Source organism: Mauremys mutica, chromosome 4 (assembly GCF_020497125.1).
Source record: "Mauremys mutica isolate MM-2020 ecotype Southern chromosome 4, ASM2049712v1, whole genome shotgun sequence".
In the NCBI taxonomy this organism is placed as follows: Eukaryota; Metazoa; Chordata; order Testudines; family Geoemydidae; genus Mauremys; species Mauremys mutica.
In genome coordinates this window covers 148510499-148632394 of record NC_059075.1, presented here as the reverse complement: position 1 = coordinate 148632394, position 121896 = coordinate 148510499, and the positions used below count along the sequence as shown (strand labels likewise).

The following is a 121896-nucleotide window of genomic DNA, read 5'->3' as shown; positions in this document are numbered from 1 at the left end:
ACTACTGTCCAGGCTGCCTGTGTACGGCTTCATGAGCCATGGGAGCAAGGGATAGGCTGGGTCTCCAGGAATAACTATTGGCATTTCAACATCCCCAACAGTAATTTTATAGTCTGGGAAGTAAGTCCCTTCTTGCAGCTGCTCAAAAAGCCCAGAGTTCCTAAAGATGCGAGCGTCATGCACCTTTCCCGGCCATCCCACATTGATGTCGGTGAAATGTCCCTTGTGATCCACTGCTGCTTGCAGCACCATTGAGAAGTACCCCTTGCAGTTTATGTACTGGTTGGCAAGATGGTCCGGTGCCAAGATAGGGATATACGTTCTGTCTATCGCCCCACCAGAGTTTGGGAATCCCATTGCAGCAACGCCATCCACTATGACCTGCACATTTCCCAGAGTCACTACCCTTGATAGCAGAACGTCAGTGATTGCATTGACTACTTGATCACAGCAGTCTCTACAGTAGATGTGCCCACTCCAAATTGATTCCTGACTGACCGGTAGCAGTCAGGCACTGCAAGCTTCCACAGGGCTATCGCCACTCGCTTCTCAACTGTCAGGGCAGCGCTCATCTTGGTAAATCAGTAAATCTTACATAACTCATGCACATGTACACTCAGGCTGGGACAAGAAGGAAAGGGCTTAATCTGCAGCAAAGGAGATCTAGATATTAGATCCAAAGCCCAGTTAAGTCTTTCCATTGACCTTCAAAGGGTTTTGGATCAGGCCCTCTGAGTGGGATCTAGTCACCGGAGTCAGGGTTTCCAGAAGCTGGCTCCATCCCATAATCTCACTATTGGGGAGATATAATCATCTACAGTAAATTGTCACATGTGTCTTACAATTCTTTTTCAAAACCCAACAAAAACCAAACACAGGAAATTCCCAAAGAACTGTGTTAAGATACACACTTGACTGTAAATAGTTAACAATTAAGATGAGACAACCATATTATAACAAACTGTATTTTTCTATAAAATGCTGGAAATTCAAAGCTAACAAAAAATAATCCAGCAACCCAAAGTTTTGAAAGTCAAGAAATACATAGTTAAGGGTCCTCAAAACAATCTTAGCTCTGAATTGAAGGATTTGGAGTCTCACATTGGAAATTCCATCAACAACTGTGTTGTAGATCGAAGCAACAACCCACCGGCTTCTGCATGGACCCTGCGTCCACTTCAGCCTCAGCGACAGCAACAAACCCAAACACCTCGCCTCTCAATTCCGGCACATGCAGAAGCAGCATGAGAACAGACCTGCTTACTCCCTGAAGTCTCATAAGCCACTAGTATGTCATGACACATGGTGTCATAGTCTCATGAGTTGGGCTGGGGTCAGAGTTAAGGTTATTGTGGAGCCTAGGCTATGAATTTATTTAGAACACAAATGGTTTGCTTGCTCTCGTAACTGGGAAGCTCTGCTGATGCTGGTGATGTGGATGCCTGTGCGGTATCTTAGAGGGCCCAGTGGTCCCCTCTGCTTAAGAGCAGGAGGATGGTATATCCTCTGTATGTCACTGTGACAGGGTGCACTGGCTACAGAGAGACCAGCACCTGGGGAAGGGCAGGTGCTAGCAGGGACCGGGGGAGCTAGGGAGAGCTCCTGACGGGCTGCCAGGACTTACAGGCTCAAGGCTCTGGGAAGAGAGCAAAGGAGCTGGAGCCAGAGGCAGGAGCAGGAGCAGGAGGAACTGAGGCTGCGGGAAAGTGGCTCATGGAATAGAGACAGTGGGCTGGAAGGAAGAGGCAGCAAGAAGCTGCTGTTTGCTGGGGCCCAGAGTAGTGAGCAGACCTGCCCCCCTCCCCCACTAGCTGCCCGGCTGTGGACTGCCAAGCCACTGTGAGGAGTGGCTGGACTCTTGTTGGAGGAGTTCCCCAGAACGGGGGGAAACCGGCTGGTGACACGGCCGGGGGGCTGCGCCACAAAGTAGATGCCGAGCAGAAAGGAGCCATTTAGGGGCTTGCAAGCAGAGGCAAGGATGGGAGTCCCACCACCACCCAAGGGTGCACCTGCTGGGACTGAGCTAATTCCCAAAATGCCCAGCAGGAGGCGCCAGTGTGGTGAGTGACTCCATGACAGTCCCTTTTGCCACCTCTGTAACATCATCCCCCACTCATTGGGTACGATAGCTCAGTGGTTTGAGCATTGGCCTGCTAAGGATTGAACTCACAACCCTGGGTTTGAGGGGGCCACTTAGGGATCTGGGGCAAAATCAGTACTTGGTCCTGCTAGTAAAGACAGAGGGCTGGACTCAATGACCTTTCAGGGTCCCTTCTAGTTCTATGAGATCGGGATAAGACTATATGGAGATATGCCTGGCACCTCTACAATTGTGCTCTTGGGGAGGGGACATCAACTCACTGCACTACAGAGCTACTTTCTGTTAGAAAACCAAACACCTGATAACAGACCATTTCTGGCAAGAACCTGAACATATTTCTGTTTTTAGCAGGTTTTAGCTCCCTACACAGAGATGTCTGTGGTTGCATGTTAAGTGCCAGCCATTCGCTCCACCAGCTCTGGGTCCAGCGGGGCCTCTCTGCAGTGCCAGAAGTGCCTTCGTGCTGCCCGTCCCCTCTGAGCTGTAACTGCATCCCCCACCAGGCCAGCTTCTCCCTTGCTGCCTAAGTGTGAGCCTATGGCATTGGCATTACTGCCCACCTGCACATTGATGGGGTTTCACACCTGGTCTGTGAACCCCCAGCTTAATGCATGTTCCTATGAGCCATCCCCAACCCTACTGCTCAGTGACAGGGCTCCCCACAGGCTCTACCCCCCAATGAGTCATCCCTGTCCGTACCATGCAGTGACATGAGAGGGCAACCCTGGAGTCTGGGCCTTGTGTACCTGGAGCACGTTTCAAGGCGGCTCTCCCCTTCCCCGTGGCCAGTGCGGGTTTGGGGGCGGCTCTCCCCTTCCCTGTGGTCAGACTGTCTCTTGAGGCCTCTCTCTCCTCCCCATCTGAAGCAAGTTTCTGGGTGATTCTCCCTTCCCCTCTACTGATGCATCTTTTGTTGCTGCTTTGTCCTTCGCCGCCTTCAGTGCATCTTTCAGGGCTCCTCTCTCCTCATCCACGGCTGGTGCATCTTTTGTTTGGCATTCTTTGTGGCATGGTCTGGGGTGGCTCTGTCCTCCCCCATGCCCAGCCCATTTTGAGGGGCAGCTCTCCTCTCATCGGCCCCAGGTTTGGGGGGTCGATCTTTCCTTCCCTGTAGCCAACATGGTTTTTGTTGCTGCTTTCACCATACCTATGCCTGGTGTGTGACTGGTGGTAGTTGTGTCCTTCCTTGTGGCTGATGTGTCTTTTGAGGCCTCTCTCTCCTTCTCCCTGCCAAAACGTCTTTCAGAGACAGCACATCTTACCATGCTGTCTTTCCTCCGCTGTGCCCAGCCCATGTCTGGGGGTGTCTCGCTCCTGTCTTGTACCAGGGCCATTTTGGGGAGTGGCTCTCTCATCCCCCATTCCCGGCCCATGTCTGGAAGGAGCTCTGTCCTCGGCTGGCCTGTCTCTGGGGGCGGCTCTTTCTACCCCTCTGTCTGGTCTGTGTCTAGGAGTGTCTCTCTTCTCCCCTGTGCCAGGCCTATTCTGGGGGACAGCTGTGTCCCCGGCCAGCACGGTGCAGGGCCCCGCGTGGGTGCGTCGGTGTTTGACCAGGTGTGAGGCCTGGCTGAAGCACTTCCCGCACTCAGGGCAGGCGTAGGGGCGCTCTCCCGTGTGGACACGTCGGTGCTGAGCCAGAGTGGAGCGGTCACTGAAGCGCTTGTCGCAGACGCTGCATTCGTAGGGCCGCTCGCCGGTGTGGGTGCGCTGGTGGAGGACGAGATTTGAGTTGTGGTGGAAGCTCTTGCTGCACACAGAGCAAACATAGGGTTTCTGGTCCAAGTGGATCTTACTGTGGGTCCGGAGGCTGGAGCTCTGCGAGAAGGCGCGGCCACACTCCCCGCACTGGTAGGGCCGCTCCCCGGTGTGCGTGCGGTGGTGCACGATCAGGTTGGACTGCAGCCGGAAGCTCTTCTCGCACACCGGGCAGTGGAAAGGCTTCTCTCCTGTGTGGATGCGCCGGTGCCGCTGCAGGTCTGAGCTCTGCCTGAAGCCCCGGCCACACTCAGGGCACTGGTTGCACCTCTTAGACTGGGGCAGGCTATTGCTAGTAGGGGATCCTCCCACGACCAGGTCCGTGCAGCAGGAATTAACGGGAGACGACAGAGGGGGCTGCTGTGCCTGGCTGAGAGTGGGGTGTGGCTGTGTCCTGTGCAGGGCAGGAAGCAGCTGTCCAATGCACAGAGGAGAGAGTGGCTGTTCCTTGTGCATAGAGGGGGATGGATGTTCCCTGCCAAGAGTGGAGGGTGGCTGTTCCCTGCGCAGGGGTGGGGGCGGCTGTTCCCTGTCAGGAGTAGGGGACGGCTGTTCCTGGCACACAGGAGGAACAGGCTGTTCCCTGCTTAGCGGAGGGGGCGGCTGTTCCCTGCTCAGGGGAGGGGGCGGCTGTTCCTGGCACACAGGAGGGGACGGCTGTTCCCTGTCAGAAGTAGGGGGCGGCTGTTCCTGGCACACAGGAGGAACAGGCTGTTCCCTGCTCAGGGGAGGGGGCGGCTGTTCCCTGCTTAGGGGAGGGGGCGGCTGTTCCTGGCACACAGGAGGGGACGGCTGTTCCCTGTCAGGAGTAGGGGGCGGCTGTTCCTGGCACACAGGAGGAACAGGCTGTTCCCTGCTCATGGGAGGGGGCGGCTGTTCCCTGCTTAGGGGAAGGGGTGGCTGTTCCCTGCTCAGGGGAGGGGGCGGCTGTTCCCTGCCAGGAGTGGAGGGCGGCTGTTCCCTGTGCAGAACAGGCGGTGGCTGTTTCCTGCGTACAGGAAGGAAAGGCTGTTGCATGCGCACAGAAGGAAGCAGCTGTTGCATGTACATGGGACAGGTGGGGAGCTGCTGTTTCCCACCCTCAGAGGGGGCTGCTGGCTCTTCTCCATCCAGAGAGGGTTTCTTTCTCGTCCGGCCAGGACTCTGGGGCGCTTTCCTCTTGGGCCGCCTTGGTGAGGCCTTTGGCGTGGGAGCTGCTTTGACAGGTGCCTCCGCCTCCCCGTGGTGCTGCACAGCCAGATCCTCAGCGCCCAGCCCCCTCCCCGTGCCTGTGGGGACCAAGAGAGAAGTGGTGCGTGAGCCGAGCCCCAGGCGCAGGGGGAAGCCAGCAGAGGGATCTAAACTAACACTGGCTGGAAAGTGGAATTCAAAGTTCACAAAAAATATTTGAGTTTTTGGAAAAAAAGTTTGTCCCAAATTGGGACAAAAAAACAAAAACTGGAAATGTTCCCCACAACTTGATCCCCGCAATACTTGGTTTGGGACACACCGAGCTGCAGGAACATGTGTGTGAAATGAAATGTGCTCCCTGGGATTCCCGGCTGCCTGTCCAGGCCGGTGCCGTGGAGTCAGGAGCGCCTGGGAGTCCCGGCTCCGGGGCAGCCGCCCGGCCAGCTGCTGATGGCCCTGGGAGCTTGGGAGCCGGGTATCCCAGTGCTTCCAGGCTCCTGGCGCCTCTGTAGTTCAGAAACCCCAGGCCAGGGGCAGCTGCTGAAGCGCTGGGGAGGGACGAGCTGGCGAGACACCAGGCAGGTTTTTGTCAGTCCCCGGCCTGCTTCCTGCCCAAATTCTGTCAGAACTGAGATTTTCCCATGGAACGCTTCAAATTTGCCAAATCATCATTTTGTGATGGAAAAAATCTCCAGCCAGCTCCAAAGTAACCCTGTTATCTAAACCAGGGCAAACTGTTTCCATTTGCATGGAACTGAATCAAAACAAACTTGGTTAAAACCAGAACAAGGACATCCACATGGCCCAGTGCAGCTGTTTAACTGTGTATTACTGTGTATTATACTATACACAGATGCAAAAAGCCTGGGAAACAAGCAGAGTGAACTGGAAATCCTGGCACAGTCAAGGAAATATGATGTGATTGGAATAACAGAGACTTGGTGGGATAACTCACATGACTGGAGTACTGTCATGGATGGATATAAACTGTTCAGGAAGGAGAGGCAGGGCAGAAAAGGTGGGGGAGTTGCACTGTATGTAAGAGAGCAGTATGTCTGCTCAGAGCTCCCGTATGAAACTTCAGAAAAACCAGAGAGTCTCTGGATTAAGTTTAGAAGTGTGAGCAACAAGGGTGATGTCGTGGTGGGAGTCTTATAGACCACCAGACCAGGGGGATGAGGTGGACTAGACTTTCTTCAGGCAACTAACAGAAGTTACTAGATTACAGATGCTGGTTCTCATGGGGGACTTCAATCACCCTGATATCTGCTGGGAGAGCACTACAGCGGTGCACAGACAATCCAGGAAGTTTTTGGAAAGTGTAGGGGACAATTTCCTGGTGCATGTGCTGGAGGAACCAACTAGGGGCAGAGCTCTTCTAGACCTGCTGCTCACAAACTGGGAAGAATTAGTAGGGGAAGCAAAAGTGGATGGGAACCTGGGAGGCAGTGACCATGAGATGGTTGAGTTCAGGATCCTGACACAAGGAAGAAAGGAGAGCAGCTGAATATGGACCCTGGACTTCAGAAATGCAGACTTTGTCTCAATCAGGGAACTGGTGGGCAGGATCCCCTGGGAGAATAACATGAGGGAGAAAGCAGCAAAGAGTCCTGTGGCACCTTATAGACTAATAGACTAACCTTATAGACTAACTAACTGTTAGTCTATAAGGTGCCACAGGACTCTTTGCTGCTTTTACAGATCCAGACTAACACGGCTACCCCTCTGATACAAGAGGGAGAAAGGAGTCCAGGAGAGCTGGCTGTATTTTAAATAATCCTTATTGAGGTTGCAGGAACAAAGCATTCCGATGTGTAGAAAGAATAGTAAATATGGCAGCTGACCAGCTTGGTTTAACAGTAAATCCTTGCTGATCTTAAACAGAAAAAGAAGCTTACAAGAAGTGGAAAATTGGACAAATGACCAGGGAGGAGTATAAAAATATTGCTCAGGCTGCAGGAGTGAAATCAGGAAGGCCAAATCACACTTGGAGTTGCAGCTAGCAAAGGATGTTAAGAGTAACAAGAAGGGTTTCTACAGGTATGTTAGCAACAAGAAAAAGGTCAAGGAAAGTGTGGGCCCCTTACTGAATGGGGGAGGCAACCTAGTGACAGAGGATGTGGAAAAAGCTAATGTACTCAATGCTTTTTTTGCCTCTGTCTTCACAAACAAGGTCAGCTCCCAGACTGCTGCACTGGGCAGCACAGTATGGTGAGAAGGTGACCAGCCCTCTGTGGAGAAAGAAGTGGTTCGGGACTATTTAGAAAAGGTGGACAAGCACAAGTCCATGGGGCCGGATGTGCTGCATCTGAGGGTGCTAAAGGAGTTAGCGGATTTGATTGCAGAACCGTTGGCCATTATCTTTGAAAACTCAAGGTGATTGGGGGCAGTCCAGGATGACTGGAAAAAGGCTAATGTAGTGCCCATCTTTAAAAAAGGGAAGGAGGAGGATCCGGGGAACTACAAGCCAGTCAGCCTCACCTCAGTCCCTGGAAAAATCATGGAGCAGGTCCTCAAGGAATCAATTTTGAAGCACTTAGAGAAGAAGAAAGTGATCAGGAACAGTCAGCATAGATTCACTAAGGGCAAGTCATGCCTGACTAACCTGATTGCCTTCTATGAGGAGATAACTGGGTCTGTGGATGAGGGGAAAGCAGTGGACGTCTTATTCCTTGACTTTAGGGAAGCTTTTGATACAGTTTCCCAGAGTGTTCTTGCCACAAAGTTAAAGACGTATGGGCTGGATGAATGGTCTATAAGGTGGATAGAAAGCTGGCTAGATCATTGGGCTCAACGGATAATGATAAATGGCTCCATGTCTAGTTGGCAGCTGGTATCAAGCTGAGTGCCCCAAGGGTTGGTTCTGGGGCCGGTTTTGTTCAATGTCTTCATTAATTATCAGCAAGTTTGCAGATGACACTAAACTGGGAGGAGTGGTAGATACGCTGGAGGGTAGGGATAGGATACAGAGGAACCTAGACAAATTAGAGGATTGGGACAAAAGAAATCTGATGAGGTTCAACAAGGACAAATGCAGAGTCCTGCACATAGGATGGAAGAATCCCATGCATTGCTACAGACTAGGGACCAAATGGCTAGGCAGCAGTTCTGCAGAAAAGGCCCTAGGGGTTACTGCAGACGAGAAGCTGGATATGAGTCAACAGTGTGCCCTCATTGCCAAGAAGGCTACTGGCATTTTGGGCTGTATAAGTAGGGGAATTGCCAGCAGATTGAGGGACGTGATCGTTCCCCTCTATTCGACATTGGTGAGGCCTCAGCTGGAGTACTGTGTGCAGTTTTGGGCCCCACACTACAAGAAGGATGTGGAAAAATTGGAAAGAGTCCAGTGGAGGGCAACAAAAATGATTAGGGGGCTGGAGCACAAGACTTATGAGGAGAGGTGAGGGGACTGGGATTATTTCGTTTGCAGAAGAGAAGAGTGAGGGGGGATTTGATAGCAGCCTTCAACTACCTGAAGGGGGGGGGGTTCCCAAAGACGATGGAGCTCGGCTGTTCTCAGTAGTAGCAGATGACAGAACAAGGAGCAATGGTCTCAAGTTGCAGTGGGGGAGGTCTAGGTTGGATATTAGGAAACACTATTTCACTAGGAGGGTGGTGAAGCACTGGAATGGGTTACCTAGGGAGGTGGTGGAATCTCCTTCCTTTGAGATTTTTAAGGTCAGGCTTGACAAAGCCCTGGCTGGGATGATTTAGTTGGGGATTGGTCCTGCTTTGAGCCATAGGTGCCAACTTCTCCTGGTGCCTGTGGGTGCTCGCGACCCCTGGCCCCGCCCCAAATTCACCCCTGCCCCACCCCCATTCTAACCCCTTCCCCAAAGTCCCCATCTCAACTCCGCCCCCTCCCTGCCCCTATTGAACTCCTTTCCCAAATCCCCGCCCCGGTCTTGCCTCTTCTCCGCCTCCTCCCCTGAGTGCGCCGTGTTCCCGCTCCTCCCCCCTCCCTCCCACAGCTCGTTACGCCACGAAACAGCTGTTCCGCGGCAGCAAGCACTGGGAGAAGCAGGGAAGGCGCGCTCGGGGGAGGAGGCGGAGGTGAGCGGCAGCGGGGGTGGGGCGGGGCGGGGAACTGTCGGTGGGTGCAGAGCACCCACCAATTTTTCCCCGTGGGTGCTCCAGCCCCGGCGCACCCACGGAGTCGGCGCCTGTGCTTTGAGCAGGGGGTTGGCCTAGATGACCTCCTGAGGTCCCTTCCCACCCTGAGATTCGATGATTCTAAAGTGTCTGTCTATCTCTGGTATTGACAGGCCCCAGCACCATAGTATGCAGGCACCTCACAGTCCTTAATGTGTTTATCCACATGCATGCCTGGGAGGCAGGGCAGGGCTGTTATCCCCTGGGATGGGAACTGACACACACAGGGACTAAATGACTTGCCCAGGGTCACACGGGGAGTCTGTGTCAGAGGTCAAACAGAAGCCAGGTCTTCAACATCCAAGGCCAGCGAGTAAGCACCAGGCCACACTTCCCGATCATGCAGCTATCTGCACTACTGCATCGCTGTACACACCCAAGCCTGGTGGAGGTCAGAGTAACAGTAGCTTGGAAGTGGTGACCATGAGAGACTCATGCCTGGATTCACCGTGGTGAGGAGCGGAAAGGAAAGGCAGAACATGTCTTGATTCTGCCTCCCCCATGGCTCAGTGAATCCGGCCGTGGCACAGGGCTGCAGGAGCTCCTGGCTGTGTGACTAAGCTCTGCCTTCCCCCTGGCTCAGCAGACGCAGCCAGGAGGCACTGCCATGGGAGCTCGTGGCTGGGATCCCAGGATTTTACTTTCTGAGCTGGCTGATTCATCCCTCACCTGTTGGGACGTCCCTCTGGGTCTCCTGCTCCTCAGGGGCTGGGGAATCGGGGATGCACGGCTCCTCCCCTCGCTCCAGCTGAGAGATCAGGGCTGGTTTGCGAACCGGACAACCTGCCCATGGGGAAGAGAAAAGACGCAATAAGGGCGCTGTCAGCGAGCCCCAGGCCTTGGTACAAAGGTCCCTCTCTGCTGGGGAGGGGACGATGGGGAAGTGTGACAACCAGTGGGAGGAGGGGTAGGCACAACCCAACGGTGACAACTCTGAATCCACAGAGCCAGATAAGAGCACTCTCTGCTGGAGCACGAACCCCCAGCTCAGGCAGGCAGGGAATACAGGCAGCGTGTGTGGGGGGGCGTGCGTGCATGTGTGTACTCAGATAGGGAACCCCAGGATAGCATCACAGGTTCAAAGGCCAGCAGGGCCCATTCTATCCAGCCAGTTTGGCCTCGTGCACCGAGCCAGGTACGTAAAATTCTACAAAAAAAAATGTTTCCTTTGGACAGTGCCATTTCAACTTAAGGACATTTTTTCACACAAGCAAATAATTTTCAAAATGAAAATTCTTTGGAAAATATAAAAAATGAAAATACTGCAAAATAAATGTTGTTTTGAATATTTTCTAAATTACATTGTTTACATTATGGGCAGGGCATCGCAGGACGTAGTTCAAAGTGTCTCCTGTTTATGCTGTGGTTTCTTATTTATTTATTGTGTTATGGTAAAGCCGTAGAGCCCCAGTCATGGAGCAGGACCCTATTGCGCCAGGTGCTGTACAAACACACAACAAATAGACACTTTGTACCCGAAAAAGCTCACAGTCTAGTACATAAGAAGAGACAACAGATCTATGCAGACAGACGGAGGAATACAAGGAAAAAACAATGTAACTGTTACCGGGACAAACAAAGACACAACAGTAACATTAACTAAATAGGTTTCAGAGTAGCAGCTGTGTTAGTCTGTATCCGCAAAAAGAACAGGAGTCCTTGTGGCATCCGAAGAAGTGGGCTGTAGCCCACAAAAGCTTATGCTCAAATAAATTTGTTAGTCTCTAAGGTGCCACAAGAACTCCCATTACCTAAATAGACAAAACATAGGGTGGGGGAAGGGGTAGAAGAGAGAGAACAATGTCATGCTAGTTCCAAGATTTACGTCACGTTAGTTCCACAGGTGTCAAGCTGTTTCACTGCAACATAAACAGGAGACACTTTGATCTAGAAAATAAGTCAAGATGTTTCAATCTGTACTAAGCAGCCATGGCCCTTAGTGTATTTAATAAATAAATACATATTTTGACTATTATGTCGTAAGATTACAAATCATGACATGAGAGTACATGTCCTCGTGTGCACCCTATATAATGAAATAATGTAAAAATAATATAAAAATGAAAATAAAACACATTTTAAAACAATACTTTTCAGACTATCTGTTTCATGGGAAATTACAAGGATATTTGGTTTTGTTCTGATTTGGGATGAAAACAAATTTTGAAATGTCGAAACGAAACAGAAATTTGGAGTTTTGACCAGACTTGCTCCTGCATAACCCAGGCCAGAGAGTCTTACCCAGAGATTCTTGCTTCCAGTCCATCACAGAGGTGCTTAGGAAATTACTTTTTAAAAAAATGTTGATTAAAAGCGGTGGGGAAGGGGGTGTTTTTTTTTAAACCGTTTCGGGCTTTTGATGAAAACACACACATTTGGGGGTTTTCAGCAGCTGACACCCAACATATTTGATGGAAAGTTTTTGTGAAAATGTCAGTTTTGTTGAAAAATCCAATTTCCATAGAAAATAATTTTGATGGGAAAGTTTGAAGCAGTTCTATGCTTCATGTGCATGTATTGTGTTTCTCAATCTCCTTGAAAACAAGGGGTGCAAAGATTAGTCTGGGATTCTAATGCCATCTCCCACCAGGAACCCAAGAGACCAGGGAATAGCCTGCAACTAAACATGGGAGAAAAAGTTTCCAACAAAACAGTTTCCGTGGAAACCATGAAACTGCAAAATTGGCTGTCTCCCTGAGAGATGTTTATAAATTCCATTTTGGCTCTTCTGACACAGAATTTTTCACATATTTCAGTTCCATGGGAAATTTCTAATTTCTGACTTTGTTGTCTGAATTTTAGAAATGTGAAATTTCTCACAAGCCAAAAATTCTGGTTCCTCACTGTGCTACCAGGAGCCCGCCAGACTTGGGCATAGCAGAGAACTCACTGAGAGAACTGCTCAAAGACTAGCCATCCAAACTTTATTTTCAACTAAAATTGGGACATTGAACATAAAAATTAGCAGAAATGTTCTGCTTTGCTCAACATTTTTTGATTTTTTTTTCACTGAAAATTTATAAAAAACTCAAAACAAAAATTAGTTTCCACTGAAATTTTCCATGGAAAAAAATCTCCATTTTCTGTCCAGCTCTACTCACAGCCCGAGCTGATCAACATTTTTTTGTTTGACAAAATTTTCGGATGAAAAACAGACTTTATTTCCATGTTAAAAAAATTCTACTTTTCAACAAAAGAGTTTCTGGGGTTTGGTTTTTTCTCTCTCGTTTTTCCTTTATTCCCCCAGTACCAAAACAGTAAAAGTCACGGGGGAGAGAAAGGAAAGAATGGGGGAAAAAACAGAGACAGACAATTTGGTTCTTGTTGAAAAACTTGAAATATTTGTGAAAAAAATATTTTTAGTTTCTTTCAAAACAATTTTTTGGCGGAAAAGATTCACGATTTTCCAGACAGCGTTGCCCAGAGCTTCCACATGAGGCAGGAAGTTTGGCTAATCACCCAACTAACCCAGTGAGCTAATGCTCTGGTAAGTCTCCTGCATGACAGTCCCATACAGCTGCTTCTGCTCCTCATCCAACAGCAACCACTCTGCCTCAGTCAGAGTCACAGCCACATCCTTGAACTGCACCGGCATCTGCAACCACAAAGACATACTGCTCAGCACTGACCACTCCCGGGATAATTCCCTGCTGAGCCCTAGCTGTGCCAGGGACAAATCCTCCCCTGCACTATGCTGTGTACCAGTCCTCCGAGGTCCTTCTCCTCCTCTGTTACTTCCAACTGATGCCTCCCTCAGCTTATAACAATAGGTCTTGTTATTAATCCCTAAATGCATGACCTTGCACTTTTCACTATTAAATTTCATCCTATTACTATTACTCCAGTTTACAAGATCATCCAGATCTTCCTGTAGGATATCCCGGTCCTTCTCTGTATTGGCAATACTGCCCAGCTTTGTGTCATCCGCCAACTTTATTAGCACATTCCCACTTTTTGTGCCAAGGTCAGTAATAAAAAGATTAAATAAGATTGGTCCCAAAACCGATCTCTGAGGAACTCCACTAGTAACCTCCCTCCAGCCTGACAATTCACCTTTCAGTATGACCCATTGTGGTCTCCCCTTTTAACCAGTTCCTTATCCACCTTTCAATTTTCATATTGATCCCCATCTTCTCCAATTTAGCTAATAATTCCCCATGTGGAACTGTATCAAATGCCTTACTGAAATCGAGGTAAATTAGATCCACTGCATTTCATCTGTCTAAAAAATGTGTTACCTTCTCAGACCCAGGAAGGTCAAAGCTGTGTGAGCTTCTTGCCTGGCCGACAGTCAGCTCAGAGAGAGGAGGCTCCCCCACAGTCCTGACTGGCTTCGTATGAAGTAGTTCCACAGCATCTCCCCAGTGACTCCGTGACACCGAGCCAGTGTCGAAGGAAACAAGACACACACAAATGGGGTGTGCAACGGTGGGGTTTAGTGGGGGGAGTGGTGTTCTCAGCCACATCAAACAATAACCATACTGTGCCCTGGACAGTATCTCTGGTGATAAGGTGGCCCGCCTGTCAGCGTGAACTGCTTCAATTTGGAGAGCACATTCCCTGCAAGACAGATACCCTCACACAGCGAATATGAGGACCAGGCTGGCACGACAGCATGAGGACCTCCTCCATTTTGGGAAGCACGTTCCCTTCAAAATGGCTGCCCTCATAGAAGGAATCACAGACTCTCATGGAGACCCAACACTGGGCCTTTTCACCTCAAACCAAACCTGTTCAGATCCAAAGCTGGGCTGCGTACTTGGGAACTCACAACACTGCAGGAGAGAGCGCTCAGACGTCACTGTTACAAGGGAGATTTTAAATGAGAGCAGACCATCTCCTGCTCTCCCCAGTAGTATATTTTCCGGCCTCTCGGAACATCTTAGCACAGGTGTGTTTGAGATGCCATCTGTGGCAAATTCACTCCCTCAAAATCCCCTGATTAGCAGCACGGGCAGCTCTCGCTAGCTGAGGTCTCTCCTGTTGACCCTTCTAAGTTGTCGGGGCCACATGAATCCCCAAGCACTCAGATGCCCACAAGTGGCTGCTAACTTGGGGCACTACAGTTTTTAGTTGTCCAGCTGGGAGACGGGTGCGGCCTGGTTTCCAGGGGGGATGTGCTAAGGATAACACAGCTATATCTGCGCAGCATCCGAACCATCAGGCCCAAGTTGACTCATGTTGGGCACCCAAACTCTGAAGCACTCACACTCCATGGAGTTTCTTGAGCAAGGCTTTACAGGGACAAATACAGGAACCCTGGCTCCCCTGTGGCCACAGTCTGTCTCCCCTTCCCACCCCAGCCCCTCACTGACAATGTGATCACTCTCACCTGTAGCCCCGGCCACTGGGCCTCTGGCTGCCCCAACTGGAACCCCTCTGCCAGGGCCACCGCTTGGGCGCCGGTCTCGGGACCACGTTCCCAGACCCAGCCCTGAATTTCCTCTGGCAGGATGGTCAGGAACTGCTCCAGGATCAGCAGCTCCAGGATCTGCTCCTTGGTTCGGCTCTGCGGCTCCAGCCAGCGATGGCAGAGCTCCCGGAGGTGGCTGTAAGCCTCCTGGGGCCCCTCGGCCTCCTGGTAGCAGAATTCCCTGAAGCGCCTGCGCTGTGTCTCTGGGCTGATGCCATAGCGACGCAGGATGGTGGCCTTCACCTTCCCATAGTCACTTGTCTCTGTGATGTCTAGGCTGCCATAGGCCAGCTGGGCTTTCCCGGTGAGGTACGGCTCCAGTCGGGTTGTCCACTCCCTCCTCGGCCACTGGCAGGCGTCAGCCACCTGCTCAAAGGTGGCCAGATAGGCCTCGATATCGTCCTCTGGGGCCAGCTGTGGCAGCTCCAGGGTTCTCCATGCAGGTGCTGGAGTTGGCTTAACCTCGGCAGGGGTCTGCGTGGCTGACAGCTGCTCCTCTCGACATGGTGCCGTTTCCTCCTTCGGCTCGATCCCAGCCTGCTCCAGACCCCTCGGTGACTCTCTGCCCCCCTGGGAGGCAGGGTTTTCACACCCACGTGCACAAGTCGGTGCTGGCACAACTCCGGGAGGAGGCGGCAGTTCTGGTACTCCATGTCTGTGGTTGCAGGCCAGACCTGGCCTCACCTCTGGGAGGATGCGCATGGCCTGCAGCACCTCCTGCCAGACGTCCTCCCAGTGCTGCAGCATCTCCTTCTGCGACGCATACCGGGCCTGCTGCGGCGCCACCCATCTCAGCAGCTCCCCAATGGTGCCGGACTGCACCACAATAGGCAGCCTGCCCGACCGCTCCAATCCCGCGTCTGGCTCGGGCCCAGCTGAGGCCTGCTGCTCCGTCAGCCCAGCGGGGCACACCGACTGCTCCACCTGGATCTGAAACTGCAGGTCCAGGGCCCCCTCTGCCCCCGGCCCTGCAGCCATGGCTGCTCCCTGGGGGTGTCCTTATCCCAGCAGGGGATGAGCCCAGACCCCAGGCCTTTCGATCTCATTCATGCCCCTGGCAGGAAGCATCCAGCCTCTGGCTTCCTACCTCAGTGTCTCGTTTTTTACACCACGTGAGCCAGGTGGGGGATCAGGTCCGAGGGCTCAGAAGCACAAACTGTCTCGCAAAGCCAGAGCGACCTCCCGGAGCCGGCAATGCTGCTGTCTGGAATGAAGGGCTTCTCCCGCAGCTCCTGAGAGGGCAAGGGAAACACAGACAGTGAGGGGGCCATTCCGTGGTACCGAGGGATTTGAGTGCTTAGCTCACCCTGCTAACTCCTGGTAAAAACGACAACGGCCGAGTTGTCCCTGGGACTGTGCGTCGTGTTCACTAACACTCCTGTCCTCCTAGTGTGGACGCACCCTTCCCTGCCAGAAAAGCTGTGTGTTCTTACAGCCAGCTAGTGACCACCTCTCCTTGTTAGAGAATTGTCCCAGAGGGGGGATGGGGCAATGAGGGGCACGAACCAGGGACCTGGGAAAACCGAGTTCAGTTCCCTGCTGTCAGACTCTGTCTGTGTGCCTGGGACAGTCACGCATGCATGCAGAGCTTCCAGAGAAAAACCGAAAGGCCCCTGCCTGCCTCTCCCACAAATACCCCCAGTTCCCTGCCCCAACCCAGCACAGACAGGTCCCTTTATGACCCTCCCTGTCCATCCCTCCACATGTACCCCTAGGGCCCTGCCCCCTGTCAGCACAGCCAGCCCCCTCCGTGCCCTGTGTAGGGTGATATGGGGTTGCAGCTGCATTCATTAGGGTTTGTCTACATAGGGAAATTGGCTGGCACCGCAACAGTGCAATAACCATGGGTTAGTTGGGCTGAATCTGCCCCCCCACCCGACATGAGGCTCACACAAATGTCCAGCTGGCCTGATCCTCAGAGGAATCATAGACTATCAGGATTGGAAGGGACCTCAGAGGTGTCTAGTCCAAGCCCCTGCTCAAAGCAGGACCCGTCCCCAGACAGATTTTTACCCCAGTTCCCTAAATGGTCCCCTCAAGGATTGAGCTCACAACGCTGCGTTTAGCAGGCCTATGCTCAAACCACTGAGCTATCCCGCCCCTCAGGGAGCACATGGGATGCTGGATGGGTCTGTTGCCTCCCCCTCCCCCAAGCTCACACACTTCATAATCCTTCGCCTCCTCTCACACAAACACCCCCCAACTCGTTCTGTTGGCATCACACGCCTCATGCCCTTCGCCCCTACTTGCATCCTTCCCACCGGCAAGCGCTGGGGTTCTGTTCAGCCGGGCTGGCAAGCCCCCCGCTGTCTGTGTGCAGGGAGAAAGCTGCAGCCTGATCAAACCCGCCGTTGTTCTCTCCAGTTCCGCCTTTGGGCTGAGCTTCCTTGTAGTGTCTAACTCCTCCCTACTCGTGCCCTGCATTTTAACCCCACGGTAGCCTGCTCTGTTTCCACTGTGCTTAGCGCTTCCATTGCATTTGGACAAAGAACTCCTCCTCTCGCCTAACAGTTGGACAGAAGCCTCCCGGAAATGGGGAAAATGTTTTACAGGCAGAATTTCCCACTGCTTACGTTTGCAGATGACACAAAGCTGGGTGGGGGATTACCAGCACTTTGGAGGATAGAGCTAAAATTCAGAGGGATCTTGATAAATTGAAGAACTGGGTGACAGACAACAAAATGAAATTCAGCAAAGAGAAATGTAGAGTGCTGCACTTAGGGAAGAAAAACCACATGCACAAACACAGAATGGGGGGAAACTGTCCTGGCAGCAGCACTGCTGAGAAGGATCTGGGAGTTGTGATGGCTCACAACCAAAACATAAGCCAGCAGTGCGATGCTGTTGCAAAAAAGGCAAATGCAATTTTCGGTTGCTTTAACAGAGGCACAGCAGGCAAGTCATGGGAGGTGATAGTACCCCTCTACTCGGCGCTGGTTAGGCCTCAGCTGGAGTTGTGTACAATTTTGGTCACCAATGTATAGAAAGGATGTAGAGAGAAACTGGAAAGGACCCAGAAGTGAACGACAAAGATGGTCACAGGAATGGAATGCAAGTCATGCGAGCAAAGGCGGAAGGAACTGGGTATGTTTAGTTTGCAAAAGAGGAGATTAAAGAGAGACGTGACAGTGATCTTCAAATACTTGAAAGGCTGCCATAAAAAAGATGGAGAAAAGAGGCAATGGGTTCAAACTATAGCACAGAAGATTTATGTCTATACTGGTAATTGAGCGACAAAACTTTTGTCGTTCAGAGGGGCAAACCACTCCCCCCCCCAAAAAGTTTTGCTGTGGCAAGCATCATTGTGAACAGTGTGTTGTCAGCAGGAGCGCTCTCCTGTCGACAATGTGAACGCTGTTCATTGGGGGTGCAAGTATTTTGTTGGCAAGAGTGCCGACAAACAGCGGCTACGCTGCCCGACTTTTAGCGACACAGCTGTGTTGACACGGCCATGTCGCTAAAAGCTGTGTAGTGTAGACAAAGCCTAAGATTAAATCTCAGGAAAAACTTCCTAACAGTAAGAAGAGTAAGCCAATGGCACAGACCTGCTTAGGGAGGTGAAGGGAGCTCCTTCACTTGAGGTTTTCAAAAGGAGGCTGGATAACCAGCTGTCTTGGATGCACCAGACGAAAGACTGTGGCGACGGTGGAGCATCGCTGAAATGCCGCCGAATTTCTGCAGCAACGCCTCTCGATGACGCCGCTTGTCAGCGGCAAGCAGCGTCATCGAGAGGCATCGCCGCCTAAATGCCGCAGAAATTTGGCGGCATTTCGGCGGATGCTCGACCGCCGGCCAGGACGCAGGTGCATTTAGATGCCCCCACAGGCACCATGGCGCCCGTGGGCACTGCGTTGGGGACTCCTGGGTTAGTGTAACACCTGGCTAGAAAGGGTTAAACATCCTGCAAAATAAATAACCCTCAAAAGACATGTGGGGAGATGATGTTTGTGTTTTTGTGTATTTACATATGTATGAGTAAGGTCCACAATGTAATCAACACTCTCTGTCTATGCTGTATTCTGATATCATTTAAATTAATTGTAATGTACTGTGAATGATGGAGGAACAAGCAAATGGCCTTATGTTAATTCATGTAGCTACGTACTGGTGATGGACCTTCTTCAAAGTCATCCTAGTTACCTTTTGTTCCCTGAGGAACTCCCAACTTGTCAAAAGAGACCAGCACAGGCAGACATGGGTTCAAGGCCCAGCTCCGCCAGGGATTCCCTGCATAACCTTGGGCAAGTGACTGAATCGCTGGAGGCCTCAGTTTTCCCCATCTATAAAATGGAGATAACGCTCTCCTACCTCACAGGGCCATGTCAGGATAAAATCCATTCATCTCTGAAGTATTGCCAAACCCTGATGCTCAGGAGCCAGGTCCCCAAAATCCTGAGATTAGCTTAAATATCTTGTCACTTCAGTATTTAAAAAAACAATTTTGGAGCCTGTTTACTCGCCTGCTGGTGTGTGGGCCATTAGGCATCATGTTTAGCAGCTTTTTCCCCCAACCACGGAGGCTGGAATCTTACAGCCAAGGGCCCCATTGCACTAGGCTCGCACACGATGAGGCTAGGGACTGATAAGCCCCTAGAGAGAGACCTCTAGGGATTGTCATACCGGAAATGTACAGGCATAACAATAGCAGTATAATTATTAAACGCTCCATGTAGATACTCTTCCAGAGTGCTTGTTTCCCAGTTCAGTTTATAACCAGACGAGCTATATGCTATTGAATGTCCCTGTGTAGCATTTGTTGTTTTTTTTTCCAGTGGAGTGGGATGGAGTTTCCTTTCTGATTAAATAGACAGACATCACCTTGTTTTAATGTCTCCTGTTGATCTGAGCCACCTCTGGGGTTGGAGGCAGCAGGGGCTGATGATACAGGAATCTCTCATCCAGCACAGAGTTTTTACTAGATCAGAAGAGGAGACGTAGATCTGAATTACTGATGCTGGAGTGGAATGAACTCAGATGAGATAATTTCATGTGCTGCCTCTAGTGAGACTGGAAAATATTTAGACTGAGGCGGAGCTGGTGAATTTTCACCTTTCATCAAAATGTGGGCGGGGTTTTGAAAGGAAACAGTTTTTCATCAAAATGGACAGTTTTGCAAATGTGTATTACATTTTTTTGGTCAAATTCCTTGATTTTCACTGGAAAAAACTCCAAATCCCGAAACCCAATAAATGTTCAGTTTTCAGTAATCAAAGCCCAACAAAGTTTCAGCTTTAAAAACAAAACTGTTTTGGTTTCAGAAAAGTAAAGAACTTTCAGTTTTTCAAGGGAAACCAAAATATTAAGACAAAGATGGAATATATTTTAAAGGAGGGAGGAATAATCTGCTTCCCCGTCCATCGACTCCTCTGTGTCTTGTACTTTGTGCTAAGGGCAGGGCTACGCTCAGCCTTGGGTGCTGCTTGGTACAGAGACTACACAACCAGGGATGCCCTCTCTGTTTGGATTGTGAGAGAAGAAATCGCTCTCCCACTGCCCAGGGCCCCAATCCTGTTGCCAATGGGCAGAAGCACATTGAGATCTGGATGGACAGGTTTGCAAAGCGCAATTTAAGGCTCCTGGAGTCTGGCTGAGGGGGAGATGTTTGTGGACAGGCGCTTTCCCGAGCTGGCTAGAGACACAGGGCTGGCCTTTGGTAAAATGGCACCCTGAGGAAACTTTTGGTGCCTTTTTTTTGAATCTGGATATGGCAGTGGGGGTGGGGGGAGGATGGATGGAAGGGGGCAGCTCCCAGCTCCCATGTCTGAGGAGTGATGAGGGCAGGCAAGGTTATTGTAATGGTTGTGGTATTGCCACACATCCTTCTGCACTGCCTTCAGAGCTGGACAGCTGGAGAGCGGCAGCTGCTGGCCGGGCTGGGACCCCCAGTTTGAGAAATGCTGGTTTCCTCTGTGAAATCTGTATAGTACAGGGTAAAGGTACACAAAAGACCAGATTTCACAGGGGACACCAGATTTCATGGACCTTGATGCATTTTTCCTGGCCGCGAATTTGGTAGGGCCCTACTGATCACCCATATCACCCACTCACAAGGCAGGCTCCGTAGAGACAACAGCAGCAGCGGTGCCCCTCATGATCCCCCCAGACTCACACTGCTGTTCACAACACCGCTCAGCCCACCACTCACATTATAGAAGGGAAAGCAGAATTTACCCTTAAAAAGCCAAGGCGCTAGGACACCTGCCTCTGACAGCTCTGCACATGTCACGCCCACGCCCCCGTGTCTGTCTCAAACAGATGGACTCTCCCTTAGATACCCCCATCTGATCCAGAGCCAGGGCATCCCTCCTGCACCACAGATCCCGCTGTGGCAAAAGCTCGCAGAGCCTCCGTGCACCCCAGCCCCACACAAGTCTGGCTCTAGGGCTGGGGGATCGCTCCCCACTCATGCCCCAGTCAGAGTGTTGGGGTCCCTCCTGCTTCATTTTGGTGGTGACAGGGCCCAGAGCTAGGGGGAGTGGAGAGGTACATGCCTATCTGTTTCCCTCTCACCTCCAGAAGCCACCCTCAACTCACAGCCCACCCTGGGGCCTGGCCCCTGCTCTGCTGCTAGACTGGGTCTTGCTCCCTCCACCAAGGCCCGGCTGTGCTGCATGTGCACCTGTAACACACACCCACCCCTGGATGTGGTGCTCCGTCCCCTCTAGTGGCACCAAGGCCCACTTAGAGATTAAAGTGTCTGCTACAGCCTGAGCTAAGAGCCATGTGGCTTTTAGCTCATGTGGTAGAGACTCATGCATTTAGCTCCAGTGGTCCCAGGTTTGATCCTGCCCGCTGATGACTGGAGCCTGCCAATGTTACATACTTACTCCCTGGGGGGGGTAAGTGGGGGCTCCATCCAGAACAGAGGGCAGGCAGTGTTTGAGAAGGATTGTCCCCATCATTCAGCACAGGGCGCTGCTCCCCTGCCCAGCGCTGGCCCTTTCCCGGGGCTGAGATGCAGCTGACTCTGAAGTGGGGCGTGAAGCCTGTTTATACAGGTGTCCTTCACCTGGCAAGGATCTACAGCTGACTTTGGGGGCAGGCCTGGGGGCACGCGCCCTCTCTGCTGGGATCCCCCAGGCTGGGCGTCACTGTTGCATTGAGTCCAGCACCCACAGCTTGTGTCCACATTGGGCGTGTCTGACTAGGAGGCATCTCCACCCACCTGCCACGGTGAATAGCCAGCGCCCAACTGCCCCCAGCAGGTGAGATGTGGTTGGGGACCAGGGATCCCTGGGAAGTGGAGGCTGGAGAGCTGCCGGTTTCCCCCAATCGTTGTGTTTAGGAATAAAACCACCCCGACAATTAACAGCAGCTGGGCAGAGCTGGGACTGAGCCACCCCAGATGCGATGCAGGGCCTGGCTCAGAATGGGACTAGAGGGTCAGGCCCTCATAGATGCAGGGGCTTCCCCCGACACCCCATCTTCCCCATCAACTTCCTGCGGGGCCAGGATAGTGCTAGGTTCCCAGCGCAGATCCCTGGCGCCACAACTCAACAGCCATCGCTGGCTCTCGAGCTCTTCCCACATTGATGGGGTCTCTCCACTACCACAAAGGGGGGCTATTGGGGACTGAGTGAACTGCCCCACTAGTGGGACATTGATGGGGTCTCTGCCCCCAGAGGCTGGCTCTGTCTCACAACCAGCACATGAGCAGGGTCTCTTCCCAGCGTGAGCCGGGGGTCTCTAGTGGGTGGCAGCCAAGGATTGAGCTGAGAGAAAAATGGCCCCCATGTTCCAGGGACCGACGGGTTCTCTGCTCCACATGAGAGAGAGGGGCTCTTAGGTGTGTGCTATGGGCTGATCTCTGGGGCAAACAGCCCCTAGCGTAACTAATGCAGCAACACCTGCCTGCATCTGCAGGGAGCCTGAGACAATTGCTCTGAGAGGGAGCTGTCCTGGGTAGGACCAATGCAGAGACGCTGGCTCAGTAAGCAGAAAACTAATACAAAGAACCCAAAGTGTATTTTTAGTTTACTCTCCTTTTCTTTTTTTAGTCAGTCTCCTGATCGGTGACCACTTTGGGTTGGTGAGGGTGTCTCAGTGGGAACTCCCCACTGACTGCTGTGGAGCAAGGGTCACACAGAGACCTGAATATAACCCTGTCCCATGGACAAGGGAATCAGCTGTCTCCGGTGACGGAGTATTCATAGACTTGTAGAATTAAAGCCGGGAGGGACCATTAGATCATTGGTCTGACCCTCTGTATAGCACAGACCACTAAATTCCATCCAGTTCCCACTGTATCGAGCCCAGTAACTTGTGTTCAGCTAAAGCCTCATTCAGGATCTGAAAACATCAGGAGATGAAGAATCCATCACTTCCCTTGGGAGTTTGTTCCAGTGATTAATGACCCTCACGGTGACAAATATGTCCCTAGTCTCTCATTTAACTTTGCCTGGCTTCAGCTCCCAGCCATCGGTTCTTGTTCTGCTTTTCTCCGCTAGATTAAAGAGCCTTTTAGCACCCAGTATTTCCCCCCCAGGACAGCACTTTGACTTCCTGGAGCAGGTAGCAACAGGCAGAGTCACAGTAACATAGGCATTGTCAGACTGGGTCAGAGCCAAGTTCCATCCAGTCCAGTATCCCATCTCCAATACCAGACGCTGCAGAGGAAGATATAAGAACCCAGCAGTAGCAGATGGGGGATAATCTGCTCCCCTGAGCACTTAAGCAGGAGGGGTTGCCAGGCATTTTTTGCATTAATTACTCTAGCTCTGGATATTCTTGTTATCCATAGAAATGCCCAGACGCTCTTTGAAGCTTGCTAAGTTCTTGCTCTCAGTGGAATCCTGTGGCAGTGAATTCCACAGGATAATTATGTGCTGTGTGGAAAAGTATTTACTTTGATCTGTTTTGAATTTCCCAACTTTTATTTTCATAGTGTTTCCCTTCGCTCTTGCATTATAGGACAGGGAGAACAGATCTCCTTTCTCTAGACCAGTCAATATTTTATAGACTTTGATCATGTCCCTTCTTGTTCACCCCCTATCAAAGGTTACAATTCCAGCTACGTCTCTCTCTCTCCAGGCTCTGTCTCTTCATAGGTTTTTAATAAACCAAGATTTATACAACTGTGTGATAAAGACCTAATAACTCAAGTTGTCTCAGTTATAATATAACTTGCTTTTATTTTATGGGGAGGTTTACTGTGAACACAGCTGAATAGTCAGCAGGCGGTCTAATCAAATTTTTTGTTATATCAGGTGGAACAGAAATATGTGTGCTGCCAGGGTTGCCAACATGTGAATACTGGGCGATCCCTGGCCCAGGAGGTTGCAGAAGTTTTTGGGAGAGCAAGGAGTGCACTGTGACACAGGGGTTGCTGACTACAGGCAGATTTGGGTGGACAGAGGTGGCCTGCGTTCCCATCATCTTTTGCCCACTCTGCAGCATCTAAGGCCTTGACTACACTACAAAGTTTTGTCGGTAAAAGTTATGCCACTTTAATTAAAGCACTTTCATTAAAACCACTGTTGCGTGTCCACACTAGCTCCTTGTGTCGGCAGAGCGCATCCACACTAACAGCTCTTGCATCGACACAGAGAGCAGTGCACTGTGGGTAGCTATCCCACTATGCAACTGGCCACAGGGTACTTTGGGAAGGGTTTGTTGCTTGCAATGCCTCATGGGGCAGGTACATGATGCAGGATTCTGTCAGTCACCTTTTCAATGAAAGTGGGGGGAGAGAGGAGAGTGGTGTGTCTGGGGCAGGGGAGACAGCAGGCTAACTGACCTATCCTGAGGCAGAGTGAGAGGGATAACCCCCCACATCAGCCTCCGGCTCAGCCCACTCTGCCTGCAGTTCTGTGATGCCCTCTGAGTTCTCCCACAGCCTTCTCAGCTGCTGGGAGCGGCATCCTGAGCAGCTCTATGAGCTCTCCATGGCAAAGCAGCACAGCAGTCTCCCTCCCCCACTCCCCGCAGCCGCAGTCTGCCTGCCCCTTTCCTTCCTAGTGCAGGCAGAACAGGCATTCCACATGAATGATTTGCTCTTTGTCCCCCAAAGGGAGCCGCACACTCAGCTGTCAGCTACTTCCCGGAGCTATGAAAGGGGAGGGGCGCATGAGGCCTGCCGGGCAACAGAGATCAAGACAGTGAGCAGAGTGGTGCTGGCAGGCATTGTGGGATACAGGCCGATTCCGGAAGCCAGTTCTGTTGACAAAACAAACAGCAGCGTCTACACTGAGGCTTTGTCACTTTAACTTAAACATAAAGTTTTATGCTCTCGTTGAGGTGGTTTTATTTTGTTGGCAAAACAGCAGAGTTTTGCCACCAAAAGTAGCTTTGCAGCATGTGTCACTTCCCTGTTTTGTCAGCAAAAAGCAGCTTTTGCCGACAAAACTTTGTAGTGTAGACAAAGCCTAACTAATGACTTAAAAGACTGTGATCTACCAGACATTGTGCTGATTCACTCAGGCAGAAAGGATCTGGGCCTTATCCTCATTCTTTGGATGAAAGCAGATTTGGTCTGCATTGGAGATTTGCATCCAGGACCTCTGATAGCTTGGCTAAGGCTTCGTCTACACTACCAATTTATGTTGGTATTACAACATCACTCAGCAGTGTGGAAACCTAACCCCCAGTGTAGAAAGCGTTTCTCCTGTTGACACGGCTAATGCTTCTCGGGAATGCGGAGAACCTATGCTGATAGGAGAAGCTCTCCCGTTGGCATAGGTAGCATCCTCAGTAAGCGCTACAGCCGCGCCAGTGCAGCTGGGCCACTGCAGCACTGCAAGTGTAGACAAGCCCTGATTGTCTGCATAATTCTGACAGTGACAATATGGCAGCCATCACTAAGTGTTGGAAGAACATTAATAGGGAAATGAGAGGGTTCATGGACAAGGTGTAGGGTTTGTCACAGAAACATTATGAGCTCTGACCCTGCAGTGTTTCTCAGAGATGGAGTCCATCTATTGGGCAGGGGACAGAGGATCTCTCTCTCAACCATAAAACTGTCAATATTTTGGGACAGAAACCCTGTCTGTGATTTCTTTCACTGACACGGCTACAAACTCCACCCTTCAACCATTCTGAAGCACAACCAGGACCACCACTGCTCTGTAACAGAGCTGTCCTTCATTCCAGGCACTGCATGTGAGTTGGGTTATCAGAGGGGATAAGTAATGGCAATAGAAACATTGTATATCAGGGAGGGAGGAGTCCAGGAAGATACATTCCCTCCTTGCTGTGGGCTGGGCAGGGAGGGGAGCCTGGAAACAGTAGTGTGGAGGAAGCTAGGCTGGAGTGGGGGAAAACCGTGGGCCAGGGGTATAGCTGGGGAGGTGTGCCAAAGAAGTGCTAGAGAGGGGCCTAGCTGATGTGTACTGAGGGGCTGGCTGGCTGGGTATGCAAATTGCAGGACACGATATATACAACTGCCTAAATGACTACTAACTCCTACCGAAACAATATCTTCTCCTGTTCAAAAAAGTAGGAAATTCAACGACAGAAAAAGATGTTAACGCAGAGTGATGCTTGCTGGGTGGTATGTCGGACCCTTGCAGCATGCTGAATTGAGCAAAACTCAAACTTCTGAAAAGCAGGAAATGCAATTTGTGCTGATGCCATGCCTCTGGTGAACACCTGGCACTAATGAGTGTAGTCCCAACCTTTGCACACCTGTGCAATAAAGATTTAACAACTCAAGTTGTCTCTGTTAGAATTTTTATTTTATGGGGAGGGTTACTGTGAACACAGTAGAATAGTCAGCAGACAGTCTAACCAGCTCTGCCTTCTTTTAGCAATGCCCCAGTACACCATGTTACAGGTATACCTTTTTACTTGGCCAATCCCACAATTGCTGAAATGTAAAAGCTCCTTTTACTGCTCATTCACAGGATTCCATATGACACTATTAAAGGACAAAAAGGAAAAAACAAAGTTGCCCAGCTGAAAAAGGGCAGAATTAAGGTTATACTGGCAACCTTAACTCTTCATTTCCTGGTTTTCAGAAGTCTGAAGTTTGCTCAACTCAGCATTCTGAAAGGGCATACAACCAAGCTGGGTTAACTCAGCCTGAATGTAGTTCTTTTGCCATTGAAATCTTGATTACCCTAGTTGAAAAGATATCTTTGGTGTGTGACATTGTTCTTGTAGGTTAAAAGTGCGTTTGGAGTGCTTGTAGGATTTTACGTGGGTCAACCTGGTCTGCTGCAGATATAATCCGGATGCTGTTGGAGCATGTGGCAGCCCTTGATCCTTACAGCTAACAGTGTGGCTGCTTTTTATTTTGTTTTCCTTTTTATCCAGCCCCTTTGTAATTTTGTAGTTTTCCCGTTGTGATCTAAAGAATGTCCAGTGGCTGAACGCATCTCCTTTTGTGTCTGCTTGTTCAGGGACAGGGATCTGGCACATGACCAGGACTTGTGTTAGGCTTGGGAGGATGAGAGTTTTATCGGTAAATGTCAGTAAACGTCAATTTCTCCCAACACACACAAAGGGATGAAAAATGATTGCTACCAGTTATAACTGAAATTTACAGATAAGCAAGATAAGAAAAATGCTGCTGGAGAATTACTTAGAATTCAATGTAAGAATATTTACATTGTATATTTTGACATGTGACATTGCCAATTTGTGTTTTAATAGTTATAAAACTTTAATTCTTTGAATTTCAACATCTGTCATTAACTAAGTATTATCGGACACACATGCAATTTCCTGAAATTGCAGAAATGTACATTGATAAAAATAGAAAAAAAATGTTTAAAACCCAGACATTTGGGCAAATGTGGAAACTTAAATCGACAAAAATATAAATATATAAAAAAGAAGCTTTAAAATAAGCAGATATTATCCAGTGAAATTAGAAAAAAGAAAATTCAGTCTTGACAAGTCTAATTATTGTTTCCTCTTTGAGTTTTGTTTTTCTGCAATACTCTTAGTTTTGAATCTCAGGTACCTGCAGGAGCTAGCTCCTGACACCAAGATAAGAGCATAAGAGAAAGAGCTAAGGTAGCACGACAGTCTGGTTTTATTCCTTCCACCACATCTACAGTCCCCTCTCATCAAGCAATTACTGACCGTACAGTTCTCTGCATTCTTAAACATTACTCTATATGAGCATCCTTTCATACAATTGTAACAGCCCCCTGCGCTGGGGAGAGACCCCGCTAATGTGCTGGCTGTAGGGCAGAGCCAGCCTGCGGGGGGCAGAAACCCTATCAATGTCTGCATGGAGGAGGGGGCATGAGGGCAGATCATTTAGCCTCCCAGTAGCCCCTCTCTGCAACGATGGAGAGACCCCATCAATGTGAGGAGAGCTCCAGAGCTAGCGACAGCCACTGAGCCATGGTGCTGGGGAGCCAGGGATCTGAACTGGTGCTGCCCTGGGTCTGCAATCAGCCGGTGGGGGAGGGGCGGGGTGTCAGAGGCAGCCCCTGCACTCATGATGCCCTGACCCCCCAGCCTAGTCTGTGCTAGTCCCTGAGGCTGGGATGGCTCAGTCGCAGCACTGCCCAGCTGCTATTCATTGTAGGGATGGTTTTATTCCTAATCACGGTGGCTGGGAGCAGTTGGCACTACTCCAGCCTTTAGTCCCCAGAGAGACCTGGGGGAGGAGTGGAGATGCCTCCTGGCCATATACTGCCAATACAAACACAAGTGCTGGAGTCAGTGCAACGGTGCATGGGGCTGCCCCTAGCATCCCAGAGTGGCTGCATCTTCGCCCCAGGCTGAAGGATCTCTGCTTAAACAGCCTCCATACCCCCACCACAGAATCAGCTGCATCTCTGCACCATGCAAGGTATAAACAGCTGGCATGCCCCACCCCAGAGATGGCTGCAACTCAACAGTAGACAAAGGATCCCTGTATAAACAGCCCTCGCAGCCCACCCTGGAGGCAGCTGCATCTCATTATGGGATGAGGGAGCCTGTATAAACATCCCTGGCGCCCCACCCCAGAATCAACTGCATCTCAATGCCCAGCAAGGGATCCCTGGGTAAAGGCCCCCCCAGCACCCCAGAATCAACTGCATCACAAAACTGGGCAAGGGATCCCTACATAAACAGCCCCTGCTCCCCCCCCCCCCCCGAGGTACCTTTATTTTAGGATGGACTGAAAGAACCTGCATAAAGAGCCACTGGAGTCAGTTGCATCTCAGCACTCCGGCGAGGGCTCCCTGCATAAACAGCCTCCACGTTGACCCCACCTCAGAAGCGGCCTCATCTGGGTGCTGAGCCAGGGGCGTCTCTGGGAAGCAGGACCCGAGAGCAAGCGTGGGGTGACCGAGCGAGTGGGGGAGGAGCAGCAGCACCCTGCAGTTGCATGATGGGAAAAAGTCTCTCCTCCCCCCCGCATCCGGTCCAATAACTTCTGGCTGAGCTGGAGCAAGAGACGGACGGACCCCCCCGCACACACACGCGCGATGCTGCAGCCGCCCGGGTTCCCCAGCCCAGGTAACCACGGGCCCCTGGATGGGTCTCCCAGCCGCCCTCGGCCAGTGGATCTGGCTCTGCCTTTGTCTGGGAGCTGACAGCGACCCCTGCTTCCTGCCCCCGCCCCGGGAGGGGTCACAGCCCGGGACCCACCGAGGCAGCGCTCCGGGGAGGGAAGCGGGGAGCCGCGGGGAGCCCGGCCGGGCTGGGTGAATGCGGACGGGACGGGGGCGCACGCAGGCACGAGAGGCAGAGGGACGGGCAGGGTGTGAGCAGCGCTGGCTGCAGGCAGCAGCAGACTCGTTCCCAAGGGCTCCGTGCGAGCCGGTTGGGAGATTTGGGGTTTTTGTTTGTGGAAATAAAGCAAATCGTATTTTCAGGGCGTGGGGGAGGGGGAAATGGGGGCCCACAAATATTCCTGGTGGCGCAGGGACAGTAGAAGAGATGGGAGAGCCCCCACCTGTGAAAGAGACCAGGCGCCTGTGACAGGCAGAGAGCGTGTGTGTGTGTGTGTGTGTGTGTGTGTGTGTGAGAGAGAGGGGCAGAAAGCGTATGCTTGTGTGTGACACAGGCAGAGAGCATATGTATGTGCATGTGATAGAGCACATGTGTGCATGCCAGGCAACTTGTGTGTGTTTGTGTGATGGGCAGAGAGATCATGTGTGTGCGTGCATCACATATGACAGGAGAGAATATGTGTGTGCCAGGCCGAGTGTGTATGTGTCTGTTAGAGAGAGACAAACAGCAGAGAGTTTGTGTGTTACATTAATTTATTGAAATATATGGACTTAAAGAGTCACAGGTGTCCACTATTAAACAAGGTTTAGGGTTTGGTAGTAATAGTACTTGGTACCCTGGTAAACACTCCATTAAAGATTCTTTGAATCATTTAATAAAGATACAAAAAAGGAAGGGACAACAGTTAATGTTTGATGTGTAAAGTACCAAATAAGGCTTTTCTTTTAACAACTTTTTTTTTGTTAAGCTGCAGAGAGTTTCTAAGAGAAATGCTCCTCCCCCCCCCCATCATTTGACAGACATTAAAGATAGTAATAACTGTCAAAGTTAAGAGAAATGGGCCGGAGCTGTTATTGTTAGTGAAGTTTGATTTTTGTCATTTAAAAAGCAAAGCAAGATGTGCACACCTCAGGGGACAGAAAAGAACAGCAGAGAGAGAATGTGCAGTTTCCTGTCTGCGTCATTGTTGACTTTTACTTGCAGTTTCACTGTTGGAAAAACACGTGTTGCCCGTCACACCCATCTGATCAGTCGCACTAAGACTTGATAAACTTGTGACAGTATTGGGCTGTGTAGGGCATTGCTTTTAGCTGCCTTTTTTGGGCAAAGGTTTATAGCTGTATTGCAAAATACACAGCCTTGGCTGGCTAAGCCAGACTCTTATTAAACAGAAGGCAAAGAAGAGGAATAGGAAAGAGAAATAAAATGGGGAAGGAAAACACCACATAGAGGTGGAGGGACAAAGTCTTACATCCCAGGGGGCATTTGGGATTCAGTCAGAGCCAGGGGAGGTGGTGATGTCATCTGGGTCCCTTTTTTTGCCTGAGTCTGGTCAGAAAATCTCTTGGGATCAGGACAACAAAGACCCAACAGTGTCATGGTGGATCCTGGTCATCCAGGAGACAATGGTCAGGCAGTCACGCTGATAAAGCTTGTTCCTTCCTGATCGTCTCTCTTTCAGTCTGCCTGCATCCCCCTTGGCCACTTTTCCTCCTAGAGTCTTTTTTTTTCCCAAAAAATGATCTCATTGCAGTGTCTGTACACCCCATCTCCCTTTTGGGGAGAATCTTGGGTGAGGGGGCACTGCGGTTACAGCCCACCAGACTGTCCTTGTGCTTAAGACAGCACAGATCACAGGTTAGAGTCAACACGGCTGCCCTCGGGTGCAAGGCTGTACAGCCTAATGGCCAGAGTCAGGGGGCCACTCAGGGAAGGGGAGGTTGACAGCCAGGGTAGGGGGACCAGGCCCTCCCTGCTCCACCAGGTCCCAGCCCAGGGCCCTGTCAGTAGTGAGTGTGGTCATCACCCAGTCAGCAGGGATCCTACTGCAACACGCTGACCTTCCTCAGGTGGGAGATACCATTCACTGCACCCCCCCGGGCCACTTCCTACTGTGTCTCCTGAAACCAGGATATGTACCTCATCAGAGTCTCAGGCTCCTGGCACAGGTCACTCCCTGGGATTCTGACTCCAGTCAGCCCACCATTAACAACAGGTCTCTGTCTGGTCCTCGGGATCCCACAGTCAGGTGCTGAAGCAACTTCTGGACTAGAGCCTCCACCAAGCATCCTTCCCACTCAGTGGTCAGCCTAGAATGAGCTGGGCTGCTCCCTTTTATACTGGAGCATGCCCAGAATGGTCCGAGGGGTGGGACTTCCTCTGCCCACAGTGTGGGATTAACCCTTTCTTGCCTAGTGTGGGGTATGCGCACCCCGTCACAGATCCCAAAAGGGGAGTGATGGGTGGAATAGCCCATCCCCTCATTATTTTGTCCACCAATAGGCCCAATATCTGACACACCGATTTTGGTTCATTGACTTCTGGTCCCAGGCATGACTGTAACACAGTTTTGGATTAGATCAGTAGGCCGTTTTTAGATGAATTCAGGCTTTCTGTCTCCCTTTTGCACCTTTCCCCACCATCATATATTGTTAGAGGTTATTGTAACACGTTTGCAAACGTTTGTTTACTTTTTCATAGTTAGGCTCACAATAATTGCTAGGCCCCAATTGTTCCAACAGAGTGTGTGTGTCAGGCAGGGAGTGTGTGTGTGTGTGTGTGAGAGAGAGAGACACACAGGGTGACCAGATGTCCCAATTTTATAGAGACAGTCCCAATATTTGGAGCTTTGTCTTACATGGGCCCCTATTACTCCACACCCTCTGTCTCAATTTTTCACACTTGCTATCTGGTCACCCTAGTGCGAGATGGGCAGAGTGTGTATGTGTGAGAGAGAGAGAGAGAGAGAGAACTGGGAAGAGAGCATGTGACTACAAAGACAATATTTTAGTGGGAAGAAGGTCTATCAAGGGCAGGAGCATGTGTGGAGGACATGCAAGAGAGATGAAGGCTAAGAACATGTGTGGATGACACTAATATAAGATGCACGTGAGAAGCGTGTTTGGGTGAGGGGTGGCCACGTGGGTGAGGGGACGTGTGTGTGTGTGTGTGTCAGGAGGGATACAGTTGGAGGCGTGCTCATATGTGAGGAAGCAAAGGCTCATGAGGGGACGTGTGAGTGCAGCGGGGAAATGTGTGTGTGTGTGGCAGGGGAACACGGATGGTGCGATCCCATTCTCTTCACCTGTGGGTTAAGATCAGTTGAATGCTGTCAGAGCCGGTGCATATCCCTCCCCCGGGTCCTTGCACAAGGAGCAGGGATTGTCATTCCCAGTTTCCCCATGTAGGCAGACCCTAATAACCTAGACATAACCCCATGTCACCCAGCACCGGGCATGGAGGAACCTGTCTGTGCTGGGCGGGGCAGGGATCTGAGGGAATGGGAGGTGGATGGGGAGGTTAGAGAGGGACCTGTCTGTGCCGGATGGGGGCAGAGAGCTGGGGGTATGAGTCGGGGAAATGTGCAGGGGTCTTTCAGTTATGACTTTTTCTCTGGAAGCTCTGCATATGTGGTATGAACCATGCAAATCCTGCCGCCAATGGGAACTTTCACTCACTCCCTTGTTCAAAGGTAAGTGAGGAGGAGCGTTCCCTGTTAACATAGTGTGTGAACATCCCACAGGCCTTCATGCATTTATCCTCACTCACCACTGTGAGCCAGGGCAGTGCTACTGTCCCCATGGTACAGGTGGGGAAACTGAGGCACAGAGAGACTAAGGTCTGGTCTACCCTTCAAAGCTTTATGGGCACAGCTTGGGAGGGGGATGGAGGGTGTGATACTATTACTGACATAGCTATACCATTAAATGCCCTAAATGCAGTTACACTGATAGAGCTTATACCAGACACCAAACCAACATTAGCTATATCACTGCTATATGTTTTATACCAGCATAACTGCATCCCCACTACAGGGTATTGGCGGTGTAGCTATGCTGATGTGATCATACCACAAACCCCACCTCATGTGGACAAGGCTAGAGTGACTGTCCCAGGCTCACACACAGAGTCTGACAGCAGAGAACTGAACTCGGCTTTCCCAGGTCCCTGGCCCGTGCCCCTCATTGCCCCATTCCCCCCTCTGGGACGATTCTCTAACAAGGAGAGGTGGTCACTAGCTGGCTGTAAGAACACACAGCTTTTCTGGCAAGGAAGGGTGTGTCCACACTAGGAGGACAGGAGTGTTAGTGAACATGACGCACAGTCCCAGGGACAACTCGGCCGTTGTCGTTTTTACCAGGAGTTAGCAGGGTGAGCTAAGCACTCAAATCCCTCGGTACCACGGAATGGCCCCCTCACTGTCTGTGTTTCCCTTGCCCTCTCAGGAGCTGCGGGAGAAGCCCCTCATTCCAGACAGCAGCATTGCCGGCTCCGGGAGGTCGCTCTGGTTTTGCAAGACAGTTTGTGCTTCTGAGCCCTCGGACCTGATCCCCCACCTGGCTCACGTGGTGTCAAAAACGGGACACTGAGGTAGGAAGCCAGAGGCTGGATGCTTCCTGCCAGGGGCATGAATGAGACCGAAAGGCCTGGGGTCTGGGCTCATCCCCTGCTGGGATAAGGACACCCCCGGGGAGCAGCCATGGCTGCAGGGCAGGGGGCAGAGGGGGCCCTGGACCTGCAGTTTCAGATCCAGGTGGAGCAGTCGGTGTGCCCCGCTGGGCTGACGGAGCAGCAGGCCTCAGCTGGGCCCGAGCCAGACGCGGGATTGGAGCGGTCGGGCAGGCTGCCTATTGTGGTGCAGTCTGGCACCATTGGGGAGCTGCTGAGATGGGTGGCGCCGCAGCAGGCCCGGTATGCGTCGCAGAAGGAGATGCTGCAGCACTGGGAGGACGTCTGGCAGGAGGTGCTGCAGGCCATGCGCATCCTCCCAGAGGTGAGGCCAGCTCCGGCCTGCGCCCTCAGGCATGGAGTACCAGAACTGCCGCCTCCTCCCGGAGTTGTGCCAGCACCGACTTGTGCACATGGATGTGAAAACCCTGCCTCCCAGGGGGGCAGAGAGTCACCGAGGGGTCTGGAGCAGGCTGGGATCGAGCCGAAGGAGGAAACGACACCATGTCGAGAGGAGCAGCTGTCAGCCACGCAGACCCCTGCCGAGGTTAAGCCAACTCCAGCACCTGCATGGAGAACCCTGGAGCTGCCACAGTTGGCCCCAGAGGACGATATCGAGGCCTATCTGGCCACCTTTGAGCAGGTGGCTGATGCCTGCCAGTGGCCGAGGGGGGAGTGGACAACTCGACTGGAGCCGTACCTCACCGGGAAAGCCCAGCTGGCCTATGGCAGCCTAGACATCACAGAGACAAGTGACTATGGGAAGGTGAAGGCCACCATCCTGCGTCGCTATGGCATCAGCCCAGAGACACAGCGCAGGCGCTTCAGGGAATTCTGCTACCAGGAGGCCGAGGGGCCCCAGGAGGCTTACAGCCACCTCCGGGAGCTCTGCCATCGCTGGCTGGCGCCGCAGAGCCGCACCAAGGAGCAGATCCTGGAGCTGCTGATCCTGGAGCAGTTCCTGACCATCCTGCCAGAGGAAATTCAGGGCTGGGTCTGGGAACGTGGCCCTGAGACTGGCGCCCAAGCGGTGGTCCTGGCAGAGGGGTTCCAGGTGGGGCAGACAGATGCCGAATGGCCAGAGCTACAGGTGAGAGTTTAACTCTGGTTATCTCGGTGAGGGACCGGGGTGGGAAGGGGAGACAGGCTGTGGCCACAGGGGAGCCAGGGTTCCTGTATTTGTCCCTGTAAAGCCTTGCTCAAGAATTTCCATGGAGTGTGGGTGCTTCAGAGTTTGGGTGCCCAACATGAATCAACCAGGGCCTCCCTGACGGTTCAGGTGTTATCCTTAGCACATCCCCCCTGGAAACCAGGCCCCACCCCTCTCCCAGCTGGACAACTAAACATTGTAGTGCCCCAAGTTAGTGGCCACTCATGTGCTCTACAAAATTGTGGGCCTCCTGGAAACAAGCCAGCCTGCTCTTTAAAGTCAGTATCTAAGGGTGGCTGTCTCCCAGAGAATGTGTTCTCCAAATTGGAGGCCCTCAAGCTAACATGCAAGTCACCTCCTCACCAGAGTTACTTTGTAGGGCACAGAAAACAACATGGTAATTGCCTGATGTGGCTACAAACACCATCTCCCCACACTAAGATTCATATATTACAAGACCAGAAGGGACCATTGTGATCCTCTAGTCTGACCTCCTGTCTAACAGAGGCCAGAGAACGTCCCTGAAATAATGTTAGAGCAGAACTTTTAGAAAAACATCCAGTCTTGATCTAAAAATTGTCAGGGATGGAGAATCCACTCCTCACTCTTGGTAAATTATTCCAATGGTTAATTACCCTCACTGTTAAAAATGTACACTGTATTTCCAATCTGAATTGGTCTAGCTTCAACTTCCAGCCATTGGATCATGTTAGTCCTTTCTCTGTTAGACTGAAAAGTCCATTATTAAATATTTCTTCCCTATGTCAATACTTATAGACCGTGATCAAGTCACCCCTTCTCTTTGTTAAGCTAAATAGATTGAGCTCCTTCAGTCTATCACTATAAGGAAGGTTTACTTATCCTTCAGTCACGTTCATGGATCTTCTCTGAATCCTCTCCAATTATTTACATCCTTCTTGAATTGTGGGCACCAGAACTGAACAGAGTATTGCAGCAGTGGTCGCACCAGTGTCACATACAGAGGTAAAAGAACCTCTCTATTCCTACTCGAGATTCCCGTTTATGCCTCCCAGGATCGCATTAGCTCTTTTGGCCACAGCGTGACACTGGGAGCTCATGTTCAGCTGAATACCCATCACGACTCCAAAATCTTTTTCAGAGTCACTGCTTCTGAGGATAGAGTCCCCCCTCCTATAAGGATGGCCTCCATTTTTTGTTCCTAGTTGTATATATTTACATTTATCTGTATTAAAATGCATATTGTTTGCCTGAACCCAGTTTACCAAGTCATCTAGATCACTCTGTATCAGTGACCCATCTCTTCATTATTTACCACTCCCCCAATTTTTGTGTCATCTGCAAACTTTCTTAGTGATGATTTTTTTGTTTTCTTCCAGGTCCTTGGTAAAAATGTTAAATAATGTAGGGCCAGGAACCGATCCTTGTGGGCCCCACTGAAAACACGCCCGCTTAGGGTGACCAGATGACAAACATGAAATATCGGGACGCGGGGGGGGACGGAGCAAAAAAAAAAAAAGCCAGAGCGCCCCCCGCCACCAGGTGGCAGTGGCACAGCCCCGTCTCCACCCAACTCTCAGCTCTGACCCCCAATACACTCCCAGCTCCCCCATCCCCTCACTCCTGGGCCCCGAGCTGTGCAGCCGAGCCACGCTCCGGACCCCTCTTGCAGCTCCCGGCCCAGCCACTCCCGGGCTTCATTGCACCAGCCCCACAGCAGAGGCTGCTCCACTCTGCCCCGCCCGGGACACTCGCCCCGGGCAGCCCCGCTCCGGCTGCAGGGAACTCGGGGACCCCCCCCTCGCGCAGGGGGCGAACCAGGCAGCCGGGCCCGGCCCCTCCTGGCAGGAGCGTGTCTGCCCCACACGTGTCTCCGCCTCCCACCCAGGCCCTGCCTGCTCTGCGCTGCCCTGCAGGCTACAGGGCTGGAGCAGCCTCCGTGCTGCACTCCCAGCCCCGGCCATGGCCCGTGTGCAAACCTGGGAGGGAGGAGGAATGCCGCATGCTTGGGGAAGAGGTGGGGCCAGGGCAGGGAGTTGGGGAGGGATCCAATGGGGCAGTGAGGGGCGGGGTTGGGGCAGGTCCAGGGCAGGGATTTGGGGAGGGGTCCAATGGGGGAAGGAGGGGGATGGTCGGGGGAAGTGGGGGGTGAAAGCCCCTCCGGGCTCCGTCTATGCACCGGAGCGGAGGGCAAAATTGCTTGTTTGTCCAGTGTCCCGACCGAACATCGGTCGGGACGCGGGACAAACAAGCAAATATCGGGACAGTCCCGATAAAATCGGGACGTCTGGTCACCCTACGCCCGCTCAATGATGATTCTCCATTTACAGTTACATTTTGAGACCTAGCAGTTACCCAGTTTTTAATTCCTTTAATGTAATGTACATTTTATATCTTTCTAGTTCTTTAATCAAAATGTTGTGTGGCACCAAGTCAAATGCCTTACAGAAGTCTAAGTATTTTATGTCAACGCTATTACCTTTTTCAGCCAAACCTGAACTCTCATAAAACAAAAAACAAGGTAATTTGACTGGACCTATTTTCCATAAACCCATGTTGATTGGCATAAATTACATTACCCTGCTTTAATTATTTATTAATTGAGTCCTGTATCAGCCCCTCTATTATCTTGCCCAGTACTGATGTCTGGCTGACATGCCTGTAATTATTTAGGTCGTCCCATTTACGTGTTCTATAAATTGGCACATTAGCTGTCTTCCAGTCTTCTGGAACTTCCCCAATGCTCCAAGACTTATGGAATATCAACACTAACGATCCAGCGAGCTCCTCAGCCACTTCTTTTAAAACTCTTGGATGCAAATGATCTGGGCCTGCTGATTTACAGATGTCTTACAAATAGCTTCTGTTTAACATCCTCCAGAGATACTAATGGAAAGAGTGGTGTCATCATCATATGATGAGACTAAAACATCTGTTTTTCTTTTCCCAATACAGCACAGCAGTATTTATTGAACACTTCTGTCTTTTCTATATTACTATTGATAATTCTACCATTTCCATCTAGTAACGGACCAGTACTATTGTCAGGATTCTAACCCCCACCATGCACGCCCAAATTCTGTGGGTCCTGTTTCCTCGGCACTTGGCCCTGACCTGCTTCTGTGCCTGATCCCCTGATTTCAGGGATTGGCCCTGGAAAAGCTGGCGCTAAGTGGGATGGAGGAGGACTGGCAGAGGTTGGGAGGACAGGGCTGGTCCCTGGCACAAGCATTGGTGAGCAGGGGATAGCTTTGCAGTGGCCTGTGCTGAGGAGGATGTATTTGTGGTTGCAGGTGCCAGTGCAGTTTGAGGACGTGGCCGTGACTCTGAGTGAGGCAGAGTGGTGGTTGTTGGATGAGGAGAAGAAGCAGCTCTACAGGGACATCATGTACGAGAATTACCAGAGCATCAGCTCACTGGGTGAGTTGCATTATTATCCAAACTTCTTGCCCACTGTGGAAGCTCTGGTCCAGAAAATCATAAATCTTTTCCACTGAATTTTATTTTTTAAAGAAACTGAAAATATTTTAAAAAAAATTCCCAAAAATATTCCAAATTGTTCAACAAAACTGAAACTGAAAATTTAAATCTTTGCCTTTTCTTTTTCTCCCTCCTCGCTCTGCTTTTTCCCATCCTTTCCTCTCTCCTCCTGCTCCCTCTTTCCCCCATTTACTATTTTGCTACTGGGGAAAAAAGGAAAAACTGGAGATAAAAAACAAAAACTGGAAACTTCTTTTGTGGAAAAACTGGAAAATTTTCACTTGCAAGTAAAGTCTGTTTTTCATCCAAAGAAGTTGCAGAACAAAAAATGTTGACCACCCCTGGCTGGCTTTGAGCAGAGCTGGACAGAAAATGGAGATTTTTTTTTCAATAGAAAATTTCAGTGGAAACTGATATTTGTTTTAGTTTTTGTTGAAGTTTTCAGTGGAAAATTTATACTTTTCAATGTAACCTCAACATTTTTGGTTCAAAAACTGCCAAAAAAAATTAAAAATCAATAGAATTAAAATAATAGCCAAAATCTGGGTTTTGGCTGAAAATTTTAAATTTTGGGGACTTCAGTGTTCAAAAAAAGTTTGTTTTTTTTGAACAAATTGACTAAAGCACACACTCTCTGCTAAAATTTTTGTTCAATCAAACCCCAAATTTTCCGTCTCAGAAAGAGTCTGGATGGATAGTTTTTGAGCAACTCTCACGGTGAAGTCTCTGCTACCCGCAAATCCGGCAGGCTGCAGGGAGATTAATGATCAACTAGAATTTTTTTACCTGTGAGAAATGTCACGTTTCTGAAATTTGAACAAAAGTCAGAAATTAGAAATTTCCCATGGAACCAAAATGTTTGGAAAATTCTGTTTATGAACGAACTGAAATGGAATTTTATAAACATTTCTGGCTGGAAATAGGATTTTTTTTTAATAAAACGGATATTTTCACAAAGCCTTTTGCACCAAATATTTGTGGATTTCAGTCATTGAAAACCCTCAAATATGTGTGTTTCAACAAAAACCTGAAAAAGATCTAAAAAAATCCTCCCCCTTAAAAAAAATTCAGCGGGGAAAGAAAAATAATTTTCCTGAGGCACAGATGCTGACTTTCTGATTTTCCTGGGGGTACTCGACCCCCCCCACTCTGCCCCAGGCCCTGCCCCCACTCCACTTCTTCCACCAAGGCCCCACCTCTTCCACCCCCTCCCCCAAGTGCACCCCACCCCTGCTCCTTCTCCTCCCCCACCCAGGGCCTCCTGCCTCCAGCTTCCCCCAGCAAATAACCCAGAGGGTTTCAGCTGCAGGGGGAGCAGCCCTTGCAATTGCTGCTGTGCTGGTGAAATTCACCCCTCGGAAATTGTGACCCTTCTGCCAGGTGCTGGTGGCAGCTCGGAGGGTCAGGGTCAGTTCTCCAGCGGGGTGGTTTGGAAGTTACTGGCTGGGACACCCACCAAAATCCCAGCTCGGCCCAGGAACTTTGCCAGGCAAAATTGCCCCAGGCCCAGCGTGTGGGGTTTGGACATGTGGAGAGCTTTGCGCCTGGGGGTGGGGGCACGGCCCAGGTTGGGAAGAACCAGCACCGGATCAGCAAGCCTCAGCTAGTGAATCCAGCTGCCTTGGCCATAGCCTGGCCCTCTTCCCCCTCAGTGCACTGAACTGTTCTCTGAGTGCCACCCCAGCACGGCAGCACCCACAGAGTCAGTGCCTATGTCCTGAGCAGCTCTCTGATGGGCTGAATGCAGGAATCATTGGGTGAGACTCTCTGGCCTGGGTTATGCAGGAGCAGGAGCAGGTCCGGTCAAAACGCTGAATTTCCGTTTCACTCGACACTTCAAAATTTGTTTTCATTCTGAATCAGAACAAAACCAAATGTTCTTGAAATGAAACACAAATTTTGAAAAAAAAATATTTAGGCATTTATTTTATTTCTTTTTTCGTGTCAATGTTGTGCTATTTGCATTATTTTTACCTTATTTCATGACATATAGTGCACACTATGGCATGTCCTCTTGTGAGAGACAAAGTGGATGAGGTAATTTCTTTTGTTGGAACAACTCCTGTTGGAGAGAGAGACAAGTTTTGAGCTTACACGGAACCCTTCTTCAGGTCTGAAGGTTACAACACCATTGCATACAACATGTCCTCTTATGTCAAGTCATATCATAATATGGCATATTATGACATAATATTCAAAATATTTTTATTTTATTTTAAAAAAATATTAAGGACAGTGGCTACTTAGTACAGATTGAAACATCTTATTTTCTAGATCACAGAGTGTTTCCTGTTTATGTTGTTGTGAAAACATTTAACACCTGTGGAACTAACATGACATGAATCATAGAAGATTAGGGTTGGAAGAGACTCAGGAGGTCATCTAGTCCAACTCCCTGCTCAAAGCAGGAGCAACACCAACTAAATCATCCCAGCCAGGGCTTTGTCAAGCCGGGGCTTAAAAACCTCTAAGGAGATTCCACCACCTCCCTAGGTAACCCATTCCAGTGCTTCACCACCTTCCTAGTGAAATAGTTTTTCCTAATATCCAACCTAAACCTCCCCCACTGCAACTTGAGACCATTACTCCTTGTTCTGTCATCTGCCATCACTGAGAACAGCCGAGCTCCATCCTCTTTGGAACCCCCCTTCAGGTAGTTGAAGGCTGCTATCAAATCTCCCCTCACTCTTCTCTTCTGCAGACTAAACAAGCCCAGTTCCCTCAGCCTCTCCTCATAAGTCATGTGCCCCAGCCCCCTAATAATTTTTGTTGCCCTCCGCTGGACTGTCTCCAATTTGTCCACATCCTTTCTGTAGTGGGGGACCCACATTGGACACAATGCTCCAGATGAGGCCTCACCAGTGCTGAACAGAGGGGAATGATCACGTCCCTCGATCTGCTGGCAATGCTCCTACTAATGCAGCCCAATGTAGCCTTTTATTTTATTTAAAGTGTATTTTGTAATGTGGTGTTACACCACCATATGTTCAGTTCTGGTGACTAGTTTCAAGCTTAACAGAGTGAAAGTTACCTCTGCTACTTACTTCAGAATTAGTCTCTAGGAACACATAAAGACCAAGGGTGGTGACCACACATACATTCACCAGTACAAAGTCTAGTCTATTTTACAGGTTTTATTAAAGTTACAATTCAAGTTATGATTACCCAAGCATATAGAAATTCTATACAGACCTATGCACAAGTTACAAATATAGTTATACTCACATTCTTAACAATAGTGTTAGGGTCTGATGGGTCTCTCATGGCTTAGTCATCAGTAGAGGGATGGTTCCTGCTGGAGTCTCCCAGACGGAGTTTAATTTTCCCATTCTGGGCATCCTCTTTTTATAATGTGATTCTGTCTATACCTACATTCTGCACATGTCCATAAAAGTGTCAACCCTCTTTTCTCTTATTGGTCTGTGTCCCCTGGAAACTTAAGGGACCCCAATTTTCTGTAGGCTGTGTAAGTTCCCTTTGTTCTCATTAGCATTGATACAACCTGTATCCCATGGGTAAGGCACATGTCTGAGACTGATGTGCCTTTACAGTATTTTTATGATCTAATATTAATCTTCTGGGTAATTTTGCACAGTTTTACCACTTGGTACCCTTTTCCCATAATCTTAGGGCATTAGGTTATTTCTCAGTCATTGGCTTGAGTCATCATTTCTCGTCTCCAAGGCCCAAAATAGCTAAGCTAAAGTCTTGCAGGCCTCAACCTAGGTTCTTGCGTTTCAGCTTGTCTTACTTGTGTCTAATACTTGGTTTCTCTAAATCCTGATCAGTTTTATGCTTTTATAATCCTACAAATGAACTCTAATTAACAACAATGAATATATGTAATATAACATATTAATCATAACATCACACAATAAATGGATAATAAGCTAAAATCATTGGCTACATTCCCCTCCTTGACAGGGTGAGTGTCACATACATATTACATGACAGTATCCAGCAATGATTAATACAATAGTACACATAGTAAGAATACTATGGACAATAATCCATTTTTTGCAGCCAACTTTTATCCCTCTTGATACAATGAATATCTTATATGAGCAGCTACCGTCCAAAATTTCAGACCGTGCTTGGTTTGTTTTATTTAAGTTATTCCTAATTTTAATTAATTGTGAATTTTTTTCTTTAACGATTGTTTTAGCTGTAAAGTTAATAGTTTATATGCATGAAACACTGGAGTACTTTGTTCAATGAGATCCCGGTAATCTGGGTTGCTAAGAATAAAATTTTCAAAAACATTGGCGATATTGTCGTGTGCCCAGTAACTGTGGGTACTTGTTGCTTAATACAAAAATTTGGATTTGTGACCATACATCCAAGATGACCACAATAGAATTTCTTGTGATTAGTTACTACACAATGTGATTCCTTTTTGTCATAAGCCACACATTTCGTAAAAGATTTCTATTTGGTTAGTTGCACCGGGCAGGATACCAGTGTTGCATTGCGTTGATACCTTTCCAGCTGGTCACAGAATGGAGTTGTTACCTCAAACACATTATACCTACAGATCCATTGATGCTCCTTTTGAGAGCAGCAAGCAATCCATGGGACTTTCCATGTTTGGACATTTTGGTGATACATCACCAGTGGAGGTACTTGCATTGTTTCTTATAGATGTCATCTTCTAGGTGACCTATGGAATGGACAGCCAATTAATCACATACATCCTTATCTAGATCGAACACGAGCAATGATACTGTGAACGAGACATATAAGGATCGTAAAATGTCACAGGTTTCATTTAAATAATGTGTCATAATTTGGATGCAGTGTCACAGATCCCAAGTTTCTATTTGAACCAAAAGATTTTTTTTTATTATTATTATATATTTGGTTTGGCATTCAACTTTCTCTCCTCCATGTTTTGAATACAATATGGACAATACCAATTCAAAATTTGTTGATCTCTGATTAATTTGGGTACTTTTTTTAGTTCCAAGAATTAATAGGTATTATTAATAGTGTCTATTACATATTCACCATATAATGAACAAATAATTTATTTTCCACGTTAATGATTTTTCCATGATCATTATTATATTTTATCAATTGATCAATCTTATTTCAAGTTTCATTAAACAAATTGGTTATTTCATACATATTATACACCATAAATCATTGTTTTATTTTGCTAAACCATAAAGTCCTTTAACATGGGGTTAATTACTTTTTAGCTTTTTTTTTAAATCACATAATTGATATGCCTTTTGATTCTTTTAACATTAACTTTATTTCAAATTAGCACTTCTGTACTAATAAACCTGTGATACTGTTCAAAACTTCAAAAAGATTAATTTATTATTTTCTTTGGCAACATAAAGATGAGTTTGTATTTTGATACTGAAATTGGTAATAGTTTGTACTCACTGTTGATAAGCATTAAACTTATCTATGAGAAGTACTGAAAAGAAAGTTGCAACCTTAGTATCCTTACAATAACTAAATTCACTTATTTACCAATTAGATAAATGTAATACAACAGGGATATGAATGAACTGAACTGATTAATTAAGACCCTGGTATAGACGTAGCTGTGAGACCACTAACAGGGCCTTCTTCACAGGGTTCTGTGAGTAATGGTATTTTCCATTACTGGTGCTTGTACCTTTAAAATATTTATTAATAAACTTTTACAATACCTGTCATAGGTCTCACCCCCACTCTGAACTTTAGGGTACAGATGTGGGGACCTGCATGGACACTTCTAAGCTTAATTACCAGCTTAGATCTGGTCTCGCTGCCACCATCCAGATTTCTGAGTACCTGGAACACTCTTTCCCCCCAAAACCTTCCCCTCCCTGGGTAGCCTTGAGAGACTCCTCCACCAATTCCCTGGTGAGTCCAGATCCAATTCCCTTGGATCTCAAAAACAGGGAAAAAATCAATCCGGTTCTTAAAAAGAAGGCTTTTAATTAAAGAAAAGAAAGGTAAAAGAAAGAAGAAAAAAAATAACCCTGGGAGACAGCATACCAGCTAATCTCACAAACAATAGATAGAAAACACAGGATGTTCCCCTGGGCAAAAACCTTAATACACACAAGCATACCCAATTTGATAATTCCCCTAATTGCACCAAGACAAGTTACAAAAGAAAATAAACATAAACCTATTTATTCCTTTCTAAAACTTACTACTCTGATAAGAGGCTGGTTCCTTGATCTTTTTCACTCCGACTGAAACTGACTAAACAAAGGAAACTTTCCTCCTTCCTTTTGAAACATCTTGCTCCCCCATTGGTTCCTCTGGTCAGGTGTCAGCTAGGCTAGGTGAACTTCTTAATCCTTTACAGGTAAAAGAGGCATTAACCCTTAACTATCTGTTTATGGCAATACCCGAAGACTTAATTTGGCTACAAGCTTCATATTCTCCTTTATATTTATAATTTTGGTTACATATATGTGGTCAGTGTTTCAGTTTTTACTGAGCTTTGATATTCAGTTTTGTTTTTCCATGATCCATATGGGATTCCATCAGTTATTGGTGAAGATTTACCTTCACTTGCAATATGTTTTATATCCTCCCTCACTGGATTTCTTAATTAAGGGAGAGATTTCTTCCCCCCACCCCTCATCTACACGAGGCATGTGTTCATTTCCTTTTGTGTTATATTTAAGAACAAGTTTCTTATCTATTACTTTTTTACCTTTTGATAAAATTTGTTATGAGTGGTTGGAAGAAGTATTTGACTAACTACATTTCTTTTGGTTTTGGATCTCCAGTGGGAAATCCTTTCCACAATATAAACTTTCAATGCTAACCATATCCTTATCCGTCAATGCTAACCATATCCCAATCTATACAGATCTGATATATGACTTGGTACCTTTATGTATTTTCAAAGTTGTACTGTTCGTTCATGCTGAAAGAAATGTTTTAACCCAAGTCTTAATTATACATTGTCCTTGTGCTGGTTGATAATTCCATTTGAAGAAAATTTCAGTTGAAAAGCATTGATCTTTCAGTTCTTGATCTGGTTTTATTTATTCTTGAGCCCAGATCACTGTTGTAATTGCATCCTGAGCAACAGGCAAGTTTGAGTTTAGTCCCAACATAAAATTTTGATTTGCCTTGACTATTCTTGATTCTTGTTGTACTGGAACAGTCTGTTTGGTTTGAGTGTCAGCATTGGGTTGTGCCTGCCCCTCCTCCCACTAGTCATCCGACTTTCCCATTGCCCTCTTTCCAACAGGCAGGGGCCTTTGTACCACGCCCTCGGGCTCACTGACTGCACTCTGATGGCTTCTCTTCTCTTCCCCATGGGCAGGTTTTCCGGTTCGCAAACCCACCCTGATCTCTCAGCTGGAGCGAGGGGAGGAGCCGGGCATCCCAGATCCCCCAGCCCCTGAGGAGCAGGAGACCCGGACGGATGTCTCAACAGGTGAGGGATGAATCAGCCATCTTAGAAAGCAAAATCCTGGGATCCCAGCCACGAGCTCCCAAGGCAGTGCCTCCTGGCTGTGTCTGCAGAGCCATGGGGTAGGCAGAGCTCAGCCACACAGCCAGGAGCTCCTGCAGCCCTGCGCCACGGCCGGATTCACTGAGCCATGGAGGAGGCAGAACCACAAATTCCTGGTTCCCCAAGCTGCACTCTGTCCAATTTGGGTTCTGCCACAGACTCCCTGTGTGACCTTAGTCCCTGTGTATGTCAGTTCCCATCCCAGGGGATAACAGCCCTGCCCTGCCTCCCAGGCGTGCATGTGGATAAACACATTAAGGATTGTGAGGTGCCTGCATACTATGGTGCTGGGGCCTGTCAAAACCAGAGATAGACAGACACTATAATATAACCCGTGTCTGTTAGAGCTGCACTGGGCCGTGTGGACGGCCTTGTTCTGGTTTTAACCAAGCTTGGTTTGGTTCAGTTCCATGCAATTGGAAACAGGTTAAGGGTAAACCAAAGTGGGCGCCTCCAGGTGGCAGTTTGCCCTGGTTTAGATAACAGGGTTACTTTGGAGCTGGCTGGAGATTTTTTCCATCACAAAATGACGATTTGCCGAATTTGAAACATTCCATGGAAACATCTCAGTTCTGACAGAATTTGGGCAGGAAGCAGGCCAGGGACTGACAGAAACCTGCCTGGTGTCTCGCCAGCTCGTCCCTCCCCAGCGCTTCAGCAGCTGCCCCTGGCCTGGGGTTTCTGAACCACAGAGGCGCCAGGAGCCTGGAAGCACTGGGATACCTGGCTCCCAAGCTCCCAGGGCCATCAGCAGCTGGCCGGGCGGCTGCCCCGGAGCCGGGGCTCCCAGGCGCTCCTGACTCCACGGCACCTGCCTGGACGGGCAGCCGGGAATCCCAGGGAGCACATTTCATTTCACACACATGTTCCTGCAGCTCGGTGTGTCCCAAACCAAGTATTGCGGGGATCAAGTTGTGGGGAACATTTCCAGTTTTTGGTTTTTTGTCCCAATTTGGGACAAACTTTTTTTCCAAAAACTCGAATATTTTTTGTGAACTTTGAATTCCACTTTCCAGCCAGTGTTAGTTTAGATCCCTCTGCTGGCTTCCCCCTGCGCCTGGGGCTTGGCTCACGCACCACTTCTCTCTTGGTCCCTGCAGACACCGGGAGGGGGCTGGGCGCTGAGGATCTGGCTGTGCAGCACCACGGGGAGGCGGAGGCACCTGTCAAAGCAGCTCCCACGCCAAAGGCCTCACCAAGGCGGCCCAAGAGGAAAGCACCCCAGAGTCCTGGCCGGACGAGAAAGAAACCCTCTCTGGATGGAGAAGAGCCAGCAGCCCCCTCTGAGGGTGGGAAACAGCAGCTCCCCACCTGTCCCATGTACATGCAACAGCCGCTTCCTTCTGTGCGCATGCAACAGCCTTTCCTTCCTGTACGCAGGAAACAGCCACCGCCTGTTGTGCACAGGAAACAGCCGCCCTCCACTCCTGGCAGGGAACAGCCGCCCCCTCCCCTGAGCCGGGAACAGCCGCCCCCTCCCCTGAGCAGGGAACAGCCGCCCCCTCCCCTGAGCAGGGAACAGCCTGTTCCTCCTGTATGCCGGGAACAGCCGCCCCCTCCCCTCACCAGGGAACAGCCGCCCCCTCCCCTCACCAGGGAACAGCCGCCCCCTCCCCTCACCAGGGAACAGCCTATCTCCCCCCTGCGCTGGGAACAGCCGCCCCCTCCCCTCACCAGGGAACAGCCGCCCCCTCCCCTCACCAGGGAACAGCCTGTCTCCCCCCTGCGCAGGGAACAGCCGCCCCCTCCCCTAAGCAGAGAACAGCCACCCCCTACCCAGCTGCCTCACCTGCCATCCCTGTCTAAGTCCAGCAGCAAGGAGCCCGCAGAACAAGATTCCCCTCCCAGTAGGAGCCCGCCCCCCTCTGAGAAGTCCTACCAGTGCCCCTTGTGCAGTCAGAACTTCAGGCAGAGCTCGGACCTGCAGCGGCACCGGCGCATCCACACGGGAGAGAAGCCTTTCCACTGCCCGGTGTGCGAGAAGAGCTTCCGGCTGCAGTCCAACCTGATCGTGCACCAGCGCACGCACACCGGGGAGCGGCCCTACCAGTGTGGGGAGTGCGGCCGCGCCTTCTCGCAGAGCTCCAACCTCCTGACCCACAGCAAGATCCACCTGGGCCAGAAGCCCTACGCCTGCTTCGAGTGCGGCAAGAGCTTCCACCACAGCTCCAACCTCATCATCCACCAGCGCACCCACACCGGCGAGCGGCCCTACGAGTGCAGCGTCTGCGCCAAGCGCTTCAGCGACCGCTCCACCCTGGTGCAGCACCGGCGCCTCCACACAGGCGAGCGCCCCTACGCCTGCTCCGAGTGCGGCAAGTGCTTCAGCCAGGCCTCACACCTGGTCAAACACCGACGCACCCACGCCAGCCCCTGCACCAAGAATAGAGCTGCCCCCAGAAAAGCACCAGTCACAGCGGTGGAGAGAAACAGCCCCAAAAATGGGGCAGCCCCTGGGGAGGAGAGAGCTACCCCCACTCATGGGCTGAGTGAGAGGATTGCCACGCCCCAAAATGGAGCAGCTATAGGGGAGGAAAGAGCAGCCCTGAAAGATACACCCACTGTGGGGAAGGATAGACTCACCCAGGAAGTGGGTTCAGTGGGGGAGAAGGACAAAGCAGCTCAGAAAGTTGCTTTGGCCACAAAGGAGATAGCCGCCCCCAAACACACGCTGGCCATGGAGATGGAGAGGGCAGCAACAAAGGACACGCTGGCCCCAGGGAAGGAAAGAGGGACCCCCACACCTGGGCTGGGCGAGTTGAGTGCTGCCCCCATGAACAGGCTGGGCACAGGAGAGGACAGAGACACTCCAAAAGCCGTGCGAGCCATAGGGGGGAAGAGAGCACTGACTCCAGATGCACCAGCCGTGCATGAGGAGAGAGACTCCCTGAAACATGCACTGAGGGCAGGGAAGGACAGAGCAGCAGCAAACCACACATCAGCTGTGGAGAAGGGGAGAACCTCCCCCAAACTCGTGCTGGCCATGAGGCGGCGAAGAGCCGCCCCCAAACTTGCGCTGGCCACGGAGAAGGGGGGAGCCGGCCCCAAACACACACTGGCCAGGGGGAAAGGGAGAGCCGGCCCTGAACACGCACTTGCCACGGGGAAAGGGAGAGCCGGCCCTCAACACGCACTGGCCACGGGGAAAGGGAGAGCCGGCCCTCAACACGCACTGGCCACGGGGAAAGGGAGAGCCGGCCCTCAACACGCACTGGCCACGGGGAAAGGGAGAGCCGGCCCTGAACACGCACTGGCCACGGGTCTGGGGAGAACCGGCCCCAAATATGCACTTGCCACAGGGAAGGGGAAAGCCAGCCCCAAATATGCACTTGACAAAGGGAAGGAAAAAGCTGGCCCCAATCATGCCCTGGCCACGGGGAAGGGGAGAGCTGGCCCCAAATACGCTCTTGCCACGGGGAAAGAGGGAAATGCCTCCAAATGTGCCCTGGCCACAGGGAAAGGGAGAGCTGGCCCCAAACACACACTGGCCACGGAGAAGGGGAAAGCCGGCCCCAAACACACACTGGCCACGGAGAAGGGGAAAGCCGGCCCCAAACACACACTGGCCACGGGGAAGAAACGAGCCAACCACGAACACGCACTGGCCATGGGGAAGGGGCGAACCGGCCCCAATCACATACCAGGCACACGGGAGCGCAGACGGCAGGGGTGCATGATAGGGGCAGGGGTGGCTCACGGGGGGAACAGGCTGTGAGGAGCCCCATCACTGCACGGTAGGGTCCGGGCTGGCTCCTTTGGACATGCATTCAGCTGATTTTTCACTGACTGGGGGTGAAACCCCATCAGTGTGCAGGTGGGCAGTAATGCCAAGGCCATAGGCTCACACTTAGGCAACAGCGGAGAAGCCGGCCTGGCGTGGGATGCACTAACAGCTCGGAGAGGAAGGGCAGCACGAAGGCACTTCTGGCAACGCAGAGAGTGTTCCCCACCCTCCTGGGACTGAAGCTGGCAGAGCAAGTGGCTGGCACGTAAAATGCAAACCCAGACATCTCTCTCCCTCTCATCTGGGCCAGGGGGAGGAGGAGGCTGAAATCTTAGCAGGCAACAGGAAAGGGAGTTGGATGAACTTTAAACTCTCGAATTGGGCCCTGAGCTGAGGGAGTGTAAAAGAAGCCCTAGAAATCTCCCTCTTTATGGAACTAAAATGAGAAGAAAGGTTCCGGTGTGACCAACTCTTGCGATCTGTGGTCTGTCTTTTAAAGCCCCAGCTCTGCTTTTATATATAAAAAGAAAATCTGTGTCTAGCCCAGTGACTGGGGAGAAAAATCAAGGAAACTCAAACCCTATTGGCTACGACGCCAGAGGGCAAATCACTCCATGTTAATTTATTTTATTAAATCTCATGATTTTTTAAAACTGGTTTTGTGATATTTTGGGTCTGAGGCCACATTTCTTTGAAGGCTTGGGGCTGAAAAAGCCACAGGAGGCAGTTTTAGAAGCCCTGTGAATGTATCCTCCAGGGTCCATTGCAACCCATATGCTGCATCCCAGGTGAGCCCTAACAGAGAAATGGATGAGACGTGGCAGCCCCATTCTCAAGGGGTAAATGCATTGTGCAGTCTTACACCTGCAGAACGCTGTTGGGATTTTTCTTGGCAATTTGTTGTGGCTACAATCCATTGGAAGAAGTTTAAAAAAAATGGCCTAATTTTTAAATGGACAGTGCCCCTTCTGTAGCTTTTTAGGTCAGAACAGTGTAACGGTGTGTTTCAGGAATGGCACGAACTGGCTCGCAGAGAAATGGAGTTTTGCAGGGAAACACAGAAGCATTCCCTCCTCTGCCCCTTGGGGAGTTTCTTCAGTGGCTTGTCTCACATGTCTTTTCCAGAGCCCTTTTGGAGAAATTGAAACTGCTCTGGGATCTGCACTTGGCAACTTCCCCCAGAGGTGAAAGTAAGTCGGTTCGGTCCGGTATGGCGTGCCGGCAAGAGCCAGTACGCCGTGCTGGACCGCGCCGGCTTCCACGGCGGGGATTGAAAGGGCTCTGGGCTGCCCACGGCTGCTGGCAGCCCAGAGCCCTTTAAATCCTGGCTGCAGCTCCGGCGGCCGGGTAGGGGCCGGGATTTAAAGGTCTCAAAGCTCCCCGCAGCTGCGGGCAGCCCAGAGCCCTTTGAATCCCGGCCACGGCTCTTCTACACCCCGCCCCCATGAGCTTGAAAAAATAATCCATACTGGGTTGTGTTTACCTTGGAGCATGTGATTATTCTGGAGAGGCGATTTCAATAATACAGTGAAGCCACCCTATGCAATGAGGCATAAACTGACCAACCTTGTAGCCCAGTAGCCACTTCCCTGAACTGACACCAGTGAATCTAGCTGTTCAGATTGTACCTCTTTTAGCTGCTGTTTATATCCCTCAGTCCACTTTGCAAATATTATGGAGCGTGCAGCAGGCAGCTATGACCACAGGAATATTTTCTTCATTTAGGTCTAACCTGTCCTAAAGGCAGCACCAGCGTGCTTTTAATCTGCCAAAGGCACATTCTACGGTCAGTCTGCACCTGCTCAACTTATTGTTGAAGCTCTTCTTGCTTCTGTCCAGGTTTCCCGTGTAAGGCTTCATGAGCCACAGGACCAAGGGGTAGGCTGGGTCTCCCAGGATCACTATGGGTATTTCAATATTCCCCGCTGGAGTCTTCTGGTCTGGAAAGAAAGGCCCTGCTTGGAGCTTTCTGTACAGACCAGTGTTCCTGAAGGTGTGTGCATCATGCACCTTCCCGAACCACCCTGTGTTGATGTCAGTGAAATGCCCATAGTGAACTACAAGTGCCTGCAATACCATAGAGAAGTATCCCTTTCTATTGATGTACTCCATCGCAAGATGGTCTGTGGAACAAAATTGAATATGTGTGCCATCTATCACCCTGCCATAGTTAGGGAATCCCATTTCATAAATCATAGAATCATAGGGCTGGAAGGGAACTCAAGAGGTGATCTAGTCCAGTCCCCTGCACACCTGGCAGAACTAAGTATTATCTAGACCTTCTGCAAAACCATCTAATATTTCAAGCACATTGCCAAGAGTCACAGTCCTTCATAGCAGGATGCAATTAATGGCCCTGCACACTTGCGTTACTGCAGCCCCAATGGGCGACTTCCCAATGCCAAACTGGTTCGTGACCAACAGCAGTCTGGAGTCCAGCAGTCTGGAGTTGCCAGCTTCCACACAGCGATCACCATGTGCTTCTCCACCGAAAGGGCAGCTGGCATAGTCCAGAGGAGAGGGCTTGAGTGCCTGAAAGGCTGGTGGTGTTAGGGGGCTGACACCCACCTACCACAGGCAAGACTCCCTCTCACTGGGGGTATGTCGGGGGTAACAGGATGACTCAGACTCCTGGATACCACAAGAACTTCCACAGCAGGGTTCCTGGGAGGCAGGGAAACAATTCCCAGATGGGTGGAAGGACTTCTCAGGGGAAGCAGGTAGGGTTCCCAGGGGCAGAGTTCCTGGGGGTGTCAGGGCCCATAATGTCAGCTGTCTGACCTAGTAGCTGGAGCTCAGAGTAGAGTCAGGGTCATAGTCAGGAGTCACGCCAAGGGTTCCAGCCGGTCAGTAACTGGAGTTAGGGTGAAGAAGCAGGGACAAGGAGCAGGAGCTAGTCCAGAGGGCAGGAACTTGATCTCAGGGGTCTGCTCAGCCCAGCAGCAGCTGCCAGGATGCCATATGCCCAGAGGGTCTGTGGCTAGTCAGCAGCATCTGCTGAATCAGGGGGAGCAGGCCCTGTCTGCGGGGGATCAGCCACAGTTTCCATGCTGAGCCTTGCCATGGGTGGCACGGGCTTGAGAGCTGCAGGGCCTGATCAGGAACGGGTGGGGTTTCTGCAGGATGGGGCTCCTGCAAGAACAGTTCTCGGGGAGAGTGGGGCTCAGGGGGCTCCCAGGATGCGATTCCCAGAGGCCAGGCAGCAGGGTTCTGTGGGGGAGGTGAGGGGGTTCCCAGCGGTTGGGTTGTGGGGAGAGATGTGGGGGTGGGATTCCCAGAGGCTAGGCAGAAGGGTTCCAGGGGGTACGTGAGGGGGTTCCCGGGATTGGGTTGTGGGGATGGGGGTGGGATTCCCAGAGGCTGGCAGCAGGGCTGGGGAGAGGTGAAGGGGCTCCCAGAGGTGGGGTTTGTGGGGATGGGGGTGGGATTCCCAGAGGCCAGCAGCAGGGCTGGGGGGGAGGTGAGGGGGCACTGGGGGGGTTGTGGGGAGGGAGTCCCAGAGGCCAGGCAGCAGGGCTGGGGGGGAGGTGAGGGGGCACTGGGGGGGTTGTGGGGAGGGGGTGGGATTCCCAGAGGCCAGGCAGCAGGGCTGGGGGGGAGGTGAGGAGGCACTGGGGGGGTTGTGGGGAGGGGGTGGGATTCCCTGAAGCCAGGCAGCAGGGCTGGGGGGCACTGGAGGGGGGGGGCTGTGGGATTCCCAGAGGCCAGGCAGCAGGGCTGGGGGGCAGGTGAGGGGACACTGGGGGGGCTGTGGGGAGGGGGTGGGATTCCCAGAGGCCAGGCAGCAGGGCTGGGGGGGAGGTGAGGGAGCACTGGGGGGGTTCTGGGGAGGGGGTGGGATTCCCAGAGGCCAGGCAGCAGGGCTGGGGGGATTAGGAGGGCACTGGGAGGGGGTTCTGGGGCAGGGGGGGGGATTCCCGGAGGCCAGGCAGCAGGGCTGGGGGGGAGGTGAGGGGACACTGGGGGGCTGTGGGGAGGGGGTGGGATTCCCAGAGGCCAGGCAGCAGGGCTGGGGGGAGGTGAGGGGGCACTGGGGGGGGCTGTGGGGAGGGGGTGGGATTCCCAGAGGCCAGGCAGCAGGGCTGGGGGGATTAGGAGGGCACTGGGGGGGGTTCTGGGGAGGGGGTGGGATTCCCAGAGGCCAGGCAGCAGGGCTGGGGGGGAGTGAGGGGACACTGGGGGGGGTTCTGGGGAGGGGGTGGGATTCCCAGAGGCCAGGCAGCAGGGCTGGGGGGGGTCTCTGGAAAGGGGAGGGCTCTCAATGGTCAGGTGCTTAAGGGGAGGGTCACTGCCCGCAGACCCTCTGCCCCAGCGCTGCCTAAGCTCCCGCCCCACGTGCCCCCCAGGAGGCAGCTGGCTCCAAGCGCAGCTCTACAGCGGAGAGGGTGGGGCCAGCAAGGGGGCGTGTCTGCACCGCCCCTCGCCCTCCCGTGCTCTGATTGGCTCTTAGCGTCGGGAGGCGGGGATTATGCCGCCATGTTGTTCCGGGGCGGAAGGCGCCGGGGGCGGTCCGTTTATGGGCGGAGAGGCTGGCTCAGGGGCCATCTTTGTTGAGGGCAAGGCGGGCGGTTTGACCCCGCGGTGTCCGAGGAGCTGCCCGGTGAGACTCGGCCCTGCGGGTCCTGCGGGTGCGGGGGCCTGGTGCCGGCCCGAGCGCGGCCAGGGGCGCCCCCGAGCACGTGGGGCCGGATGTTGCCGCGCGAGCCCCTGGGTGTTGGGGCCGGGGTGGAGGTGTGGGGGGGTGCAGAGAGATGGGGGGGTTCAGGGGTGGGGGATACAAATATGATGGGGGCGTGCAGGGGACGGGGGTGCAGGGGGTGCATGGGGTGGGAGGGTGCAGGTGGGGGTGCATGGGGTGCAGGTGGGGGGGGTGCATGGGGTGGGAGGGTGCAGGTGGGGGTGCATGGGGTGGGAGGGTGCAGGTGGGGGTGCATGGGGTGCAGGTGGGGGGGGTGCAGGTGGGGATGGGTGCATGGGCTGTATACACTGTTGCCTTGGCTCCCTCCAACACAATGGGAAAGGTCAGAGCCTGGGCCTGCCCCTACCGTGCAGGGTGTGGGGAATTCCCTATGTACCTTCTGCAAACCCATCCCGGGACTCCCAGCTGCAGAAGCCTGTCGGCTCCTGTTGGTGAGGGGCTGCCCCACCTGGGCCTTTGTTCCTTGGCCAGGGTGGCTGGAGCGTCGCCGCTGCACCTGGGCTCGGTGCGCACCGTGACTTCAAGTCCAGATATTTCAGCACAAATGAAAGGTGGAAAAACCACTCGGCCCAATTCATGGCTATTGTGAGAAAGTTTGCAAAGGTGGCGAATTGAGACAGAGCTGTAGAAATCGCAAAGAACAAGCGAGTGGGCCGACCGAGATCTCAGGTGGGAACCTTTTTGCTGAATGCAATGGAAAGAAGGAGAGACGCCCAGAATGGACTGACTTTGGCTAAACATCTGTGAGTGTTAGACTCAGACTCTGAGGATGAAGGTTCTGATATCGCTGCATTGCCAAGTACATCAGAAGGAAGCTGGATCCAGGTCAGCCAAAGACAAAGAGGAGGAAGTATTATGTTGTTTTCAATCATAAATGGTTTTGTAACAAAAACAACTCCAGATCTGAAACAAAAGAGAGACTGGAAAATTGCTAATTTTTTTTTATAGCTGTAATATTCCCTTTTCTGTTATTGAGCATCCAACTTTTCAAGCAATGATCAGCTGCCTATAGCCAGGCTACCAAGACCCAGTCAAAAGCAGGTAGCAGGTAAACAGTGAAATGCAGTTACTGATGGCTTGAGGGGTGAAAGCATGCAACACATTACATGGAAAAGCAGTTACGTTATGGCTGGCGTAATGTGCACAACCAGTGATTGCTAACTGTGTGCAAACAGGGAAGACTGTGCTTCGTGCATCAGTGGTTGATACTGGATGGAATGAGAAGACTGGACAGTACTATGCTAAACTGGCAAGAGAAGCCAAGGCATTAGCAAATGAACTGTACGGTTGCATTGTGAAGAGCTACATGACAGAAAACAAGAGAAATGCAAAGTCTGACGAGTGATTTGGAAGAAGATGATGGCACTTGGGTTATGTATGGATGTGCATCATATTGACTCAATCTACTTGGACAAGAACATACACCAAGTGCTTTGATGAAACGTTGTAGATTGCCAAAATACTTTTATCAATCGCGTGCAGCCTGGAGCTTGGCTAAAAGAATGCCAAATCCCCAGTGACATGATGGAACAATCAAACAACATGCCTGGAAACGTATGTTAAAGTCGGCCATATTATCTCAGGATGATTTAGTTGGGGATTGGTCCTGCTTTGAGCAAGGGGTTGGATTAGATGACCTCCTGAGGTCCCTTCCAACCCTGGTATTCTATTATACTAGGATTGTGAGAAATCATGAGGCAGAATTTGAAGATAGAGCAATCAGTATAATTAATACTCAAGGAGTTTACCAAGAAGCAAAGAACTTGATCACTCAGTTGAAACCAGTTGCTGTGGCACTTGACTCACTCCAAAGGGACACACATCAACAGTTGCTGTTACAGATGAAGTGTGGTTGGATCTGCAGATAAATGAAGATCTTGCACCACATAAAGCAAAAGTACAAAAGAGAGGTCATGAGGCAATTACTCCTGTACACATGTTGATCAGCCTCCTTCATCCAAAATATGCAGGAAAGAAATCATCAGCTGAACAAGAATATATTGCAAGGCAGTGGGTGCTCAGCAAAAATCCGGATGTTGTGCCATATTTACTTGCCTTTAAAGCAGAAGAATCTCTGGATTCAAAAATCTACGTTTTCATCCACTATGAAGAAAAAGGATGGAAAAATCTGAAGGCTGCTGATAGTCCATCTAACTTCATAGAACTGGTGGTGCAATTGCATCAGTGCCCAGAAAGTGCAGCAAGCATAGAATGAATTTGAAACTTTGGATACATCCATCCATAATTGAGGAATAGGCTCGGTCTATCTGCTGCATCAAAGTTGGTCTCCTGCTGCAGAATGCTGCATGGCCAAATGGACCCAGACCGGCAGCCTGCAACTCTGCATGCTTCTGATTGCATAATGTGTCAAGCTAGCACCTCTGCATTACTGTCGCTTTCATATCATCAAGTGTTTTTGATTATTTGTATAATATTCAAAACCGAAATGAGTCATGACCTGTATGATTTCCTTGAGGAAAATACCAAACCAAATCGGACACAGGCATTCTGACGTTCCTAATTACATACATTCGTATTATGCCCTGTGCAGTTTTACTTTTTATTTGTACAACCCTAAATTAATCACTGAATCTACTGCCTTATGGAACCACAATTTGAATATGTAAATAAACCAAATATAAAGTGGTATGCATTACTGAAATGGTGTTTAAAATGCCTTAAATTGGGACTAACTAGTTTTTCTCAGGGAGATAAAAACCATGATTTTACCTGGCAAAAAAACCCACCTCTGATAAATACCATGCTATCCCTGGTGTGCATGGGGGTGGAGGAAGGGATGGGTGAGTGTACATAGCAGTGATGGGGGAGGGGGTGGAGAGATGGGTGAGTGAGGGTGCATGGGGGGAGGGATAGGAGGGGTGGGTGTTCGTAAGGGTGGCATAGTGTGGTGGTGGGATGGATGGGGATCGTGGTGGTTGTAGCAGTGGGGGGTGGCATGGCAGTGGGTGAGTGGAGGCATGGGGGGATGTGGGTGGAGGTGCATGGTAGTGGAGGGGATGGGTGAGCAGACATGGTAGTAGATGGGTTCTGCTAGGGCTGCTGTGAGGGGAATCCAAGCCTTTGTGCTCGGGATCCCTGGGGTATTTCAAACACCCGGAGCCTGAACAGAGTCCAGCTACTGCCCCAATCTCAGGGTCCCCAGGCACACACTCAGAGCAGACCTGCTATCTGGCACCCCCCTGTCCAGCCACCTACCCCCTCTAGGCTCCCCAGTACTTGAACTCATCTGCCACAGATCCACAGGATTGGGGCTAGGCCGCAGTTTTTAAATAGTGCTTGGAATCCTTCAGTGCACCAGACCTCCAAGGGGTCCCACTCTTCCTTCAGGGCAGGCCACCCGGCCTCACTGCCTCTGAGATGGAGCCTCTGGTCTCCAGCCCCCTTGCTCCACCCAGTGAGCTCTGCCCTGCGAGCTGACGTGCCCATGATTCGGTAATGGGCAGAGGGCCTCAGTTGTCCTGTCCTCTCGCTCTCTCTGCAGGGTGTGATGTTCCCTGCCCTGTACCATCTCCGCCTGGGCGCCCGCCCCACACCCGGTGCCACGAGGGCAGCTGGCTCTGCACGGGGGTACCTGTCCCAGGAGAACGAGCAGCGGTGCCGAGGGCTGCTGGAGGCCTCCACCAGACGTTACCGGCAGGAGGCGGTGGCAGCGGCTGTGCTGGTTACGCTGTGTTCTGTGGGCGGGTACCCTGCGCTGCTGTACACGCTGCGCTCCAGCACGCTGACGGGCCAGCACAAGGGAGATGTCAGGTACCCCGGCCCTCGACTCACCGAGTGCCCTGCAGCCCTGCTCCCCACGCCCTACCTCCACTGCATGCACAGCTCTGCCAGTGCCCCTCAATTCCAGCATGCACCCCCTGCTATTCCAGCCCTGCCCACCCCCACCCGAGCTCTGCCGGTGCCCCTCAATCCCGACCCACAGCCCCTGCTAGCCCAGCCCTGGGCTCCCACCAGAGCTCTGCCGGTGCCCCTCAATCCCGACCCACAGCCCCTGCTAGCCCAGCCCTGGGCTCCCCCCAGAGTTCTGCTGGTGCCCCTCAATCCTGACCCACAGCCCCTGCTATACCAGCCCTGGGCTATCCCCACCCCTCCCACAGCTCTGCCAGTGCCCCTCAATTCCAGCCTGCACCCCCTGCTATCCCAGCCCTGCCCCCTCCACCCGAGCTCTGCCGGTGACCCACAGCCCCATTATCTCAGCCCAGGGCTCCCCAGCCCTACTGGTGCCACTCAATCCCACCTCACAGTCCCCTACTAATCCAGCCCAGGGCTCTCCTCACACACAGCTCTGCCGGTGCCCCCCTGTTGTTTCAATAGTTAACGGAAGCTCTTCTCTGCAGTCCTGTGATAAGTCTGTGCCCCTTTCGCCATCCCTGAGCATCCGGTGCCAGGGTGGAAGATTCCCCTCCTGCCTGCCACGGCGCCTGGGGCAATGGATCCTGCCTCCCCTCTGAGGAGACTCTGGCTTTCTTGTTGCAGTTTCCCAGGCGGCAAGCGCGACAGCGCTGACCAGGATGTGATCGCCACCGCACTGAGGGAGACGCAGGAAGAGCTGGGCCTGCACCTGGGGGCTGAGAGCGTCTGGGGGGTCATGAGACCCCTACCCACCAGGGTAACACCACTCCGCTCCCCTAGCAGTGTTAGGGAATCACTGAGGCAGGGCAGTGTGAGGGAAGGGGTGGGGTCTCTCTGGGGCAGGATCCTGTGAGGGGAGGGGGGATCACTTTGGGGCAGGGTGGGTATCTCTGGGGTGGGATCATGTGGGAGGAGCAGCGTGAAGGGTGGGGTGTTGCTCTGGAGCAGGGTCCCATGGGGGGCAGCCATGTGAGTTGGGGTCCCCTTGAGGCTGGGGTCTGCTGGGCATGGCAATGTGAGGGGAGGTGCTATGAGGCAGGAGGGTCCTGTTGGGAGGGGGGCTCTTTGGGGGGTGTACTGCACGACAGGGAAGGGTCCTCTGGGTGGGTGCACTGTAAGGTGGGGATGTCCCATTGGCAGTGTTGCTGAGGTGGGGTGTGTCCCGAGGCGGTGTGAGGTAGAGGGCCATAGGCAGGTCTCAGAGGAGAGAGGCTACTGTGAGATGAAGGGGGGGTGTCTCTGAGAAGGGGGAGATGCTGAGGTTGAAGGCCTTGTGGGGGATCTCTCTGAGGCAGGGTGAGTCCTGTGGTGTGGGGGTGGTGAGGCAGAGAGGCTATCGGAGGGGGCCCTCTCTGAGGAGGGGGAGATTCGGGGGGGGCAGCTCTAAGGCAGAGGGTCTATGGGGGGGTCTCTCTGAGGAGGGGGAGATTTGGGGGTGGGGGGCAGTGCTGTGAGGCGGGGGGGCTGTGGGGGGGGCTGTCTAAGTAGGAGTGGGTTCTGTTGGGGCAGTGTTGTGAGGCTGAGGGGTCTCTTAGGGAGGATTCCGGGGGGTGGTGCTGGAAGGTGGAGGTGGATCCTGTGGGCAAAGGTGGGTCCCAGAGCGGGGGAGGTTCCTAGGGAAGCCAGTGTCAGTGGGGGTCTCACTCTGGTTTCCTTCCAGAGGGCACTGACTGTTGCTCCTGTCCTGGCACATCTGGGCCCCTTGGAGTGTGTGTGTCTGAGCCCCAACCCACAGGAGGTGAGCCCCACGCAGACCCCACCCTGCCATGGCTGTGCCGCTTGCGGCTGCCCTTAGCACGTGCAGGGCCCTCACCATCCTTCAGGTCCCTGGCCGGAGGGCGGCGCCCCAGCCTGGTTAGTGTGCTGGCCTCCTGCAGGGAGGGGGATCAGCAGAGCCCCTGGCCCATGGGCAGCTGGGGCCAGTGTCACCATGCACCTGGCTGCCTGCATCAGGCTCACCTGGCGTGGAGTGACTCATGGTCTGGCCAGACTGGACCTTCCCCATCATCCTGGCTGAGTTCCTGCCCTGCCCAACGCAGAGAGCCCTGATCCAGCAACCTGAGACCAGTCCAGTGCCCCTTGCTTGGGGACCCCTGCCCAGCAGCTCCCCTCCTGCAGCAACTGGAGCCCCCCACCTAGCAATCCACTCGGGCAGCGGTGTCCTGGCTGGGGGAGAGCCCATCTCCTGCAAAGAGACTTTGAGGCCTGCTGGTCTACACTTAAACGTTAGGGTGAGCCGGCTACAGCTCTCAGGGGTGTGAAGAATTCCCCTCCTGCCCCGAGCGCTACAGCTGCACCAGCCTGGCCCCTGGAGCGGACAGGGCTAGGTCGACAGACGAACGCTTCAGAGGACCTGGCAGCCGCTGCTCAGCGAGGTGCAGTTCCTGCAGCGATGGAAAAATCCCTTCCATCCTTGTAGGAAGTGTCTCCACTGCAGCAGCGTAGCTGCAGCGCCCTAGCTGTTAGCACCCTTAGCGTAGACATGGCCCGAAAGTTCATTGAAGAATGATGGGGAATCCGCCCTGCCCTAGGCACCTTGTACCAAGCATTATTTTCCCTCCCTGTTAGCCACTTGTGCCTCATTTCCAGTCTGACCCCAGCCCTGGGGCCTCACTTTGCCTGTGTCTGAGTCAGAAATGCTCTCCCTTGGAGATCCTTCTAGACCAGAGCAAGTCGCCTCTTCATCTTCTGTGACTGTGGGACATTTTTGTAATATGTTTATGAATGCTATGCGTGCCTCAGTTCCTCGCCCCCGGACTTTGCAGTGCTACCCTGTGGTGGAAAGTGTTAAATGGGAAATTGCATTGAGAGGGTGCGTTTCCATAGGTCCCACGGGAATTGGTCCTTGGCCCTATGCTATTTAACGTTTTTGTCAATGACCTGGAAGAAAAAAACAGAATCATCACTGATAAAGTTTGAGGATGACACAAAAATCAGGGAGTGGTAAATAATGAAGAGGACAGGATCACAGATACCGAGCAATCTGGAACCCTTGGGAGCCTGGGTGCAAGCAAACAATATGTTTTAATTACAGGTAAATGTATACATCTAGGGCAGTGGTTCCCAACCTTTTCGTCTGGCGGGAGCCAAACGAAGGACCGTGGCGGCGGTCGACCAGCCGCCGAAATGCTGCCGAAATTCGGCAGCAATGCCTCTCGATGATGTCACTTGTCGGCAGCAAGCGGTGTCATCGAGAGGCGTCGTTGCTCAATTTCAGCGGCATTTCGGCGGATGCTCAACCACCGGCCAGGATGCGGGCGTATTTAGATGCCCCTGTGGGCACCATGGCGCCTGCGGGCACCGAGTTGGGGACCCCGATCTAGGGACAAAAAAAGTAGGTTGTGTTTACAGGATGGGAGACTGTATCCTCAGCAGCAGTGACTCCGAAAAATATTTTGGAGCTGAACATGAGCTCCCCGTGTGATGCTGTGGCCAAAAGAGCTAATGTGATCCTGCCTAATCTTGAGTAGGACAAGGGAGGTTATTTTACCCCTCTAGTTGCCACTGGTGTGAACACTGCTGGGTCCAGTTCTGGAGCCCACAGTTCAAGTAAGATTTGGATAAGTTGGAGAAGGTTCAGGGAAGATCGATGAAAATGATTACCTGTCCTATAGTCATAGACTCAAGGTGCTTGATCTATTTATCTTAAAGAGAAGATTAAGGGACAGCTTGCTCAGAGTCCATAACTATGTACATGGGAAACAAATATTTAACAATGGACTCTTCAGTCTAGCAGAGAAGGTCTCTACCAGGATCCAGTGGCTGGAAGTTGAAGTTAGACAAATTCAGACTGGAGATAAGGTGTAAATGTTTAACAGTGAGCGTAATTAACCATTGGAACAATTTACCAAGGGTCCTGGTGGATTCTCCACCCCTGGCAATGTTTAAATCAAGACTGGATGTTTTGCTAAAAGCTCTGCTCTAGGGATTGTTTTGGGGCAGTTCCCTGGCCTGGGTTAGACAGGAGGTCACATGAGATGATGGCAACGGGCCTCTCTGGCCTTGGAATCTATGAAAGAAGAGTTAAGTTTGCGTGTGGGGCAGCAGAGGAGACATGAAGTGGGGGTGGCGTTTTGCTGTGTGGGGCGCAAGGCACTGGCTAGAACCTGCTGAAACCGAGCCATATCAATGCCTAAGCCAAAAAAGATAATAGGAAGCCCCAGTGATGAGAACATGCCCACGAAGCAACCAACAGACAGGTGGAAGGAGGTTTCCCCCACCTCACGGCAGGGACGCAGAGCCAAGGCCAGCTTGAGAACCACGGACAGAGAGGCTGGGAGGGGACAGGAGGGGGTGTTTGAGAGACACCACGTGCTCACCTGAGACTGAGAACAGGACAGAGCCTGAAATGGAGGCCAAGCAGCTTGGCTGGTTGATGGCACTGGCTTGGCCAGGTGGACGGTGTCTTAACCTTTATTTCTCTCTGCTGCCCTAAGAACCTCCCCAGACTGGTTCCAGGTGATTAATAAACCCTGCTCTGTGTGGAAAAAGGCTGCGTGGTGTCACTGCAAACACTGGCTGGGGTGCATTAGTCCCTGAAGAGTGTGAAAGTCTCTGAGCAGGGATCTGGCTCAGTGGGATGTGCTGGGCAGAGCTCATGGGGTGGAGCAGGAGGGATGGAGCCAGTGGCTCCCTCTCCGAGGCAGCGAGGCTGCATGGCCTGCCTAGGAGGACGAGTGGGACCCCTGGGGGGGCTGGCACACTGGAGGGCTCCTGTAAGGGACTCTCAAAGGTGGAGTGCAGCACCAATCCCATGGATCTGTGACACCTTCTCCTGGACAGAGCCATGAGATGGTGTTTGCTGTGCAGGACCACTCTCAGCACTGGATGCGGTAACCAATGGTAGTCTCTCCCCCACCCACATGCACATGGCTTCTCCTACTCACTATCTCCACTTGTACACCAAGGACTGCACTTACCCCTCAGCCACCAGGACTCCTGGGGGCTAATCAGGGTCCCAGCTTGCCAAGGACAAGCCCTACCCTTCAGCATGACCTGCAGGCTCCATTCCCAGCCCCAGGAGCTGGCACTGAGCAGATGGAAGGGGCCAGGTGTACCCAAGGTCCTGGTCTGATGTGTCCCTGCCACCTTTGGGGATGTCCACACTGCGTTTTAAAACGTGCAGCAGGTAGTGAGCCCAGCTCTGCAGCCCTGGGCTTGTGCTATAGCTCTGAAAACAGCCATGTCGGCGTGCGGGTTTGAGGCCTGAAGCCAGGGCAGGGGGGTGGCTCTGAAGCTCCAGCCCAAGCCACAACATCTACACAGCTCTTAGCACTGTAGGGGGAGCCCAAGTCTGGACCCGGGCTCTGAGGCTCACTACCACAAGGTTTTAAGAGTGTAGAGGTCCCCTTTGTGCCGCCTGCCTGTTGTGCCAGCAGCCATCCCTCATAAAGCTGCTGAACAGCAGGGGGTTGAGCACAGCTCCCCGAGGCCACCCTGTAGAGGCCTCCATCAGCTCCCCATTGACAAGTCACCTGCTGAGGTGGCTGGTCTTTAATCCTTTGCAGGGTGCTGTGTCCCCCTGCTCCCTCCATCACCCTTGTCTGGAGCATGGAGCACAGCTCAGTGTGCAGCAGCAGCACTAGTCCAGGGGGAATGGCCCAGTGGGGAGCTCCCAGGGGGACAGGGGATGAGCCAAGTCCAGCCAGCAGCTCCTGGGCGGGGGGGGAGAAACAGGCTGACAAGATGCTGTCCTGCTGCAGCAGTATCTGTACTCGAGAATACTCTCCTCTAGCGGGGAGTGGGGGGGTGGATATGGGGCCAGGGAGGCTTGTCAAGGAGGGAGCAGCCATGGTCCCAACTGTTCCTCCCCTGGGCCCCTACTCTACTGTAGGGGGTACCGCGTGCTGGGGGCGCAGGGCACTCGGGTGTGCAGCTTTCCTAGCCCAGCCCGGCCGAGGGCCAGGCGCTGGGGTAAGGGGACCCTGCCGGGCAGGGCAATACCATCATGCCCTTTCTGTCTCTCTTCGCTCCCAGGTTGAGGATGTTTTCACCATCCCCCTGTCTCACCTGCTGCAGGCCCAGAACCACGGTTACACCCACTTCCGCCACCAGGGCCACTACAGCTACACGCTGCCCGTCTTCCTCAACAGCCGCTACCGGGTGTGGGGGCTGACGGCCATCATCACGGACCTCACGCTGGAGCTGCTGGCGCCCAGCGCCTACCGCCGGAGAACACGCCCACCCAGCCCCCGCTGAGTCCCCAGCCCACCTGGGCTCTGGCCTGCCCTGGCCCTGCGGCATGGACAGAGCCAGCTGGCCGGGCTGGGTGAGGTCTCCCTGAAGGCAGAGAGAGCCAGCGGGGCAGCCTGGGCGAGTGTCCCCCCACCTCACGGGCAGGAAAAACAAGGGGGGCAGGCTGGGGGTGCCCCTCCCAGAGGCATGGGACAGAACTGAGGGGGTGACCCCAGGAGGGAATCCCCAACCTGTGATAACACTGGGGGGAGTTCCATGGTGTCGGGAGGGGGGGATGCTGACGAGACCTGCATGAGCCGTGATGCTGGCACCTGCTGTATTTCATGTGGGGCCTACGCATAAACAAATGTCCCTGAGCTCAGTGTGCATCTCAGTGCTGGGGCAGGGGCACCCAGGGCCAGGTGCTGCCCCCTGCTGGGCCTCAGGAGACACCAAGAGGAACTCATGAACAGCCCCCTTCACCCCACCCCTGCCAGCAATGGGGGCTGGAGCCACCAGCAAAGCCTGGTGCCCCAGCCTGGCCCCCCTCCCACCCACATGTGGGCCCCAGCCAGGCTCTCTGGGGCCAGTCCTCACCTCTCCCACCGGACACAGTAGATGCCCCGCCCACACCCACCGCATGCACTCCCCCACACCCACTGCCCCCGCTCTTCCCCCCGACACACATGCTCGCAGTGCCGCTCCCCAGCCACACACCCTGCCCTCCCCCAGCACTGCAACCTGTTCACTAGGGTCCGGTCTGGATGAAGTGAGATCAGAAAACAGCCCAACCCCATGGGCTCTGGTCCGATCTGACCACCACCTGCTGCCCTTGGGGTTGGCACAGCAGCAGCCGCCTGCCAGTCGCTGCCGCACTGCCTGTGCTGCAGAGTGAGCGTGCCGATGAGTCGCAGCACCTCGCTACTGCAAACCCAGGCAGGAGCAGGACACGGCCGCTGCCACACCGAGCTCCCAGGCAGGAGGCAGCGTAGACAGATCACAGACACAGGGTCTGGGGACAGGAAGCCCCCAGGACAAGGAGGCAGCAGCAGCAGCGCTGGCTCAGGCTTGGGGAAGTGTCGGGTTGGGCTTTCAAATGAGACCCAATCAGAGCTCAGCTGGTACCAGATCACCCCCAAGAACAGCCAGACCGCCACAGCTATAAGGGAACCCAACCTGCCGCTCTCCTGGCAGGGAGGGGGCGGCCGCGTGAGGGATGGCAGCTTGTGGCTCAGCACCCAGCTGCTCCCTGGCGTTACACAGATGCGCGTTCACACAGGTAGGAGATACCAGCTGCCACCACAGCACGTTTATTGGGGAGCTCACCCAGCGGGGGAGGGTGAGGAGACAGCACAGCCAGGGGGGGTCTCCCCCTCATGCAAGAGAAACCCCCAATATACACACAGGTAAGTCACCCGCCCCGCACACGCCAGAGAAACCTATCAACACCCAGAGGCACCAAGGGCTGCCCCCATCGGATCCCAGCCAATGTGTCAAGTTCTCAGTCCCCTCCCACACATCATCATGGGGGAGGGGCACTGGCCACGCATGGAGAGGTGGGATCCGGCCCCCTCCACCACCCGGCACCCAGCCCTCACGCGGACGCTTGCTGAGCCTGGGTCTCCTCGTGACGCCGCATCCGCTGCTCCAGCTCTGGGCGGAAGTGACGGATCAGCCCCTGCAAGCAAGGAATGAGTGTGCAGGGCTGGGAAGGTAGTGCCCCACCCCCATCCTGCATCTGCCACCCACCCCTCAACACACACAGAGCAGCCCCCTAGATGTACCCCCATCTGCAGGAGCCCCTCCGCTCCCCCCCCAGCCCTTCTAGTTTATGAGCACACCCACCATCTACCCACATACCCCTCCCCTCTGCCAGGCCACCCCCCGCCCTGGTGCCCAGCCGCCCGCTACCTGCACAGGCCAGGCGGCCCCGTCGCCCAGGGCGCAGATGGTATGACCCTCAATCTGCTTGCTGATCTCCCAGAGTGCGTCGATCTCGGCTGCCTGTGCGTTGCCTTGCACGAACCGCCACATCACCTTGTTCATCCAATCCACACCTGGGGGGGGGGGGTGCCACAGCCAATCACAGCCCGCACGCCAGGGGGAGAGGCTGCATCCACAGAGCTGCCCTCCCCCGATCCCACCCACAGGCCCTGAGAGCTGGGCATCATCCCCCCACACCACGGATCAAGCCAGTCCAGCATCCTCACCCCCAATTCCACACATGGTCCCAGCTAGTTGGACATCCTCCCTCCCCCATCCTACCCCCAGTGACCCCAGCATCCTCCTCCCCCACCAATGGGCAGTCTGGCGTATCTCCCCCAGCCGCACCCAGATCAGCAGCAGCCCAGCTCCCAGCACTCACCCTCCCTGCAGGGGGTGCACTGCCCACAGCTTTCGTGCTTGTAGAACTCAATGAGGCGGGCGATGGCTCGGACAATGTCTGTCTGGGGGAGGAGGAGAGGGTGAGTGCCATGCTGTAGGAGCCAGGCCGGCTGACAGGGGGGCGTGCCACAGGGTCCGGGCAGCCCAGGGGCCTTACCGATTTGTCCATGACGATGACAGCAGCTGTGCCGAGCCCGGTCTGCGCCTGTACCAGCCCATCAAAGTCCATGGGCACCGTCTCACACACCGATTTGGGGATGAGGGGGGTAGAGGAGCCTCCTGGGATCACCGCCAAGAGGTTGTCCCAGCCCCCACACACACCTCCTGCACAGAGAGGGCAGGGTTAGGCCTAGGCACTCCCCCTCCCCATAGCAAACCAGATCCATGATGCCCAGTGCTGTCCCCATCCCCCCAAGCCTCCTCCTAGTGCGACCTGCTACTCCAGGCTCTGGGTGGAAGTGACGGATCAGCCCCTCTGCACAGGCCACAAGCAGAGTTTGCTGGCCAGCACCTGTCCCCCCAGCCTTACTTTTGTAGGGTGAGCCACCCCCAGCCACAACAGCTGGAGCTAGACCTGTGGGGCAGCCCTGAGACGAAGTGGCCTACGAAGCCAAGTGGGGGAGGAGGGGAGTGTCCAGCACTGCTGCTCACCCAGCAGTCGGGGGGGCCGGGGTTTCGCATCTCACCCGCATGCTTCTCGATCAGCTCCTTGAGCGGCACCGACATCTCCTCCTCCACGGTGCAGGGTGTGTTCACGTGCCCGGAGATGTTGAAGAGCTTGGTGCCCGAGTTGCGTTCGCGCCCGAAGCTGGCAAACCAGGCTCCCCCGCGCCGGCAGATGGTGGGTGCCACAGCCACCGTCTCCACGTTGGCCACGGTAGTGGGGCAGCCGAACACGCCTGGGAAGGAGAGGGCAGTGACGTGGACACAGACGGCTGGGGGTACTGGTACCCCCGAAACAGTGTGAGCCCCCCACCCCACAAGCTGCAGGGCAGGGGGACCCAGCTAGAACACCCCACAATCCCTCAGTCCCCTAAAGAGGGCAAGCGAACCCCCACTAAGGCACCCCCCATCTCCCCCGCAACAGCACAGTTCCCCAGTGGGTCATACCAACGTCTGCCGGGAAGGGCGGTTTGAGGCGTGGCTTGCCCTGCTTGCCCTCGATGGATTCGATCAGCGCTGTCTCCTCCCCACAGATGTAGGCCCCGGCGCCCCTCACCACAAACACGTCGAAGTCGTAGCCTGAGCCGCAGGCGTCTTTGCCCAGCAGACCGGCCTCATAGGCCTCGCGGATCGCCACCTGCAGGGAGACAGGTCAGCACAGCTGCTCCCCCGGCCCTGCCGCTCCACACCCGCCTAGCCTGGCTCCCTGCCCTGCCCTCTGTGCCCTGCAGAGAGACCGGTCAGAGCAGCTGCTCCTGCCATCACAACCCCAGCCCTGCCCTCTGTGCCACACGGGGAAATGGCAGCTGCTGCCCCCACCCCTCAGGCTCTGTGGGTCAGTGCACCTGCTCCCCCTATAGCTCCTGCTTACCTGAAGGTTGGAGGCTTCATTGTAGAACTCCCCACGGATGTAGATGTAGGCAGCCCGGGCCCCCATGGAGCGCCCTGCCACCAGGCAGCCCTCCACCAGCTTGTGTGGGTCATGGCGCATGATCTCACGGTCCTTACAGGTGCCTGGCTCCCCTTCATCCGCGTTCACCACCAGGTACTTGGGCCTGGAACACAGACCCCATCAGAGCGACCGCAGCAGCCCTCCCCGTGTGAGCTACCAGCCCCTGGCAGACCCAGCTCCGCCACCTTGCTGCTGGCGAGGAAAGCCCGTTTGGCCAGCACGGCCAGCTGTCCCCACCCCAGGGAGCCAATGGGGCCCAGACACACTGCAGCTCAGCAGCCCCATGCCCTGCAATGGGACTGTCCCCAGAGCAGAGGTATTCTGGGAATACTTGTTAGTGCGGGGGGGGCTTGTAGCCAGGATGTCTGGGTTCTAGGCAGGCCCCCAGCACTGCCCATCCCCCAAGCCCTGCCCCACAGGGATGTGTCGGACTCGGAGAAGGAGCTGTATCGCCCTGAGCCATAGTCCACCCCATGCTGTAGAGGGCCCAACAGTAGCAGCCCTGCCCCCCACCTGCCATCTGAAGGTTTGTTCATGAAGCTCCATTTGAGGCCTGTGGGGAAGCCAGCCCCGCCCCGACCTCGCAGGCCCGAGGTCTTGATCTCGTTCAAGATCCAGTCGACCCCCTTCAGCAGGATCTCCTTGGTTTTGTACCAGTCACCCCGGCTCAGAGCCCCCTTCAGCCTGGACAAGAGAGAAGGCAAAACAGCTGGTTACATTATGGGGATCAGCAGTACCAAGCCTAGAGCACAAACCAAGCAGATACAAGGAACAAAGAGTTCTGTGGCACCTTATAGACTAACAGACGTATTGGAGCATGAGCTTTCGTGGGTGAATACCCACTTCGTCAGATACAGGCTCTTTTACCTCCGTGGAGGTCCAGGATGTCCTGGAGTGAGGAGTCACATTACAGGCTGTGCAGTTTGGACCTCACCTCCAGTCATGGCGTCCGTAGAGATTTGTGAAGATCCGGTCCTCGTCCTTCAAAGAACCAAACTGGGTTTTCTTAGGCGCTGTCTGCAGAAGACACATTGCCAAGGTGAGTTGGTACCAGCCCCACAGCAAACAGCACCGCTCCCTCATGGGCAGACATTAACCTGGGACTATACCCCCCACACACACTCCCCAGCACTACCCCAATCTAGGATGACCAGATGTCCCGATTTTATAGGGACAGTCCTGATTTTCGGGTCTTTTTTTAATATAGGCTCCTATTACCCCCCCAGCCCCAGCCCGATTTTTCACACTTGCTGTCTGGTCACCCTACCCCAATCCTACCCAGAGCAGCCCTGGCACCCAGTGGCGGCACAGGAGGGACAATGTAATGGGGGAGAGCTCAGTGGTTTGAGCATTGGCCTGCTAAACCCAGGGTTATGAGTTAAATCCTTGAGGGGGCCATTTAGGGAACTGGGGCAAAAATCTATCCGGGGATCGGCCCTGCTTTGAGCAGGGGGTTAGACTAGATACCTCCTGAGGTCCCTTCCAACCCTGATAGTCTCTGATTTTTCTAATGAGTGACAGTGTGGCTTAGTGGCTAGAGCACTGGCTGGGACTTGGGCGACCTGGGTTCTATTCCGGGCTCTGACACTGCTGCTGGGGGGCAGGCTCGGGATGGGGCCCGGGCCCGGCGGGTGCAGGGGCGGGGCCGGCGTCACTCGGCTCCAGAGTCATCGCCCGGGGGGGGCGGGGAGAGGAAGGCCCCAGGCCCCGCCCCCCACTCACCGAGCCGGCGGCGGCCGAGAAGCGGCGCAGGGCGGCAGCCCCGCGGGGGCTCAGCAGCTGCCGCGCGGCCATGGCGGGCAGGCGGCGCCGGGGATCGGGTCTGTCCGGGCCGCGCGCTCCGAGCCGTCACCTTCACCCAGCCCGGGGGGCAGGCGGCGTCGCGCGCAAATAACGTCACGGCGCCGGGCCCCACTTCCGGCGCGTCGGGCCGGGCGTCACGTCCCCGCAGGTGAGGCGCCCCGGCGCGCGGAGCCTGCTGGGAGCCGTAGTCCGGGGGCGGGGCTGGGGGAGCCCAATAAACCGCGCCCTGAGCATTGACTCGCGCCGGCCGCGCGCTCTCGCCTCGCCTCCGGCCGCTCATTGGCCAGGCCGCTCTGCACCCTGCAGCCCGGCGCGCGCTGGGGTTGGTTAGTCTCCGCCCAGCGCCCGGGGACCAGGGTCGCACGGACACGTGGCGCCGGGTCCGCTTGACAAACTGAGCGCCCTGAGTGACAGAACGGGGGGGCGGGTCATGTCAGCCAGACCCTCTTCCGGTTTGTGAAAACTCACCACAGTTTTTCACCACTGACACTTGCGGGGGAAGAGGGTGTTCACCTAGGGTGACCAGACAGCAAGTGTGAAAAATCGAGGGGGCGGGGGGAAGAGGATCCCATCTAAGAAAAAGACCTAATACTAGGCACTAGATATCTATGTAAATATATCAAGTATCAGAGGGGGAGCCGTGTTAGTCTGGATCTGTAAAAGCAGCAAAGAGTCCTGTGGCACCTTATAGACTAACAGACGTATTGGAGCATGAGCTTTCGTGGGTGCATCCGACGAAGTGGGTATTCACCCACGAAAGCTCATGCTCCAATACGTCTGTTAGTCTATAAGGTGGCACAGGACTCTTTGCTGCTTATGTAAATATAGTCCAGCTAGTACAGGTACAGCCCAATCTAGTGCAAGATAAGATGGTGTGACAAAATAACGAATTAGGGTGTTTTGGTCCCAGATATGAGGAGCAAGGGGAGGTAACAGACACGTAAGGTGGTACATAAGGTGTTTATCCCAGTTGTTTGTCTCAGTCTATAACTGTTGGGTTCCCTGACCTTAACTCTTCATGTTGCCATGGAGACAGCAGAGATTCCCACTGATGACTGAGCTACTCCTTGCCCCTGGGCACTCATGTGTTAATGTACCTGTACCCATGGAGCCAGGCCACTAAAACGGTGTCCTGAGGGCAATAAACCTCACTGGGTGTCTTTGTCACTGCACCGTGCTGGTGGTCTTTCTTCATGAGTAACCCTTGAGATCTGCTGAACGAGCAGGCTGCCTGATCTGCTGCTCGTACTATAACATGGGAGCTCCAAGGAGAGATGCACTGGGCAGCCTGAACAGCCTTCCTAAGGTAACGACATTCCAGCCTTCGACACTTTACAACAGAGCTGTATCCCAATCCCAGAGCTGTGTGTATGCCAGGAATCCATTTTCCCTTTTGGGTCTAACCTGTTGCCGTTGCCCCCAAGACAGAGACCCCTCTTGCCCTCCCCCCCGCCATGCTGGCGGGCTGTAATTTGAGGCCTCTTGGTTAAAATAACCCACCATGGCCCTGGCCACCCACTGACAAGGTGTCTCTGTTAATAGTTGCAGCCATTGGGCTGCTTTACCCTTCTTTGAACTTCTCTCCCCCCTGGAGAGGACAAACCTGCCTAGCGTCTTCCTGCCCTGCCCATGTCGGCCCACACTCAGCTGGGGTCTCAGCTCCCATCAGGTTCAGCTGTGACTCTGTTTCCCCAGGGAGAGCAGGCTGCGAGCTGGCTCCCTTGGCCACAGCCTCAGGGAAGTTCTGCCAGAGCGCGCGTGACTCACATGTCCCCTGTGGAGATTGTGGGGGATGTTCCTCAGCCCCACTCAGATACAGGGGCCTGCTGACAGGTAGACAGATGTGCTGAGCTTAGCAGCCTTTCCTTAGTGTTACAGGCATGGGGTGGGGGGGAATCCTGTTCCCTGGCAGCGGAGCTATTTGCCTTTTCACTGACACCTCCGGTCTGAGCCTTCTGGTTAACTTGGTTCAAACTCTTGGCTGTTACAGGAAAAGACTGGATTTTGTCTTAAAAGTGATACAGTCATTCCCAAGGAGGAGGCCAAAGCTGACGTCCTGGAGAACCCCAGCTACCAGCCATCCCGATCTTTCCTGTGTCTGCCCTGAGATCGGAGTCATAGGCAGGGCACGTGGCTTCACATGTGGAACCAGGTTGCCCTTCCTTTCAGCATTTGATGGGGTTTCACCACACAGGGGTTGATGAGGGTTCTCTCCATCCCAGAATCTCTCCAACCCATGAATGTCTTCCCATGAAGTACCACCTGTCACCTGGGGGTCACACGAGTCTGAGAGTATAACAGGGCAGTGGTACCTGGGATGTTCACTCTTTGAAGCTGAGCTACAGGCTGCCCTCCTGGCTAGGCAGAAGAGGAGTTAGCCCCTCTGTCCTGGGCAAACCCTATTTCCTCCGGCCACAGGCAGTTTCCCTACTTATGCCCCATTTGTCTACATATACTACCCCTCAAATCCTTGCAATCCCTTGGCAGGGGTCTAATGGAGCTGGCTGCTCCCTCTACTTTGGCTTTAACGAATCCCCTTTGCTTAGGTCAGTCCCCTTTGGGTCTCTTTTCATACCCAGACCTATTGCCCATAAATGCATCAGCCCCCCCTTCCCAGCCTGTGCTATGCAGCTCTCTAGGTTTTCTGTTCACTAACCAGGTTTTACGCTCCTGGGGAGATAGCGCAGAGAGTTGTTCCAACCCACCCAGGTTATACAAATCCCCCAGCACGGTGATGCCTGCACCTTTACCCCGGCTGTGGAGGTAGAATTCCCCCAGCAGGCGGGCGGCTTCCATTTAGGTCACACCTGGGTTTTTTGCACACCCCGAAACCCTTTCATATAAGCCTCAGGTGTCAGGTCAAACATAAGCAGTGGAGCCTTTTTGAACAGTTTCCAATCCCCAGTATTAACGCCGTCCATCTGGCTGTACGGCTCTGTGGCTTTGGGGGACTGAGTATGGGGGTGAGACAGCAGAGTCCGTCTGCAGGGTCAGCCAGGTTCAAATTGCAACCCTTCTCAAAGGCAGTGAGGTTGGCATCTATACTTCCCCCACGCCCCAACTGGGGCAACACTTTGGTATCTAGCTCCCTGTGGAATAGGTAACCCATGGTCCTTCACCATTTACTCCTGTGTGGATCCACTTACCCCTCCATTTCTCCGTCTCCAGCTCATGCTTTCTCTGCTTTTTCCATTGTTCTTCCTCATGTTTTCACTGCCTCTCACAGTCATCCAGGCCAGGTTTTAGGAAATCAGGTTGGTTTAACTGCGTCACTCAGGGGTGTGGATTTTTCAGTGTGGACAGCGTATGCCCAGGATAGACAGCACTACATCGATAGGAGAATTCTCCCGTCCACCTGACTCTCACGGTGGTGGACTACACCTTGGCTGATAGGAGGGGTCCTTCTCCTGTTGGGGTAGGTAGTGTCTACACTGAAGCGCTACAGCGGCGCAGCTGCAGCGATTTAAATGTAGGCCTGCCCCTAATTTCTGTCTCTCTAACTGAAGCTCCTTCACTCTCAGCTCCAACTCCCGAAGGGGAACTGGGTCTTGAGCACACCCTGCTGCAAGGAGAACAGGCTCGCAAGCGTGCCTTGCTGCAGCAACTTCTGTTGTTCTCAGACTCTCTGGGAACCCAGCCCGAGTCTGGACCCTGCTTCTTGGTCCAATCAAGCTTCTCCGCCATGCAATCAATTGCGTCTCGTTGAACTTTCCAACACTTATCCCTCTCTTCCTGACCAGTTCTGTGCTTCTCCTCTGAGGGAGCTGGTTAGATGCCATTTTCCTTTGACTAACCTTGTTTTCCTGCTGCAAGTCACTTACTGCAAAAATACCACTGGTGCATTCAGTATCCCACCTCTAACACAGATCCACAGGCTCTGTGCTAGGCCCCAGCTTTTCCACACTCTCTTGAAGGAGCCCTTCAGTGTGCCAGACCTCCAAGGGGTCCCATTCTTCCTTCAGGGTAGGTCATGCGGCCTCCCTGCCTCTGAGACTGAGCCTCTGGGCTTCACCATGCCTCCTTCACACTGTGAGCTGTGCCCAGCAAGTCCAACAGAGATAGACTCCTAGAGTATGTTTACACTGCAAAGAAAAACCCAGGGCACTGGGAGCCTGGATCTATTGGCTCAGCCTTGAGGGGGTTAGGATGTGGGGTGAAAAATAACAGGGTAAATGTTCGGGACCCAAAGAAAACAATCAGGAAACTTACCTGGAAATCACGCAAGAAACGCAACACACCTGTCACAAAACCTGACAACACATCCACCACAAAACCAAAAACTGGAACCAACTCCACAACCCACGGGACACCACCTCTGGGAGAAACCATGCTGCACAACACCCCAACAGCATCACAGACCTGAAGAAGAGTTCAGTGTAGCTCAAAAGCTCATCTTTCTCACCAGCAAAAGTTGGTCCAATAAAAGATATTGCCTTCCCCACTTTGTGTCTCTAATGTCGCCTCTCAGCCCTTTGTTCTCGAGCTGGTGTCTGATCAGCTTCCCTGCTGTGGTGTGGCGGGGCAAAGACTCACCGCTGCTGCGGCGCCTCCTGCTGGACGTCTCAGGAATTAGCTCTTTCCAGCCCAGAGCGCCCTCTGCAGGCCAGTGTCTCGCCTGCCGCTGGCCCCGTGTCTCTCCCAGACCCCAGTGCCCTTTGCCCAGAGGTTTGCCCACCACAGTACCCCCACACTCTGGGTCTCCCCTCTCAGGGGAATCCCCAACCCTCTAAACCCACCTCACCTCAGTGGCTACTGCCAGTCATCTTCTAGCCCCCGCTCACTGGGGCAGACTGCAGTCTGTGAACCGCTCATCATCGGCAAGGGGGGTCGGACCAGCTGCCTCTGCCTATCTCTGGGCTACCCCTCTGTGGGGGTTTTGCTAGGCTGGAGCTCCCCAGCTCCCTCTGCCCTTCCCCAGCACTGCTCCACCTCAGGTACCCTGCTCCACTCCCAGGTAGCCAGGTCCTTCTCTCTTTAAAGCTACAGAGAGAGTGGGTGTTTTGCTTCTGGCCCTCAGCCCTCTTATAAGGGCCAGCTGGGCCCTGATTAAGCTGGCCACAGCTGTGGCTGCTTTCCCCATCAGCCTACCTTTTCCCAGCTGCAGCCCTCTCCAGGGCTGCTTTAACCCCTTCAGGGCACCCTGCTACAGGGGGGCACCTCTTTCCTCTCGATCATTGATTGCTGGGTATGAATGTTCTAGCTGGGGGTGGGGAGGCTTCCCATTGTCTCTTTCGGATTCTGGGATTCTGCGTTGATATGGGGTCGCTTTCAGCAGATTCTAGCCAGTTACTTAATGACCTATTCATTGTGGCCCAGAGAGCAAGGTGAGACACACCCTCACTGAGCAGGCTTAACCACTCCCCACTGGGCAGCAGTGCTCAGTACAGAGGGAAACTGAGGCACACCGAGGATTGGTCAACGTATTATAGAAAATCCCCACTTCAGCACAGCTGGCCAGGGGAGCATGTGGGTACATTCAGTGGGGCAGCCCCAGTGTGCACTGGGAGGGGATAGCTTGCTGTCGTGGTGGCGCGAGGGCTGCCCATGGCCCTCAGGTGGATCTTACACAGGACTGTAGGATATACGACAGAGCAGTGCAGCCAGACTGCGCGTGACTCCCCGCAGAGAGGGGGACAGAGATCTGGAATTGGCAGAGCCTCCCCAGGCAGGGTTAGGGTTAACTTTCGCTACAAAACAATGAATTGTTGGGATTTTCTTTTGCCGTACTATAAAAATACAATGTAATATGCATATGATATGTCATTTATAAGTCTATATAAGAATTTTTACATCGCATACTACCTATGATAAAATATTATCTTGTGTGCGCCTAGGGTGACCAGACAGCAAGTGTGAAAAATCAGGACGGGGGTGAGGGGGTAATAGGAGCCTATATAAGAAAAAGCCCCAAATATCGGGACTGTCCCTATGAAAACGGGACATCTGGTCACCCTACATGCTCCAAACCCACCAAGCAGAAAATCCCAGGATTTTTTCTAGGCAGACATCTCTCTTCATATTCACTTCTCTATCCTCTGTCTCTCCCAGGACCACTAATTAATCTTGAGTAAACACCTTGGACACACAGAGTGTCAACCAGCTATATGCGCAAAAGAGAAAGAAAGAATTTACCAGAAAAAAGACTGATAATCTCTAGACAGGCATTGAGAAAGTGAGAAAAACTAGCCTATATTCAAGCAAATATAATGAATATTTAATAAATATTATGATTTAATAAAGCATATATGCATGTACTTTGAAATAACTTGCTCAGCAAGAACTCAGATTATTTTGATATATACATATATCTTCCTTCAATTCTCTCAAAACCCTCTATTTATCCTTTCGTCGGCACGGTGAAGGTTCCCAAAACTGACGGAGGGAAGCCAGCACAGATTTATCCTCCTCAAGATCCACTCGACCCAAGTCCATAAGACAATCACCTGCAAACTCAATCATGTGAAGCACGGATAGTGTGCACTAAAATACACAATTGTCCGTATGTACAGATCAAAAGAAGAAAGAACACGCTAACACTTAGGAAAACAAAGAAAAACAGGAGCGAAGGCACTATCCAACTGAGTGTGCTGGACCGTAAACAAAAGATGGTGGCCTTCCAGCTATTACCAGCCAAGGGGGACACTGTACATGATGTCACTCCTAGGACGAGTCCCAGGCGAGCATGAGCTTGGCAGGGTTGCTTCACGACACTGCCATCTCCGACCTCACATTTTTTCCCGAATTGATCGTCAGTGAGATTATTTATTTATTTAAATAAGTGATGAAGGCACGGTCAGAATTTTACCAGTAGCAGCTCACCCTGGAGGTTTTTCGCCTTCCTCTGCAGCATGGGGCACGGGTCACTTGCTGGAGGATTCTCTGCAGCTTGAGGTCTTCAAACCACAATTTAAGGACTTCAATAACTCAGACATAGGTTAGGGGTTTGTTACAGGAGTGGGTGGGTGAGATTCTGTGGCCTGCATTGTGCAGGAGGTCGGACTAGATGATCATAATGGTCCCTTCTGACCTTAAAGTCTATGAGTCTATGCGTCTAACAAAGCGTTGCCTTAGGAGACTGATAGCAGACGTACTCGCAGAAATAGTAATTTTACAAGTGCAATTATCATTCTTTTCTCAGCCCTGGCTCCTACCTGTCAATAATGAAAAATTAGCGAAGGGGAAGGGGAAGGGTAGGTGTGTAGCCAGATGTGTATATTTTTGTCATATTTGAACAAAAATGTCTATATTTAGAGAGAATCTTCTTTTTCCCATATCTCCTTTATTAATCAAGCGATTTTGATAAAATCTGAAATGGAGTCAGTATTTTCTTTTTTAGAGGCCCCTCGTATTGTGGGGCCCAAACTGTAGCTTCGTTTATGCGTTTTATCCCGGCACTGCCTGGCCACAGCTGGAGAGTGCTGGGCGATGGAGTGGGATGGCCCCTGTGAAGTGGGCTGGGGTTGGGAGTGCTGATTGCAGCTTCTGTTTCATGGGCTGCCTCTGCGTGGGGAGGGGGACCAGGGTGGGCATTGGCAGGTACGGGGCCAGCCTGGTGCTGGGGCAGATAACAATCCAGGGCTCTGGGAACATATCCTGATGAGATATCCCTCCCCACCTCCTGGCCAGGCTGTGCTAATTCCCTTCCATCTCCCTCTGCCAGCCCCGACACACTAATCTTCTACCATCCCCCCTAATCCTCCCCATCTCTTCTCCTGCTCTCCTCCAGAGCCTTGCATTCCTTCTGCTCCAGATTAACTAATTAGCACTATCTGGCTGTGCTAACCTCCCTGTTAAATGGATTAAGAAGTGGCTAATGGAGAGAACTCAAAGGAGAGGTCAATGGGGAATCACCGTCCAATAGGCGCTTATGCCAGGATCGGCGCTAGGCCGGACCCTACTTAATGTTTCCATCGACCCGGCAGCAAATATTAAACCTCAGCTGAGGAGCTGGGCAGCTGGCACCACTGGGGTGTGGGAAAGAGTGAGGTGATCGGGGCAGTCAGACAGCGCCATCCGGAGCTCTTGGTAAGCTGGGAGCATTCCAACAAAATGCATTTTAACATGGCCAGATGCAAAGTCACCTGTGCATGAGCAAAGCCTGCAGCCCTCACCTCCAGGCTGGGGGGCTGGTCCTGGAGAGCAGAGTCTGCAGAGGATTTAGGGGTAGCACGAGTCTCAAACAAGCACCCTCTCTCCACCGCTCACTAGACTGCTGGGGGTGGGATCCTGTTGCTGGGTTTCCAGGTGTTTCAAGCCTCTGTCTCAGTCTGGGGGTCCCTAGGCCGACTCTTGGGGTGAAGACCCTCTGGCTAGCACCCCCTCCTGTCCAGGAGCCCAGCCCCTGGGCTCAGAACTGACCCTTCCCCCGCCACCCCATAGCTTAAATCCCTCTCTCCTATAGGGTTGCCAAGTTTCTAATGGCACAAAACCGAACACTCTTGCCCCACCCCCTGCCCTGCCCCTTTCCCGAGGACCTGTCCATTCCCTCACCCCTTCTCTGAAGCTGCGCCCCCACTCACTCCAGCCCCCCTCCCTCTGTTGCTCACTGTCCCCCACCCTCACTGGGCTGGGGCAGAGGGTTGGGGTACGGGAGGGGGTGAGGGCTCCCATTGGGGGTGAGGAGTTCAAGGTGCGGGAGAGGGCTCCAGGCTGGGGCAGGGGTTTTAGGTTGGGAGGGGGTGAGGGCTCCAGCTAGGGGTGCAGGCTCTGGGGTGGGGCTGGGGATAAGGGCTTTGGCGTGTGGGAGTGGGCTCAAGGCTGGGGCAGGGGGTTGGGGTGCAGGAAAGGGCGCAGGCTCCAGCTGGGGGTGTGAGCTCTGGGGTGGTGCTGGGGATGAGGGGTGTGGGCCCCAGGAGGAAGTTTGGACACGTGAAGGGGTTCCGACTTGGGGCTGGGGTGGGGGTGCAGGGTCTGGGAGGGAGTTAGGGTGTGGGAGGAGGTTCCAACCTGGGGCAGGGAGTTTGGGGTGTGGGCTCTGGCCTGGCAGCACTTACCTCAGGCGGCTCCCGTTCGGCAGCGCTGCCCTGGCTCCGCGCTGCTCCCACAAGCGGCCGGCATGTCCAGCTCCAGCCCCTCCGTGGAGGTGCTGCCAGGTGGCTCTGCACGGTGTGCACTGCCCATGCCTGCAGGCATCACCCCTGCAGCTCCCATTGGCCAACAATGGGAGCTGTGGGGGTGGCTCTCAGGGTGGGGGCAGCGCGCGCAGCTTCCCTGATCACCCTTGGGCCTAGGGGCCAGACGTGCTGTCAGCTTCCAGGAGCCGCGCTGGAGCCAGGGCAGGCAGGGAGCTGCGCCACTCACCAGACTTTTTACAGCCCAGTCAGCAGTGCCGACCGGAGCTGCCAGGGTCCCTTTTCGACTTGGCGTTAGGGTGGAAAACCGGATGCCTGGCAACCCCGCTCTCCCAGCACTCCACCGAAGGGGTGAGCCGGCTGGGTTCCCAGAGGCCTGCGGTACGTGAAACAGAGACACACGCAGCCCCTTTGAGTCTCCCCCAAGGTTGCCCTTTAACAGCACAATAGTCAGACCCATGCAAGGCAACAACCTTGCCAAGCATTTCCCTGCCTCAGCATCCTCCCTACTCGGGCACATTCCTGGGCTGGGGTCAAAGTCCTCTGGGCCAGCCAGGCCCTTGTGCTGCAGAGCAGTTTGTCTGCCGCCATTTGGCGTATTCTCTCCCAACTCAGTTCCCCTCGCGTGGCTGTCTGCTCTGCACCCTCCGTCCCGCCCAAACTTCCTGCATCTTGCCCCAGCTCCCCAGGGGTCTGTTTAATGTACCCCCCCCCCCAACGCTTGAGTCTTTTCGGTAATTTCCCACTGCCCCCAGCGCAGCACAGCCAGGGAGGGAGGATGTGTCTTTGTCCAGCAACCCCCTTAGCCACTCTTGTTATGATCTGAGCATTCCCCATTGTCCTGGGCTGGGACGCAGTTCTGCTAGCCGGTGGGGCACAGACAGGAGGGTATTTGTGCTTTCCATAGCAACAGCTTCTTACCATCACCTGTCCAGATGAGGCCCCAAAATCATCACAGGGCCAGACGTCTTGTCGTCCGCTCCCAGTGCGATGCTGTGGCAAAAAGGGCTGGTGCAACCCTGGGCTATATAAACAGGGGAGCGGTGAGCAGGAGCAGGGAGTTGGATTTACCTCTGCATCTGGCACTGGGGAGACCCACATTGGGATGCTGTGTCCAGTTCTGGAGGCCAGGTTTTACTACGGCCTCTGGGCGGCCCTGCGTGAGAGTCTCCGCCTTGTGCCCTACAGGAGGTCAGGGTGGGTGAGTCAATGGGTCCATCTGGCCTCCCCACCTCTCAGTCCCCTAGCACCCTCCCCAGGGCTGGCATGGTCCCTGGCCCTATCATGCAGCAGCTCATCCTTCCACCTTTTCCCATGGCCGTGAAGATCCCCTGACCTTGGGGTCCCCATGGGGAGTCTTCTGGGTGGCTGCATCCCCTCCCCATGGAAGGCTCCTGCAGCTGTTCCATGGCCATGGCAACCCCCTTCCATATGGCTGTTGGAGAGGAAAGGACACCACACCGCTCAGATCCCTCTGGGCTGGCTGTGACCAAGGACCACCCCCCCCTTAGAGAAGGGGAGGGGTCTGTGCCCTGTGCAGTGAGACAGAGCAGTTTCCAAAACCTCCTCTAGTGATACTTCAAAGGTTGGTGTTTCCGTGCTTGTGGGCATGCACCTGGCAACACAGCCTGCCCCCGGCAGAGCCTGGCCTGATGGAACAGGGCAGGATAAATGCAGAGCACGTTGTGGGCACCCCTCTGGGTCAGGGCACTGCTCCCAGGGGCTCCTGACCATGTCACAGGGCAATGCCCCATCTCAGGCACAGCCACCAAGCAGAGTAGCAGTGGGGCCCTGGGAAGAGGTAGCCCATGTGCCTGGGTATCACTGCTCCACTGCTGCCCACAACAGCAGCCCCACGGGACCCAGCTCCCAGCACGGTCCTCGAGCTCTGGGCAGCAGGCACCTGCTGGAGCCGTGTGTGGGTCTGCTTCCAGGACTGGAAATGGGGTTTTAAGCACCAACTCCCCCCGGCCACCATGTGCGCACCCCCCCCAACAACACACAGGGGCCTGGTCTGGTAGCTGTTTATTGTGCCAGGGGAGTGCCCGCTCCGTTGATCCATGGGGGTCACTGCTTGCCGTTGCCATTGATGGGCCGGTCGCGGTGGGCAGCTGACTCCAGGAAGGTGCGCAGGTGGGGCCGGGCACTCACCCGCTCCACGTAAGCGGCCAGCAGAGGGCAGGAGGCCAGGCAGCCGGGTGCCAGCACCAGGTGGTTCCGCAGCAGCTCCACCAGGTTATAGTCTGCAAAAGAGATCTGGGGAGAGGAGGTGGAGTCAGCCCATAGCCATGCCCCCAGGCAGCTGATGAGACTCATCTGTTTCGGGGCCAGGGACAGTGAGACCCTGGTGACCTGGGGAGGAGGAGACTGATGGACAGATACCCCAGCCACTGTGGGGGGCAGGAGTGGGAAGACAGCCCCCTCCCAAACACACTCACCTGATCTCCGACGATGAAGGCCTGGCCAGCGCGGTTCTGGGACAGCAGGGTCTCAAAGGGGCGCAGCTGCCCTGGCAGTGCCTCCACATAGGCCGCTTTACCGCTCTCCTGCGGGAGACAGAGGTCAGGGCCCAGCCGCTCCCCCAGGAACCCACCCCCACCACAACCCATCCTAGTGCTGGACCCACCCCCAACACGACCAGGCCCAGCCCCACCTGGACCCACCCCCACCCAGACCTGTCCTAGCACTGGAACCACCCACACCACAATGGGGCCTTTCCCCAATGCTGGACCCACAGCCTCACTCCCCATCCTATTGCCAAAGACGACCCTGCCCTTACTGCAATGGGGCCCACTCCCAACACCCCAGGCAGGCCTATGCCCCAGTGCTGGAGCTGCCCCCTCCTGACGCCACCCCTCTGGCCTTGGCTCACGTAGTTCTGGTAGATGAGCTGGATGTATTTGAGGCGCAGATCTTCCACCCCATCATTCACCATGTCCAGCAACGCCGCCTCCCGCTGGTCCTTTCCGTACAGCCCTGCCAGAGTGAGAGCTGCTATCAGCCCAGGGAGACCTCCCCATCCCATTCCCCTGCCCACACCTGCTCCCTACACCCAGCCCTGCCTCCCCAAGCTCCTTCCCATATAGCACTGCCAGAGGAGAGCTGTGGCCAGCACAGGGAGCCCCCCTACACCCAGCTCCCCCCAGCTGCCCAGTCCCTCCCTCCCCCAGCCGTACCATGGGTCCTGGCCAGGTGCCGCAGGAAGGCGTTGGACTGGTACAGGGTCAAGTCTCCATCCCGAAACTTGGGCAGCTGCCCAAACAGCTGCAGGGAGCACAAGGGTGAGGAGTCACAAGCCCCAGATTGGGCTGACACGGTGAGGCCGCGGGACGGACAGATAGACGCACACACACCGCAGAGCAGCCACCTCAGTGGGCCAACATCAAGATGGGCCCGAAAGCCATTGGGGGAGGAGACTCTGAACCAGTGCTCCAACCTCTGCTGGGATCCCCCTCCTCACCCCTCCAGAGGGTCATGCCCCCATCTCCCCTGAGGATCCCACCCCAGGATCATGCCTCCCACCTTCCCCAAGGGTTGCCCCACACTTGCCATCTCCCCCAGTACCCTCACCCCACCCCTATGGGGTCACAGCCACGATCTCCCCAGATATGCCCCCCACCCATCATGGTGTCATGCCCCCCACCTCCCCTGGGATTCCCCCATCCCCGCAGGGTCACTCCCCCAACCTCCCCCACTCCACTCAGGGGCCCTGCCCTGCCACTCAGTGCCAGTCACCCCCACGGGTTTCACTCACACAGGATTTCTTGAGCTCTCCCTTCTGCCACAGATCTATGGTCACTACATCCTCCTGCCACTCCTTCCCCTGGTCGGCCAGCAGCATCCGCACAGCCTCACAGCGCCCTGGGACGGACAGATCCTCACTGGCTACCCCCGGGCACAGATAGACCCTTCTGGTGCCCCCAGCCTCCCAGCAGCTCCCCCAGGCACAGACAGACCCCTCCAGTCCCATCCTCCCTGCAGCTCCCCAGGGCACGGGCATCCCCATCCTTCTCGCCATCCAGCCCCCGGAGTCATCGACACCCCTGCCCCACGCCCCCCTCGCTGCCCGGCCCCCGCAGGGCACAGATCAGGCAGCACAGACACCCCTGGCCAGTGCTGCTCTCTGCACCCAGGGCACCAGTAGAGCTAGAAGGGACGGGGGTTGTCGGGCGAGCCCAGGGCTGGGCTGGCAGGGGCTGCGGATCGGGAGTGAGGGGCACCGGCAGGGCTGGGGGTGGGGAGCCCAGGGCTGGGATGGGTGGGGCTGTGGGTCAGGAATGAGGGGCACTGGTGGAGCTGGGCACGGGGGGGGGGGGAAGCCCAGGGCTGGGCTGGCAGGGGCTGCGGATCGGGAGTGAGGGGCACCGGCAGGGCTGGGGGTGGGGAGCCCAGGGCTGGGATGGGTGGGGCTGTGGGTCAGGAATGAGGGGCACTGGTGGAGCTGGGCAGCGGGGGGGGAAGCCCAGGGCTGGCATAGCAGGGTCTGCGGATCGGGAGTGAGGGGCACCGGCAGGGCTGGAGGGCAGGGGGAGAGCCCAGGGCTGGGGTAGCAGGGGCTGCAGGTCGGGAGTGCGGGGCACCAGCAGGGCTGGGGGGCAGCAGGGGCTGCAGATCAGTATCGAGACCGGCCCCCCCGGCTGGCTGCGCCCCCCATCACTCACCGCGCACGGGGAAGTAGGTGATGGTGACGGGTCCGGGCACTGCGGAGAGAACAGAGAAGGGAGCGGAGTTAGCGGGGTCCGGGACGCGGCGGGGGCGGGCGGGGGGGGCACCAGGGTTCCTCGGACTCACTCTCGGTCTCTCTCTCTGCAGCTGCGGAGCCAGACGGAGCCTGCGCGGGTCAAAGGGAGCCAGGAACGTGCTGAGTCACTTGCCCCCGGTGCCTTAAAAGCAGAGGAAGAGGCACCGCCCCCTCCCCGCCCCCCCAGCCAGCGGGGCGGAATTTGCCGCCGGGCTGGGAGTGTGCAGCGCCTAAGCCGCTTCCCAGGGCTCTGGCCCTAAAGCCCCGGTGCAGGGCGCTGCTGCAGGAGGAGCAATACACTGGTCGGGCATTTAAACCCCGCCCCCCCCCGCTCGGATTCCGGGTCTGCAGAGCCTCGGCGCAGTCCTGTCCCCGCCGCTTCACCCCTTGGCGCTGTTCACTTTAGAGAAAGTGACGCTTCGCACATCGTCCTGCCCCTCCCCTCCCCCTTGTGCAGCTGGAGGCCCCCGGGCACACTGGGGATACCGAGTAATGGCTGAAGCTGTTCCTACTTTGCTCCCAGCTCCGGGCAGCGATCGCACTTCCTGCTTGTGTCGCAACAGGCGTTTTTCCTTCGACGTTTTGTTCTCCTTTTACTGTATTTTATATTTTTTAATACCCAGAGTTATTCTTTGGGTTCACATGACATCCAGGCTGAGTGGTTTCCTGGCTTGGTGGCCAAACCTTTTCAGGTTTCAGAGTAGCAGCCGTGTTAGTCCGTTTCAGCAAAAAGAACAGGAGTCCTTATGGCACCTTAGGGCTGGTCCACACTAAGAAGCGGGGTCGAACTAGGGTACGCAAATTCAGCTACGTGAATAGCGTAGCTGAATTCGAAGTACCCTAGTTCGAACTACTCACCCGTCCAGACGCCGCGGAATCGAAGTCCGCGGCTCCAAGGTCGACTCCGCCACCGCCTTTTGCAGTGGTGGAGTACTGGAGTCGACCGCGGCGCTTCCGGAGTTCGAACTATCGCGTCTAATCTGGACGCGATAGTTCGAACTCCGAGAAGTCGAACTCACCGCGTCGACCCGGCTGGTAAGTGTAGACTAGCCCTTAGAGACAAACATTTATTTGGGCATAAGCTTTTGTGGGCTAAAACTCACTTCATCGGATGCATGCAGTGGAAAATACAGTAGGAAGATATATATACACAGAGGGCATGAAAACTTGGGTGTTGCCATACCAACTATAAGGAGACGAATCAGTTAAGGGGGCTATTATCAGCAGGAGAAAAAAAAACTTTTGTAGTGATAATAGCCCACCTTAATTGATTAATCTCCTTATAGTTGGTATGGCAACACCCATTTTTTCATGCCCTCTGTGTATATATCTTCCTACTGTATTTTCCACTGCATGCATCCGATGAAGTGGATTTTAGCCCACAAAAGCTTATGCCCAAATAAGTTTGTTACTCTCTAAGGTGCCACAAGGACTCCTCGTTCTTCAAACTTTTCCAGTTTCCGTTGATCCACCAATGGGAATTGCCCTTTGTCAGCGGTTGCCTCCCTATCTAGCACCCTCCTGCTTTTTCACCTCACAGCTTGTGTGTAAAAGTTGGTTCCCAAATATTCAACACAGGCCAGATGTATAAAGATTGAAAGCACCTTAATACTTTGAAAATCCCACTAGGTGCCTTTATTTAAGCACTGTGCTATCTTGCATGAAATCCTTCTCAAGGGCAAATTTCTACTGTAATTTTAGGTATTCAACCCCAAAATAGATTGACAGCCACAAACATTAAAAAATAACCAAAGACATGAGATTTAAATAAATTAATTCTGGGTTCTTTTAATTTGCATTTTTCTTTATGAGCCTTTAGGGTGCGCTGGGTTGGTACTTTTGCAATTACCTCTCCCCAAGAATCCATATCCCTAAAACTGTTGCACATTCCTATAACATCCCCTATCATTTTGGACTTCCAGTAACGTGATTCCTCCTCCCCACACATTTTGTAATTGAAAATTTATTAAAAATTCTCTTTGTGTAGGTAATCCCCATCCTGCAGATGCTGAAGTGCAGACTTCGCTCTTCTGTGACTTCATTTGTTGCATACCTAGATGTGGATTTTCTACAGAATTGTTCCTACTTCTAATTGCATATTTTCATAGCCTTTTTTTTTGTATGCTACATGTTTTATTATGATACATTTCAACATGATACATGATGTTCTTCATTCTGACAAGTTTACTATTTTGTACTGCCAAAATCAAGGATTAAAAAAAAATTAATTATCCTGTTACCCCTTTGCATTGATCAGGCAGTGGGCATAAGTGCTGACTGTGACACTGCTCCCCATATTCTTCACAGTGATATTATTATGATATGATTATGGCATAATTATGATGCATTTTGTACAAGATAAGTCATGTGAGGTGTCATTGGAAAAGTTATGATTTGCCAAATATGATTATCCTATTTGTGTGCATGTATCAATTTTGTATCTGAAGTTATGAATAGTGACTATGCATCTGTATTTCAGATGTAGTTACACCTGGGTAACGGCCACTAGACATGATGTTTTCAGTCTAAATAGCTAGATGGGAAGGGCCTATTCCTGGTAATGGGCCATTAGGGAAAACAATTGGTTTTAGGAGATGTTTATCCACCACCTGAGCCTTTCTGAGGACACTCCAGACAACCTGTGAGTAATGGCTGCTATGACTCAGCAAGATATGCAAGGGCCTGTGACCAGGTCACATGATTCCAGGCTCCACTTTGGGATGTCAGTGTTTTTCCACAAACTGAGTTTGGGACAAAGGGCTCCCACCATATGCTAAAGCTATATTAGGCATCATCTGTGGTTCTGCTCTCCCCACCTAAGAAGAATCCTGGAAATATCTAAGGAACAAAGACTGAACTGGGGGAAGTGCTGGACCCAGACTAAAGGGGTTTGTAGCTTGTGCAAGAAATACTTGGGGCTTTCAAGCTGTAAAGAAAGGGCAGCTTGTGCCTTAAGAATCTGCAGCCTGCTTGTACCGTCAGATAGTGCGAGAATCTGCTATTCACATCCAATCTATGTAGTAAACTAAGCTTAGTTTGTATTTTTTTCTTTATTTGCTGGGTAATCTGCTTTGATCTGTTTGCTATCCCTTATAATCACTCACAATCTATCTTTTGTAGTTAATAAACTTGTTTTTGCTTTGTCTAAACCAGTCAGTTGGAGGGAAGTGTATGAGAATCTTAGCTCAAGGGGCAAAGACTGTGACATATTCCTCTTCACATGGGGGAAGGGGCAGACTTTATGAGCTTACACTGTACAGTTCCCTGTGCAGCACGTGACGGTATTACTTTGGGTTTATACTACCGTGGGGGGGGGGGGGGGTGCTTGGAGAGCTGGGAGTTGCCTTAGCTGTAGCCCAAGAGTAGGCAACCTATGGCACGTGTGCTGAAGGCAGCACATGAGCTGACTCTCAGTGGCACTCACACTGCCCAAGTCCTGGCCACTGGTCTGGGGGGCTCTGCATTTTAATTTAATTTTAAATGAAGCTTCTTAAACATTTTAAAAAAACTTATTTACTTTACATACAACAATAGTTTAGTTCTATATTATAGATTTCTAGAACGAGACCGTCTAAAAATGTTAAAATGTATTATTGGCACCTGAAACCTTAAATCAGAGTGACTAAATGAAGACTCAGCACAGCACTTCTGAAAGGATGCTGACCCCTGTTGTAGCCTTTCTGTTGTAGGTTGATTGCAGGGGTTGGAGAGAGAGCCTGCGTGTACTGCAGCTGGGTGTGTCCCTGCCTGTGTGTATGCTAGTGAAAGTCCAGGCTGGAGGGCTTTGCAGCTTGGCACAGCAGCATAGTGAGAGAGGGGGCCCAGGCTGGTAGATCAGAGGGCTCAGTAGTACTTCAGTTCCAGGTGCATCCCTGTGGGAACCCATCACAGTGGCCTGGTCAAACAGGGTTATATGCGCAGCTTGTTGCTCTGAGTCAGATTTGTACTTCATACACTGAGGGTGATTTTAAGTGTAGTGGCTTGAGGTTACTCAAAGAGGTTACTGGTTGTTGTTTTCTGTTTGCTTATTTCAGGCAAGGGAGGTAGGGACAGAAAAGCAGCAAGATGAGTGAAAATAGTGAAACCACTGTGAATTTGGAGCTGTGCAGAGTGCAGGCAGAAGAAAAAGAGAGAGAACCCCAAAGACTGTTGGAGATAAAAAAAAATTACAGAAAAAAGTAATTGAAGCCCAGCAGCAAGTCACGAAAGCAGAGAATGCAAGGCAAGAAGCTGCACACCAGAGTGTTTTGGAACTGAAACAGATAGAGGAAGACAAAGAAATTAAGATCCAGAAATTAGCCATGGAGGGTGGAGAGAGAGAGAGAGAGAGAGAGAGAAATCACCAACTAAACTTGGTAAAGAAGCAGAACCACATAAAAGATTTATTGGAAAAGGGATTGTACTTTTTTAAAAAAAGTTTAATCATGTTGAGTATTAAGCTGAAACCCCAGAGGAAAAAGATAAAGTCTCAGGTACTGCTGGAGTAAGGGAGAGCATGTCTTTAATTCCTCTGCAACAATGGGAAACTGTATACTTCCTCTGCGAGTGTGGTTGAGACCAGCTCTCGCACGCACAGTAGCTGAAGGCAGCATTTCCCCTAGAAAGGAGGTCGGAAGGGGGTGGGTAGTGATGTTGCCTGCCGGTGAGAAAACTGTCCAGGTTGCTAGCTGCAGATAAGCAAGGGACAGACCTCACGTGCATAGGGAGATGTGTCTTAGAAGGAAGCTCAGCGGAGGGTGATGGAATTGTAGAGACCACTGAGGTGGGTGAGGGTTCCATTGACTCTGTAGCTGGAGGCAAACCCAACTCCGAGAGGAGGAGGGTGTAGTCGCTGCCAGTGAAAGAACTGTTCAGGCTGTTAGCTGCGAGCTCATCACAGCTGGATAGGGGATAGATCCCACTCTAGAGAGCACAGAGGTGTGTGTCTTGGGGAGGGAGGGTCGGAGGAGGAAACTGCAAAGGAATTAGTGGGAGTACAGGGATATCTCCTCACTGATCACATGGCGGGAGGGGTTTGCCCAGGACAGAAAAGCTGGGTCAGTTTCTGTGCAGCCAGGCACCCAACCTGTGGCTCAGGTTTTAAAAGAAAACTGTGTAACTGATCTCGGAGCAGTCACACAACTGACCTCTTGGGGATAGAGAGTGGGGTGACAGAGGGTACCCCAGTCCAGGTCTCACTTTTGCAAAATGCTGTTCCTGATGTACTTGTGGAAACTAACTCTGTCTCTTTAAGACCAGATGAGAATCCTACTAAAGACATGAGTGTCAGTGAAAATGCTAACGGCCAACCTGAGTAAGGGGAGGAGGAAGCGATTTCCTGGGTGGGTAAGATACAGCAAGCAGCTAAGGAAAAGCTGCTGGAGGATCACAGCCCTCTAGGAAAAGAGGGCGGGGAAAGTCCCGGTGCTGGGAGGGTAAATCACAAGGAAATCCTAGGAGCGGGGGGCGGGCTGGTGGATTTTTGTGTATGGGGATAACCCTGGAGATCAAATGCAGCTCCACAGAGGGCCAGACCCCAATGCAAGGTCCCCTCACATCCTTGCCTCACCAAAACCCCAAAGACATACATAAACTGAGAACCCTTTGTGACATTCTATACCTTGGGGGAGCGTCCTGGAACCCCCATATTCCTCATTTTTATGTAATCATGATCTTACATATAAAACCTGCCTTGTAAGGTACCAGGGGAAAGGTTATGACCTGCTGAAAGTCATTTCTCTATCCATATATGTATATCGTTAATGCAGATGATGTTATGAGAATTGTGTTGTATGGTGGTCACTAAAGCATGCTGTAAGTTGGGGAATCAGGCAGATTTTAGCTCCCCAGAGGCAACAGCAAGGAAAGCAACCAACGCCTAGGTGGGGTGTCAAACAACCCATCAACAACCATTGTCCAGCAAAGGAGCTACAATTCAATGCTCATCTGCATGAGACCCCACCAGGAGAATTGCTCAACATTGCCTGGGGACTCAGCAATGCCCCTCAGATGCACCTGGACTTCTGCTCCCCATGCACATAGGACTCAGAGTATAAAATCTAACACGGGGGGCCCATGGTTGGCCTTTCTCCCACCCCCACGCTGCAAGCAACAAAGACACTCTGAAGACTCCAACTGAGGGGACTGGGCCAGATTTGAAGGGTGAAATCTGTGTACTATGAACTGCAATATCCAGTGGGGTGAGAAAAACTGCTGAATCTAGTTGTTGCCTAGTCTAATAGGGTTGAGAGTTCAGACTGTGTGGTTATATTTTATTTCTTTTGGTAACTCTGAGTTTTTGCCTATCACTTAAAATCTCTCTTTTTGTAGTCAATAAATTTGTTTTACTGTTTATCTTTACCAGTGAGTTTGTAGGAAGCGTGTGGCAAATCTGCTCCGGTTTTGCAAAGGCTGGTGTATATCCACTTCCCATTGATGAAGTGGTGAACCAATTAATGAATTTGCACTGCCCATCTTGAGCAGTGCAAGACTGTATATTCCTGCGATACAGTGCTGGGAGCTGGAGGGATTCGGCTAGTGCCTTTCTCTGTGTGATTCATGAGTGGCTCTGGGAATATTCATGCAATCTAGCTGGGTGTGCGGCTCCACTTGCTGTTGGGCTGAGTGATAACAGCACCTGGAGGGGTTTGCTGCTGGTCACTAGCAAGGCATTGTAAGAGACAGCCCAGGGTGGAGAGAGTTTAAGGGGGCACAGCGGTCTCACGGTCCCAGGCTGCACCCCAGGGATCACATCACACCCTTACTGAAGGGAACACTGGAAAAAAACACTAACCAGGAAGAAAGACCAGTATCTGAACACCTGCTATGGTTCAGGGAGGAGTTGGGGGGTGGGGAAACAATGAGTATTAAACAAACCAGACTGTCTAAACAGAAGGTGTGGTACTTGGAAACACCTCCCTGTCATGAATTTGCTGGTACGGTTAAGTCTCATAATCAGAGTTTGTTGGTTATATTGAAGGTAAATCCTTGGAAAAGTTGTAACATGTATGATTGTTGGGAAGAACTTTTGAACATGCTCGGAGTGGTATCAGGGAAGTCCTATAAGGATATTGCTTCTCAACTAATACCTGTAAACAGGATTAGAGCTTGGCACAGCAGAAAAAGCGTAACAAACCCAGTCTGCTGTGTGGAAGGGGAAACTGAGGCACACTATCTCAGGGCATTGGTGGCTAAATGCCAAGACACCTACGCTCCAAAATATATTGATATCTGCATTGTGTTAACAATGCTACACACAAGAATGTTTTCAGGCAACCTGGGACAAGAAACACAGAAAAGAAACTGGGTGACAGTTTGACCCTTTGACCTCACTCCCATCAAAAAAAACCCAAAACACTTGGGAGTTGTACAGCCAAAACCTAAAGAGAGCATTAGCATACTGCCTCCAGATTAGTCAGTGACTAACCCTCTGGCGGTGATCTAAAGGGTGAGGTGTGGCACTGTGCCCCATATTCTTCACAGTGATACTATGATATGATTGTGGCATAATTATGATGCATTTTATACAAGATAAGTCATGTGAGGTGTCATTGGAAAAGTGATGATTTGCCAAATGTGATTATCCTATTTGTGTGCCTGTATCAACTTTGTATCTGAAGTTATGGATAGTGACTATGTCTCTGTATTTCAGATGTAGTTACACCTGGTAGCGGCCACTAGACAAGATGCTTTCAGTCTCGATAGGTGGATGGGAAAGGCCCATTCCTGGTAATGGGCCATTAGGGAAAACAATTGGTCTTAGGAGATGTTTATCCACCACCTGAGCCTTTTTGAGGACAACTCCCTCCCCCCAGCAGATTAGAAACTTGCTGCCTAAGGTAATGAGGCATAAAAGTCAGAAATGGTTACAAGAACCGAAGAAGTGGGTATTCACCCACGAAAGCTCATGCTGCAAAACTTCTGTTAGTCTATAAGGTGCCACAGGATTCTTTGCTGCTTCTTCAAGAAAAATAGAGATAAAACACTTACTAGCATCTGCTTAAGAAACTACCTCAGTTGCAAAGCAAATTTTCTCACCACATGCTGCAGCAGATTATTTGTAAAACGTTCAGGTCAGGACCTGACCCCTAGTGTCCAATGACTATTTCAATTGTCGTCTTAGGCGCAGCGAATGAGGTGGGCAGAGAGGGAGGGTGTCTTGGGGTGTTTGCCCTGTCTTGTTATAGTTCCAGTCCCACTCTTGAAAAACATTTCCAGCCAAGAACCAGGAGTCAAAGAGAGGTTTTTTTCCATCTGTTTGTTTCCTTTGTTTCCCTTCCTGCATCATGACTCTGTTTATGGCTTAAATGCAAATAAAGGCAAGCATACATTCCTTTGTTTAGGACAGACCTGTTTGCTGACGTTTCTTTGGGTAGGGCTGGGGGGGTGGGTGTTGGAACATCTCTCAAAACCACTGTACAGGAAAATTTTATAATTTCCCATACAATGTTGTCACACCTATTTAAAACAGCTAAGCGGCATCAAAACCCCCTGACTCCAGGAGATGGGTTCCTATTTGCGGATTGCCAGGCAGAACTAGGATCCTACCTGCAGCGGGGACTTAGGTTCTGAACTTGGGGGAGGGGTCCCTCTGTTCAGCATCTGCTATTGACTGGTTTAGGCAGCTCCCCACCCAGCATACTGGCTTTTGTGGCTCCTGCTCTGAGGTGCCTCTCTCCTGCCAGTCATTGCCTAGGGAGCCTGGGCACCTCGCTCAGGATCTCTGCTTTGTAGGGTGGCCCTGTGGCTATTTTGGTGCCTAAAAGCTAGTGAGGCTGAGCGTTCAGTGCCTAAGTCCCTTAGGCCTCCTCCTCACTGCTACAAAAGGTGATCTTTGTTCTGTTTAACTCGGAGGAGCTATTCTGAGCTAAAACCACAGTGAGGACAAGGCACTTTGGTTTTAGCAGTGAGGAAAAGGCCTGAGCCACTGTCTCTGGAATAAGATGGTGGGCTGGGCTGGGCTGGGCTCGGGAGGTGACACACACACCCATATGTGTGTGTGCCAAAGGAGAGAACTGTAAATTTGGTTTTGAAAACTGGATCAATGTGTGTAACCGTGTCAATGGGGCAGGGCAGGGTCGGTGTACAGAGCAACGGTGGATTTTCCTGCCTAACCGCTTGCGTTGAAAAGTTATTCATAAGTATTTCAAATACTGTTTACAACACTTCCCGCCAGTGACAGGGTTTGGTGTACGTTAGAAACTGCATAGCCGGCGGTAAACAAAACTTGAATCTACAGTGGAGAGGGACAACTAGGGGACAAACCCCTTCAGTCAGGGTTTTACATAGAGCAGCTGTGCACACTGCTTCTCCAGCTTACAGAAATACTGGTCTCTGTCTGTCCACATTTAAATGGGAGATTTCACCATGGTAGCAAAGGGGGCGGCAGTGCCCCCAACCATCACAACAGGCCACCCCAGGACCAGGACATGGGGAAAGGGGAGAGGTAGCGGAGGCTGAGGGCCTCTCAAAGAGCTGTAGCCCACAAAAGCTTATGCTCAAATAAATTTGTTAGTCTCCAACAAGTTCTCCTGCTCTTTTTTCTAAAAGAGCTGCTAGGTGGCAGTCATAGCTGCTGGTAGCACATTGGGCTGGTAGCAGTTTCTATTTTACAGCCCCTGCCAGGACCTTGCCCTGTGGCCTGTCTGATCCTTGGGTCTGTGACCCGCATCTTCCTCACCCCGCGACATGGATTGTGCTGCACCCACCAGCCCTTCTGCCTCTACTGGCTCAGGCTGGGCTCAGTGCCCCACAACTGGGCCAGACTGGGCTCAGGGGTCCCACTTGCCCTTGCCCCATAACGGGGTGAGACTGGGCTCAGGGCTCCCACCCGTCCTTGCCCCCACAACTGGGTCATGCTGGGCTCTGTGGCCACCGCCCCACCCCTCCCCCCCATCAATTGATGCTGGATTCGCTGCCTCGCCCCCCGGCTCCTCCCCGCATCAGGTGATGCCCCGCTCACTGTCTTGTTTCTCCACCCCTGCTCCCCCCGGCCCCATCACTCACCCTTCTCTGGGTCACGTTGGGCTCTGTGCCCTTGGCCACTCCCCCTTCTCTGGGGGCGGGGAGGGGCAAGGTACATTTGATTTATTTCCTGGACCGGTTTAGTCCTTGGATGGCATTTCTGCCGTTATCTCGCATAATTTCATACTTCACCCATGCACAGAACCAGCCCTCTGCCAGCGCCCATCGGTCACGAAGAGGGATGGTTCTGTAATATTTTTATGATGCCAATGTGTGCCTCAGTTTCCTCCCATGCCCTGCATGGCTACCCAGTGTGTGTGTGTGTGTGGGGGGGGGGGTCGATCTGCTCTCAGGTGGACAGGTGTCACCTCCCTGTCTGGGCCATTAAAGAACAGCTGAACCTGACCCAAATTCACAGAGGGGCTAGCCAGCCAAAGAGGCCCCCAGGCCTGAGAAATCCATATCAAGGCCCGCTGGGAGGTGGGAAACCGAGCTGGGGAACAACAGGGGAAAAGGTGTCAGGGGCTGAGGAGACGGGCAGGACCCCTCTGGGGGTGGGGGCGGGGGCACAAAGGGGCCTGGGACTCCTGTGGCTTCACCTCAGCTTCTCTGGAGGAAGAGAACTGATCCCCCAGCCCCCTGGGGCGGCCTTTTGTTCCCACATACTGAGTCCAGGGGCTCCCCTCCCCCACCCAGCTTGTGTGTGTGTGTGGGGGGTCTTCATAGCCCATCAGGCGTTGGCGGGGGGGGGGTCCCCCTCCTTCCTGCCTGTAATTACCTTGGTCATTCCCCCAGGCTGCCTCCCTGGTATTAGTTTCCACACCATGGGGAGGTGACCTGGTTTCTTGCAGATACTGGGGGGAGGGAGGGGTCCATGCCCCTCCCTGGCAGCCACCCCACATGCACTGCGGCTAATGGGGCTATGGGTGGGGTGGGTGTCTGAATCACCCCTTCTGCTCCCAAAGCAAACAGATGGCGTGTCTGACACAAACCCTGTACCCCACACGCAGCCCCACAGGGCTAGAGAGAGCTCTATGCTGCACAGAGAGCGACTGCTTTCCCCCCAAGAGCCTTCCCCCACACTTCACAGCCTGGGCGCAGCTGATGGGGTAGGGGGAGGGCTGGGGGGGCAGGTAGGGGCTGGGGGGCAGGGTGGTGGTTGGGTGAGATGGAATGGGTTGGGAGGCCTGTGGGGGGCCGGGGTGAAGGTTATGTAAAGGCTGGGGGGATGGAAGGGGTTGGGTGTGGCCTGTAGGGGGGGCGGGTGAGGGTTGGGTGAGCTGGAGGTAGTTGGGGGGAGCTGTGGGGGGGGGGTGAGAGCATTGTGGCTGGCAGGGGGTTGGAGGAGGGCCGGGGGAGGGTATGCAGGCCACAGGAAAGGGAGTGGGGGGGGGGGCTCTGTGGGGATGGTGGGATGAGTGGGGTTGTGTGGGGGAGCTGGTCCAAGGACTATGGGTGCCACAGGGCTGTACTGGGAGGAGGGAAGATCTGGTGGGAGCTCAAGGGATCTGTGTTGGGGAAGGCACTGGTAGGAGCTGAGGGAGGGAGCAGGCTGTGGAGCACTGTGGGGGGAGAGTTGTGGGGGTGGTTATAGGGGGATTTGGGACCGGAGGTGTGGGGGGTGCAGGCTGGGGGCAGAGCTAAACTGGCTGGGAGAGCTGTGGGGGAGTATGGGAGCGGGCTGTGGGCAGGGAGCGGCTGCGGGGGGTTGTAGGCAGGAAGCAGCTCTGGGGGCAGCAGGTGTGGGCAGGGAGTCGCTGTGGGGAGAGCAGGGTGTGGGCAGGGAACGGCTGTGGAGGGTTGTAGGCAGGGAGCAGCTGTGGGGGCAGTGGGATGTAAGCAGGGAGCGGCTGTGAAGGGAGCGGGGTGTGGGCAGGGAGCGGCTGGGGGGCTGGCGGGGGGAGCTGGGCCGGTGCCCACTGTCTCCGATTTCACGGTGCTGGGCAGGTGGCATCCAGTTACGAATGCACAAGGAAGCTGGCTGGGACTGCACGGGTCTCACAACCCCACAGCCGGGGACCCCGCCTTCCTGCAGCCAGCAGCCTCACAGCCACTACCACAAGAAAGGCTCCACCTCAACCATCGCTCAGCAGACAGCCCTCCCACCCCCCCAGCCCCCACCCTACCCCTTCTGCTGCTCTTCCCCCAGCCAGCACTCCTGCCCCACTCCCCACAGCACCCCCTGCTGCGAGAGGCTGGAGTAGCTGGGAGCTCCCCCCACAGCCAGCACCCCTGCCCCAGTCCTTACAGCGCCCCCTGCTGGGAGAGGCCAGGTGCTGTAGCCAGGATGCCCCACTCTCACCATCCCCTTGGCAGCCCCAGGCACTCTCCGGTTTCGGGCCGCACGGGTAGTTTTACCTGGCGGAGAAGGGGCTGGGTCGCGTGTCTGACCCCTCAGATCCGATTTCCCCCTCCACCCCCCTGCAATCTCACTCCCGGCAATGAGGGAACCTGATTCGGAGAGACGGCAGGAAGGGGACCCGGGCAAGGGGGGTGGGGGTGGATAGAGCTGCCAGCTGGAACCTGCCCTTCTGGGAGTCTGCATTGGAGTCGCAGAGAGAAGGGAGCCAGGAGCTGCCCAGCACGGCCAGAGGGAGGGTGCCAGGGTGGGAGAGTGTGTGGCGGACGGAAGGAGCAAAGGAGTGTGGCAGGGGGAGACGGGAGGAGGCCTAGGAGGGAGGGAGGGAAGGCCTGTGTCAGGAGGAGGGAGCCCAGTGGTGGGAGAAGGAAGGAGGAAGAGGAGGGAAGGAGGGAGCGTGGCAGTGGTGGGAGGAAGAGGAGGGAAGGAGGGAGCGTGGCAGTGGTGGGAGGAAGAGGAGGGAAGGAGGGAGCGTGGCAGTGGTGGGAGGAAGAAGAGGGAAGGAGGGAGCGTGGCAGTGGTGGGAGGAGAAGGAAAAGGAGGGAGCGTGGCAGTGGAAGGGGGAGCAGAAAGAGGAGAAAAGGAGGGAGCACAGTGGGAAGAGGAGGAAGAGGCGGGAGGAAGAAAGCAGGAGTAGGGAGCTCAGCATCCCTGGCATGTTCCTTTTCCTCCGTGAGTCGCAGCGCCTGAGCGGCGAGATGCCCGAGCCCCACATCCCCCGCCCGGGGCCCCGGCGCAGCTCCCGCCAGCGTCCAGCCAGCAGGCAGGGCTCGCGCAGGAGGGGTAGCCGCAGCCGGCGGAGGGAGGAGCCGCCTGGCCCCGTAGGGCACACAGGGAGGGGGGCCATGCCCGGCTGGGACCCGCATGGAGCCTGCAGCCCGGAGGAGGAGGAGGCATCGGGCAAGGCCAGCTTGGCCCCTGCGGAGGGGCCTCAGGGTGCCGAGGACCTGGTGCCCATGCTCAGCTCCATCTTTGGGCAGGTGACTGGGCGGGGAGGGGGTGGGGCAAGATTGGGGAGCAGGGTGGCAGCGGGGCTGGGGTGGGATTGGGGGGCAGTGGGAAAGATGGGGTGGCGGGGAGGGAGCTGGAGCAATGGGGGAGGGATGGCGGGGTCAGGGTGAGAGACACCAGGGGAGGGGCTGCCTGGGACAGGGGTGGGGGTCCCTGGGGTGATATCCAAGAAATGCCCCCAGCCAGTTGCCCAGGCCCGGCCCCGTCCTGGTGGAGTTACCCTGAGCCAGCCAGGTAGGGTCAGGCTCCCCCGTGGGGCCTCCTGCGGGCAGCATGGTCAGGCTGCGGCGCTGCAGGGAAAAGGTCTGAGAGCCTGCTGGAGAGGCGGGCTGGACTGGGCAGTGGGGTGGGGTAGGCCAAGGCTGGGCGATGCTCCCTGGCCCTGCCGGTGGGGAGAACCGGGCCGGGCCGGGCGATGCTCCCTGGCCCTGCCGGTGGGGAGAGCCGGGCCGGGCCGGGCCGGGCGATGCTCCCTGGCCCTGCCAGTGGGGAGAGCCGATCCGGGCTGGGCGATGCTCCCTAGCCCTGCCGGTGGGGAGAACCGGGCCGGGCCGGGCGATGCTCCCTGGTCCTGCCGGTGGGGAGAACCGGGCCGGGCCGGGCGATGCTCCCTGGCCCTGCCGGTGGGGAGAGCCGGGCCGCGCTGGGCGATGCTCCCTGGCCCTGCCGGCGGGGAGAGCCGGGCCAGGCCGGACGATGCTCCCTGGCCCTGCCGGTGGGGAGAGCCGGGCCGGGCCGGGCCGGGCGATGCTCCCTGGCCCTGCCGGTGGGGAGAGCCGATCCGGGCTGGGCGATGCTCCCTAGCCCTGCCGGTGGGGAGAGCCGGGCCGCGCTGGGCGATGCTCCCTGGCCCTGCCGGTGGGGAGAGCCGGGCCGGGCTGGGTGATGCTCCCTGGCCCTGCCGGTGGGGAGAACCGGGCCGCGCTGGGCGATGCTCCCTGGCCCTGCCGGCGGGGAGAGCCGGGCCGGGCCGGGCTGGGCTCTCAGAGTTGGGGGTTGTCTCTCCGCCAATCCCTATGGTGCCACCTTGGGGGGCTCTGGGCCCCAGCACCTGCACAGGTGCCTTGCGATGCCCCAGGCTTAGCCTGGACTTCCCCTCAGTGCAGCAGCTGTACGGGAGCCAGGCCATGCCACAGGCTGGAGCAGCAGCCGGCTGGCAGCCGGGCAGTATGGTGAGACCCACCAGCACCGTCATGGATCAGTGGGCTCTGGGCTGTGACACAGCTCCACAGGGGCAGGCCCACGGCCTCCACTGGGCCTGTGCAGGCACCAGCCACCCCGTCTCTCTCCGTGGCTCCCTGCAGCGAACGCAGCCAAGCCAGATGCCTGCCAGAGGCTTGGACCAGGTCCCCGCTGGCGCGATGCCCCCAGTGAGCATTTGCAGAGACACCGGCAGCCTCAGATAGAAGCTGTTGCTAAACGCAAGGCAGGGACAGCCCCGCCGCAGCCCGAGGGGAGCAGTTCCCCCTGGGCAGAGCCCCTGCTACAGGAGCAGGAGAGTGGCCCCTGCCCTGCCTGTGACGTTGGCCCCAGAGCAGCCTGCAAAGCAGGCAGCGGGAAGCGCTGGGACTTCAGCAGCAGGGAAGGAGAAGCAGCCCCATGTATGGGGGTGCTCGTCCGCAGCCCACCGCCCTGCTGCTCCCTCCCTCCCTCCCCATGCTGCACGGACACATGGTGAGTGCCGCCAGGGGGAGCCACTGCCTTGCCCACCCCCAGTGCCCTGTGGGGCAGAGTCTGCAGCGTCCCCGTTGGATGGGTCCCCTCAGAATATTTAGCTGTTGCTAAATGGAAGGCAGAAATTGGAAGAGGGGGCATGACTCCGTGTGCCCCCCCACATGTCGCCTCTGGTGTCCCCCCACCCCCCGTGCGATCACAAGGGATGGTGTACAGGGCTCGGGGTGGCACCGCCCGCCGCTGGGAGATATTTGTAAATCCCTGGTGATTGTCATTGGAGATTAGGGCTGCATGCCAGCTGTGGGAGCAGTGCCCCTTTGGCAGATGCCCAAGTGGCAGCAGGCCGGCCAGCTGGCCTTGGGGAAGCAAGAGGGGCCGTGAGCCCCTCAGGTGCAGGGTGGTGGGGAGCGGGGCCATGTGGGGACCAGCTGGGGCTGTCCCCGTGCCCAGAGCGGCGTGACTGAGAGGGGAGTAATCCTGGGATTATGTGTGTGCGGGAGAGAGCCCCCCCTCGCGCCCTGCATATCCAGAGATATTCAATAAAAACCTCAAATCCCCACGCAGCCACCGGCCCCTGTTACTATAAAAAACCCCACCCCGGCCAGAGCGCCAGGCACAGCGCCAGGGCCGGGGCCAGCGCCAGGCCCGCACAGGCATGCTCTCTGGCACGGGGGGGCCCGCAAGCCATGGGCAACTGCACCAAGACCCCTGAGAGGAAGGTCTCCAAGGTAAGACCAGGGTGGAGTGGGGCGGGCAGGGGCAGACGGGCACCGATCCCTCTCTCCGTTCCCATGTCTGTGTCAGCACCCGGAGCCTGTGGCTCACCCCTGCCTGCCCTGCCGTTCACCCCCTCTCCCCCCATGCCCAGGTTCCTCGTCCTTCTGGGCATCCACACGGCCCCCAGAGACACCTCCACCCCAGGGCCAAGGGCACCAGGTGGCAGCATCTACAAAGGGCTCCTGTCCTGCCCCACTCCCTTGTGCCAGTCGGCTCCTCCTGTGTGTTGGGCCCTGACTGGATCTTTGCTGCAGGGAACTGGGGAGGAGGGGTCCTGGGTCCCTGATGTTCATTGACCACACAGTGGGGCCTGTTGGTGCCAGCTGGGTGTGATGGGTATGGGGGCCTAGCCCTGTGGGATGCACAGCCTGGGGCTGCCCTGAGTGGTTTGCTTAGGGGCAGTGAGCGATCCCAGTAGGAATGGGGCAGGGACAAGCCAGACTCCATGCCGACCTGTGGGCCTCTGCCCCACACCTGCCCATGGATGATGGTCCTTGGGCCCAGTCCCTAAAACACTTCACACTCCTGCTGCCAGGTCCCTGTTCCGTACCCACTATGCCCCCCCGCATTTTCCCATGGGCTCTTGCCCCACTTGTGCCCACAGGGCCCCACTTCACTCCCACCTCCAGGGCCCGCCTCATGCCTACCTGCTGCTAGGCCCCTGACCTCCCGCCAACAGGCCCATCCCCCCAAAGACCGCCTGTTCATGGTCCCCCCCCCCAGCACCACCCCCCACGGGGCCCTGTACATACACACACACTGGAGCCAGTGTATCAGGCTCCCGGTGGCAGTGGGGTACCACGTGTACATCCCCCCTCAAGCTCTGCCGTCTCAGGAGCTGAGGATGGGATTGTGGGTCTCTGGATTTGTGTAACCACCTGTGTGATCGGGGGCTGCAGTGTCGGCAGGTTTGTGTCGTGCATGTGGGGGCAGGGGATGTGAGAGTGGCGGTGGGGGGCAGCAGGGACTGTGCCGTGGGTATGTGCTGTCAGTGCTGGCCTATGGGGAGTAAGAAGACGTATGGGGGTGTCAACGGGGCTCATGGATGTGGATGCCATGCGGGTGTGTGGTTGCCAGGAGAATGTGTCAGTGCCATGCAGGTGTGTGGCTGCCAGACAGGTGTGTCGGTGCCATGTGGGTGTGCCGGTGCAGTGAGCGGGGCCTTGGCGGCTGAGGCATATGGGAGCCTCGCTTGGACTCATCCATGTTCCTCTGTCTGTCTGTCTCTCCCCTGTGTGTGACTTGTCAATACAGCCCACCCCGATCTGGGTCCCAAGTGTCTGCCGGGCTGGGGAGGCGCGGGCCCCGCTCGCTGCTAACTGCCCGCTCTGCCGTAGGACGGCAAGCAGCGCTCAGGCGCCCCGGGCTCCCCGGCCTCCGGCAGGCACGACCCCGACGACCCGGACGCCGGCACACAGACCCCGCCGCTGCAGAGCTACTCGGTGCTGCATGGGCTGGTGGGGCCGGCCTGCATCTTCCTGCGCCAGAGCATCGCCATCACCCAGCTCGTATGTACCCGCACCCCGCCCACTGCCCCACGCCCACCTCCACATGGCCCCCTCCTTGTGCCCACCTCCCACACCCACCACCTCCACATGGCCACCTCCCCACAGCCACTGCCCGGCGCCCACTTCTACACGGACACTGCCCCACGCCCACCTCCACATGGCCCCCTCCCTGCGCCCACCTCCACACGGCCACCGCCTGGCGCCCACTTCCACACAGTCACCCTGCACCCACCTCCCACGCCCACCCCACCACAGCACCCTCCTCCCACGCCTCCATCTTTCTGCACCAGAGCATCACCATCACCCAGCTTGTACGTACCCTGTGCCCCCTCCCACACCACCACCCTGCGCCCCCTCTCACACCCACTGCCCCTTGCTCACTTCTACATGGACACTGCCCCGTGACCACCTCCCTCTGCCCACCTCCCCATGTCCACCTCCACACACCCTCCTCCCCACGCCCACTGCCCCGCGCCCACCTCCCCACAGCCACCGTCCTGGGCCCATCTCCCATGGCTTAACTCTGAACCTGAGCCTGCAGGTCTCAGCCACTCTGTCGCTCTCCATAGCACCTGCAGGGAATGCAGCCAAGCCAGTGCCCTGCAGGGTGCAGCGACCCCCAGAAGCCTTGGCACAATGAGGTATTCGCCACCTGGCGGAGAGGCCTTAGGTTGGCACAGGGAGCCAGAGGTGAAGCCAGGGTGTCCTTGAGCCACGCTGCTGGAGAAGCCAGCCTGGCCCCTTCTCCCTGCCACAGGGGATCCCCTGGTCTCTACAGGGTCTGCCGTTCCCCTAGACGGGCCCAGTGGCTCTGTCGCAAATCCCTGGCCTGAGGTCCCAAGGCCAGGGAGAGAACAAGTGACGCCAAGGGGCAGGGACAGAGTCCTACGGATAGTTTATCCCACGTTCCTCACAGTTTGTACCTGCCCCAGCCTCCCCTCTGCACCGTGCCCTGCTCCCACGCCTCCTCCCCGTCGCCCAGCTCAAAGGTACGTACGCCCACCCTTGCCGGTCCCTCCCCCACGCCCTCCTTCCTATGCCCCCCTCCACCAGCCGCTCCAACCCACGCCCCCACTCTTCATCCAGCACTTGCCCTGCAGCGCCCCTTGCCAGCCCTGCCCACGGAGCTGCCAGCGCCTGCGTCATGCAGCCACGGAGAGGCCACCCAGAGCACCCATGGCATGGACCCAGGGTCTAGCAGAAGCTGAGCTCAGGGGAGCCCTTGGGCAGGCTGGGCCAGGACCTGGCTGGGGGAAGGATCCGCAGCAGCCGCTACCCTCTGACCGCTCCCAATTCTCCTTCCTCCCCAGGACCGAGAGCTGCGGCCGGAGGAGATCGAAGGTAAAGGAGGGAGCGGGACCCTGGGATGGGGCCAGCCTGCCCCGCTGGGGATCCACCCCCAGCCACCTGCGAGTGCTGCACCCAACCACCATGCCCAGGGACATGGGGCTGTGCCCCTCTAGGCGGTGCTGGCTCCGATCCAGCCCCAGGGCGGGCGACTGGCTGGCTCAGGGGGGATGGGGACTGGGGCACCGGGCCTTTCCTCTCTAGGGGTCTCCTTCAACTATCCCGCCCCCATGGAGCACTGTGGGATATGTAACGAGTTTGGTGGGTCTCAACCCATGTGGACCCATGTCCCTGTCAGTGGCTGGTGCATGGCGCGCCCTCACTGAGGGGCAGGCTGTGGGGTCGGGGTGCCCTGTGGTGCCCAGCACCCCACGCACTGTCACGGTGTCTCCCCTGCCCAGAGCTGAAGGAAGCCTTCCGGGAATTCGACAAGGACCGTGACGGGTACATCAGCTACAAGGACCTGGGCGAGTGCATGCGCACTATGGGCTACATGCCTACCGAGATGGAGCTCATCGAGCTGTCGCAGCAGATCAGTAGGTGCCCATGCCCGCCCGCTGGGGGAGGCACAGCGCCCCCACCAAGGAGCTCCCTGCTGGGCATGGCCCAGCCCCCGCAGAGCTACAGACCCCTCACCCCTGGCACAAACCCCGTCAGGCCCCCTTCCTGTAGGTCACAGACCCCCTTCCACCTGCATCCGCCCACCACCCCGCACCCACCTCCACATGCCCACTGTCCTGTGCCCCTCAGGCCCCCCATCGCCCCAGGTCACAGACCCCATCAGACCCCCTTCCTGCAAGTCCTAGACCCCATCGGGCCCCCCATCACCCCAGGTCACAGATCTCATCACCCCCCCTACTCCCCGTAGTCCCAGGTCACAGATCCTGTCAGCACCCCTGCCATATAGCCCTGAGTCATAGACCCCATCAGGCCCCCTTCCTGCAGGTCACAGACCTCGTGAGGTCGCACCCTCACACACACCCAATCACTTGCCGCAGGACAGAGACCCCACAGGCCTCCCCTCCCATGGGGTACAGACTCCATCAGGCACTTCTCCAGGACGTGGTCCCTTGTCACCCCCACCTCCTGTGGGGTAGAGTCCCCCGCCAGGACCTCACCCCAGGCCCAGTTCCCATCCCCCCCTCCCATGTAACAGCGTCCCTGTCTCACAGCTGGGGGGAAGGTGGATTTCGATGACTTTGTGGAGCTGATGGGCCCCAAGATGCTGGCAGAGACGGCCGACATGATTGGGGTGAAGGAGCTACGGGACGCCTTCCGCGAGGTGAGAGGCCGGCGTGGCCCCACGCACTCTGTGTGGCCCAGCCATGGGCTTCTGGTGGTGCCCAGTGGTGTACCCCAATGGCACCGCCCTATTGATGCCACAGCCTATAGGGCAGAGGAGGGGACAGACACAAGGCAGCTGAACTGGCTTCCAACAAAGGGAGGGAGCCGGGCAATCGGGCCAGGCATGAGGAGGGGAGCCGGGGCAAGGGGTGGGTGGCTGAGGTAACGGGGTTAGGCGGTTGGGGCAGGGGACAGGTCTGGGGGTGTGACAGGGAGTAGGGGGGCAGTGGGCCCAGGAGGGCGGTGTGGGGGATGGCTCATGTGAGAGGGCAGGACAGGCCTATGGATGTGGGGGAGGTATTAGGAGTGGGTGGGCAGGGCAGTGCCAGGGACAGGCAAGGCCAGATGTGGCCAGGGCTGTCCTGAGCATGCAGCAGGTGGGTGGGTTGGGCCTGGGGGTTAGGTGCGGGCCAGGCCCCAGGCGTGAGGTGCCCTGGGGCAGTCCAGGGACAAGGGGACTGTGCACCCAGCCCAGCTATCGGCCTAGCTATCGGCTCTCCCCACAGTTCGACACCAATGGGGACGGGCGGATCAGCACAGCCGAGCTGCGCGAGGCCATGCGCAAGCTGTTGGGCCAGCAACTCAACTACCGCGAGGTGGACGAAATCCTCAAGGACGTGGATCTCAACGGGGACGGCCTGGTGGATTTCGAAGGTACTGGGTGGGCAAGGCAGTGGGATCTAATGGTTAGAGCTGGGGGGCTGGGAACCAGGACTCCTGGGTTCCATCCCCAGCTCTGGGAAGGGAAGGGCCCTAATGGGTTGGGGGAGGTACCAGCACTCCTGGGTTCTTTGCCTTCACTGCCCTAACAGTATCCTTGGCTTGCTCTGGCAGAGTTTGTGCGAATGATGTCACGCTGAGGCAACAAGTGCCAGTGCAGGGTGCGGGACAAGAGCCCTGCTGTGCCTTACGGAGAGGAGGGGGCTGCAGAGAGCTGGCTCCAGCGGCAGCTTGGAGGGTCTGGACACCAGAGCAGCACAACGCGCAAGCGCTGAGCAAGGACCTCACCTCTCCAGTGCCGGCCCTGACACAGTGCCCCCCGACCCCCCACACCGGCTCCACTGCTGAGCTCTGCCTGCACCCAGCCTGCTCATCCTGCACCCCAACCCCACACTGGCCCCTGGGCCACTCTGCCCACACCCCCAGATGGCTCCGCCTGCACCTCAGCCCATGCCATCCCTTGCTGCTGAGATTGGCCTGCACCTCCAAGCCCTGGAACAGGCCGGTGCCTGGAACATGGACTCAGCCAGGCATATACCCCTCTCACCTCATCCCTGCTCCTGATCCCACCCTTTACGCTGCCCCACCACCCTGACCTTGCCCCTGATGCTGCCCCTCCCACACCAAGCCCTCCCCCCAAACACTGCAACCCAACCCAACTCCCCAAACCTGCCCCCGACCTAGGGCTGTCCCCGGCATGTCACCCCAGCAATCTGCATGCACCCCAATGCTGCCCCGACCTTGCCCCATACAGTGCCCCCCCCACTCCAACCTTGACCTGGCACTCCAACGCAGACCCCTGCACTCCAATCCTAACGCTGCCCTCTGCATCCTCACCTTGCCCCGCCCCTAATGCTGACCCCTGCACCCAACACCCACCCTTGCACCTTGACCCTGACCCGTAAGGTGGACCCCCGCATGCTGACCGTGCCTCCTGCCCCTAATGCTGCCCCTTGCACTCCAACCCCAATGCTGCCTTCCACACCCTGGCCCCACTCCCCAACCCAATTGCACCTGTCCAATTCTCCAGACAGGTTCCAAGTAGGTTTAGAGTGTGTGTCCCCCTGAGCCCACCCAGCCTGTGCCCCTTGCTTGTCCCCCGCCCAGGTGTTCTGCTTGTGAGCCCAATAGATGATCTAATAAAGTGTTGTTCTTCTTCACACCTGAGTAGGGAGAGTGCAGAGGAGGCACGGGGGTGGGGGGGGGGGGTGGGAGGGCAGCCCTTCCCAAGCTCTCACCATCCCCATCCCCCAGGTGCTGCTGCTAACTCTGGTGCGAGTGGGGTCTGGGCTATGTGTGTGGCGGGGGAGCAGTTAAGGTCAGACATGGGGTGGGATCTATGTTTTGGGAGGGTCAGAGATTGGGGGGGGGCAGGATCAGTTCTAGGCCCCAGCTTTTAAACAGTCCACTGGCGGAGTCCCTCAGTGCGCCAGCCCCCCAAGGGTCCCACTCTTCCTGCAAGGCCGGCCCTGCGGCCTCACTGCCTCCAAGACGGAGCCCCTGGGCTCCACCCCGCGAGCTCTGCCCGGCACGTCCCACTGAGCCAGACCCCTGGCCACTCTTCGGGGGCTCCGACACCCCAGCCGGCATTTTCAAATCGGTCAGGTTTATTAGTTGCCTTTTACACAGCCCAGGGAGGCCTTAAGTCAGTGGAGAGAAGGGTTAAAGAATCAACCATTCTGGCTGAGCCACAATTTACCAGCCAAGCCTGACCTTGCCCATAAAGCCGTCCCCCACCTCCTGAACCTGCCCCCCACCTAGCCCAAACTCCATGTTCAGGCTCTGGATCTCTCTGATTTCCTTCCATCATCAGTTCCCAGGTGAGAGACCCCAGCTTCTTCCAGAGCTGGACCCATCAGTCCTTTGTTCTCCAGGCAGGGCCACGCTGAGGTCACAGCCCCCCTGGCCGGAGCATCCTGCTGTTGAGTGTTGATGTGCGACTCATGGAGCTTGCGCTTTCTCTCTCTTGTCGGTTTGGGTCAGTTTCAGTCAGTACGTTAATGACCCTTTGTTCCACCCAGACAGGGTGGTTACACCCACCCCTATGTCTCTGAGGCTGCCCTGAGAGTAAACTTAATCTGTGTCCCCCCCCCCCCCCCAACACTGGATAGCCATGCCACATATAGGGGAAATAAGGCACACACAGGATTCATAAAACTATTACAAAATATTCCCACTTTGTCATAGGACAGGGTTCTGGCCGGAAGTGCTGGTTAGGGGTCTATGGGGGCTATAGGCTGCAGCCATTCCCGCAGGGTGCTGGGAGAGAGCTGTATGTCCCAGCTGCCCCCTTTTTGGGCTTGCTCTGGTGAGTTCCCAGCAACCACTGGGTTCAGCTGTGTCGCAGCCATGGATAGTCTGTGCTAATGTTCGACACTGGGACATCAGATTTCAAGGCCAGGCTAGTGCTTGGAGGGCCCACTGGGGGCTGCACTCAAACAGCAGTTGCTGCATGGTTGTGCCCTTGGCTTCATAACATTCACCTTATAGCTCAGGGGTTCTCACTTTTGTACTGGTGACCCCTTTCACACAGCAAGCCTCTGAGTGCGACCCCCCCCCTACATTAAAAACACTTTTTTATATATTTAACATCATTATACATGCTGGAGGCAAAGCGGGGTTTGGGGTGGAGGCTGACAGCTCGCAACCCCCCATGTAATAACCTCATGACCCCCTGAGGGGTCCCGACCCCCAGTTTGAGAACCCCTGTTCTAGCTGTTCTTGTGTACCCTGGGTGTGACTTATGCAGCAATGCTGCCTGTCTCCAGAGAGCCTGACCCATCGCTGGGGTGGGGGGAGCTGCCCCAGGTGTGCTCAACCCAGTGATGCTGCCTGAGTCTGCCGAGAGCCTGAGCCCATTGCTGTGCATGAGGAAACTACCTCAGGCATCACCATCACAGGGTTCAGCGGGTAGTTCCTGCCAAACGCTATGAGAAGAATTGCTGTCAGGGTTGTTTCCTGCCAGTGGCGTTGCCAGAGCCAGAGTCAGTTACTGGGGTGAGGGGCAGCTCGTCCCAGGGTGGGAAGGAGGAATTCAGCCCTGCACTCAGTGAAAGCTCCCCCCGCATCCCTGCCCAACAGGGAGGCAAAGAGGAGAGGCCCTGAGTGCCCCCATGCAGCCAGGCAAAGCTCCACTCCCTGCTCACCAGCCGCGGCCGAGGGCTCCCTTCTCTTGCCCGCCCCCGCCTAGGCTGGTCCCTGCCCCGAGCAGGCTCGGATCAGGCGGGTGCCCAGTGGCTCGCGGGCTGCTCGGCCAGATCCAGCCCCACAGCGGCGCGCGGGGTTCGGCTCCAGCCCGGCGGGCGGGGCCCGTCCCTCGCGAGCCCCGTCCCTCGCGAGCCCCGTCTCAGAGCCCGAGGCCGGAACCGCGTCCCAGCCACGTGGCGCAGCGGCCCGGCGGCAGGCGCCGGAGGGGCCGAGAGCCGGGCGGGGGCACATCGCGGGCAGGCGGCGGGACACCCGGACCCGGGCTGGGCGCGCTGCCGCGGGTCAGGGGCCGGGGCCGGGCTGGCCGAGGGCGCCTAGGCCGCAGCCGGGCGTCTCGCTGCTCTCCATGGAGACGGGAGGGAGCGCGCGGGCGCCATTACGTACGAGGCCTACGTCACAGAGGGGGGGCGGAAGACGCAGGCGCGGGGGGAAAAGCGTCATCGCGAGCGGGCGCTGCGGGGTCAGAGCGGAGCGAGCCAGGCGGCAGCGGCGCGCGCCGGGCCTGGCGGGCCCAGGCCTGTGGGGACGGGGCGCGAGCAGGAGGGGTGAGCGCCAGAACGCGCGCGCTTGAGGGGCCGGGAAGGGGCCGCGCGCCCACCCAGCGTGAGGACAGAGCCGAGAGCGGCGTCGGGACCCAGCGGGACGGTGAGGCTGCGGCCAATCAACTGCGAGGGGTGAGCGGGGCCGGCCAATCGGCGCGAGGAACCTCGCCAGCCGGCCAATCAGCGGCAGCGTGCGGGATCCTCCCACTAGCCCGGGAGTCGAGGCGCCCGGCGCCGGAGCCGCAGCCAATCAGCGCCCAGGAGTCGCGCGCCGCGTCAGGGAGGGGACTCGGGGATGTCCTACAAGCCCATCGCGCCCGCCCCCGCCAGCTCCGGAGCAGCCGGCACCAGCAGCAGCGCCAGCCCCGCCCCCGGGGCCCCGCCCGCCGGTGAGCAAGAGAGGGACCCCCCCCCGCCCCGAGCGCCCCCCCCGGGAGCGACCCCCCCCGCCCCGAGCGCCTCCCCCGGGAGCGACCCCCCGGAACAGAGCCTCCCCCGGAGCAGCGCCCCCCCCCGCCCCGAGCGCCTCCCCCGGAGCAGCGACCCCCCCCGCCCCGAGCGCCTCCCCCGGAGCAGCGACCCCCCGGAACAGAGCCTCCCCCGGGAGCGACCCCCTCCCCGAGAAACCCCCCCGGAACAGCGCCTCCCCCCGCCCCGAGCGCCTCCCCCGGCAGCGACCCCCCGGAACAGAGCCTCCCCCAGGAGCGACCCCCGCCCCGAGCGCCTCCCCCGGGAGCGACCCCCCCCGGAGCAGCGACCCCCCCGCCCCGAGCGCCTCCCCCGGGAGCAACCCCCCGGAACAGAGCCTCCCCCAGGAGCGACCCCCCCCGCCCCGAGCGCCTCCCCCGGGAGCGACCTCCCCCGGAGCAGCGACCCCCCCCGCCCCGAGCGCCTCCCCCGGAGCAGCGACCCCCCCGGAACAGCGACCCCCCCGCCCCGAGCGACTCCCCCCCCCCGGAACAGAGTCCCCTCCGGCCCGAGCGACCCCCGCCCCGAGCGCCTCTCTTCTCCCCCCCCCTCGGAACAGTGCCTCCCTCGGGATTGACCCCCCCCGGCCCGAGCGCCTTCCCCCCCCCGGAACAGCGCCTCCCCCCGGAGCAACCCCCCCCCCCCCAGAACAGCCCTTCCCCCGGCACCCACCCCTACCGCCAGTGCCCCACCCGCCGGTGACAGAGACAGGAAGAGCCTCCCCCCGCAGCGATTTCCCCCCCCCCCGGGGTGACTTCCTCTGGAACAGCCCCTGCCCTGGGAGTGACTCTCCCTTATCCCAGGAGCGACCCCACCCTGCCCAAGTAACTCCCCTAAGAACAGCCCCTCCCCTGGTAGTGACCCCCAGTGCCCTGCCTGCCAGTGAGCAAGATAGGGACACCCCCTGGGAGCAACCCCCGCCTTCTGTGAGTGACTCCCCCAGAACACCCCCTCCCCCAGGAGCAGACCCCCCCACCCCCTGAACACCCCCTGCCCTGGGAGTGACCACCCCCCAGAACAACCCCTACCCGGGAGCAACCCCCACCCTCCCTGAGTAACACCCCGCAGAATAGCTGCTGCCCCAGGAGCAGTCCCCTCTCCTGGAGAGACCCCTGGAAGAGCTCCTGCCCTAGGAGTGACCCCCCCCCTCAGTCCTTTCTCCTGGAACAGTTCTTCCCCTGGAAGTGGCCCCCCCTCCCCCTTGTGAGTCCTCCACGGAACAGCCCTTCCTGTGGGAGCAATCCCATCTTCCCCGCCTCCCCCCAAGTTACTTCTCCCCAGAACTGCCCCTCCCCTGGGTGTGACCTCCCCAGAACAGCACCTCTTCTGGGGGTGGGGACCTTCCCCCACAGGAGCCAGTGATTTTCCCCACCCATAGGGAAAAACCAACACTCCCACTGACCCCCCCCAAACCCGGAAGTCCACTCTCCTTGTGTCTGGCCTTGTTTCCCTTCACCAGTGAGAGACCAACCCCTGCAGAGAACAGCCCTCCCCTTGGGACCAGCCCTGAGTAACTTTATTGTAGATAGTCCCCCTTCCCCCAGGAGCCCAGCTCCCCAACTGCCCCCCCGAACAGCCCTACCCAGCCTCCCTGCCTCCCAGCCCCTGAACCAAACATCCAAGGGCCCAGGGCACCACCTGCTGGGGAGCCCCCGCAGCCAGGACCCCTTCACAGTAACTCTGGTTCAAGTCAACATCCTGAATCCCCCCAGCCAGACAGTGCCACAGCTCTGTTGCCCGCAGGCCTTCCCTTCCCCTGCCCTGCGCCATTGACACAGGCTGCTTGTGGCTCACACTGTTTCTTCAGTATTACACTGGTTGGGGACTTTTTCCACTTCCCTTGGGTATAGAATCATAGAATATCAGGGTTGGAAGGGACCTCAGGAGGTATCTAGTCCAGCCCCCTGCTCAAGGCAGGGCCAATCCCCAGACAGATTTTTACCCCAGTTCCCTACATGGCCCCCTCAAGGATTGAACTCACAACCCTGGGTTTAGGAGGCCAATGCTCAAACCACTGAGCTATACCTCCCCCCCACTGGTTGGGGACTTTTTCCACTTCCCCTTGGGTAGCCACGTGGGCACTGTGCGTGGTCTAATGTGGTCGCTGGCAGGTCTGTCTCTGCTGCCTTTGAGCTTTGACAGTGTGTATTCTCTCATTGTGATCTGTCAGCTCAGCTCCTAGGTAGCATTTCTCATTCTGAGGCCTCAGAGCACTTTATTAAGAAAGTAAAGTACAGGTGCCCCTATCTTACAGATGGGGAACTGGGGGTGGGGGGTGGGGACATGGAGTTTGCTTCTCCAAGGTCTATGGCATAGCAAGGAGCGGAACTAAAATCTTCTGACACCCACTTCAGTGCTTTTTTCCCCTGGACCAGCCTCCCATGTGAGCTATGCACCAGGCCAGGCATTTGCTTTTCAAACAGCAAGATGGCCTTCCTGGAGTGCAGCTCAGAAGAAGGGGCCATCAGCTGGCTGTGCAGTGAGCTGGCCTGTCCTCACTCGCTCTTCTTGGCTGTGTGGGTTGTTCAGCTGCTTGCTGTGTCTTCTTCCATTCAGTGACTTGGAGAGCCTGCTTGTCTGTAGCAGATGCACGCTTTTATAGCCTCTGAGCTGGAAGAGCAGCTTGTTGTTTGAGAAGTAACCTCGGATTGTGAAGTCAGACTTGTTATCGTAATGCTGCCTATGGGTGACAGGACAGTGCTTGCAGCTGGGTCTTGGGCGTTTCTGACTTCAGAGCAGTTAACTGTAATCTTGTACACTCCCTCCTAAGGAATTAGGAGGCTGAATGCAGAAAAGCTGCATTTGTAGCTGGTGATAAACTCCATTAGAAGTTTACCCATGAAAGCTTATGCTCAGATAAATCTGTTAGTCTTTAAGGTGCCACCGGACTCCTTGTTGTTTCAGTTAGAAGTGTCAATTCTGTTCCTGGAGTGGGAGCCTCATGCTGATAGGGCACTTCTGAGGGACCTAACCACGGTAGGGGAAAAAAGCAGCACCATGACAGATGGGATTCCAGGGGGACAGATGCTAAGTAATGCACATAGGAGGGACTAATCTGAACTCACCGTCCACTTTACTGGGCTGTGTATTAACCATCACCACTCACGGCACTGCTGTGTACCACTCTGTGACACCTCTGCTTGCTGTGCAACAACTGTGAGAAAGGCAAACGCAGTGCTGTGTGTGCCTGAGGAATGGGCTGGGGAACACTACTGAAATCCTCGGCATGCCCTCCCTTGGAGATGATGTGCAGTACTAGTCAACCCATTACAGAAGGGACAATGCAGAATTGGAGGGGCTTCGGAGATGAGCGACAAGAAACTCTCAGCCCTGGAAGGAGGTTGGGATAGCTCAGCTTGGCAGAGAGCGGATTTGACAAAAGGATACAAAACACTGAATAGACTCCTAGAGACTGTAGAACAGGACTGTGTATTTCCCTTGTCGTAATGCAAGGAACAAGGGCATTCAATGACATTGGAATGTGACACATCAGGCTCACTGCTTTTAACTCCAGGAATCTCTGGTAAAAAAATACATTTTTACACAATTAGCTTGTGGAAATCACTGTCCTAGGACATCACTGAGGCCAAGACCTTAGCTGGATACAGAAAAGGATCAGATATCTAACAGGGGATTCCTTTCATCCAGCCAGAACTAGTTCTTCTTATTTAATATTTACTATTCTATCTGCTATGGGGCAGGCTCTCCTATGACTGCTGCTGCAGAGTATCTTGCACCTTCCTTTGAAGTAGATGCTGCATATTTTAAGCATGCAAAAATTAGGAAATGTCACAGTTGGGGGGATGGAGGGGTATTGGCTTTTGCTGCTGTATGATGTGTAAAGAAAGCTGTACTGTGGTGGTGGTTTGATCTGCTTGTGTGACTTATGTTAGATATTCAGATCTCGTCTTCCATTTTTCTCCTGTAAGACACTCTGACCCCTGGGACAGTCCATAGGCTTGTGACCTCACCAAAAAAGTGAATCCTCAGCTGTGGGGCTTGGAAGGGAAGCTCAGAGCGTGTCTACACATGAAAGTCAACCTGGAAGAAGCTGGCATGTGAATCAAAAGTGGATTAACTCTTCCTGATAGCAGCATTCACACATGCAGTTAATTCCAGAACAAGAGTGCCTTGTTCTGAGCTAGTTTAATCCACATGGGAACAGCTATTCTGGAATACCACCCTGTGTAGACAAGGCCTTAGTCAGCAGGTTTAAATATCTGGATTTTGTCTCATGCCAATGCCTGGCATACAGCTGGGAGAGAAGATATTTTGTGAAGCCATAACAGTCAAACCATTGCATGAGGGACCCAGGAGTCTCCCACTTCTCTGGTCCAACAAGGAGTTCTCTAGGCCAGGATTGATACTGCAGGTGGCTTGAGGCAAATGGAGAGATGCTTGTAGCTGATACTTGACGTGAGAGAGAAGTTGGTGACGCAGATGATGGAGGATGTGGGGGAAGCTCTGATATTGACCCTTTTGTGAGGAGCTGGTGCCAGACAAGTGGAGGAAGCAGGGGAGGCAGGAGATAACCGGGCTGGGTGGGTTCCTTGGCCTGTGCTATGCAGGAGGCCAGACATGAATGGTTTGAGTGAGACAGTAGGCCAGTGAGGGAGGCTGGAGTAGGGTTGAGAAGGCTAGAGAGCAGGATGACTTGTTAGGATCTGGAGGGAAGGTGAGTGAGCTGCATGCATGGAGGTACCCATGCTGCTTTGTGCCCAGAGGAAGGCGGCTGCAGCGTGCTAGAGCAGGGGGTTGGGGTGGTGGGCGGATCTGCAGACCCAAGGCAGGGGGAGGAGAGAATTAAGCATCACGGATGATGCACAGGTAATGGGCAGTGGAGCAAGTGCAGGCTGGGAGTAGGAAGAGGGGCAGTGGAGATGGGGTTGTGGGGCGGAGGCAGCTCTTGCCCAAAATAGGCTTTTGTTCCTTTGCAACACTTGGCTGCAGGAAGCTGAGCTAAACCCGTCAGCTCCTGTGGCCAAGGCCAGCAGGGGGTGTGGGGAGAGGAGCCCGTGGTGCTGCTGTGAGCTGGGGGTTAATGCTCCCAGCACCTGGCAGAACTCGGTCACTGGCACTCTGCCCATGGCACAGCTGGCAAGTAGGGTTGAACAGGGAGAGAGCGAGAGCCCTGGTCTCCTCCCAGCCCTGCGCCCAGCCTCTCAGCCCCAGGAAGGTGGCGAGGGCTGAGAATGGAACTGAGCCCTCCATAGAGTGGGAACACTATAGGGAAGGGCCATAGTGTCAAAGGCTGCATTGAGTCCAAAGGAAGGGGGGAAGGGCTGCGTGGAGGTGGTGCTCCTCAGGCCATGGGCCTGTCCTGGATGTTGTCAGAGGCCAGGCAATCCCTGCAGAAGCCCTGGTACCACGGTGATCGCGCCCGTGTAGGAGCCCAGCTAGACAAGCTTGGAGGGGTTGGCAGGGCGTGTGCTGTAGGTCTAGCAGTGAGGCACAGCCTGGGTGCTATTACATAGGCAGGGGGTTGATAGATCGGGGGGACTACAGGGGACATTGGGGCAAAGGGTGGAAGCAGCGGATTCTTCCCCCCTGGTTTGTGGTGACAGCGAATGGCACAGGCCAGATATCACTGAACAGCACCAGGGCTAGAGCCCTGCTCCAACTGAAGCCCAGCAGATCCAATCCACTCCCCCACCCACCTCGCACAGCAGGGGGGAGGAACACCATGTGCCATGAGCAGGATATTGCGGCCTCTCTAGCATCGCTGCAGCCCACAGCAGGGTTGGGAGGGGCCTGTGTGCTGGGTCGGGAACAGGGATGCTATTTCCTGGGTGACCTCCCCTCTCCTTTCCCATCTCTTTCAGCCACGAGTGTCCCATCGCCATCCGGATCTGTCCCTGGAGCCTCTGCCCCCTTCCGGCCCCTCTTCAACGACTTTGGCCCCCCGTCCATGGGCTACGTGCAGGTAAGCCGCTGCCCCCACCTCTGCTGCCTGGCTCAGCATGGCCTGGGGAGGGCTTGCTCCCTCACGCTCTCTCTGCCCCTTGCAGGCCATGAAGCCACCAGGTTCCCAGGGCTCCCAGAGCACGTACACTGACCTACTCTCAGTCATTGAGGAGATGGGCAAAGAGATTCGACCCACCTATGCAGGTAGCAAGAGTGCCATGGAGCGGCTGAAACGAGGTACGAGGCGCTGGGGAGTCGGTCTGGGTGTGACTGACTCAGTGACCCAGCCTGAATGTGCACAGAGGCTGAGCCATCTGCTGAGAGCCTGAGCTACCCCCGGGGGTGACTGATGCGGCCTGAGTCTTCAGAGAGCCTGAGCCCGTTGCTGGGGGAGAGGGGAGGAGCTGCCCCAGGTGTGATCAGCGCAGTGATGCTGACTGAGGCTGCTGAGAGCCTGAGCCCATTGCTGGGTCGTATGGGGCGAGGAAGCTGCCCCAGGCGTGGCTCACACAGCAAAGCTGCCTGGTGCTGGGGGTGGGGAGCTGCCCTGGGTGTGGCCGACGCTGCCTGAATCTGCAGCGAGCCTGAGCCCGTCACGGGGAGCGGGGCATGGGCTGCCCCAGGCATCCCAATGGCACTTTTGCCAAACCCCATGAGGACAGTTGCGCTGTCAGCACTGTTTTCTGCCTGTGAGTGTGTATCCATCGCTGTCGGATGCAATCTCAGATACTGGGGTGAGGGGCTGTGGGGCAGCTAGTTCCCCGGTGGGAAGGAGGAGTTCACCCCTCTGCCCAGTGTAAGGTCCCCTCCATCCCTGCGCAACAGGGAGGCAGAGAGGTGAGACATCCCCCCACAGGCTAAAGCTGTGAATGCCCCCGTGCAGCCACTTAAAGCTACAGCTCCCCACCAGTGCCTGCGATGCCGATGGCTCAGTGCCATGAGAGTGGAGATAAAGCCTGAGGAGTCGGGATCCACTCCGTCCTTCCTGTGCTGGGGTCAGGGGGCTGGCTGGCGCCTCTCCCGCAAGGCTGATGCTACTCTTTCAGCCCTGCCTGTGGGCATTCTGCTCCTGGCTGGGAGCTGGTGCCTGCGGTGGCCTAGGTGTGGCGCTGGCACTGTGCCCTGCTGGGCTGGGTTCGGAGGCCATTCGGCAGGTCTGAGGCTTCCTTGGGTTTTCCCCTTGCAGGCATTATCCACGCCCGGGCGCTGGTGAGAGAGTGTCTGGCAGAGACAGAGCGCAATGCCCGTACGTAACAGCTGCTGCCCTGCCCCATGGACCTTCCCACCAATGATCATCTGAGAACCTGGAGATCTGCCCTCCCACGGACCTTCCCACCCGAGACCCAGCTCCGCCATACCCCCACACAGACCTTTCAGCCTTCGGCAGCTGAGGATCTGGAGCGGGTCCTGCTGGAGTGCAGCTGTCGCCGGCAGTCAGCGCTGGGGAAGCTGGCGCTTGGGCCATGCTGCAGGGATCTCCAGGGAGAGGAGCCAGCGGCTTTTCTCGCATCTTTATAACGTGTTTGTTTTTATAACTCAATAAAAGAAAGCGTTGGGATTCTGACCTGCCTCTGGCCCTTGTGGTTTGTGCTGCTCCCGGTGACGAGGAAGGAGCTGGCCCCTCCCACAGCACGTTCCTGGGGCCTTCCAGGGCCTTGGAAGCAGCAGCAGCTTGTAGGAGGGAGGCTGCCTTGCACTGGGGGCAGGATGCTGTATGCCCTGGGCTATCTGGAGAAAGCCCACAGCACCTGGAGCCTGGAACTGCATCACACGGAGCCATGCCACCTGCTACACTCCCCAGCTGGTGGTTGGGAGTGTGCCTGAGGCTGATGGGAAAGCAGCATGGTGGTGCTGGGATTGCACCTGGGAGGGGCTGTGCTGGCCCTACTCTAATCGCACCTGCACTGCTCGACCTCCTGCGTTCTGAGCGTGTGTTCTGCCTGCACAGCGACCTGTCACTGCCTCCCCACTGTCTTAGCCAAGCATCCTGCTGACTCAGCATGACCAGCCAGCCGGCAGTGTGAGTGGGTCCAGCACTCAAGCCTGGCCTCAGCCTTGGAACCCTGCAGGGTTAGAATCCCAGATCAAGGGCATGTTCCAGTGGAGCGGAGGGGGGAACACCCAGCTGTTACTGGAGGGGGTTAGGGTGGGGTAGCTAAGGGTTAGGCTCACTCACTGGTTAACAGCCCATATTTGTAAGTGCTCTAAAATCCATGTTCTTACCTGGATTTGCTTGAATCTTGCTGTGCCCCATGGAAGCCTGGGGTAGGGTTTTGGTCCAAGTTTGGGGTGGTTTGAGCAAGGCTGGGCGATGCTGGTGGCCTGTGATGTTCAGGTTAGACCAGATAATCTGCCTGGTGGTTCCTTCCTCTAGGGCTTCCCAAAGTGGGAGCCGTTTTGATGGAAAAATGGGTAGATGAACTGTTTTGCACAAAGTGTCCGCTTCCATGTTCAGGCCAATGGTAGTTCAAGGTGCCAGCTACCATCATCCGCCAAAAGGGGTTTCTCAGCTATTGCCTCCCCTCATAAGAACAACCATACTGGGTCAGACCAAAGGTCCATCTAGCCCAGTATCCTGTCTTCCAATGCCAGGTGCCCCAGAGGGTGACATCCCCTATCACCTGTTCCCACCTTCTGGCTAACAGGCTAGTGACACCGTCCCTGCCTATCCTGGCTAACAGTCATTGATGGACCTGTCCTCCATGAATTTATCTGGTTAGTTTTTGAACCCTGTTATAGTCTTGGCCTTCAGAACATCCCCTAGCAAAGAGTTCCACAGGTTGACTGTGTGTTGTGCGAAGAAATACTTCCTTTTGTTTGTTTTAAACCTGCTCCCTATTAATTTCATTTGGTGACCCTAGTTCTTGTGTTATACTTTATTTACTCATTTACTCCTTCTCATAATACTTTATTTATTCCTTACCCCAGTAAGGAGCTGACTTTGATTATTAAAGTGCTTAAAATCCCTATACAGAGGGAGATTGTCTTGAAAACTGCTGCAACACAGCAGGGACTGAGGTAGACTTTGTGGGGAAAATCTGAGGTCCTTCAGCCAAGGGGTCCTGAGATCCAGCCCTCCCCCAAATAGCTACTTGTGTCATTTCCAGATTCTTACAGATTATTCTTTGGTGCCAGGTGTGGGACAGTCTGGGGCTCTTCCCCCAGCCTGCTGTGAGCTTGGCTATTCAGTGGCGCCAAGGGCCAGCTCAGAAACTGCTGAACTACATGAGCTTAGGTTGATTTGCTTGTGGCTGGCCGGCATCTCTGCCAGGGATTGCTCCTCAGCAGGGGTGGTAGAAGCAGGGGAGCCCTGGGCCCTTTAAATAGCCCTGAGATAGTGGGTGGGCTCTGGGGGCTATTTAAAGGGCTGGGACTCCAGCTGCCTCTGCTGCCCTGGTCCTTTAAACAGCCGTGGGAGTCCTGCTGCTTCCCCAGGGCTCCCATGGCTATTTAAAGGGCTGGGACGGAAGAAGCAGGGGAGCCCTGGGCCCTTTAAATAGCCCCCGGGCTGCTGCTGCTACCCCGGTGGGGGAAGGAGGAGGGGGCACTTACTGTACAGGGTGGGCTGTACCCCCTGTACCCACACCCCCTGCCCACAGCCAGCCCCTGCTGCACCCCCTGCCCACAGCCAGCCCGTCTCCCGCCAGCCCCACACCCCCTTTTCTTTACTTTAGTCATCCCTGCCAGGCACTTCCTAAAGCTGGCCCTGGCACTAGCAGAGCTATGGTGGGGGAGCCCAGGGTTGGGATCGCAGGGGCTGTGGGTCAGGACTGAAGGGTATCAAAGGGGGCCAAGCTGAGAGAGGGGGGCCAGTCCCTGGCTGCAGAGGGAAGGATGGTGGCTGACACTTTAAGTGAGTCACACTCATCTCCCCCCTGCCCCCCAGCTGTTTGTTCCCTTTCTGGGCTTGATGTCATTTACCTCTGATGTCACAGCTGTTTCCATGGCAACTAGCTGTGATGTCACAGGCAGAGAGGATGGCGTGTTAATTTCTTAAAGGGCTCCACCTGTCAGTTGCTTGGAGGGGGGGTCCCATGCCCCCCCCCCCCCCAGTTCTGGGCCCCTGGGCGCCCTCCCCCTCCCAGGGAGAATCAGAATCCAGCCCAACCCGGCAGCCAGGGAAACAGCGACAGCTCCATCACCAGCAACTTAGCCCGGAATAGCTCCCCCTGTCCCCCCCCACGGCTCCCTCCGCTTCCGCCCCCCCCCAGCTTCCTCCCCTCTCTTCCACCCCCTCCAGCCCTCCCCTCGGTTCCCGCCCTGTCCCCCCGCAGGTCCCTCCGCTTCCGCCCCCCGGTTCGCCCCCGCAGCTTCCTTCCCCTCCACCCCCCAGCCCTCCCCTCGGTCCCCGCCCCCCTCGGCTCCCGCCCTGAGCTGTCCTCCCCTGCCCCCCGCGGTTCCCTCCCCGCCCCCACAGCTTCTTCCCCTCCCTTCCACCCCCCCCAGCCCTCCCCTCGGTCCCCGCCCCCCTCGGCTCCCGCCCTGACCCTCTCCTGCCCCCTGCGGTTCCCTCCCCCCACGGCTCCCTCCCCCGGGTTCTCCCCCCCCCCGCGCTTTCCCCTCGGGCTCGCTCCGCTCCTCCCGCCCCTCGCTCCCCCCGCACCGAGCCGGCCGCCGGAGGGGAGGGGAGGGGAGGGGGGGCGGCGGTGACGCGGGCAGGCAGCGAGCGGAGCCGAGCTGAGCCGAGCCGAGCGCAGCGGCCGGGCTGCAGCTGCCGAGCCCCGCGAGATGCTCCACTGCGCGGCGCGGAGGGGGCCGCGCTGCAGCAGCCGCGGGACGGCGAGGGCCCGGCTGGTGCAGTGAGAGCAGCCCGCGCCGCCGGCAGGTGGGACGGGACCGCCAGGGGGCGGGGGCGACCCGGGCGGGAACGGAGCGCGGGGCCTTGGCCTCTAGGGGGCGCCGACTGCGACATGATCGGAGGGGGGCGGCATGGGGCAGGGGCCTTTCCCCCTCTAGGGGGCACTGGGTGCAATCTCACGGGGGGGCGATGGGGCAGGGACCTTTCCCCCTCTAGGGGGCACTGGGTGCAATCTCACAAGGGGGCGATGGGGCAGGGACCTTTCCCCCTCTAGGGGGCACTGGGTGCAATCTCACAAGGGGGCGATGGGGCAGGGACCTTTCCCCCTCTAGGGGGCACTGGGTGCAATCTCACAAGGGGGCGATGGGGCAGGGACCTTTCCCCCTCTAGGGGGCACTGGGTGCAGTCTCACAAGGGGGCGATGGGGCAGGGACCTTTCCCTTCTAGGGGGCACTGGGTGCAATCTCACGGGGGGGCGATGGGGCAGGGACCTTTCCCTTCTAGGGGGCACTGGGTGCAATCTCACGGGGGGGGGGGGCGATGGGGCAGGACCTTTCCCCTCTAGCAGACACTGGCTGCAACCTCATGGGGCAGGGACCTTTCCCCTCTAGGGGGCACTGGCTGCAACCTGACCCCGGGGGTGGGGGAATGGGGAAGGGATCTTTCCCCTCTAGGGCGTGCTGGCTCTGATCCAGGCCTAGGGCAAGGGACTGGCTGGCTCAGGGGGTAGCAAGTGGGACACCAGGCCTTTCCCTTCTAGGGGCGCTGGCTGGGAATTGCCCCCCCAAGAAAAGGCTGGGGCGTCCCATTGCTGGGCTCTAGTCAGTAGCTGCCTGTGGTGAAACTGGAAGGGGGGTTCAGGCTGGGTGGGAGGTGTTGGTATCCCAGACCCATGTGCTTGCTGTTGGCGGGAGAAGAATTGGTGGCCCGAGTGGAGGGGAGGTTTGGTGCCCAGGTGTGGGGAATGTGGGGCAGGAGGTTTAATGCCCCAGGCGGAGGGGGAGAGAGAGAGAGTGTGTGTGTGTGTGTGTGAGAGAGAGAGAGAGAGAGAGAGAGAGTGTGTGTGAGAGAGAGAGAGAGAGAGAGAGGTTTGGTGGCTCAGGCAGGGTCTGTAGGGGGAGGTTTGGTGCCCGGGATCATGCAGGGGCTGAGTGGGGGAGGTTTGGTGGCCCAGGTCCAGGCAAGAGTTGGCGAGGGAGGGGAGGTTTGCTGCTCTGGGCCCAGGTGGGAGTTTTGGGGAGGGGTGAGGTTTGGTGCAGAGGCCCAGGTGGGAGTTGGGGTGGGGTAGGTTTGGTGCCTCAGGCAGGGGCTGCAGGGGAAGGTTTGGTGCCCTAGGCCCAGGAGAGGGTTGTGGGGCAGGAGGTTTGGTGGCCCAGGCTCTAGCAGGGGCTGTGGGGGAAGGTTTGGTGCCCCAGGCCCAGGTGGGGGGAATGTGGGGTGGGAGGTTTAGTGCCCTAGGCCCAGGCGGAGGTGGGCTGTGTGGGGAGGAGGTTTGGTGCCCCAGGCTGTAGCAGGGCCTGGGTGGGGAGGTTTGGTGGCCCAGGCCCAGGCCCAGGCCCAGGCTAGAGTTGTGTGGGGCAGGTTTGCTGGCCCAGGCCATGGGGCTGCGGTGCCCACACTGCTGTGTTCCCTTGGGTCCAGGAGCAGCGCCCCCAGCAGCCTTGGGCTGCCAGTAGCATCCAGCTAGTTTTGGGGTTGGAGCTGGACAGGGACCCAGGAGTCCTGTCCCTTGATGATGCAGGGCTGGGCAGGGTGAATGCAAGAGGACCTGACAGCGTGCGTGTGTGTGTGGGGGGGGGCAGTGGGGGGAATGCCCCCCCACCCTCTTCCCCCCCCCATTCCCTGCGCATCACCATGGAAACGCATCAGGCAGGTTGGAGTTTTAAGCAGGTCACATGAGGATTTGCTTCTTGTTCCCCATCCCTCATCCTGTGGGCCAAGCAGCCAGAAGGGAGAGAGGAGGGTTGGGGCAGGAGAGGAGCAGGGATGGCCCCCCGGGGCGGGGGTCTGTGCAGGGGAGGGGCAGTGGGGCTCTAACTCCTCGCCCCTGTCCGCAGGCCCCACCAGTCACCATGCTCATCAAGGAGTATCACATCCTGCTGCCCATGAGCCTCGAGGAGTACCAGGTGGCCCAGCTCTATATGATCCAGGTGAGGGGAGGGGTCTGTGGGTGCAGAGCGGGCTCTGGGTGCAGAGCAGGGACTGGGAGGGTCGGCACTGGGGGGGCGGTTGGGGTGGGACTGGCGCCAGGGCCCAGGTTGGAACCAATGGGTCAGTGTCTCCCCTCCAGAAGAAGAGCCGGGAGGAATCCAGCGGGGAGGGCAGCGGGGTCGAGATCCTGGCCAACCGGCCCTACAGCGACGGCCCGGGAGGCAGCGGCCAGTACACCCACAAGATCTACCACGTGGGCTCCCACATCCCCAGCTGGTTCCGTGCCCTGCTGCCCAAGGCTGCGCTGCAGG

At 55.1% G+C, this 121896-nt stretch overlaps 8 protein-coding genes across 18 annotated transcripts in view; 5 read left to right on the top strand and 3 right to left on the bottom strand.

Moving 5' to 3' along the window:
• Positions 1-295: 295 nt before the first annotated feature.
• Positions 296-28857, bottom strand: LOC123368288 (neurotrophin receptor-interacting factor homolog). Of its 2 annotated transcripts, none has more exons than XM_045012952.1 (5): positions 28634-28857; positions 14511-15823; positions 12647-12773; positions 9848-9961; positions 296-5124 (listed from the first exon to the last, which is right to left on the bottom strand). In XM_045012952.1, the coding sequence occupies exons 2-5, from the start codon at positions 15567-15569 to the stop codon at positions 3344-3346; spliced, it is 3081 nt and encodes a 1026-aa protein (XP_044868887.1). In that variant the 5' UTR covers positions 15570-15823; positions 28634-28857; the 3' UTR covers positions 296-3343. The 2 variants fall into 2 exon arrangements, with proteins under 2 accessions (XP_044868887.1, XP_044868888.1); XM_045012953.1 differs by lacking the exon at positions 28634-28857 and adding an exon at positions 16838-16957.
• On the top strand, positions 28576-50434 carry LOC123368281. The gene is made up of 5 exons (XM_045012940.1): positions 28576-28991; positions 33434-34746; positions 38079-38205; positions 45557-45670; positions 46849-50434. The coding sequence occupies exons 2-5, from the start codon at positions 33688-33690 to the stop codon at positions 49461-49463; spliced, it is 3915 nt and encodes a 1304-aa protein (XP_044868875.1). The 5' UTR covers positions 28576-28991; positions 33434-33687; the 3' UTR covers positions 49464-50434.
• A 3509-nt stretch (positions 50435-53943) lies between these two features.
• NUDT8 (nudix hydrolase 8) lies at positions 53944-64720 on the top strand. 3 transcript variants are annotated; one of them, XM_045017100.1, is made up of 5 exons: positions 53944-54072; positions 57674-57942; positions 58669-58801; positions 59705-59782; positions 64021-64714. In XM_045017100.1, the coding sequence occupies exons 1-5, from the start codon at positions 53989-53991 to the stop codon at positions 64240-64242; spliced, it is 786 nt and encodes a 261-aa protein (XP_044873035.1). In that variant the 5' UTR covers positions 53944-53988; the 3' UTR covers positions 64243-64714. The 3 variants fall into 3 exon arrangements, with proteins under 3 accessions (XP_044873035.1, XP_044873037.1, XP_044873036.1); XM_045017101.1 differs by lacking the exon at positions 53944-54072 and adding an exon at positions 54112-54203 and having other exon boundaries at positions 64021-64715; XM_045017102.1 differs by lacking the exon at positions 59705-59782 and having other exon boundaries at positions 64021-64720.
• A 780-nt stretch (positions 64721-65500) lies between these two features.
• Positions 65501-70123, bottom strand: NDUFV1 (NADH:ubiquinone oxidoreductase core subunit V1). Its single transcript, XM_045012161.1, has 10 exons — positions 69941-70123; positions 69153-69235; positions 68732-68902; positions 68138-68321; positions 67714-67903; positions 67290-67502; positions 66761-66927; positions 66584-66665; positions 66130-66275; positions 65501-65896 (listed from the first exon to the last, which is right to left on the bottom strand). The coding sequence occupies exons 1-10, from the start codon at positions 70010-70012 to the stop codon at positions 65813-65815; spliced, it is 1392 nt and encodes a 463-aa protein (XP_044868096.1). The 5' UTR covers positions 70013-70123; the 3' UTR covers positions 65501-65812.
• Positions 70124-81100: 10977 nt separating this feature from the next.
• Positions 81101-84001, bottom strand: GSTP1 (glutathione S-transferase pi 1). Its single transcript, XM_045015305.1, has 7 exons — positions 83884-84001; positions 83754-83792; positions 82847-82953; positions 82269-82356; positions 81965-82068; positions 81531-81638; positions 81101-81348 (listed from the first exon to the last, which is right to left on the bottom strand). Coding segments are annotated over exons 1-7 (636 nt in total). The 5' UTR covers positions 83885-84001; the 3' UTR covers positions 81101-81159.
• Positions 84002-94858: 10857 nt separating this feature from the next.
• On the top strand, positions 94859-105638 carry CABP2 (calcium binding protein 2). Of its 5 annotated transcripts, none has more exons than XM_045015691.1 (8): positions 94859-94884; positions 96818-97114; positions 100934-101104; positions 102415-102445; positions 102853-102987; positions 103624-103733; positions 104302-104449; positions 104630-105638. In XM_045015691.1, the coding sequence occupies exons 2-8, from the start codon at positions 96833-96835 to the stop codon at positions 104653-104655; spliced, it is 903 nt and encodes a 300-aa protein (XP_044871626.1). In that variant the 5' UTR covers positions 94859-94884; positions 96818-96832; the 3' UTR covers positions 104656-105638. The 5 variants fall into 5 exon arrangements, with proteins under 5 accessions (XP_044871626.1, XP_044871625.1, XP_044871628.1 ...); XM_045015694.1 differs by lacking the exons at positions 94859-94884; positions 96818-97114 and adding exons at positions 97272-97379; positions 99384-99547; XM_045015690.1 differs by lacking the exon at positions 94859-94884 and having other exon boundaries at positions 96718-97114.
• A 2543-nt stretch (positions 105639-108181) lies between these two features.
• CDK2AP2 (cyclin dependent kinase 2 associated protein 2) lies at positions 108182-116200 on the top strand. 4 transcript variants are annotated; one of them, XM_045015696.1, is made up of 4 exons: positions 108182-108653; positions 114555-114655; positions 114741-114873; positions 115823-116200. In XM_045015696.1, exons 1-4 carry the CDS (start codon positions 108560-108562, stop codon positions 115888-115890), a joined length of 396 nt encoding a protein of 131 aa, XP_044871631.1. In that variant the 5' UTR covers positions 108182-108559; the 3' UTR covers positions 115891-116200. The 4 variants fall into 4 exon arrangements, with proteins under 4 accessions (XP_044871631.1, XP_044871633.1, XP_044871632.1 ...); XM_045015698.1 differs by having other exon boundaries at positions 108191-108367; XM_045015697.1 differs by having other exon boundaries at positions 108191-108396.
• A 3038-nt stretch (positions 116201-119238) lies between these two features.
• Positions 119239-121896, top strand: part of PITPNM1 (phosphatidylinositol transfer protein membrane associated 1) — a 26758-nt gene continuing 24100 nt past the window's right edge. The window contains exons 1-3 of the mRNA XM_045015405.1: positions 119239-119461; positions 121492-121584; positions 121725-121896. The exon at positions 121725-121896 is cut by the window's right edge and continues 43 nt beyond it. Coding sequence (XP_044871340.1) covers positions 121507-121584; positions 121725-121896 — 250 coding nt within the window. The 5' untranslated portion in view covers positions 119239-119461; positions 121492-121506. The remainder of the gene's footprint in view (positions 119462-121491; positions 121585-121724) is intronic.

What these genes read in the sequence shown, in the direction of transcription:
- LOC123368288 (XM_045012952.1), bottom strand. Translation starts at nt 15,569, where the DNA reads ATGGCTGCAGGGCCGGGGGCAGAGGGGGCCCTGGACCTGCAGTTTCAG. An exon ending in CCCAGTGGCCGGGGCTACAG is followed by an intron (nt 12,774 to 14,510) that starts GTGAGAGTGATC and finishes TTGTGGTTGCAG; the next exon opens with ATGCCGGTGCAGTTCAAGGA. An exon ending in CCAGAGCATTAGCTCACTGG is followed by an intron (nt 9,962 to 12,646) that starts GTTAGTTGGGTG and finishes CCCCATGGGCAG; the next exon opens with GTTGTCCGGTTCGCAAACCA.
- LOC123368281 (XM_045012940.1), top strand. Translation starts at nt 33,688, where the DNA reads ATGGCTGCAGGGCAGGGGGCAGAGGGGGCCCTGGACCTGCAGTTTCAG. An exon ending in CCGAATGGCCAGAGCTACAG is followed by an intron (nt 34,747 to 38,078) that starts GTGAGAGTTTAA and finishes TTGTGGTTGCAG; the next exon opens with GTGCCAGTGCAGTTTGAGGA. An exon ending in CCAGAGCATCAGCTCACTGG is followed by an intron (nt 38,206 to 45,556) that starts GTGAGTTGCATT and finishes CCCCATGGGCAG; the next exon opens with GTTTTCCGGTTCGCAAACCC.
- NUDT8 (XM_045017100.1), top strand. Translation starts at nt 53,989, where the DNA reads ATGGGCGGAGAGGCTGGCTCAGGGGCCATCTTTGTTGAGGGCAAGGCG. An exon ending in CAGCACAAGGGAGATGTCAG is followed by an intron (nt 57,943 to 58,668) that starts GTACCCCGGCCC and finishes TTCTTGTTGCAG; the next exon opens with TTTCCCAGGCGGCAAGCGCG. An exon ending in TGAGACCCCTACCCACCAGG is followed by an intron (nt 58,802 to 59,704) that starts GTAACACCACTC and finishes GTTTCCTTCCAG; the next exon opens with AGGGCACTGACTGTTGCTCC.
- NDUFV1 (XM_045012161.1), bottom strand. Translation starts at nt 70,012, where the DNA reads ATGGCCGCGCGGCAGCTGCTGAGCCCCCGCGGGGCTGCCGCCCTGCGC. An exon ending in ATGAAGCCTCCAACCTTCAG is followed by an intron (nt 67,904 to 68,137) that starts GTAAGCAGGAGC and finishes GTCTCCCTGCAG; the next exon opens with GTGGCGATCCGCGAGGCCTA. An exon ending in GTGCACCCCCTGCAGGGAGG is followed by an intron (nt 66,276 to 66,583) that starts GTGAGTGCTGGG and finishes CCCCCCCCCCAG; the next exon opens with GTGTGGATTGGATGAACAAG.
- GSTP1 (XM_045015305.1), bottom strand. An exon ending in CACCTACTTCCCCGTGCGCG is followed by an intron (nt 82,954 to 83,753) that starts GTGAGTGATGGG and finishes TGTCCGTCCCAG; the next exon opens with GGCGCTGTGAGGCTGTGCGG. An exon ending in GCACCTGGCCAGGACCCATG is followed by an intron (nt 82,069 to 82,268) that starts GTACGGCTGGGG and finishes TCACTCTGGCAG; the next exon opens with GGCTGTACGGAAAGGACCAG.
- CABP2 (XM_045015690.1), top strand. Translation starts at nt 96,791, where the DNA reads ATGTTCCTTTTCCTCCGTGAGTCGCAGCGCCTGAGCGGCGAGATGCCC. An exon ending in CGAGCTGTCGCAGCAGATCA is followed by an intron (nt 102,988 to 103,623) that starts GTAGGTGCCCAT and finishes CCTGTCTCACAG; the next exon opens with CTGGGGGGAAGGTGGATTTC. An exon ending in CGGCCTGGTGGATTTCGAAG is followed by an intron (nt 104,450 to 104,629) that starts GTACTGGGTGGG and finishes TTGCTCTGGCAG; the next exon opens with AGTTTGTGCGAATGATGTCA.
- CDK2AP2 (XM_045015696.1), top strand. Translation starts at nt 108,560, where the DNA reads ATGTCCTACAAGCCCATCGCGCCCGCCCCCGCCAGCTCCGGAGCAGCC. An exon ending in CGTCCATGGGCTACGTGCAG is followed by an intron (nt 114,656 to 114,740) that starts GTAAGCCGCTGC and finishes TGCCCCTTGCAG; the next exon opens with GCCATGAAGCCACCAGGTTC. An exon ending in CATGGAGCGGCTGAAACGAG is followed by an intron (nt 114,874 to 115,822) that starts GTACGAGGCGCT and finishes TTCCCCTTGCAG; the next exon opens with GCATTATCCACGCCCGGGCG.